The 144,179-nt window shown below is 36.4% G+C and overlaps 3 protein-coding genes across 6 annotated transcripts; 1 reads left to right on the plus strand and 2 right to left on the minus strand.

Annotated features, from left to right (window-relative positions):
- Positions 1 to 15,521: 15,521 nt before the first annotated feature.
- On the minus strand, positions 15,522 to 35,631 carry LOC121424540 (FGGY carbohydrate kinase domain-containing protein-like). 2 transcript variants are annotated; one of them, XM_041620258.1, is made up of 13 exons: positions 35,249 to 35,631; positions 33,373 to 33,484; positions 32,525 to 32,676; positions 31,550 to 31,638; positions 29,494 to 29,621; positions 28,682 to 28,810; positions 27,654 to 27,757; positions 26,597 to 26,766; positions 25,810 to 25,966; positions 24,442 to 24,516; positions 22,439 to 22,559; positions 18,377 to 18,468; positions 15,522 to 17,153 (listed from the first exon to the last, which is right to left on the minus strand). In XM_041620258.1, the coding sequence occupies exons 1-13, from the start codon at positions 35,444 to 35,446 to the stop codon at positions 17,010 to 17,012; spliced, it is 1,671 nt and encodes a 556-aa protein (XP_041476192.1). In that variant the 5' UTR covers positions 35,447 to 35,631; the 3' UTR covers positions 15,522 to 17,009. The 2 variants fall into 2 exon arrangements, with proteins under 2 accessions (XP_041476192.1, XP_041476193.1); XM_041620259.1 differs by lacking the exon at positions 35,249 to 35,631 and having other exon boundaries at positions 33,386 to 33,471.
- An 85-nt stretch (positions 35,632 to 35,716) lies between these two features.
- Positions 35,717 to 61,520, plus strand: LOC121424541 (ankyrin repeat domain-containing protein 13C-B-like). Of its 2 annotated transcripts, XR_005971399.1 has the most exons (12): positions 35,717 to 35,976; positions 38,437 to 38,478; positions 39,637 to 39,741; positions 50,220 to 50,351; positions 54,029 to 54,240; positions 54,779 to 54,978; positions 55,424 to 55,514; positions 56,249 to 56,328; positions 56,910 to 56,982; positions 58,643 to 58,772; positions 59,392 to 59,987; positions 61,155 to 61,520. XR_005971399.1 is itself a non-coding variant. In XM_041620260.1 (11 exons), exons 1-11 carry the CDS (start codon positions 35,862 to 35,864, stop codon positions 59,523 to 59,525), a joined length of 1,314 nt encoding a protein of 437 aa, XP_041476194.1. In that variant the 5' UTR covers positions 35,717 to 35,861; the 3' UTR covers positions 59,526 to 61,520. The 2 variants fall into 2 exon arrangements, 1 of the variants encoding a protein (XP_041476194.1); XM_041620260.1 differs by having other exon boundaries at positions 59,392 to 61,520.
- A 6,879-nt stretch (positions 61,521 to 68,399) lies between these two features.
- LOC121424542 (E3 ubiquitin-protein ligase UHRF1-like) lies at positions 68,400 to 96,153 on the minus strand. 2 transcript variants are annotated; one of them, XM_041620262.1, is made up of 16 exons: positions 95,584 to 96,153; positions 86,353 to 86,622; positions 85,405 to 85,805; positions 84,199 to 84,367; positions 82,001 to 82,172; positions 80,823 to 81,009; positions 78,732 to 78,855; positions 78,119 to 78,226; positions 77,360 to 77,464; positions 76,374 to 76,480; positions 75,499 to 75,661; positions 74,962 to 75,099; positions 74,158 to 74,296; positions 72,709 to 72,839; positions 72,207 to 72,305; positions 68,400 to 71,829 (listed from the first exon to the last, which is right to left on the minus strand). In XM_041620262.1, the coding sequence occupies exons 1-16, from the start codon at positions 95,734 to 95,736 to the stop codon at positions 71,683 to 71,685; spliced, it is 2,613 nt and encodes an 870-aa protein (XP_041476196.1). In that variant the 5' UTR covers positions 95,737 to 96,153; the 3' UTR covers positions 68,400 to 71,682. The 2 variants fall into 2 exon arrangements, with proteins under 2 accessions (XP_041476196.1, XP_041476197.1); XM_041620263.1 differs by having other exon boundaries at positions 72,709 to 72,836; positions 95,584 to 96,152.
- Between the last annotated feature and the right edge of the window lie 48,026 nt (positions 96,154 to 144,179).

Genomic DNA, 144,179 nt, shown 5'->3' on the forward strand with positions numbered 1-144,179 from the left:
CATAGATTAATATTCAAAACATGAGACCATATTTATGTTTTCTTGATCGTAACTTTTTTTCGGGGTGGGGGATTGCCGCAAGCTCCCTCCCCATCTGTACGCCATTGGCTGCGAGCCTGCAACACATTGTGATTCCATTACTAGTCTCATATGGTCAGTGTCGGAAATATATACAGAGAGGAAAGTAAGTTTCGTCGGAAAATTTGTAGAAATCCATCTAAAGATATAAAGTATTCTTCTACTACTAATGCTACTACTCCTACTACTACTACTTCTTCTTTTACTACTACTACTACTACTACTACTACTACTACTACTACTACTACTACTACTACTACTACTACTACTACTACTACTACTACTACTACTACTACTATACTACTACTACTACTGCTACTACTGCTACTACTGCTACTGCTACTACTACTACTACTGCTACTGCTACTACTACTATATACTACTACTACTACTACTACTACTACTACTACTACTACTACTACTACTACTACTACTATACTACTACTACTTTCTTCTATACTACTGCTTCTACTACTACTACTACTACTACTACTACCTATACTACTACTACTATATACTACTACTACTACTACTACTACTACTACTACTACTACTACTACTACTACTACTACTACTACTACTACTACTACTACTACTACTACTACTACTACTACACTACTACTACTACTTCTTCTTCTACTATATATACTACTGCTTCTTCTATACTACTACTACTACTACTACTACTACTACTACTACTACTACTACTACTACTACTACTACTACTACTACTACTATACTACTACTACTACTACTACTACTACTACTACTACTTCTACTACTACTACACTACTACTACTACTGCTGCTTCTACTACTATATACTATTGCTTCTACTACTACTACTACTACCTATTCTACTACTAATATTCGAGAATTAAAATACCCCGTTTGGGGTGGTCTTTTTTTTGGAGGGGGAGGATCATCCTCAAAACCGGCATGACAAAGGATAGGATGACACTCCTCAGGGAAGAGGACAGTAGCGTAACGAACCAAAAAAATTGAGGGGTCCAAACATGACACACGGGCAACATTTTTTAAAGCTGCGAGTGGGCGAAGCGAGCGCAAAAATCTATCAAATTTGGTTCAAATCTAATTTATTGATGGATTGTGAGGTATATTCCAAAGATAATCATTGTGTCACCCTTTTCTTTCTATATCTTTCGTTTTCAGTTTCAAAAGCGAGGGTGCGAAGAATCTGAGCTTGGGGTCACTTTTGTATTTTCTGAAGTGAAGCATTTCGTAGATAATTTTTGTGAGTTTTGTGAAAATTTTCAGTAAAACGTCGTTAATTTTCAAAAATTTCTGGGGCAACCATTTCCTTCTATGCTGCGTACAGAAAAAAGGCGTTTTAATTCGGCAAAAGACCAATATGTACCAAAATTGCTTTATTCAAAGCAAGATTTTTTTTTAATTTACAAGACCATCGTTGGTATTCATAGTGCATATAGCATTTTCATTTAGTCGATATATACGATAAAACAGCAATGTGGATAAAATGCCGTGCTTAAAGGCATATGTGCCGAGCCGGGCACCGAACCCCCGACCCTCGGATCTCCAATCCAGCGCCTTAGACCACACATCGACCACCGTACCTAGCTCCACATTATATGCAAAAAACGCCCACCTCGAGAGTTCGGGTTCTGTCATTTCGTTCCTCGCCCCCCCCCCCCCCCTCCTCCCCCCACACCTTTCAGCACCGGTTGGGGCACTATAAGCAATGATGAACTTTGCATATTTCAAACTAATTTGTAAGTTGGGCAACATACTGTCCACACACAACAATTAAAACTTTATCCAATTCTGGGTAGCAATAATGTGTGCTTTGTTGGATAATTTTCTTAACCAATATTGCTGTGTGGCAGTAGCGTATACACTCTAAATTACAGGGATTTAAAATAAGTCCAACTGGACTGTAGTTAGGGACCAGTCGATTTCTGGATTTAGTTTTAGTCCTAAAGACTTAAATTTAAATCACAAATGATTTAAATATAAAACTTTCGAGATTTAAAAATGAATCTTATGGATTCAAACTAAATCCGGACTTCGATTGGTCCCTAACTACAGTCCATGTGGACTTATTTTAAATCCCTGTAATTTAGAGCGTACGCATGCAGGTTACAGGCGTTCAACCCCCTTAAATTTGTTTGATACCCAACCCCCAAAGAATTTAACCCCCTAAAAAGGTTGAAGACCTTTTTTTTTTGCATGTCGAATTTGTTTCGGATACGAAACGACGTATAAACTTGTGGTGAAGACCCCCTTTTTTGTTAGTCAATATTTCAATCAGCTTGAACCGCCCCTTTCAAAAATCCTGCGTACTGTTGTGGGTGGGCAGTATGTTGCCCAACGTTTTAAGAGTGGAATGATGATTTTGTTGTTTTTTTGTTCTTGATGATACTATATTTTCTGACCCTTGTATTGACATTCAAACAACAAAAAAACAACAAATGTAATAACATAATAAAGGTCAGATCCATTATTAGAGGACCACAGAAATTCAATATTTTTTTGTTTGGGGGGATTTATTTCACAAAAACCAAATAACAACAGCAATAATTACGAAAGTTCAACACTGTAAAGAAAAAGAATTAAGTTATGAAGTAAATGAATTGAGGCCTACAGGTCTGACCAGAACACCGTCCAGCACTATAGCTGAAATTTATTTTGTAAGAATAAGAATAAAACAGAATTTTATTTTATTTTGTAATGCAGACCTGTGATGAAATAATTATGATATAAAATCTTATTTTGGCGTCGCAAATGGACAAAGAATTGATCTATTAAATGGATATCTGTAACATGACAGATTTGGGCGCGTTTTCTAAAAAAAAAACTAATTATAAATTGTATATCACATAAATTTGTATTACTGGGTGGCGTCTGTGAATTTATACGTGGAATACTGGATGCCGTTTCGTCATCAACTCACAGAATGAGAACCGGTTTTTTCCAGTCGTGTATCAAACCGTCCACCGCTAGCTCTTCAGCGCTCCCTCACACTCTGAAATTGAAAAGGTGGTTTGCGCGATAGTGGTGGCAAATAGTTGCCCGAGTCGACTCCTATTGTTTCGTGAATTCTTGACTAAATAATGACAACCGCAGATAAATATACTGAAGGAAATGGTCTCTCGTAGATGTACCTCAACAATAATATCTACTAGAACATCATTCTAAACATATAACCTCCTTCGCTCACTGACCATGTAATGCGCTGAACAGAATTGAATTTCCGTCAGTGTCCATTGTCCGAAGTTGACCGTGACATTCGACAGAAAGTGAAAAAGGTGAATGGACATTGGTTGATTGCAATACCATAAAATCATCGTTTTATTTGTTTAATCTGGGTTTTTTCTTCACAAAAATAGGCCAAGTGTAGTATCTTCCTTCTCGTTGATGTCCAAATTTCAATTGTCCACAGGTGGCCGTGACATTCTATTGAAAGTAAAACAGGAAACTCCGTCATATCTCCCCCGGGCCCCTCTCTCTTTATATTTTTTTCTTAAATGACAAGTCCACCCTAATGAAAAGTTGTCTCGAATGAAAGAGAAAATTAAACAACAATAAAATGTTTGAAATGTAATCAAAATTGGATGTAAAATCTAAAACATTTCGCTTTATTAAAAAAAATGTTTTATAGGAAAATCATGATTGGTATGGAAATAAGGGCGCTGATGACGTCACCCAGCACTCATTATTTATTTTCATTCTGTAAAATATGAAATTATTCATTTTTGAGGCTGTTATATCAAAATTGAATTAAAAATATGATCTGATTCCTTTTGAAATATTATGAACGAGGCAGTTAGTGCAACCTATACAATCAAGGTGCTTCTTTCTTGTCATCTCTGCAAAAAATATATATATTGTATAATACATACAGTACAAAAAATAAAGAAATAGGGTGTTACATCACCGACTTTCTCATTTGAAATCAATGTGGTGTACTAAAAAAGTCACAACTTTCTTATTTGACATCCGATTTGATGATGAAATTTTCATAATGCATGTTGTATTTTTTATTTGTAAATTTGATCTTTTGATGTTTTTAAAGAGACATGAATATAATTGAATAATCATAGTAATATTTCATTCAAATCAACTTGTTGTTGAGGTGAACTTGCCCTTTACATACATTATACCCACCTCGCTTGTTTCCTATATAGGTCTATAAAACAAATTTATATTATTAACATTTGAATATGAAATTATTCCCTTATGACACATGAAATGTATTAGAGATAAATGAATACCTTGATATTTATTTCATTTAATATTAGCTTTCTAATTTTCATATATATACATAATATGAAAATTAGAAAATGATTAATAAACAAAATGAATATCATCACTTATTCTCACAGAATAATGTAAACCTATATATTGTGAAGTTCTTCGAATTTGTGGTAGAAAATGTATAGTTATAGTATAGTACAATGTAGCAATAACCGTTCATACGGTTGAATCAACAACAATCATGTCATGATGACGTCTGTTAAATCATCATGGATACCCGGATATGAAAACTCATCATGTACTTTTTCCCATAAGAGTTAATATTTCCCTTATTCGAAGTTTTTACTCGCATTGTACACGCAGGGGCGGCTGGTGAAAAGATAGTGGTGGTGGTGATGATGACGGAAAAAGAGGTGATGATTATGATGATGGTGGTGGTGATGCTTACCCGGGATGTTAATTACGATGGTGGTAATAAAGTTAAGATGATAATGATGATGGTAAAAACGATCATCATGATCATGATGATGATGAAGGTGACGATGATGATGGTGATGATGGTGATGGTAATGATGATGATGATGTTGGTGATGATGATGGCGATGATGATGATGATGATTATGGAGGCGGTGATAGTGATGATGAGGATGATGAAAATAGCGGTGGTGATGGTATTGATGTGATGCTGATGGTGATGATGATGACGATGATGATGAAAATGGAAAAAATCGATTTCTTGGAAAATATTCACTTTCTCTCTGACACCAATATTCCCTCGGCTGCGGGTCTTCACGCGAGCAATAATATCTGAACTCTGACGTCCAATAATTCCTCCACCATCACGTCTTCTACAGTGTAAACACAGTTCAATGGGAGGCTGAATGACGTAGTATCTCCGCCAACGCAAACAAAAACATAGAACCATGGAGCTATAGCTCTATGATAGAACTTAATTGCCAAGTTCAAGTACAGGTATTATTATCCATAAATAATTGCAAGTGAAATGCACAATTCAGTCCCATATAGTTTCACCAACTGGCTCATGCAGTAGCATACAGGCATATGTGTTATTACTTTAGAAATTTGATATGTACAAAATCATGCAACGCATATATCATTTCATAATTATGGTCTGTTACCAAAACGAATTCATGCAACGTTGCTACCACAACTTCACTTTGTTTTGAAATTAATTTTCTTAATGAAAATAAAATGTATATACCGGCCACCCTTTCATTGAAAACTCAAACAACATCTATTAATGAAAATGAAATCACGATTAAATCTAATTTCTTAATATTGGTATTATACTTGATAAAGACTAGAGCCTTGATCGCCAAATGACATATCAATATTGTTATGACGGTATTATTTATATGTCAAGGCGTGGTCACTGTTTGGTTCATGCGCAAGTTACTTGAGACATATACCCATAAAGCCTTCGCCTCAAATTTCAACAAAGCAGATTCCAGAATAGATGTTTGTGTCTACAGAAATGTCATAGCATGACCACTGGTGAAGTCAGATGGGTAATAGTCACTGTTTGATCAGACAAAGTCATGGCCAAGTACATAAAGATCCCACCAAAACATACACTCTATCTTTTCATATGGTAACTCCCGAACGAACTCGGCAGGACAGCGTTTTGCTGGTAAACGCCAAGCTGGTATTATTACATAGGAAACATTAATATTATATTGGCTGAACTTGTAGACGACAGATATTACTCTCGGGCCTTTTTTTTAAATCAAAGTGGAGACAATGGCAGAGAAGGGATTCGAACTCACAACATGACTGAGTCCAATGCTCTAACCACTGGACCACACGACCCGTTTGAACCATTTCGGGGTAAAAAAAAAGAAGAAAGAATACCTTTGATATACTTAAGTTATATCAATTGGTGTTTCTTCCTTTCTCGCAGCGAATTCGGCTATGAAAACAATTCTATTATCATACTTTCAGTATAGTTTCACTTCATATTCCACATAAATCAAACATGCGTATAAATGTAATCTCATATACTTAAACCATGGAGTTCCATGCATAACAATGACCATCATCGAAGCATAGTACCTCCATGATCAAAGAAACGGTATCAGTCAACGCAGGAAAATAACAATATAAGGTGATAATTAGGGTAAGGATAAACAAAAACTGGAGATCAAACTATGTGCATCAGTGTACTCTTAAAGGGGAAGTTCACCCTGACAAAAATTGTATCGTAAAAAATAGCAGAAAAATAATTGAAAATATTGGTGAAGGTTTGAGAAAAATCGATAAAAGATTTAAAAAGTTATTGGAGTTTCATTATTTTCTTTTTTTTTATTTGTGACTTCACATGCGAGCAGTTTCACATGTATAGTGAATTCGAAAAATCAATGAAATGTCATTTTCTCAAAAACATGAAAATGGGTTTTATTGTACCTTTATTATAATCAAGAGACAAAATATTTCACACCCGCTATGAAATAAGAAAATGTTTAGTCATCATGAATCATCAAACAGAAGAAAAATTTCTGCATTTTAAGACGTCACAAATCAAAATCTTAATATTCTAATATTAGTACTATATCAGGGGGTATAGAGTTAGAGTTTAGGATTATAATAGAGTTTTATGGTTCAGAATAATGTAAAGATAAGGATTAGGGTTTATTTAGTTTTGGAGGTTAGGGGTTTAATATTTGGCTTAACATGCAGATTTTCCATCGTAGCAAATGTCTTGGAGCCGTTTCCAAATCCCATCTTTCCTTTCTCAATGTTCTCTTTCATTAATTCTCCCTATCATCCTTCCAGTCCCGTTGAAATTGGGTGCATGCCAGTAAGAGGCCATTCTCAGGACATTGACTCGATCATGTAACGATTCCATCGCCATGGCTACCAATATAAACAAACACTCTCAGCAGCATCCCTCCCACACCTTCTCATGTTCTTCTCCGCTGCGCTGTGCTATCATGGTCTTCTCGTCTGGAGCAAACCGGCTTGGATTATGGTCAGGAGAACGAATGTTGGCCGTGATCCAATTTACAGATGGACAAAGCCAGGAACAGAGAATACAATTTATTAGTTACGTAATACAGGTGAATCAAATTGGTAGAACCACGCGTTATCGTGGTTGTGATGGTCTTTCGGAGCAACCGTTGGTTATTTATTTACTTATTCATATTCCTCTTTGGCATTTTTTTTTCATGCTTGTAAACATTACATGCATTATTTTCATTATACCATGGACCTACCACTCTGTCAGAGTGGTAGGTCCATGATTATACCAACTTGTAGAATATATTTTGCGCACCCCCTCTTAACAAACCCTACTAATGAGTATACCATTGTCTTGATGAACTTCATACTATACTCCAGATCTGACTTTTGTAATAACGTCTTTATTCTCCTCTTTAGTTCCAGTTTATTTCTTTCGATCGTATTTTCTAGATGATCATACAACCACCACCACTACCACCATCATCAACATCATCACCATCATCGGCAACACCACCACCACCACCCCCATTATCATCATCATTATCATCATCATCATCATCATCAACATCATCATCATCATCGGCAACACCACCAGCACCCCCATTATAATCATTATTATCATCATCATCATCATTATCATTATTACCATCACCGGCATCGTCATCATCACCACCATCACCATTACCATCATCATCATCATAAGAACACAACGTTCCAGCATAAATTTACTCCCACCCGTCATGTGACGACTTATTGCGTTGACTCCGACTATTTAGTAATGTCGATTACGTAGAAACGAACTCGATAGGCTCGATGCCAGGTTTTGCCGAGTCATTACATGATGTCGCCTATTTTGATGACGTCAAAATTCGTGAGGACCATCCTCCTTATGAGTCAGCAAGTCACATAGCATTTATGTTACAATGCCAACACTAATTGACAATATTGGGAGAAAGAGAAAGATGGGAGAGGAGGGGTAAGAGATAAAAAACAAATAGAGGGGGAGAGAGGGGGGAAGAAAGAAAGAAAGCCAGAAAGAAAAAAAGAAAGAAAGAAAAGAAAGAAAGAAATATAGAAAGGAAGAAAGAAAAGAAAGAAAGAAATAGAGAAAGGAAGCTAGAAGGAAGAAAGAAAGAAAGAAAGAAAGAAAGAAAGAAAGAGAAAGAAAGAAAGAAAGAAAGAAAAGAAAGAAAGAAAGAAAGCAAGAAAGAAAGAAAGAAAGAAAGAAAAGAAGAAAGAAAGAAAGAAAGAGAACTAGAGGGATAGGGTGTGTTTGTAATGCACTATTAAATTAATCATATTGATTTTGAGAATATACTTTCCAAACTAGGTTCAAATATCGAATCAGAATGTTCATAGTTTATTACAAAATAATTTTTTTTTTCTTTCTTTCACCAACATTTCACAAGTATTTTATGAAAATAAATAAGGGAGAATCAGACTTTTAACACAACAAACGAATTCGCATACAAATTATCAATTATATTACAACCGGAGTCCTGTTGATGCGTCATTGTTTGTAAACATGATAGAAAGCCACGAGTCAGTGGGTCAGTCTCGAAAGGCCAACTACAGCGTAATGTAAACAAAATAATGGAGGTGTGTCAGAGGTGTGTCACGAGTACGGGCGCTGATTGGACGATCGGCATGAGCTGTTCGCTGAGCGTCACAACATCGGTCCACGGTCACAATAACCTGACCTAATTCAGTGAAACTTACATCACAGGGGTTATGAACGTAGTCTTGAGGTTCAGACCCGTAGTGTTGCTATGATAAATCCTTACTGATTTACAATTTATTTCATTTTTTTAATTGAATGTTGATGTGGATTATCATTTATATGAGGAACCATGTTTATTTTTATGAAATTTGCATTTTATCTATCAGCGAAAAAAATTGATTGTTTCAGTTTTTCGGGGATGGGGGAAGCCTGTAAGTAAAATTTATATGACAATGTTATACACAAACACTTAGGTCCTAAGTGTTTGCAAAAGGACATCTTATAAAAACCCAAAACATACAAGTGATAAATCACAAAAAGAATGTTGAATTGAAGTTGAAATTGAGTGAACTGCAAGAGATAAAAATTTCTATCAAGAACCAAAATGAAAAGGTGTTTGATGACTAGTATTCTGTCCAAATTAGGATCAGTTCGTGGTCGCAGTTAGTTTTACTATTATTGAAACAGTAGAATAGAATTTAAAGGGCTATATGCTTACATACACGAGTTGGATCACTGCCAAGATTGATACCATTCCAAGCTCAAAAGGGTGTTAAAATGGAAACTATATAACAAAAGACAAGTGTTCTTCTTGAATGGATGCCAATATATATCGTAAGCTCTCGATACCTTTCAAAAACTCTCACAAAATAATAACAATTGCATAAGACAAAGCACAAGGCCATCGAGATTACGAAGGAGATCAGTGATTAAAAATAATCTTGGAAAAAAGGGATTTGCACTTATATTATCAACGTTTTCCTTTTTTGCTACGTTTTAATATTTTTTTAGATTGTTTTGTTAGATTATTTTATTTCATTTATTTTAGTAGGCCTTCAATTAATTAGTTTAATCCTTTTCTTTCCAAACCCTGACTGGTGTTAAACATCAATTAGTGTCAATCTTGGTGTCAGACGTTCAAGTCAATGTACCAATTAAAACTGAGAATTTATATTCAAACACTTTTTTACCTATCTAAAGCTTGATTTTTTTTTTCATATGAAACATTTATCATTGTTTTCACATTTTGCACATGCTTGAAAATGAAATCAAATCAAACCCCTGTTTTTGAAATTTAATTTTCTTCTCCTTCCTTCGACTCCTCATTTTTCAACAGATTGACTTCATTTTCATGTAGTAAGATAATCAGTCAAGTTCAAGGACAAATCGTGATCTATATTTTGACTGACACACTTAAATGAAGAATATCAAGAGCACACCGGAACAGACAATTATAGTGACCTTCCGTTCAGCACAGGAAGCAAGGATCTATACTATGACTGATATTTGCTTTCTTTCGATTCAAGGATGAATCTAAGACCAAACGTGATCGAATACAAAATACGCCTGCGCTCGAACAAAACAAAACAGAAGGTTTAAAGAACAACGAGAAATTGAGACCGACAATGTAACTCACTGAATTACTGCAGAAGTGATGCAACTCCGCTGCAGAATAGCTGTTTCGTCTGAACCGTAGAGGGATATTTTCTGCTAATTTGCCGGTCGCGTTGACTATCGCAAATGTTTTCAATCAATTCGGCTCGAATGCAGGGATTCGCATACATTCGTAATTCCGAAGCTTCGTAATTCCGAAGGTTCGGTTATTCCGAAGGTTCGTATTTCCGAAGGTTCGTAATTCCGAAGGTTCGTCAATCCGAAAACGAAATAAGGTTCGTAATTCCGAAGGTTCGTTAATCCGAAAACGAAATAAGGTTCGTAATTACGAAGGTTCGTTAATCCGAAAACAAAATAAGGTTCGTAATTCCGAAGGTTCGTTAATCCGAAAACGAAATAAGGTTCGTAATTCCGAAGGTTCGTTAATCCGAAAACGAAATAAGGTTCGTTAATCCGAAAACGAAATAAGGTTCGTTAATCCGAAAATTAAATAAGGTTCGTATTTCCGAAAATGAAAATAATTCATTTTGGTAACAAAAACGATGTTGTCATTACAAGATTACACGATATTATGCAATGATAGTAATAACGATCGATGATGTGTGTTGGGGCCAAAGCATGTATTTCATTAAGAATGGCGCCCTGATTAAGCATAGGCCAATTTCGATTTTATCTGAGCAATTGCTGCCTATAAGCAAATGGTTTAATTAAAGATGCAGGGGATCAAGTGTGTTGGAAGCGTGCGAGCAACCTCTAGATAATAGGATTTGTATTGGAGGAGATGTCATTTTTAATAACAGCTTCTGCTGGGAATAAAAATAATACTAATAATGATCCTTGTGAGATGTTGAAAGCGCGAATCGCAAGCTGAAACTAGTAGACATTTCATGTAACAAGACGTGAAGTGAGCATTCGGAGCATTTTTTGTAATCGTGAGAAAGATGTGTATCTTTCTAAAGAATTAATGCGAGGGCGAGCTGTAATTTGTTTATATACTGACCTGGGGCCTGTTGCATGAAACTTTTTACCTGAGAAAACTCAGGTTGTTTTTACAGGAGTTTTTGCCCTGTGCTAAAGTCATTGGCGGAAATCAGACTAACCTTAGTTTTCAGTTTTTACCAGAGTTTTCTCAGGTAAAAAGTTTTATGCAACAGGCTTCAGAAAGTAATCTTTTAAGGACTGCATTTAGTGACTCATGAATAGAATATATATCTCACGAACTACATAATGAGAGCGCGAACCGCAAGCTTAAAATTTGTGATATTCCAACCTGAAAACTGGACATTTCATATTTCTTTTTTGTAACCAGGAATAGAATGAGTTCCTCAATAAACAATACTTGATGCGAGCGAGAAACGTGAGCCAAATTTTCCGATTTTCCAACTTGAAAACTGGACATTCTAAGCATTCTTGTAAAAAAAATAATAATAGCTGGGAGAATATTTTTCAGAACTGAAGTGGCTTCCCTGGGTAAATGATATCTATATCAATATTATCATTCTAGGCCCACATGAAATTTCCAAAAGTTTGAGCACGTGATTCACTCGCAACATCTCACAAGGATGCTCTTTTAACAGTATTGACCAAAAAGGTGAATTTTACATCTTCAGATTTGACTTTTTCCCCCAAACCGCTTGCTCTCTACGCTCGCAGAAATGAAACGTAAATGTATAACTTTAGTGATCACTTAAAAAATTGTGCTCAATTTAGTTACTACAAAAACACACAACCTCTTTACACAGATGATAATCTAATGGTGAAAATATCCGTTTGCACCAAATTGCCCCTATTGGCCCCTTTTTTTTTACTTTGCCCCCCCCAAAAAAAAAAAAAAACGTTCCGCCGCCATTGGCTAAAACACGCATCATCTTCATGGCTAACTGCAAAAAGTTCTTAAAATGTCCCCTTTAGATCAGGTCAGAGCTTATATATTTAAAAATTCTGTTCGCGCTTCTTGCTAGCAGTTATTATCTAAATTTAGTTACATAGGCATCTCGCTTTGAAGATCGCAAACATATTGCCCATCATATTAACAAAAATATATAGCTCGCGCTCGCATTATTTAAAAAGGGTTTATCATGTTATTACATATTTACTTTATTTTATAAGGATAAAGCTAATTATTGACTGTTATAGGACTACCCTTTCAAAGAAACAAACAAAAATCAACTTTAAACTGCCGATCAAGGAAAATATGGCTAAAACCCCCCCCCCTCTATTTGACGAAAGTTGGATCCGCCGGGAGGGAGGCAGGGGGCATCAAAAATGGAATAAAAAACAGGGGAATTAATATTTTCCAAAATGGGAAAGTTCCTTTTTCAAATATAAATATGCCGTTGTTCATGTTTTTTTTCGAAATAAAATACTCTTTTTAAAGTATACAAGTTAAGTTTTCAGGCTGGAATATTGAAAAATTTCAGCTTGCGCTTCGCACTCTCATTCGATTGGTGAAATATGCATCCTAAAGAGGTCAATGCTTTCTTTAACATGTTCCTTTTCTGGTCAGTATGTTCAAGCTCGCGTTTTGCGCTCGTGTTAATTCTTTATTTAGATGCACATCTTTTTAATGACAGCAGAAATCTGCTCGGATTTTTAAAAACTAATTTTCATTTTTATTGAAATAACCTAAAGTTTAGCTTGTGATTCACGCTCGCAACACCTCGCAATAATGCCATTTTAAGAATAACTGACCACAAAAAACGTTATACAACTTCACCTTTGAATTTGTTTTACCAAGCCGCTCGCTCATTATACTCTCTCCCGAAAAATAAAGCCTAAATATACATTTTGCCATAATAAGAACTTCAAAAAAGTTATTCTCTACTTAATCACTCTGAAACAGACAATGACTTCAAGCAGATGATAATCTTCAGGTGAAAATATCACCACAGTCCCAATTTTGACGTATGAGTTTCATTTTTTGGCTTTACCCCCAACGAAAATTCGTTCGGACGCCCTTGCCTTCCCATCCTGAACGGCAACAGTGTCCCCCGCCCCCTCCCCTTGCCTCTGCCTCTGCTTTCCCGGTTTTCATTTTTCGGATTAACGAACCTTATTTTGTTTTCGGATTAACGAACCTTCGGAAAAACGAACCTTATTTTGTTTTCGGATTAACGAACCTTCGGAAAAACGAACCTCATTTCGTTTTCGGATCAACGAACCTTCGGAATAACGAACCTTTTTTCGTTTTCGGATTAACGAACCTTCGGAACAACGAACCTTATTTCGTTTTCGGATTAACGAACCTTCGGAACAACGAACCTTATTTCGTTTTCGGATTATCGAACCTTCGGAATAACGAATCGTCGGAATTACGCCACAAATGTTCGGATTAACGAACCCTATTTCGTTTTCGGATTAACGAACATCGAGGTATAGGCAATTTACGTGTTTCGGAATTACGAACCTTCGGAATAAAGAACCTTCGGAATTACGAAGCGTCGGAATTACGAAGTGTAACCGCAGGGATTACCCAAGACCAGTCAACTCTCCTACCCCCACCCACTTTCCCCCTTCTTGAAAAAAAATGCAAGGGCAGTCGCGTATTGCAATCAAAGGCGGATCTAGGGGGCAAGCCTTGCCCCGGCCCCCCCTCCCGCAAAGAAAATACAAAGAAAGAAGAAAGGAGTGGGAAGGGAGTATGAGAAGATAAAAGGAAAGGAGGAAAACAAAGAATATTGAAGGGGAAGAGTCAAAATGGTCATGCACCCCCTCTCCCATTGAAATATTTGAAGGGGCAAAGAAATGAAAAGAGAAGGAATCAGGGTCCACAACCATCTCGTCCCAACACTAACATTGATGAAAAATGGGCAACTTTAGGATCAAAGTTGGATAGAGGCGTCGTGGATACAAATTCCAACAGGGCCGGCGAAGGGGGGGGGGGGGGGGTCAACTACCACCTTTTTTTAATAAACATGTACAAAAACATAAAAACAGCCTTCTTTGTGGGTGGTCTGCTGCCCCCCCCCCCTCTTTAAATTCTTTAGAAATCATTCCATCTGTTACTAAGAACCACAATCTTGGGTTCAAATTAATCCCAAATGCAGCACTTGCATCATTTGGAAATGCCACTCTCCACCCCCTTAAAACACACACACTCACATTCTCTCTCCTCACATATTCCCCCCCTCTCTGGGCCTTTCTCATACCCCTTCCTCAAATACTATGTTTCTTTCATTCTCTCCTTCCCTTGAATTTAATTTCATTATATTTTTCATTAAATTCATAAGAACTATGCTAATGAAACTGATATTGATTAAAACAGAACCAGAAATATGCTATTTGATAGGAAAATATTGAATTGATTTATTCATCATATCTATGGCAAATATTGGATCATTTAATATTTAGAGATGTACAACAGTGTATATGACATATTCATGGTTCCATAATTGATGAAACTTTTAACAAATTAAAGATATGTGAAAATCACATTAACATATCACAAAAAGTAAAAAGTGGATCATGATCACAACACCCCCTCCAGCCCTCAAACGTTTGACTACACAAAACAATAAAAGAAACTATGCATGATAAAACACTACTTTACCCTTTAAGGGCCATCATTAGAAGTTCTGAAACAAATTTGTGAAGCGGACCATAACTTGCAAATTTCTGACCATTGGACTCCATCATCAGTGTCGGATCCAGACGGAGGCGCAATTGGCACAGGCCCCCTATATATTTTTTAGTATTGTCCACTGAACATACTAACTAATATAGCTAAATCTGAAAAAAAAGTATGTACCCCTTCTGTTGCAAAATTCTGTATTTGGGCCCCTCTATTTGAAAATAATGGATCAACCACTGCATCAACAAGTTTATGTATTTGATGCTTTAATCAAAACAATGATACATTCCACATTTCAATCTCTGGTATGAGTGAGTTGTTGTCTTTTTTTTTACATTTGACTTTAATCTTTTTCCTGCATGAATACACTTTGTTTAGTCCATTCCACACGGCAATGATCACCAGCCGCTAACTGTCGAATGACACATCAAAAGAATGCACTATGGGGCCACAGCGATCTACACATCTGGGGCCTGTTTCATAAAGGACTTGCAACTGTTTGTAACTTTGCCATAATGGCAACTACCATGGTAGCAGGGCTCAGCAGCCAATCAAAATCATGGTTTCCATGGTAGTTACCATTTTGGCAAAGTTACAACAGTTGGAAGTCCTTTATGAAATAGGCCCCTGGTCTGAATTTTTGGTAATAAAACATACAAAATCAAATGGCCTCATTCATAGCAAAATAGGGGTAAAACTAAATGGATTATTCAGAACCCCCCCCAAAAAAGAAAAAAAAACATGTAAAAATGGATGCCTGCATCATAATTCAATTACAAGCGCACTGTATTATGGGTAATCTAAGCTCAGCCCTGTTTATCATCAGTTGCGAATAATGTAGAATGTAAAATAATTGTCATTTAATAATTCTTCTAACTAATAATGTAAAGCGCTTAGAGATCTCAATATCAAGCGCTGTATAAGTACAACATTGTATTTATATATGTTCTTAATATCTATTATCATTAAGAATATGCCATTCAAACATTATTGCAAATTCACATCTATCGGACAAACATGGTCAAACAAGAGTTATGATCAATCATCAATTTACTTTCGACGATTATTACCTGGATGACATATTTTTGAGACAAGATATAAACACATACATGTCCAAGCATTGCAAAACCCACAAAAATTCACAAGAAATTAATTTTCAGTTATATATCCTTACTGAAAAAGGAGATTCCCATCTTTAAAATGATATATAACACCCTACTAATGAATGATCCTAACGCTCATTACAAAGAGAAGAAAACTAACTATCATAGAATGTTGTTTTTGAGAAAATGAGATAAAAGAAAACAAAGTCTATTGAAGCTGACTTACCCTCACACTATTGTACACAGGTAACAATAAGGGGATTAGATATCCTTGAAATTATCCTTAAAAAGGGGGTTAATTAAATTAGCTCCAAAGTTGTGACACCAATTAGGCACATCCTGTTAATGATTACTGGGGGATATTAATGCAAAGATCTTGTCCTGTTCTTTATTTATTGGTGCTCAAAATAAGGGGAATTCTTTGGTTCTCAGGAAGAACAAAAATTCTTTCACCTTGCATTGTCCAGGATGGATAATTCAACATAACCTGAGAAAAGGCAAAATATGTGTCTAATCACTAAACAAAAAGAATCACACTGAATCTTTAAGAGAATGATGAATGGATGTATATACATCATGGGCCCATCTTTCAAAGAGTTGTTATTAATCCGATCAATGGCGACTATGGAAAGCCAGCAAAGTAAACATATACAATGCACGTTTGCTCGATTTTTTTTGTAGATATGCATGTATATCCATAAGTTCATTGATTTCTTGACAGTTTGGTGTGTTCGCCTTTGTTGCTGGCCGTCCATAGTTGTGATTGATTGGATCAATCGCAACTCTTTGCAAGATGGGGCCCAGGTGATTAATGATATGATAACATCACAAAGGGCCTCATATCTCATACAATGTTTTAGTTTACTTAACAGGTACAGCTCAATTTTGTCATACAATGGCAGGCAGTATTTGCATCTTTTTAACAGAGATCATAGCTGTTCCATGATGTGTTTATACTCCCTCTGATGTTCAACAAGTTTCAGGAATACAGTGTGTTTTTTGCTGTAGTACGCCCTCTGTGGTTCATCAGGCCAGATGACTTTACCGACACCACACATGCGGCTCATAGCACCCTGTTGAAGAGAAGAGTTCAATAATTGAATTATCATTTCTTAGAGGTTTAGCGTTGTGGCCTAGTGGATTAGTCTTCTGACTTTGAATTGAAACAGAGGGTCGTGGGTTTGAATCCCAGCTATGGCGTAATTTCCCTCGGCAAGAAATTCATCCAAATTGTGCTGCACTGAACCCAGGTGAGGTGAAAGGGTACCTGGTAGGAATTTATTCCTTGAAAATAGCTCTCTCCTGTAAAAGCTATGGGTCTAAAGTCTAGGGCAATAATATCAAACTCATTTGGAAGCTCATAGAGACGATATGTCATAATGTGATGTATGCTATACAAGAACTGCGTTATTATTACTATTAATTATCATCAGCTCGGCCATGATTAAAGAGTTTAATTCTCTCAAATCAGGGTCAGGGTTAGGATTAGAATTTGGGTCAAGTAAGGGCTAGAAGTCATTGGAAGGTCACATATGGGTGTGGATTAGATTTGCAATAAGTTGTAAATGGCATCGTTTGAAACCCATCTAAAGCTTTGATATAAAGTCAATCATATGAATTATATATACTAGATTATCATCTAGCATACAAATTTTAGAAAAGAGTTGTGGCAACTGAAAGTTTTTCAAATATTGAAATTAGCAGAAATTTGAACATTACACCCTCTCTCAGTACTTCCTATTTCTTCACAAGGCATAATCTAAGCACTTATCTTACAAATTTAGTGACAGGATATAAAAATATAATATCCTGATATCTTCAACACAATTCATGCTTGGAAACATCTTTTACTTAAAAAAAGAAAATAATCTCAAAATCTGTCCAATAAATCACATATCCTCTACATCATGACTTTTTTAGAGTATACATATTCACATACTCTCTTGTTATTAATTAGAATAGTAACATGCACTTTGATGGTACTTACCAACACTTGAATAGACTTACGGGTTGGGAGAGTATTACTTGTAGAAGCAGGGTTATTGTATAGTGGTAGGACAAGGACAATGGGTAAGGTTTTGGAGGAGTTCAATTACAACATGGGTAAGGAGTACGATAATATATTACTGTATTCATAGTAACTATACTGGAAATATTCAATTACAGATTAATACATATATATTTTTTGCTGTATAATAAAATCATCTATCAATGGTGAAAAAAGAATGAGTCTCTCGACATTTATTTTTATTTTGTTAGTCCTTTCCATTTTTTTTGGGGGGGTCACAAAACTTACCTTGAGATCAAATATCCCAGAAGCCTTTGCTCCTAAGATGGCTGCTCCAACTAAGACTGACTCAGATTCCTTTGGCAAGACTATTGGTAGCCCTAGCAACAAGAAAAGGGAATATTCATCATTGCCATTGTAGGTCGCATGGTTATTTCATCAAAATAATTATATTGTTAAAGAAGAAAAGTTCAAAGTTGTTCAGATCAATAAGAACAATTTTTAACTATCCATCCTGGACAATGCTAGGTGATAGAATTGACCATTTGATCAATTAGACCTAAATTGGAACTGACAATCCATGTATAAAATCAAAGTATGGAAGAAGAGAAAGAAGAAAGAAAGTTGAAGAAAGAAAAAAAAGGAGGAAGAGAAGGAAGGAGAAGGAATAACAAGAAAGACAAGAAAACAAGACAAATAACCACAAGGAGACAAAGAAGATGATTGAAAGGACAAGGAATGTTACCTTCTTCTCAACTGTATTACATGAAAGTTATTGGTTATTTTGTAATATCATACATCGTGTGAATACAGATTCGATGGGTTGTGTAGTCCAGTGGTTAGAGCATTGGACTCAGAATCGTTAGGTTGTGAGTTCGAATCCCAACTCTGCCATTGTCTCCACTTTGATAAAAAGGCTCGAGAGTGATATCTGTCATCTATAAGGTCAGCCACGATGGCTGATTAACCTAGACGTAAAATGTTTCATAGGTAATTGGTTATATACCAGCTTGGTGTTTACCAGCAAAACGCTGTCCTGCCGAGTTCCTACGGGAGTTACCATAAACAGAAACAAAAAATTAAATAAAAATTCATCCTGCCCAAATGAACTACCCATCTCTGAAGTTTGGTTCTATCAAATAGTTTATTTTTCCCAAATAAAACAACATGAAGTAGAAACCTGTTCACCTCCAGAGCTTTAAAGGGGAATCCAACCCAAATAAAAAACTTGTTTTAGAAGAAAAAGAAAAATCAGACAAGTTGATATGTGAAAGTTTGAACAATATTGGACAAACAACAAGAAAGTTATGAATTTTAAAAAGTTGCAAATATTGGTAATCACTATACTCATGGAGACTTCAAATTGGCCGCATATGGGATGTAATTGTGATGTAAGGCAAGGACTACTCTTTCATGTACTCCACTACATATAATGGCTAAAATGTCATTTTTCCCAAAAGTTTTCTTTCAAATTATATTTTACTTTTATGAGGACAGTAAATAATATACTACCTGGCTTATATTTGGATTACTGCCCCAGGGGAGTAGGTACTTAGGAGAAAACCACAAATCCCTGATAATAAAGTACATGGCCTATGGGAAAGTTGTCCTTGCCCCTTGTCATAATCACTGATCTCTCCCCTACCTGGATAGGAACAATAACGCTGATTGGCCTATTCCGTGTTGAAGCACCGGAAGTTGGTACCTCCGCACGCCGAGTTCCCCAAAAAGCCAAAATCGGAGTAGAGTCTGGTACACGGCAATAGTGTCAATTCTTAATTATACTTACCAAATCAACTCTTATAACAGCACTTTTCAATGTGAATTTATACCTGATACAAAGTTTAAGATGTCGTCCTGTGCCACGTATAATTGCACTTATTGTGACGACCGTGGAAACAGAGAAAATGGGATTACTTTTCACAGATAAGACAAGCTGGTGAACTGCATAGTTGTAGACTTTATGTAGTCCCATGTGCTCAAATACATGTGTGGTAATTCTAAATTACCAGAGCAAGTTTCCAAAACTTTAAAACTCCGGGGGGGGGGGGGGGGGGTTATCGATTGTTGTGATTTCTCTGGAAGCGTGATGAATTCAAACCATGATTCAAATGAATATTCAGTTTATCAATATTCACAAATGTCACCAAGTTTTATGAGTTTATCAATCATGTTTGGACAGAAGAATATCACGACTGAGACACGAAAATACTGACCGTGTATAGCATGTATTGTGAAACTTAAGTTAAGACTGAAAATCTGCCGTTTCGGAGGAGTTAAAAAAATATTTTTTGCAAGCATAGATCCTGACCGAAATAGACTGATTTTTGGGACAAGGACTGGATCTACAAGGTATTCTGAAAATTATTTATCTTTTATTTGTGAAAATTACAAGCTAGTGTACGGTATAGGACTAGGACTTTAGGGGGCTTATACGTAACTTGTGGCGTGTGAATTTGTGATATTTCTCTGTCAACAATAGATCGAATTATTTTTTCCAAGAACTCTTTTTTTTAAGTACGTAAAAAAGACATTAAGCTACAGAGACGGATTAACAGACTTCAGAAATTTCACAGAAATTATTTTGAGATGCCGAATGTCTTCAAAGAAAAATTGTCTCGGTGGAGCAAAAAAGGGGGTTATCAACCAGAAATTTAGGGGGTGACGCAATGAAAATAATCTGACAAGCAAAAAAAGGTTATCGACCCAAAATTTAGGAAGGGATGCAAAACAAAAGAAAATCTGACAAGCATCAAAAAAGGGTTATCAACCAGAATTTCAGGGCGGACCACAACGATTTTAGGGGGGTCCACCTGAATTTAAAGGGGATGCAGGAAAAAAATTGACAAGCAAAAAGAACCAAAAAAAAGTTGTCAACATAAATTTTGGGGGGTCTGTCCCCCACCTAAAATTTAGGGGACCAGGACCCCCCCCCCCCCCCCCCCCCCCCCCGCTTCCGCTGCCTACAGTGTATATGAACAAACTGGGTAGAGGATAATTGAAGAGGGTCGATCGATGTGACAGAAGGAAAGAGAGAGAGAGAAGGTCAAGTCCACCTCAGAAAAATGTTGATTTGAATCAATAGAGAAAAATCAGACAAGCACAATGCTGAAAATTTCATTAAAATCGGATGTAAAATAAAAAGTTATGACATTTCAAAGTTTCGCTTATTAAAAAAAAAATAGTGATATGAACGAGCCAGTTACATCCAAATGAGAGAGTCAATGATTTTACTCACTATTTCTTTTGTGTTTTATGGTTTGAATTATACAATATTTCAATTTTTACGAATTTGACGTTTAGGACCTCCTTGCCGGAAGCACAAAATGTTAAAATAATAATGGAATACCAACCGAGATGTGCATATAACTGTTTTGTGAAATGAAGCGAAACTTTAAACTGCCATAACTTTCATATTACATCCGATTTTGATGAAATTTTCAGGGTTATGCTTGTTGAATTTTTTTCTTTTTATTCAAATCAAGTTTTTGTTGGGTGTGGACTTGTTCTTTAAAGGGCGAGTCCACCTCATGAAAATGATTATTTGAATAGAGAGAAAAACACACAATAATGCTCAAAATTTAATCAAAATCAGAAATAAAATATGAAAGTTACATTTTCAACGTTTGAAAACGATGAATTTTTCGGTGTTACACTTGTTTGATTTTTTTTTTGGGGGGGGGGGGGGGTAGACTTAAATTAAAGGGGGGGTTCAAGCCCAGTGTTATAAGCCTTCATAACCTAGAAAGTCCTCGCCATATCGATCCTAAGATGGTTATTTGGAAAACCTCCAAAATACCCCTATACAAGTCAAGGATTTCATCCATTCTTCCGTAGGTGAGAAAAACACCAACCCCTTCAAAATTATGTTTCCGAATTGTATACTGGGAAAGTACCATGGTTTCAAGAAAATTGAAAATTCTGGCACCTTAAATATATGAAGTTTTGTATAAAAAGCAATGAGTGCTTCAGTGTGCAGACAGCTAGCGTATCGCTCACAATGCACATGCTAATGGAGCGATCGCGTTCCTTTTGGGGGAACTGGTATGGCGGACAATAGAACTCGCGGGCTTCAAACAAAGGACCCTCCCAGCATATCCAGTTAGGGGAGAGATCAGTGGTCATAATTTACTTACCCAGTTGCCAATTTGGAATCTACATACTATTAGTGATCCCAATTTTTAAGCAGCTATAACTTTCTTAATGCTCGTCCGATTTCTTTCAAATTTTCACCATTCTGTTTAATTTATTTTTCTCCTTCCCCACACAACATTTTATGGCCAAGGCTGGATTCCCCTTTAATCAATTTGAATACAGAATAATTGATGAGATATGAGGACATTATCTTACCGGTGATATCTGCATGCGTCTGTAAGAATAAATCACTCTTACACAGACCTCCACATGCAAACAGAGTTGATATACTGTAACCAGACCTGATCATTTGTTCAACTATCAAACGTGTTCCATGCTGCAATTAAAGAGTGATATAGAGAGAATCTTGAAAACTATAAAAGTTTGATTAGATGCCAATATTCATATTCATTGTTTCAAAACAGTAATACACATACTGCAGCCGATGGCTGAAATGTAAGTGTTTACAGTAGATGAATAACATCAAAATACAAATTGAAAGATTATCTCATAAATTAACAAAAAAGGAAACTTAAGGTATGAAATTAGTTTAAACAGACTACACTGCCGAGAATGATGCATTATGGGTAAGGACCCTGGCCAGATTTAAGGACTAGAGGTGTTGCTTAGCAAGAGTACTGGTTTGTATTTTCTTTAAAATGCTTTGTGGTTTGATTCATATCAATTGAAGAAGAAAAGGATACAACACATATACATGAAGATAGCTATGAAACCAGTTTATACTCTTTAGACAAGAGTTCTGAAAGAAATGTTGAAAAAAGGGAAACATTTCTCCTTCAAAAATGTTTGGGTTACTTGTATTATCAACTCTGTTTCATTCCCCTATTGAAAATACTGAACCACTATTCCCATTCATTTGTTACATGACAAGTGTAAAATATTTGACCAGGGTGTGTTTCACCAAGATTTAAGTAAGAATCAGAGTTGCTGCACTTAAATTCCAAGTTGCGTATGGTATAAAAGGCAACACCACATTGGTCAAATCACACGGGTGGAGGCGTGTTATACTGTGTATTAATCAATGAGATTGCATGTTTCATAATCATGTGTACTTTGGCATTTAAGCACAACTCTAATGGGGTGTTGCAAGAAACTTGTGATCAATCGCAAGTCTATTTTCACCCTAAATCAATAGGTTTTGAAATTAATTGTAAATTTTAGATTGATTGCTAATCTGTTCCTTGAAACAAGGAGTGTAACCTGATTTGCTATAGCTAAAATTGATCTATTGATCGTAAATTGCAACAGAAAATTTTCAATCGATTGCAAATATTTTTTGCAACACCCAATAAGTCACACTTAGCTCTTTGTGATACACCCTCCAGGCATGGCAAAATGCACAAAAATTCGCCAGAAACAAATTTTCAATTGAATATCCCAACTGAAAGAAATTTCCAGCTTTAAAAAATGATATATAACATGCTAATTACTATTGGATGATCCTAACCCTCATTACAAACAGGATATTTTTCACTACCATACAACTTTAATTTTGAAAAAGATGGATTAAAGATGACAAGTCTTTTGAAGCACAATTATCCTCACACTATTGTGCAAAGATGACAATAAAGGATTATAATCTAATAAAACAAAATCTAGAAGGGGTCATGAAATTAGCTCTAAAGTTATCAGACTTATTAGGCACATCCTGTTCATGATTATCAAGAAGTGTCAATGTAAGAATTCATCCAGTTTTCAATTTATTGGAGTTCATTGTCAGGGGAATTTGCAAACATAATCCCCCAGTTATTTGTCTAACTTTTAGATTTGTTTGGTACATCTATTAGTTTAAAGTGCATAGAAAAACATACTGAGAAATACAAAAAAATGAAATTTTTCCTTTCTGATCAAAACCAATCACAGTGAAATATTTGTGAATTTTGTCATGCTTGGGCTCCATCTCACAAAGAGTTACGATTGATCCAATCAATTGTAACTCTATGGAAATCCATCAGTGTCATAATTTTTCTACAGGAAATTTGCATGATGTCCTTTGTAAACAAAGAGAAGCTCAGTGAGTTTTCAAGACAACAATGAATGCATGAATATACATCATAATAAGAATATATTTTGAACAAAAATGCATAATAGATGTTGACATTGCTGGCCCTCCATAGTTGTGATTGATTGGATCAATTAACTCTTTGTAAGAAGGGCCCTGGTCACATATTACGAAAAACAACAATCTAAAAACTTACAGCTAATGCCTGTAGAGTGGCTAAATAGAGAATAGCTAGATCATCAAGGGAAGAGGACAATGTCAAACCGCTTATCTGTGAGAAAAACATGGAAAATTTGATGATTACTAATTCATACATAAGTTAATATGACATCTTTGGCTTCGATATAAGAAACTTTATAATGTTTCTTTTCATAGACCTTATGCAACATGACGTCATAATATCATAGCGCCCCCTCTCAGAGGATATAGGAATACACATAAAGATGCACCAACTGTAGATCACCAACGCATGCAAGGCAATAGCTCCAGCCTCTAAGATGGTAGCCTATAATCTAGGCAGAGCCTGCAGTTATTGTCTTTGCAGTCATGCTAAACGTAAGCAACATGTCTGAATTAGTTTATCGGCAGCATAATCCAAACTCTCAGAGAAGTTTCTCGCATTTACTCATACTCGCCATTTTGTATGAAGAAAGTGGCGTCATGTCACATGAAATATATGCATTACCGCACCTTCTTCTTTCCAACATATTTCTGATTGGTCTGATTTATTTCTACTTCATACATATGCATGAGAATTTTTCGTACGAAAAACTGGCGTCATTTCATAGTCGATAATAAAAAAAAAACATCCAAGGCAAGACAGGAGTGTATAGGCGGTGGCTGCACGTAGTCTTCGCCAGATCAGACGTATCGCTTACGCTCAGCACAACAGCAAAGACAATAACTGCAGCCCCGGCCTAGATTATAGGAAGATCTATTGTGAATACTATTTGGTTAACTCCTCTTTCTCATGAAAAAAATGTTTTGCATGTTAAGGTGTCCATGCTTTGTTTTTCTGTATATATGTTATGTGAATAAATTTGAATTGGATTGGAATGGATAAATCTGTTAATTTTCACATCACACGAATCGTTCACAAATGGCATCCTGGGTAGGTTTCATCAAGGAATACCAGAATATATTGTCCTGGAACCATTTACACAAAGTATAGCGATTGATCTTACAACTGATTTGTGCGCTCGATTCAACATAGTGATCAATTAAATCAAGCATGCAAAATCAGGCCTATAAGGCTTGCAGTATAAGCAGAATTTTTATTTTAATATTTCTATCATTCAGTTACATTCCAATAAGAGGATTTTACTTGTTGAACTTTCATTTCTAATTTAGAATGCAAACTGATAAAAATTATCAGATTCTCAATTCAATTCAATAACATTTATTTCCAAAGGCTACTCATTATTGACATTAAAACATTCATAAAAGTTACAATATAATGGAGGTTGCAATGGTGATAACACAGCATGTAGCGAGTGCATGACAGAAATATTAAAGACAAAAAACAAAACAAAGGTAATATTATTAATAAGTGAGATTTACTAACCATTCCTTTCAAAGTGGGGTCAGCAAGAGGTGATCTGTTTCCATAGAAATATGGACAGAGATGGAGATCTCTTGTCAAAACGGCTGGAGAAGAGAGTCCTTTATCTTTGGCCATGGTCATCAACCGGTCATCTAACCATGTGTACATGTCACAGCCACTGTAACGAATAAGAAAACTAATTAAGCAACTATGTTTCTTTGGAGAGGATGTAAAAATCACACGTTCTCTACTTTCTGCACTGAGATAAATAATAGAAATGACGTTGCAACTAATATCTAAATGCTCATACTGTGCAACAGTGTCCAAATGGTTAGGTAAAGGGAATTAACTACTAGACAGCATTCCTCCTTTTTTTTACAAATCATGTGATGAAAAAAACAACAACCACGATGTGCATATAACTGTTTTCACTAAGTATTGATGAATTTTAAACTTCAATTACTTCGTTATTTGTTATCCAATTTTGATGAAATTTTCAGCATTTTGCTTTGTGAATTTTATTTATAATGAGCTAGTAAAGTTTACAGGTTGAAAGTAAATATGAAAGAAGATCAATGATCCTACTGTGTCCTACTACTACAATGTCTTTATAAGTTCATTATATGTTTAGAAGCTCTGATAATTATATTGGATTTATCCATAATGCAAACGATGAAAGGAAAGCAGTAAACTTGAGCTGAAAACAGAATAGCAACATATCTTTCTAAAAGGCAAATATCACTGCATCCCGCCAAATTTAACCATATCAAATCTCCAATCCTATAGAAAAATTCATCAAAATTCATACCTCTTTTGACTCTCTTCTTTAAGCTGATTCAGAGCAGGATGAGTGTGGATGATATGATCAATCAGCTTGCCAGTGCAGGACTCTCCTCCTTCGTTCCCCCACAGGCCCGGTACCATAGTACCGTAGTATGGACCCCAGACACCGGGTACAAAGGTTTCTTTCTCACTTAACTGGATAAAGAATAACCATTAATAGAGAACCACCATTAAACTAATTATGACAGAGCTAAACACCCAAATCTCTGTCTCCTCCTTCGTTCGCCCACAGACCCGGTACCATAGTACCGTAGTAAGGACCCCAGACACCGGGTACAAAGGTCTCTTTCTCACTTAACTGGATAGAGAATAACCATTTAACTTATCAAGATGGGCAATTCCATAAAATTATCAACCTTTTTTGTACATCCGACCCCCATTTTTCTCAAGTATTACTTCTCTTCATAAACTGACCCAGTCATGGTCCTTTAAGACAGGTTCTCAAAAGAACAGGAAAATCAGAGACAGAAAATTTCATACATATTTTATGGAATTGTCCAGATAGACCCGGTACCATAGTACTGTAGTAAGGACTCCAGGCACCGGACACAAAGATCTCTTTCTCACTTAGCTGAATAGAGAACAATTAAACTTATCGATCTGTATTTTAAACCATGGTCTAAAGCCAAATGTGTCATTAATCTCTAGAATTAGGTGATGAATTCTTCATCACATTTGGCATTAAAATCATTTTAAAAATGTCTTTAATCAATAAAATGCAATAGTTTTCTTCCTCATTAATCCATGGTGAAACCAGTAAACAGATGCAGTATTCTTGCCACTCGTAGCTTCCCATAATTTTAGCCTGGACTTGGACCAGGGCCTATTAAAGTTGAACCGGAATTCAGAATACAGGCCATAAAAATGGACTTAAATGAAATGTCTGAAATAAGATCGACATCAAGAATCAAACTGAGAACTTTTGCATTTCTGTGTATACAAGATAGAAGGCTGCGTTCATTGAAACTTTGGTGTGATATAATCACGAGAAGTTAAAAAAGGGGCATAATCAGTTGACTTACACCCAAGTGACATGTTGATGTCCCACATATGAGAGCTAGTCTGGAGGTCAAAGGTTGACTTTCACATGGAAGCTTAAAACCAGTCACATCTGCACCCAACATTCCTAAGATACAAATAAATGAGACAAATTAGTCAAGACTATTTTCCATTTATATGCAATCATTGTAGCTACAGTCTATGAGGCATTTGTTATACTACTTTTTTTGCTATGTGATTCTTAATCAATGTATTTTGACATCTACCAGTGAAAGAAAATGGAAAAGCTAAGTTTTAAATCATCCCAACAGAGATGAAATTTAAAGGCCAGTAATAATCTTCATTAAAGTATTCATCATGATATGAACACTAATGTATGTAAGCTGGTGTTAAAAGTCTAGGAACTCTAACACCAGTAACACCTTGCATGCAGGGTTGAATCCTCACTAAGTTGGTGTTCAAGGTGTAGAAATTCCAACACTATTCACTCCGTACCTTGGGGCAAATGGACACCCTGGCAGGAATGAATTCTTTGAGGTGCTTTTGCACTGAAAACAACAGCTGCCAGGCTAAATCCAAGGTAGTGATATCCAAGTTTTTGGCAAGTGCATAGACAATTTTATCATTGTATCATAATGGTTCAGTGCTTCCTATTCTTAATTGTTCCTTAATTCATCTCTGTATTTTGACTGTTCTCTCTCTCTCTTTCTTTCACTGCACATTGGGCACTCTACAGAGTGGATTTGATGCATTACAAATCACATTTATTATCATCATTATTATAATTTGATATGCACTTCACAAGAAATGTTTATCATAATATATTAATAAAAAATTGGTACTCATATAGCACATAATCAATGAAAATTGCTATACATAATATACACATTGCTCTCCAATATTAGTACAATAACACTACAACAAAAACATTATTATAATTATTATTATTATTATCATCGTTGTGAGCTTGGGAAGCTCTAATGTAAATTGTGCTTACCACATCAACACTATACACACATAACGCACTGACCATTTTGTTTCCTTTACTTACCAATTCCACCTGCATAGGCATCAATTATCCCTGTTCCTACAGGTAGTCCAGGTCTAAGACCAAGCTCCTTAGCAGCTGCAAGACTAAGACCATCCCCACACGGTTCCCCAGGAAGCTGGAAATGATTTCCTTTTTTTTAGAAGGAAAACAATGAGTAGATATTTTTTAAATCCAAATACTTTTATTCTAACATTAGTTATTCTAAATACATGGGACAAAAATAGCAAAATATACAGTACTGTAAATGGGCCTGAGGGCCGTTTCATAAAGCTGTTCGTAAGTTAAGAGTGACTTTAAGAACGACTGGTGATCCTTTCTTACGTGCCAAACCATTGCTAAGGAATATACCATTTACCATAAAAAAGGATCAGTCGCTCTTAACATACAAACAGCTTTATGAAACACCCACGAGGTCACATATGCATTTTTGCTCCATTCATTAAATGTGGGTGCATCATAGTCTAGTGGTTCTGACTCTTGTCTTTCAAGCAGAGGGAAACAGGTAAATCCAAGTCATAGTTTGTTTCCTTACGCTTGAAATTTATCTAAATTGTGCTGCACTCAACCCAGGTGAAGTTAATGGGTACTCCACAGGATTACTTCCTTGATTTTACAACACTAGAAACAGTAGCTTGGGCTACAGCTGGGGTACAGTAGTTGTGTTATGATTTTTTTCTGTAAGAGCTATGTAAAGCTAATAAAAGAAAACAACTTGTCTTAACTGTGTGTTACAATGTATGGCAATTGCATGGCAATACAAATTTATGATAGGCAGGTAGGGGCCGTAAGAGGAAGGGTTGTTAAAATATTACCAATTTTCTGTTGTTCATTTTCTAGGATATCTTTGAGGCCGATACTCTCATAGAAAGACGTGTCCCACTCTCTGAGTCCCTTGCCGTCTGCTCTAAACATCCATTTACAAACCACAGTGCAGAGAGATCTACATGCAAAACAAACAGATGAGATTTGATAATTTAGAAGATGGACAAATATTTTACACACTGAGTAAACACGCAAATAAGATGTTTTTAAAGGGGTACTTGAAACTGAAAAACTATAGGATTTGACTATCTGAATTCTTTGCATCTGCTGGAAACTTCTGTTTACAAACCACAGTGCAGAGAGCTCTGCAGGCAAAACAAACAGGTGAGAATTATTACATAGGAAGACTAGATATTGTTAGATATACTAATAGTTATTATGATGCCTTTAAAGGAGCACTCCAGGCTGAAAATCATAGGATCTAACAGATGTAGTAAAATAAGATAACAAGTGGAATGCCTCTGGCCGTCTCACCTGCATCACGCAGTTCAATATAGCAGCAGTGCTGACTTTGAAAACTACTCTAACTCGCACAAGATGTTCAGTGATACATGGTTACTATTATGTCCACTTTTTATGAACTAGACCAATAAACTTACAGAGATATGATGGTTATTCAACAAAAACCCCAACATGGCCAAAGTTCATTGACCTTACATGACCTTTGACCTTGATCATGTGACCTGAAACTCGCACAGGATGTTCAGTGATACTTGATTACTCTTATGTACAAGTTTCATGAATCAGATCCATAAACTTTCAAAGTTATGATGGTAATTCAACAGATACACCCAATTCAGCCAATGTTCATTGACCTTTGACCTTGGTCATGTGACCTGAAATGCGCACAGGATGTTCAGTGATACTTGATTACTCTAATGTCCAAGTTTCATGAATCAGATCCATGAACTTTCAAAGTTATGATGGTAATTCAACAGATACCCCCAATTCGGCCAAAGTTCATTGACCCTAAATGACCTTTGACCTTAATCATGAGACCTGAAACTTGCACAAAATGTTCAGTGATGCTTGATTACTATTATGTCCAAGTTTCATGAATCAGATCCATAAACTTTCAAAGTTATGATGGGAATTCAACAGATACCCTCAATTCGGCCAAAGTTCATTGACCCTAAATGACCTTTGACCTTGGTCATGTGACATAAAACTCATGCAGGATGTTCAGTGATACTTGATTAACCTTATGTCCAAGTTTCATGAACTAGGTCCATATACTTTCTAAGTTATGACGTCATTTCAAAAACTTAACCTCAGGTTAAGATTTTGATGTTGATTCCTCCAACATTGTCTAAGTTCATTGACCCTAAATGACCTTTGACCTTGGTCATGTGACATGAAACTCTAATAGGATGTTAAGTAATACTTGATTAACCTTATGGCCAAGTTTCATGAACTAGGTCCATATACTTTCTAAGTTATGATGTCATTTCAAAAACTTAACCTCAGGTTAAGATTTGATGTTGATGCCGCCGCCGCTGTCGCCGCCGTCGGAAAAGCGGCGCCTATAGCCTCACTCTGCTATGCAGGTGAGACAAAAACCACTGAAAATCTTATTGCAATTGGATGAAGAACAAGAAAGTTATTAAATTTCAGATTTTGAGTAATTTGGGCAAAACGTTCCTAAGCATGTCTTCATGAATATATACCATGAGGGGGTTGATGATGTCATATCCTACTTACATTCTTTGTATTTTATCATATAAAATTATATGTAGTCAAATTCATGCTTTAATCATTGTGGTCTTAGTTGGTATCTTGCATTAACTCTGTTATATCTGATACTGATATTACCAAATCAATCAAAATTACTGCATTTTTATGACAGTTTTCCTTTTAACATTAATCGATGTTTGTCACTAAGGATGACCAGGGTCCCATAACACAAAGGTTAGTGATTGATCGTACAACATTTTCTACGATTGATTCCATTGACTACAAGGTACAATCAATCATGAATATCAAGCGTATGATCAATCGCTAACCTTTGTGTTACGGGACCCTGTTTGCTCTTCTTCCAAAGAGTACCTTGTTTGTGACCCTGTGGCTTTCCAGGTCATGAAGTCAGCTAGATCCATGAATGCTCCTGCATTCTGCCAACATGTCTCAAACATATTCTGTGAAATAAAGACATTGGCCTGTATATTTAAGTAAATTTCACTCAAAATGATATCAAAGCAAATAACTGTGTCCAAATTGCCTCACTTATGGTCAGGATATGAACATTAAACTGACTATTAATAGGTTCTTACGTTATCTTCAATACATGACATCTTTCAGTGCATATACATTTAAAGAATTATATTTTTATGATAATGCCTTCAAAAACTAAACCTATATTTAAGAGAAAATAAACATTTTGGTATATTGTATAATCTAAATCTTGTTCTGTCGGTCCTCACTGGTCTGATTGACTTCCTGAAGGGGCTGGTGTCTTTGCTAGAGATCCTGGAGTAGTGTGCTGACCCAGATTGTCCCTTAAATTTTGTTGAACGGAGCAGCAAGCACAGGGGCATCAGGTCTCAAACGGATGTAGCTAGGAATTCCAGTGCGTGATCCAAAATTATATACCAATAATGTCTGTACCTTTTTTGCATCATGAGATTTAAGGTTTATTTATAATTTTCTTTTTTATATACTTGTAGCTGCATATGCAGGAGAACTTTTAGGAGTGACCATTTCTGGGTCCTGACTTTATACAAAGAGTTGCGATTATCCGATCAACCAAAACTATGGCTTGCCAGTGACGTCAACATCTAAACTGTATGTATGTTCAAACTATTTTCTAGATATGATGAAAACTCATACAATCATGGTTTTCTTGTAAAGTTAGGGTGCTTCTCTTTGTTTACATACGATATTGTGCAAATTTCCTGAAGAAAAATTATGACATTGATGGATTTCCATATAGTTGAGGTTGATCAGAACAATCATACCTCTTTGTGGGACTGGACCCAGTTGTGACTACCATGATAAAGTTATCTCCAGTGGGCCGTCTCTTACCTCTTTCAACCAAAGCAATTTCGGAGGTTCCATCTCTAGGGAAATCTCTCCTCCGGTGAAGCGCAGTGCTTCATGTCCCGTCTTGTTGATCCTTTCAGCTTCTTTCACAGCACGATGATCCATCCACATAATGATGTTTCTCTCATTGTCACCTATAATCACAGATAAGATGGATATATCATAAGCAATTTTTTAAATAGATTTATCATAAAAAATCATTGTCATATATACTTGACATTAATATTTTGCAATTTTATTTCAATCAAGAATTCACAGATGCACTTAATATTTGTTTTATTATTTTTGTGTCAGGTTGAAATCTAGACTTATTAAACAAGTTAAATAGGAACAATGTAATGTAAGAGTGGTCATACCTGACTGACAACATAACTGACTTTAATAACTTTATTGCTTTATGTTTGTTTATTTGCTTGTTTGTTTATGATCAGTCATATGTTATCTTTATATGTTGGGGACAAGCCTTTGATAGGCCCCAGGCCTTTGTTTGTCCCTCCACTTTTTAATATTCTGTTAATGTTCCGTACTTTGTTTATCCTTTTGTTTTTGTACCAAGTAAGTCTATGTATTGTATTATTCATTGTTCTTTGAATCACTTTGTGCAATTTTGATGTAATTTTTTATTGAATTGTGGAAATAAAATGAATTGATTGAATTGATTGAAGAGCAAAGAAAGAATTCTTATACAAGACTGACTTATAATGTAATTAACTTTCAGTGCAAAGAGAGAGTGGCCATACCTGACTAACAACATAATCGACTTTCAGAGCAAAAATCTAAGACTGACGTATAATGCAATTAACTTTCAGTGCAAGAAAGAGTGCTCATACCTGAATGACTTACAGACAATGGCCGGAGATCCTTGTCAAGCACCACCAATGAACATGTGGCATCAAAGCCAATACCTTGGACCAATTCAGAAAGGCCATCTGAGGTCACGTCCTGTTGACAAAATTGAATGCAAATAATGATTAATCTTTAATTTTTCACAAAATAATAGAAGCTTCAACTTTTTAATTGTGCGCACAAACAGAAAATGTGTAAATTGAAATATCATTCTATTATGAACATTTTTATGAATTCATTGGACCCGGATATATATGTAAAGAAAATGACAGTAACATAGAGAGGTTCAGAACGGCACACAGACCCACATGAGAGCAGCACTCCCACAGTTGGCGATAAGCAGACTGCATGAAGAAGACGGACAGTCAACCTGCCCAAAAAGTTAAGTAACCTCTCTTCACTTCAACCTGCTACTACTAAAACCATCGCTACTCAAGCCATATTCAGCTCATCTCATCTGGTTTACAGTCCTTTCCAGGACTTCACTCACTTTCAATTCAAGTCTCATTTCCACTTTTCATCCTTTTTTGTCTTTCAATTTTAATTTTCTGCCTGTATATCCTTTCCCTTCTTCATATTACACATGGTGAACCATAAACCTTCTCTACATTAAGCAGAATGCAGTCTACTGCCCTAGTACCAGTGTAAAATTCAGAAGGCTCAGAGTGTTCTTACAGAGAATGCATGTTCAAAATTTCATTTTATTCAATGATCCAGTATTCAAATGACAAATTATATTTTGGATGCAGCTCCCTTCCTCATCATTGACATAATTATGGTTGCGACATTTCATTATTCATAATTCATTCATGAAACTGTTAGACCAAAAGCTTCAGTCTCTGTAAAATTGGTAGTTCTACTGAACTACGTTCATGACGTTGGCTCCACAAAATGTCAGAAATTGTTAAATTAATCCCCAGAAAGGAAATAACGGTTAATTCATTCCGGTCTATAAAAATGTTAGACAAAAAGCTTCAGTCTCTGTTATAATTATTGGTTGTTCGCTGAACTCTGTTGGCTCCACTCACCAATTACAAAGACCGAAGTTCTAACTCAATCTGTTCAGGGACTCGATGGCCATATGTTGATGTATGAAGTTCGGATAAACCAGGGAAGTGGGAGTTGAGCAACAGCCGAACTAAGTCACTGTTTTTTCCTTACAAGTTTATTTTTTCCCCCTTTGGTGCATTTCAGGCCAAAACGGAATAATAATCTTTATTTTGGTCCAGATCTTTATATACTTTTATGAAATAAAGACAAAAATCGATGAGAACCAATGGGGGATTTTGTATTGTTAACCCCTAATGGCAGCTGCACGATCGCAAACTGTCTGTGCATGAGGAGAAATATAGAAAAATAAACAATGTTAAAAAACTCGAAACAGATTATGAATCATAATCAAAGTCTTACTAGACAGCTGGCAGTTGTTCGTTTCGAGGAGTTTTTTAACATTTCTTTATTTATTTCATTTCTCCTCATACACGCAGTTGCCATTAGGGGGTTAACCATACAATATCCCCCTGACAGGGCTCATCGTTTCTTGTCTTTATTTCATAAAAATATATAAAAAGAACCGTACCGAATTAAAGATTATTATTCTGTTTTGGCCTGAAATGCACCAAAACTGGAAAAATAAACTTAAAAGGGAAAAAACAGTGACTTACTTCGGCTGTTGCGCAACTGTCCCACTTCCCTGGTTTATCCGAACTACACATAAACATATGGCCATTGAGTACCTGTACAGATCGAGTTAAAACTTTGTTTGGTCTCTGTATTTGGTGAGCAGAGCCAACAAAATTAGAGTTCAGCGAAACAACCAATATAACAGAGACTAAAGCTTTTGATCAACCATAATCATACCTTTACTGTTTTGCAACATGCTCTCCAGATATCATCTGATGACTGCTCATAGAAATTTTCGCAGGGATTCCAAATACTGATTGGTTCCACGGCCACATTAACAACGCGACCATTTTCGCTTACGAGCGTAGCCCTGACGCTCGAAGTCCCCACATCTACGCCGACGAAATACTTCGGGCTTCCGCTGGTGGAAGTCATCCCCTCAGCAATTCGTTACACAAACCAATGTCAGTGACAAATTATCATTCTAGCTTCAGCTGGTCTCTGTTATTTCAATGGAATGAATGATTTTAGTCGCTGCAACTGTTACTTGTTAGTACAAATGTGTTCTTTGTGTAACAAGTTTTAATATGAAACGGGCTTGGGGGCTTCAGTAATCCAAATTGACTCGAAGGGATTTTCCCGTAATTCTGCAGTTCAACGCACTTTGAAGTTTATGCGCTTGCGCAATTGATACGTAAATATCACAAATGTTGACATTGCGGAATTCGGGGCCCGTCATTTCAGAGTCTTAGACATTTTTCATTTTTCAGCAATTTATTAATATCTTGTCATCTGCCAGATAATTTCTTTGTGTGTATTCGCAGGATAGCATGATTCCGTTGCATCTAAAATGACGACCAACCACTCTTTCCCGCTCCATGAATGTGTTTTTCATGACGATCTGAAACAACTTTCAGTTCTTCTTCGCTCGCACAAATACGATATTGCACAGAAAGATGTGCACGGTAAGTCAAATAAGATACTTCTAACATTACACTGGAGTGGAGGTCCAAGCAATTGTCGGCGTGTGCAATTTCTTTGCATGCAAGTGAATAGGCGAAAGCACGTTTCCATGTAGGACGAAACTGAAGCTTCATAATCTACCTGTAAATTTCTATGAGTATGGCTTTTTTATGTTTAAAAAACTAAAAGTCAATCTCAGACTCTGTCTCAGACAAAAAAGTCAAAGCTGACTTTTCATCTGATTCTGAATTCTTTCATTCTAACCATGCTAACAAAGATTCTAACTAGTCACTTGTCTTCTTCCAGTAGTGTGCATAAACCTCCACGGAGTATCGTCGCACAACAGTTGGTTGTCTATCGGCTAATTAAACGTGTTGCTCGTAGCAAAGCTCGATGAAAATAAGTCCAAAAACGAACGCATATACACTATATACAAATTGTTCTCATATTTTGAGTTAGTTTAAGACGACATCTCTGACTCGTGTCTTGAACTTGTCTTTTGTTAAATAGTCTTGACTTTGAGTTTGAGTTTGACTAGTGTTAGATTCTTTTTTTAGACATATTTTTAGTCAATCTAGGACTAATATGAAGTGCCATTTCATAAAGACCTGTATAACGAATGGACAACAAACATGACAAATTTATAGTAAGCCAATCAGTTTAAAGGATTTCATTTCAGTAGCTTTTATTTCAATTTTATGAGTACAATTTTTGTTATGGGTTGGCCTCACAAAAGTGACAAGGTTTCTTCCTCTTTTGTCATTACCTTCCTAACTTTCTTTAAATTTGATGTTCATTGTATTTACATTGTCTATATTTTTATGTACTTTTATCTTGATCTCTTGAATTTGTTATGACAAGTTTTTTTTATAGGGGTCCTAACTTAGTCTGTGTCACTGCAATAATGTAACGTCATTTTCCCTGGGAAGACGGCAACATAACTTCAATTAAAGTAGACCAGGATGAATTAGGAATGTTTTAATGACATATCTTTGGAACAATCAAAACTAGTTTCTGTGTGGTGTTGCAAGAAAATAATGTTAGATAGGGTTCAAAGAACAGCCGCTCATTTTGTGATCAACGATTACATTTGTAAGTCAAGTGGAAAAGTCTTGCTGACAGACGGGTCAATGCCAGATTGAGCTAGTTCTACTTAATCCATGAGGGAGAATCTCCGATAACATTGACCAAGCTCCAACTTAGAAACTCCAGTTCTCCTATTCGATGCTTCACTCAAGATGCCTTCAATATCATTGAATCCAGAACAGACAGGCACTTGTACTCATTCCTGCCAAGAACCATACAGGATCAGAATGATGTGCCCTTAGCCTCTACATCAATGCAATCCCTAGATAAATTTAAGGCTGCTCTAAAAACAGTCACTGTCGCATCTGCACCCGACCATAGCGTCATAGAACTAACGTTCTGTTGCTGTGTACCCTTGATGATGATGGTGATGATGATAATAATGATGGTGATGATGATGATGATGATGATGATGATGATGATGATGATGATGATGATGGTGGTGGTGATGATGGTGGCGATGATGATGGTGATGATGATGGTGTGGTGATGGTGATGGTGGTGGTAATGGTGGTGGTGGTGATGATGATGATGATGATTTATGATTGATTGCATATCAATTTTAGGTCCAAAAATCAATTGAGAGTCATACATTATATTTCATTTCAAATTTGTAATTAATTGATAGTCTGCTTCTTGCATCAACAAGTATTATGTATGAGACTTTAGTTGATTTGCTTTAGTTAATATTCATCTATCACTTGATAATAAATTTCCAATTGATTGCAAATATTTTCTTTCAACTCCCCCCCCCCAACGTGTAAGTCATGCAGGGCAAGGTGAACAAAATATTGTCCTCATAAACGGAGCAAGGACAATCTCATTTCATCAGGACCTGATTTGTCTTGGTTTGATATGAGGGCATTCTTTTTTTTCGGACGATCTTCATTAATTAGCATGTGCCCCTATGTAAAGTGCTATCAATTGCTCTTTTTAACTTAGTGAATTCATATTATTTCTATCAAGATTGCCCATGAATTGGAAGTCAAGTGATACATACAGTTCCTTAATTTTGAGAATGTTATTTTGGCAAAAATAATTTGATACATGATGAAAATGTGTTCTGTAAGTCTTACAGTAAGATGAATTATGGCAAAAGTAGTGTGAGATAAAAATGAATTTGAGATACATAAAGTCTCATAGAACACCATGGTCCATGGACAGGTAGAGTGTGTTCTCATTCATGTAAAGTGATCAGGCTCATCAGTCCTTCAGTCCATTGGGATGAGAAACTAAGAGTCTGTTGTTCTGAATGATGACATTGACATCCAAACTAAAATTGCAGGGTTCCTGACGTTCGATGTTTCTGAAATTTTAGGCTGATAATGGTTTCATGGTAATTGATCTTTTAATATCTTTTCCTTTTTTTTGTGCAGGAAACTCACCACTTCATCTATCTGTCATCCTGGGTCATAAAGGTTAGTCAGTGAAAAACTCCCCACCCTTTCATTAACCTGTTTTAACTCAAGCTAAAGTGATTTTTGCATTCAAGGAATCAATCTTTTCAGGTATCCTTTCATCTCACCTGATGCAGCATAAATGGAGATACATTTCTTGTTTAAAAGTGGAAAAAAAATGATTTCTAATAAACTTCTCATGCTTACTATTTGAAAGATAATGCTCAGCAAAGTTGTTGTTGGTCCCAGGATATGTGACTTCTTTCATTGTCTGTTGTACATAACAAAAGTGCCGGCCACTAAATCTGACTTTGTTTGATCATTTCAACAAATTTTGAGACCAACTACATGTCCTATATGTATGACCAGGCCAAAAATGATAAGCAAAAATGCAGTAAGTTCTATTGAAAAATCCTCAAATTATGAATTTATTGTTCTTTTAGAGATCTATTCATGAAAAAATCTCAATCATTGGCCCGTACCTTTTTTAGACCTGAATACTTTTTTAATAGGACCTCTGTAGTCCTAACTAATTTTCTATGAAAATTCAGTGTTATGAAGATCATTTGTAATTTTGTGCAATACGTTATCCTGCTAAAGAAAACTTTTTACGTTATCTTGCTAAAGAAAACTTTTTAGTTTCGAATTAGATTCTCTTAAAAGTTACTTAATACTAGTATATAAACAGTATATAAATGTTGTTTTTTTCCAATTCATTTTATTTTAAATTTGCATATACATGTACAATTACAATGGTGAAATATGCATAAACTATGTAAGATTCATTTACAATTCATGTGTAGAATTTAACAAAGGCCAAGGGCTTGTCAAAATCAACTCCCATATGGTTGAAAACAGAAAAAAATATACATATACCGGTATATTATATTGATGTACAGTATATATATTATTTTAAAAATGACACTTTCAGTTTAGAGGGTTGTTGGTCCATAATAATGTGATTTATTCTGTCAGCAGTAGGCTACATGTAAACAACAGGCATTAAGGGGTCAACAAGTGACAATATGCAGACATTTTAATGTCAAAGAACAAAAGATTGTCATTTATACTATACCTCAATGATTTGTGTAATGTATATTAAGACATATATTCCTATTATATATTTTCAAAATTTAAATCCTTTCTGCTCTCTTTCTGTATTATTATTTTTTTGTTTAGATTGTATGCACCTGTTATTAGCCCACGGTGCACCTGTCAAATCCAAAAATGTCCATGGATGGAACCCATTAGCAGAAGCCATCAGTTATGGAGACAGGAATACAAGTAAGTTATCATCAATCTCTAAAACGGGGGTGGGAGGGAGGGGGGGGGGGTGTGGTGAACTGGCTGACATTCTTTGTGGTCTCACCTTGACTATGTGCTATAAATAGCTAGTCTATACCTTCTGAGATGACTATTTTTTAGAATAATCTGGCATATGATTTAATTTGTGGTAATTGTGTAGAAACACTACAACACAAACACTATTTGAGAGGACAAGTAATTGTTAGTAAAGCTACTTGGTAATAGTTATGGTGGTATGAATGTAGTGAATGAGTGTGTTATCATGACAAGACTGCCCTCAGAATGGGCCAGTAGTTTTTAGGACTCGTGGCGATGCTATTAAGGCTGCCGTTTCATATAATTTGTTTTGAATTGAAGTTTAATACAAGGAACTATGTTCCACTACTATAGCTTTAATCTGCAGAATCCATGAAACAAATGTGTCAAAGATTTTGTTGAAATTCATTGCATGGCCAGATATTTCTTTTCATAACAAAATCATTTTTTTAATATACATTTTCACTGTAGAAATAAAATGATAGTACATGTACTTGGTGAATTGACTGCCAACTGGCACTCAATAAAAGTGTAGTCTTGGTTTTTGGGCTTAACATAATTAGTGCTACTTTACCACCCTCTCCCATTAAAAATGTAAAACAGAGTGGCCCATATTCTAAACTTCTAAAGTCTGGTTTGCTTTAACTTTGATGTAAGTTATGGTTTGACTATTGATAGCCAATACCACTCATTTGCTGTTAAGGATGTTTTGCTAATAAGAATGATAATATGAGCTGGATTTGTATAGCCCTTTTTGCTTGAGGATGCAAAGTGCAACTACAATTACAATTCACTTCACCTCGAGCTACAACTTTTCAGCAGTACTCGGTTTATTCAGAGAATTAAACCTGTTGGATACCCATTCTCCTCACCTGGGTCGAGTGCAGCACAGTGTGGGCAAAATTCTTGCTGAAGGAAAACATGCGGCTAGGATTCAAACCCACAACCCTCTGTTTGAAAGATGAGAGTAATAACCATTAGACCATGACAAGCCCGCACAACAATAACATGCCGTTCCTGTTGAAGGAAAGGCCCTTATATTGTGAAAGAGTGTGCATATTCTGTGGTCACTTGGCTATGTCCAGCTCACAAAAGACCCTTACCCAATATTAAGAAAGGAGGCCTTTCTCTTCATTTTATCACATGGGTGAAACCAGCCTGTTCAAAGGATTCCAAGTAGTCTTTGACATGCTGGACATGGCCCAATGCACATTATCTGAACTAGTTTCAGGGCCTATCCCATAAACAGGATCTGTGTTCGCCTGAGGTAGCCACTTGGCTAATTTCTCAGTCCTTTATTTGAAGTCTTTATAATTGGTGATCAGATGCTTCACCAGACATGCCAACCATTTCCGTTTTATAGTATTTTTTGCTATGAATACACCAATACTTTTTGTATGATTTGTTACTTTTTTTAATTTCCAATCATGGAGTATTATACACAGCGCATGACACTAGTGCCAGTCCAACAGTCCCAGACCGGTAAAAATCACTGTATTACCAGTAACTTGTTGCATGAAAAGAAGTAAATTCTTGCCTGCAAGCACACGTTTAAAAGGGTGAATTATCAAGTTTTCAAGTAGAGTCATTTCACACGTTTTCCACCGATCTCACTACAACAGGCTGGCGATTGTTACGTTGAGACAAATTTTTGGAAATACTCTTTTTTACCAAAAACACTTTTTTTCCTTCTAAGAATACTTTTTTTTGTTGTAGAAGGTCGGCAGGTCTGCTTCACCATAAAACATGTAAACTTTGGTTGAAATAGGGGTGTAGACTTGTTCAATCACACTCATATACATGTAGGCCTAAATTAGAAAGTCAGAACTCTGAGGGTGGCATCAAAGTAATGGCAACAAAATGATTTCATTGAACATTAAACATGTACCTGTAATCACTCTTGTGAAAAACATGAAAAATAGAAATTTTCGGTCTTTTTATCTCCGATATTCAGCAAACTACAGTACATGGTCAGTCAGTGACTGCCTGTCTGTAGTCCAAACTTTGGACTAGCCTACATGTACTATGCTAAGAATGTGCTTTGGAACTGTATACCATCCTGAATGAAAATTGCATTTCAGAATTTTTTTTTTTATTATAAATTAAAATTACATGTTTGAGATGTGCTTTTAGTGCCACTTCAGATTGCTCCCTCTCTCTCTCATCTGTTATGCAATTTGCAGTTGAAATTTGGCTTTGAAGATTATACTGTTGGACTTTGATGGGTATTCCCTACCTCCCTCAGGTTCAACAGACAAAATACACAATCTATAAACAGGAAAATGATGATATATGATGGCATGCAGACTTTCTGCAATCAGGATTTCCTTTATCATTAATGATTAATGTATTCATTGTTCTCTGCAGTAAACTCTACTTTAATGAATTTCAGATATACATGTATGTTTACATCAGGCTGTATAAAAAGATAATGATTGCATGTTGGCGGGTATTCCCCCCAAAATTGGGGCTGAAATTGTGACAGTATTTCAGCCTAAGCCAAAATTGATTATTCAGTACATCTATTGTTTGTAGGATTTACTTTTGTATTGAGACACTACATATTTACTGAAATTTTGTGACGTTGAGAAAAATAATCATATGAAATTAGATTTATGTAAATAGAATTAAGTATTACCAGTATACTAATAAGTATCATTCTAATTTGGTGTAGCAAATGAAAGGACCAATTAAAATTGAAGTAATTTTAACAATAACATGTATAATTTGTCAAACTAAGTGTTCAAGAGAACAGAATGTTGCATTCTGGGATATCCAAAGGTGACGGTATATCAGAGTTCTGGGTGCATGATGAAGCTACATGTATACTGAAATTTCATGCAAGGGAATTTTCTTTCATTTTATGAAGTTACGGTATTTCAAGCAAAACGCTAAATATGTACATGTATACCGCTGTTACATGGGAATGGTCACAGTGTCCAAGTAGCATTGGTATATTTACATTTGAACCCGAAAGTAAGATCATAGTAATTATGTTGGCCAAAATTTGATATTATATACACATCTACTAGTTTATTCAGGTAGCTACATGTTAATACCTGAAAATTTTTGATTTCATATTTCAAAGAAATGTTGAGTTCGAAGGGTTTAAATCAAACATGATGGCAATATCAAGCTGTGCATTAATCGCCTACAGGATGTGTCAGGGTATTCTAAAGACAGCACTCAACTTCAAACATGTTTACTTTATTACCCCATAACAATGTGATCCACTTTTAGAGTGTTTGTTGCATCAAATTCATACCGTGACATTTCCTCTGCCAAGACTTCAGACAAGTTGCTATTACTTCAACTCGATAGCACTGTGCTGACTTGTTATTAGTGCCGAAGTAAAGCTACGGTGTTGTTAAAAGGTCATTTGTCATTCCGGCAAATGCTGGAGATTGCGTTTGGTGGAGCAATAATAAACGTTTCTAATATAAACTACTTCAAATGGATGCACTAGATACTTGATGATTGAGTGTACGTCAAGGAGATGGTTGCTGTAGATGTTATTTGAAATGAGTTACGAGGGGTGGGGGGGGGGGGCTTTAGGGCTGCAACATACATATATGCTTGTATGTCAACCATTTCCACCCCCCCCCCTCTTTGTCTACCCCTACACATTTCTCTTGTGTAGCAATTTTTGTACAGAACTTTCAAAAGCTTGTCTCTCGCAACCAGAAATGCTATTCAAACCTAAGAAGTAGGCCTATATGTAATATTATTTCCTGAAGTGTCATATTTTTATTATTTACATCCAACGTTGATTACATTTTAGCATTATCTGTGTTTGATTTTGTAAATCTTTTTATTCAAATAAACTTTTTGTTGGGGTGGACTTGTCTTTTAACTTCTATTTCAACTTTGCCATTATTGAACTACCATGGTAACAGGGCTCAGCAGCCAATCACTTATAAGGTTACCATGGTAGTAACATTAATGACAAAGTTACAATAGTTGTAATTGTTTGTGGTATTGTATACAAAAAATACACAACAATTTATACATGTATGTATACATGAAAGAAACACAAAGAATATCATACATGTAGATACATAATGAAATAAATTCTTGACAGTGACAAAAAATGCATAAATTTAATGCTCTAATATTATGGTAAATAAGATGAAATTACAAAAGATAAAAGACAGAAACCCAAATACAAAGTGTGGTTAGATGACCTATTGTGAGCTGCACCAATTGTGTGTGTGTGTTTATAGGTCTACTATTTGTATTTTCTGAAATTTGGAAAGGCTGTCAGGAGTTCATCCTTGACATTTATCATTGATTTCTGCACAATGCATTACATACATCTGCCTGGTTTACTGGTGTATGTGAGAATCTGCATATTTAGACAGACTTATAGTTCAAGAAAACCAGGGTCCCGTCTTACAAAGAGTTACGGGTGATCCAGTCAACCCCAACTATGGAAGGAAGGCCATTAACGTCATCATCTAAATACATGTACATGTTTGTTTAAAATATCGTCTAGATATGAAGTACATGTACATGTATATTCATGCATTCACATAGTGCAAATTTCCTTTTGAAAAGAATCATGACACTGATGGATTTCCATAGAGTTACGATTGATTGAATCAATTGTAACTCTGTAAGACGGGACCCTGGTTTTCTCCGATTGGGGAATTTACAGACCTTGTCTAACCGATAAGTAAATACAAGGTTTTATAAAAGTTTTTTTTTTTGGGGGGGAGGGGGTCCAAAGTTAAAGCATAATGCTTGTAATATTCCCCCAAAACGTGATATAAAATTACAAGTAATGACTGCTCATGGGTATGGCGGTGGAAATTATAATTATAATTCTTAAAGTGCTTTTCATACTGTACTTGCCTTTACATGTATATCACTCCGAGGTAGCCGTCAATGCCGTCATCCAAATACATAGCAGTCCGTATTTGTTATATACCTCATTTTGTCCCACATACAACTTGACTAGAAGAAAGGTCTTCACTTGTGTATGAATGACATATTCATATTTTAAAAAAATGGTGTCACTCTCAAAAGGGGGGGGCATACTTGTGTATGTGAACAACATATTTACATTAGTGGAGCGTTGTGGCCCAGTGGATGAGTCTCCTGACTTTGAAACAGAGGGTCGTGGTATCAAATCCAAGCCATGGCGTAGTTTCCTTCAGCAAGAAGTTTATCCACATTGCGCTGGCAGGAATTTATTCCCTGAAATGCACTCAGTGCTTGAAGACTGCTTGAGCTACAGCCAGGGTAATAATTTCCAAGTCCTTTGGAAGCGCATAGAGATGTTATTCATAATGTGTTATGTGCCATACAAGAACTGACTACAATAATGACTATCAAAAGGGGAGGGGGCACGGGCCGGAAATGCCCCCCCCCCCCTTCGATCTGCCACCGGTAATAATCACATAGATCTGTCTGCACTTGTGGTTTTACTGATATCTACATGTACATGTAATTTACGACCACACGTTATCACTCCCCGGTTTAAGGATATTCTACATGTAACTTTATTGACAAAATCACTTTGTATTTATAAAGTGCTGCACTGCTGCTGGGCAAAGTCGACCAAGCTGGCACGGCATAGAAGACCACAGACACATTAAATAGCTGTGAGAAACATAAATGATACGAAAGGAATACAGAACATGGTATACAGGAGAGAGAGAAAAGAATCCATAAAGCAAAAAACAATGAAATGAAAAAAAAAAAAAATAATGCAAAATTTAAAAAATGAAAAGAAGAGAGCACCTGAATTTGTAAAGAACGAAGGAACATTCTAAGCTAATGAAGCAAGTGACAGAAAGAGAAGGAAGAAAACTAAAGAAATTAAAGAGAAAAACAATTAAATGAAAGAAAACAACAATGCAATACATAAAATAAAAAGCAGAGAGTGCCTTAATTTGTAAAGAAGGAAGGAACATTCTAAATGAATGAAACAAATTACAGAAAAGAAGGAAAAAAACTATAGAAAATGAAATAGAAAAAGCAATAAAATGGAAGAAAACAATAATACAATGTAAACAAATAAAAAGAAGAGAGTGCCTGGATTTGTATGGAAGAAAACTAAAGAAAATGAGAGAGAAAAACAATGAAATGAAAGAAAACAATTATATAATATAAACAAATAAAAAGAAGAGAGTGCCTGAATTTGTATGGAAGAAAAGAACATTCTAAACTAATGAAGCAAATGACAGAAAAGAAGGAAGAATACTAAAGAACATGAAAGAGAAAAATATGCATAACCAAATACTTACTATAACTTTACTCATTAACCTATCAAGCAAGCAGTGAGTATTAAGCAGAACATGATTTAATTCATTGTTGTAAAGTTAAATAATGTAAGCATTTGTTACACATGCTTTTAACACATGCTCAGAATCGACTTTTGTCTTTGGTCTTCCTTTTATGTACCTGCGGTAGGATGTGTATAAAATCAAGACTTTAAAATAGGCAAAAGTTATCTTGAATTCTCTTTACTTATCTCTTAATACTGGGTGCTATACCTGGGCCATATATTTCATCTAAAATATGATATTAACCTGAATTTTTTTTCGTCTTCTAAATTTGTGTCTTCAATCTTCATTTTGTTAACACTCGGCTAATAATCATTCCCCAAACTGTAGGTGAGGATATTGTGTTCTTAAACTGGTTTATAATTTTCGTAGTCTTTTTGAAACTGGATTTCTTATGTACGTGTATTTCTTCATTTCATCAGTGCACTGCATCGGTCTCTGCAAAAAATAAGCGGTGGCCACTGGTAAAAAAAAATGTTATGACTTGGGCCTAGTTTGATTGGTTCCTTTAAAATCCTGTGTTGAATTGGATTCTTGGTTTAGATGCGAGTGCATCTTATGAAGGAAATGAGATATTTGGTTTTGTCATCTAAAACCCTGTCTGCGGTCCCAAGGACTGAATACCAATTTATATTCTGCACAGTCCTCCAATAAAGAATGTTCTATTTGCTGTTCCATCGCAGACAGAACATGAGCCTACATGCCCACCTCACGCCCAATCTCGGATCAAAGCAAAGTTTGGATGAATTCTGTGAATTTCATAGGATCGCAAAGTCTGTTTTGACTCTCTCAATTTCCTTCTATTAAGACAAGAAATCTTTGTGCTCTGAATCTGTTTTACCCTCATCTTCTCTCATTTCTTAAGATAGGCTTCTTCAAATGTAGAACTTGATATCACAATTTGAAATTTGATAGATCTGAAGATGTTTTATTGAGCACTTCAGGTTGTAAACTACAAGGATAACTCCCAAGTGTGTCTGGAATTAAACAACTACAGAAGTGAAGTGTAGAATAAACGAAATGAATTAGCTTAGGAAACAATATGTTTTTAATAATGACCCCCCAGAAAAAAATAGGGGCAACCCTTTTAATACCATAGCTCATGATATAATACCAGAATTAAGCCACGTAAAACAATACCAATATTAAACTTTGTATAGCCAATGGTACATGTATTGTTTTCAATCATTTTTCTTCAATTAATGACCTGGGGGAAAGTTGTCAGTGCTGACTAGATTGTCAGAGCTGACGATTTCATTGAAATCCTTGGTTTGATTGGCTGAGAGGCATTAACCTCTGAGTGTTACCATGGTAACTGTCAGAGAAAGACAAGTTGTCAGTGCTGATAACTTCATGAAACGGTCCCCTGATGGGGGGGGGATGGGATGGTCAAAATAATTTCCTTTGGTCTTGGATTCATCAAACATTTTAGGTACTGTATATCACATTTTCCCTACCAACCTCTCATCCTGATCTCTGGGGCCCGTCTTACAAAGAGTTGTGATTGATCCAATCAATCGCAACTATGGAAAGCCAGAACCATGAACATATAAAATTCATGTTTGTTCCAAAAGAAATTTTCTAGATATGAATGTATTGTATATCCATAGATTCATTGATTTCTTGACAATGTTGTGTCTTCTCTTTTGCTAACAAAGGACATTTTGCAAATTTCCTGCAGAAAAAAAATCATGACACTGATGGATTTCCATTGAGTTACGATTGATTGGATCAATCGTAACTCTTTGTAAGACAGGACCCTGATTCCATATGAACCAACTCTAAGCATAGTATTAGTAAGCCCTCGGGGTCACATAGTACACAATAAATGCCTGATATCTAGATGAAATATGATCCCTGTATGTAAACCAGAATGCAGACAGACAGTGTCTCTGTTGTATCTTGATTACTTGTTTAATTAGATTCATCTATAAAGTGCAGGACCCTGTGAATACTGAGTAGAATATTCTGTTAGAAGTGTTGTGATTATGCAGGCTATTAAAACTGGGTGATTTTTTTTTGCTTTGCTTTTCATATAATACTGTAAAAGCTGTTATTTTCGCGTACAGAATTTTTCGCGAATCGCGGGGGTCCCGACATTTTCGCGGGTTGTTAAATTCGCGATCGGAAGATGTACATACATTTCCACAGCATTTCAAAGAAGCAAAACTAGTGCAATTCATGTGGAAATATCTACACTCCTCAAAGTCACCATGCTGATATGTCTTTTGTACATAAATATGTCCCTGTAAAAACAGTTACAAATTGTGGAAAAAGTGGCTTAAATTTCACTTTTTTAACCTTTAGATCTAAAAATTCATCATGCCACAGGATCTATAGGGTTAAGCAATCTTTGGAATTTGTGTTTTGTTCGATTCATTTTTCAAAAAGTTGGTAAAAAGTGCAAAATTGTGGAATTTAGTGAACAGAATGTTCACCTCAAAAATTGTGGTCATGTGACTTATGAATATTAATGAGTATGCAAATAGCTACCAATACGTGTGTATAGAGTCAATCAGATGACAATAAAATCAAATTGCTTCATGGAAAATACATTTTAATATTACAGTGAGTGTATAAATATTGATAAAATAATGTTAGAAAATAGTTTACATGTAGGCCCTGATTTTGTTTGAGAAATTAAAAAAAGTGAAATTCTAGCTAACTTTTTGAATCACTAACTGTACTTTCTAAGCCTTATTTTTGTACATATACAGGTGCATATCTCCATTTTCTCATTATGCAGAATGTTTTCAATAGCAAAGCTTTGCTGTTGGGGGCATTGGCACTGACTGAGAAATGTGTCAATATTTTCGCGTGTTGTTAAATTCGCGGCCGAACAGCAATTCGCGAAACCCCCGCGAAAATAACAGCTCCTACAGTACTTGATTTTCTTTAGTGCTGTCACATAGAGATATCATGAAAATATTGTTTTCATGCTTGAATAAGTTGATTTGATAAAACATACAGCTTTTGATGATTTTTTTTCATGCTTAATTCTACCTCTATCTGCATTCATATTACTATGTGTAAGAGCTTTTCCAAACAAAGCAGTTTAGGCTGAATAAGAGGCAAACAAAGAAATCACAAAAAACAAGTCAAAAGTTGAAGGTCTCTATCCATTTGAGCACTAATATTCAGTGCCATTTTTGTTCTGCAATTTGAAAAAAATGAATTCATAAATCATAATATGGAAATCAAAGATCTATCTTTTTTACAGATAACCATGTAACCACAACCCTCCTTGCACATGTCAGATAAATCAGGCCTCCTTTTTTTGTAAAGGAGATTTATTGTCTGAAACATATATTCATTTAACTTTCAATATCACAATATTTAGATATCTCGTAGCCCTATTAAAGTCAATTATAAATGTACAATACCACCAGTAACTTATATCAAGGTCAGTCTAATTCATAGACCTAATTCATATGGCTCTTTGCACACAAGATGATTTAAAAACACCAGTGATTTGTTCAGATACTGAACTTGTAGCATTAGGCGGTCACCATTGGTCTAATTTTACTTTCAAGCTTGATACTTGGAACAATTTTTACTTGAGCGGGAACAAAATTGTGCGATCCATTTGCAGCATGTAGTAGTCTGGTAATTACAAATGATTTATCTTGAAATAAAAACTATAGATAATACTCAATTGAAAAAAGTCATTTAGCTGTTTTTGCTACAATGTTTGAAGATCAATCAATCAACCAGCCAATTAATCAATAAATCAATTGTTCTATTTGTCCTGGGTACCAGAATGATTTTTAGAATTAATTTTAATACCTTCATAAAGGTGCATGCATGTATTTCAATTTTATATTTTATGTTTTATTTATTTATTCAAAGTTTCAAACACTTGTGATGTTTCCCACTGGCTGATCCAGGGGGGGGGGCACAGCCTGCCCATGCCCCCCCCCCTTGAGAGACACAATTAAAATTTATAATGTAAAAATGCTGTTAAACAAGAAGTGTGCCCTTTGAAAGTGAAGTCCTTTTTTTTGTCAATTTTTCCTCGTGGAAAATGTGCCCCCCTTTTGGAAAATCCTGGATCCGCCCATAATGCTTCCCATTTTGGTGTATGATAATCTATAACCCATCTACTCTCTGATCCTTCTATTCGTTCATCAGTATCCCTGTTGCTACGGAAACTGAAACAACAATCGCGGGAGCTCCTGGAGCAGAGGAGGCCTCAACTCGTCCAGCTTCTAACAGAACTAGGTGACTTCTACATGGAGCTTCATTGGGATTTTCAAAGCTGGGGTGAGTGCATGCAAAGACATCACAGAAGTTTGGTTCTACATGTATGAACAGGAAAAACTGTATCGTCAAATGCCCTTCGAGCAACCAAGAAGTCTTTGTCGAAAACTGGTGAATCAAAACAGCAGTTTCGTGCTCTACTCTGAACAAACAACATACTTGCAATTTTTTTGTCAGCTCCGAAACTTCTGTTCGGGTTAACTTTTTTTGGACAAAGACCTCCCAGCTGTTCTTTGTCCTTGGACAGGCATTTCTAATACAGGTACTGTGTTCTGAAACCCTCCATATCGTCGCACGCACCATGAACCGTCCTCTCTGCGCTCTTCGATGCAAAAGTTAAGCGCACTGTATCTATTCCACGAACCGTCCTCTCTGTTACGTTGCCCGCTGTGGCGTAAATAATCAACTTCAAGAAAATATAAAGATACGGGATGAAACTTTGGAACCTGAACTTTTTAACGAAGACACTGGTAAATAATTTGCTCTCCTTGTAGGTGCACTTATTGCTGGTTTAAAAAAACTTTTCTTTAAATGCGTTTTCTGCAAAAGTAACTTTCGCATCGAAATGTGCAGAGAGGACGGTTCGTGGTGCGTGCGACGATATGTCATGAAGCGAAAACTCCCTACTATGAGGGGAAGACTGAAATATATTCAATGTTATGAAATGCTCAATTTCGTATATGGAAGAGGGTGTCCAACAGTATTGGGTAAGTAAACTTTTTTGCATATCAGCATATTTTTATGTGTCAAACAGGGGGGATTATAGAAGGTATGAAGGTACATGGGTGGTGCAAGGGGATATATAGTTCTACCTCTCTTTTCATAGAAGTCTCTGAGATAAATTTGTTTCTAAATTTGTTCGATTTTTTTTAGGAAAAAGGAATGTCGAAATGAACCCTTCTCCCACTCCCTCCATACATTTTTACAACCCCAAAATGCAGATGATAAAATGTGTACCTACCAAACACTGTCGAGCCCCTTTCCCAGTATTTTATTATGTGCTCTATTGAGTGTCCAGTATTCCCCTAATTATGTCTTTGTTAATTTTTTTTAAACCAAGATTATATGTCACTGCCATTTTGTACAACCCGTATGTACTAGCTACAAGTTTTACTTTTCATGTACAGTGTATTATCACACAGGGCTCAATGTTTTGATCATTATGTCGTTTCTAGTACATCATCTTAATTCAAGTCAATCAAATAAACACAAGTAAAGACATTTTGTTTGTGTCATTGTCATGAATAGTAGGATGCAATTTCATTATTAAAGTAACAATTACATGTAAATCTGTAATTGTCATGTGTGCATAGCTATTATGTAAATATACTCATATCATCGTGAATCATCGCGTGTTTAGAATTAGATGTCAACGAAGATAAATACGTCCCTATTATAATCCTGAGTTTTCAACTGACATAATACATAGGCCTGCAGTGAACTCTGATTTCTCTGATGCAAGCTTTTTATGAATTATATCAGGTTTTCATGATTTTGCTTTTATTTCATTTTACTTTACTGAACCTCTTGCTAAGCTAGTGGTATCAAGTCTATTAATAAATTAGAATAATTCTATACATCACCTATTGAAGATTAATGTACATTTTAGTGTAGCATGATGTCAGAAATCCTTGCCCTTCCTGTATTTACATGCATCTGAGGAGTGTTTCATGGAAGGATAACTCGGACGAAGTCCCATTTTATCCGACAGTTACCATAGTTACATTGCTTCTCAGCCAATCAAAATCTAGGAAAGCTGTCAGATCTGACAATTTGTTGGACGAAAATGTTGATGAAACACAACCCAATAGTGTACTGTGATATGAAATGAAAGGGAAGTTTACAAGACTCAGCCTACATGAATACATTGCAAATAATTATGCATCAATATGGCATAGGGATTTTTTTTCATGTTGTAAATAATTATGCATCAATATGACATAGGGATTTTTATCATGTCGTACATAACATCCTTGGGATATTATGATGTGACCAATCTTTTGATTTCAGAATCATCACGTCGATTATATCGACCATCACGCTTGATTGTATCGCATTGATTGAATGTGAAGTTCAGCCACATTTCAAGGCCTTAATCCTAGGATTAATTTCCTTTTTACGGATCAGTTTCAGGTTGCTGGACTATTTATGGGTGTATGGAAGAAGCAATCTAATCAACAGTATACTGATCTGGTCTAGAATATATCATAAATACTGGCAAAGGTCCAAATCTTTTTCCTCTGTATTTGAGAACATTATGTACTATTTGGCTTTATTAGTACCGTATATTACATGTATACATTGACATGCATTTGAATTACATGTATATAATATACACTGACATGCATTTAAAATTTTAAATCATATTATTAAAAATCTCTTTCCTCTGTAAAGTATTTGAGAATATTCTACTTATTTTTTAGTATGCACTTACATGCATTTATATTTAAATAGATGTTTATTTCCTAGCATTGGAAAGTACTTTCCCCTAAAATCTTGTCACTTCTAAGGGAAAAATCCAGTTTACGTACAATACTTGTTAATACTGCTACTGGACAAGATGTGCATGTAAGGTTGTCATTAAAAGTATTTAGTATGGGGATTGATTACATATGTTGTAACTATCTTCAGCCTGTCTGAAGCTAAAAGGTAAACGATGTGAAATTGTGAATTATACTTATGTATCATCTGACGTTCCAATCCCACTTAAGTGCAGAACCATTGAATTTTTTATCAGCCTTGGATTCTCAATAGGTCTACACATGGATGTACTCGGTAATGTTTTTTTTCCTTTAAAAAGGGACCCTTTGAATGCTTTATCCTTTACAATTCTAGAAGTAAAAAATGTCAGAAAGCTACAAACAAAGATATTATTGGGAAACTTTCAGACTTTCAGTCTACTTAATTGTTAGAAGTGATTAGAAAAATATGCATACATGTACTGGTATTTTCATTTTAATCTGGCAACTTGGCTCCGTTGCAGAAAGAGTTGCAATCAAACGCAACTCTAAAAATTATGCGCAATTTGATTTTCAACCAATCAACAGGGGGCATTTTTGACTTGCGATTGATTTTTTTGACTTGCGTTTAAACGCAACTCTTTCTGCAACGGGCCCCTGTCAAATGGTTTATTTCCGATTGGTCTAATGTCGATTCGTCCAATTACAAACTTCCCTACTATCATTTGGTCTTCCATCAGTTCGTCCACTATCCACATGGTCTTATTGCCACTTCATCTACTCATCATTTTGTATAATAACCTATTGGTCAAATAGCCATTCATCCCATATACCATGGTATCTGGTCTAATTACCGTAGGTGAATACAGTGGAAAGATAATGGATATTAGACCAACTGGTTATGAGATGAAATGGTCATAGATTTACTGGTGATTAGAGGAAGGGATGATTGGACCGAATGGTTATTGGTCTAAGTGGCCAGAATGACGGAATGGCATTAGACTAAGTGAAAGTAGACCTTGTGGTGAATGGACGAGTTGGCAGTAGATGAATTGGGACTGAAGCGATCAAATTATCATTTTTGTTTCTACAAAATTGTGACATACTTCCCTTAAAGATATTTAACAGTTTATAAATTGTCATATGTGTTTATATTTTGTATTTATGAACTGGTACAGTCACAGCCATTAATCTCGACATCTTGTATCTCTCTATCTTTAGTTCCGTTAGTGTCAAGAATTCTACCGTCGGACACCTGTAGGATCTACAAGAAGGGCGCTCAGATACGTTTGGATACGACCCTTGTGGATTTCTCGGAGATGAAGTGGCAGAAAGGCGACCTGACCTTTCTTTTCGATGGTACGGTGACCCCTGAAAGGTCGCTGGTCTTTCTCGACAACGAGAGTAAAGTCTACCAAAGATTATCCTACGAGGTAAGCTACATATACTTCATCAGTTACTTCTAATGGTGAGAACCCCGTAGGAAATAAGCCATCTTGGCTTTCATGGGCTATCTTGTATATTTTGATACTTAATATCATTCTTGTACGTTATACATGTATATATCCTACCTTGCAAATAAATTCAATCGATTAGTAAGTTCTTACTATATTTTTACTCTGGAGGAGACGGTTTGATAGTGGAATGAAAAGATGAACGCTGAAGGGCGAGAAAGAAAAAGATGAGAATGAGAAGTGCATATATGTTTTGTATTAAAAAGTGAAGTCCTCGAAAGGACTGTTAAACCAGATGATAGAGTGTCAAGCTGCCTGGAATGTCAATAAGCATGTACATGTATAAGACCACACCCAAATTACTGGCATAACAGTTTCAATTTTTGTTTGTTATATTTTGAATGTGTAGGCCATTTGGAGAGTAATCCTTTGAAATGGACCATTGTTTTCATGATTGCTTTCATGAAAGCTCAAATTTATTTTCATTTTGCTTACAAACTTTGTTGAATGATTATAGCAATCAGAAGCAGAGCTGGAAGAAGAGGTCGATATCCTAATGAGTAGCGACATCGTGACGGTCAACCTATCAACCAAACCGATCACCTTCAATAGATCTCAGAGTGGATGGCTGTTCAGGGAAGATAAACGAGAGCTCGTTGGAAGCTTCTTTGCCAACTTCTACGATGTCAGCGGGGTCGTTATAGAATCAAGAAAAAGGTCAGTTTTCTCTGAACGTATCCTTGTCATCTCGAGAAGTTTTTAGTCTTGGGGACTGTTTCATGAAAGTTGTGATTGCTTGTAAGTTACCATGGTAACAGTCAAGCCCCTGTGCTTCTCAACCAATCAAAACCAAGGAGAGTTTTCAGATCTGACTTCGTAGATGGGCATTTTTACTGGTTGGTTGACAAGGTATGAAAAAAAAGAGAAATATGCCCAATAAGTTAATTTGTTGATTTATCACAAATTTGTCTTCATGGATGTTTAAATATCATAAAGTATGAACCGATTACCTGTATCACTAATCATTAATGTGAAAGTTACTATGGATAGAGATTAATCTTTAATTATTAATCCAAACCAGACTTTGCATGTATCTGATAATAGATATGTTCTTGTTATGTATGTGTAACTTCTTGGAATCATTTTTTTTTTCAAATTTCAGAAGAGAACATTTATCAGACGAAGATATACAAAGGAACAAGGCAGCAGTAGAGAGTATAAGTAAAGGATCCCCTTCCTTAGATTGCTTTCCAGTAAGTATTAGTAATAGCCATGTTTTGTATCTTTTAGGCACATCACAAATGTGTCAAAAAAAAGCTGCCCTATTAACTCTTTAATTTGGAACCTTTTGAATTACGGTAGTTGCAGAATTTTACTCAAAATTTCTGTTGTATGTTTTGAACATGTTGAATCAAAGTTGTTCTATCAATAAGTTTGTGGCTATCCAAGAGAGGTTATAAGTTGAGCCCCCCTTTTTTTGTTTACCTGATTAAGTAAGCATCTATCGTCTATCAGTATGCAACCATAGGACTGATGATTTTAGGTCCTCTCCAAAGGACAAAAAATGCCTTTTAAAAGGAACACAGTCTTACCAAAGTTCCTGCTATATAATGTTAGCTGTCATACCTTCGCAAGATAGCAAAAGCTAAGTGAAAAAAATATTTGGAAAAATGCTAAATGTTGAATTAGAATAATCAGCAAGAAATTGATCCACAATGTGCTGCACTCAACCCAGGTGAGGTAAATGGGTACCTGGCAGGAATTTATTCCTTGAAACACAGCGCGCGTAACAGCTGCACTGCTAAAGCCAGGGTAATTATGCTGCATACTGTAGAGCGCTTAGAGACTTCTGACAAAGTAGGTATTAAGCGCTATATAAGTAAGTATAATTATCATTGTATAGATATGTTTAAAAAGTTTGGATGAATCTTAAACTTGGCATAAATATTTGTTTTACGATGAGTTCTTGTTTTGTTTTTTTGTTCAGAGCCAAAGAAGACCTTCATTACCTCCACCTCCTGAGTCAGTGCTGACATGGGAGGAGTATATTCATGCCGATAGAGGAAGGTAAGATGGAAGAATTGCAGAGGAAAGGATGATGGTAGGGATGATGTTGGGGATGATGATAGTGATGGTGATGATGATGATGATGTTGTTGAAGATGGTGGTGATGATGATGATGGGGATGATGATGATGATGGTGATAGTATTGATGGTGGTGGTGGTGGTGGTGATGGTGATGAGGATGATGATGATGATGATGGTGGTGATGATGATGATGGTGAAGATGATGATGATGGTGATAGTAGTGATGATGATGATGATGGATGATGATGATGATGATGGTGAAGATGATGATGATGATGGTGATGATGATGATGATGATGATGGTAAAGGTGAAGATGATGATGAAAGTGGTGATGGTATTAATAGGTATGTTGATCAATCTTTATTGTTCCCTACACTTGGTATTAATCACTCAGTAAAATATTTATTTCATTTTTCAATTTTCACCCATGCGTACTATAGGCATATAGTGAAAAGTAAACTGTTTGACCTACAAGACCTCTCAAGATGGTGAACGCTGTTGGTGCATATATTATGAAACAAACAAATTGATAATAATATGATTCTTTTTCTACTTCTAGAGCCTTAACCTTGCTAGGGAGACCTCAAATCAGCAAAGAGATGAGAAAGATGTTCAAAGCAACAGTTGCCATGGTAAGACATAATTGATTCCTTAATTTTGTGAAAATTTGTAAGAGATGTTATTTTGCATTGTTTGGCCCCATTCTCATCTAACTTCTTGAACTGGTTTAGTGGAAACCAGGGTAGTGTTTCATGAAAGGATTTTATCCGACAATCCCTGTTTCATTCCGACAATTACCATAGTAACAGTGCCTCTCAGCCAATCAGAATCAAAGAAAGTTGTCAGATCTGACAACTTGTCAGACCAAAATGTTGATGAAAAGCTCCCCTGTTTAGTGTATAATAGGGACGATCAAAGTTGTCTTCAGAGCGATCTTACGTGGTCTTTCAAACCAGTTTGGAAACCACCACGTGATGTGGTTTTTAAGACCGCGCTGCATTGTTTAACTGGTTTAAGCATAGGTGAGGACACAACTGTTCATCGGCCAGCAATTTTTGCTTCAGTCATATCTCGGTCACAGTGTGAAGCCTATTAGAGAAATTACTTATGTTAGCTTTGGTTATTGAAGTTTGAGCCGAAGCTATAAATTTGATATAAAAAGAAACTAGAAAAAAGGTGCCATGTGGTTTTCAGTGAATACTTAGGCACCTTAGATTGTTTCTTGTCATGTTCGTCATTTTAAAGATAAATTGGAAGTAATTGCAGTAAATGCTGATTTTATGTGAAAGTCTGTAAAAACAAGGTTAATTGTCACAATACCATCATAGATAGAGATCTGATATAGTTACAGTAAACTATACTTTGTGAAATCATGAAATCTGAGCTGAAAAAACAATCACCAGAGCTGCCAAGTAGTACTGATTTTCAGTATTTAGTACTGAAAAATGAGAAGAATACTGATAGTTTCATGTAAAATACTGATTTCTAAAGTTTCAGCTTTATGTCTTGTCCTATGGTATTTTTTTTTAAAGATAAATTCCAGTATTGGTAACGATCTCAAAATGACTTTTTACAGAATCTAATATAATGACCACCCAAGTGTCTGGTTGTATGAATAAAAAATATGTGCCGAAGGATTCTTGAAGAAATTGTGTAATTGCTGAGAAATAAGCAAAATAAGCGCGGATTCGATCACTTCCGTCGGGTCTTTATTCCAACAATAATGAGACACTGTCCCACGTGTTCCTATCTGTGTTGGTGATCTCTAGTGCGAACATTTTTCAGCGTAGATTTCAAGATTTCACAAAGTTCAGTTTATGTAACTTTACCAGATCTAGATCCTCGTTGATATACTGACAATTAAGCCTGGTTTTACAGACTTTCTCATGAAATCAGTGTTTACTGCAACTACTGGCATTTCTCTTTAAATACTGATTTCCTCACCGAAATACTGATTTTTGGCTTTAAAAATACTGAAATGTTTCAGGTTGGCAGCTCTGAATCACACTGAAGAACAGCATCACAGATAAAGATATGTGGGACCATGTATTATCATTGCTTCAAAAACACTTAACATCGTGCTTGAATATCATGCTTGTTTTGCTAATTTTCAACACCATTTCATCCAGATCCTTTGACACATATTTTTTTTTTCATTTATACATAGAGACACATGGGTGGTCATTTGGTTGGATGCTGTATGAACGCATTTGAAACAATTAATACACCTGGAATTTATCTTAAACATTCATCTTACTTTCATCTGTATTGTTGTATTTGTTGTTTAAACAGAGTGAAGACTTCCCAATGGAGGTGACAGACTTACTAAACATGCTTGAAGTGCTAACCTCAATGAAACATTTCAACAAGTTAAGAGACTTCGTCCAGATGAAACTACCGCCAGGGTTTCCAATTAAGATAGGTAAAGATTATTCTCAATTACTTTTTGATATTTCAAAAACTATTCTGCGTATCGTACATGTAGTCTTGTGGTTCTGATACTCTTCTATCAATCAGAGGGTCGTGCGTTTGAATCCCAGCCATGGTGTGTTTTCCTTCAGCAAAAAATTTACCCACATAGTGCTGCACTCAACCCGGGTGAGGTGATTGGGCAACTGGTGGGATTGATTCCTTGAATTGCACACGATGCTGGAAGCAGGATCTTTAATAAGCTGGTGTAATGATAATATGATGTCTCAGAATGTATTATATCTGTACAGATAATGCTGTGTTGCCTGTAATTTTTACTATCATTATCATCATCAAGTATCTATGTTTATAGCGTTTGAGACAGATTTTCATGTACTTTTTTTGCAGTATTGTGTACTTAATTTGTTTTTAAGGGTATGAGTTACATGAAAAGCTATTAGGGCCTACCTTTTTCCCCAAACTTCATATTGCAAATGCCTGTTGCATAAAAAGTAGATAAAAAATAGGTTGTTGGTGTGCCTTCATTTGCTATATAGATAAAATAGCCTTTAACGGTATATTTAATGGAAGAGATAGCATCATTATAATTATATTTTGTGTTTAACCTTCAGATGTTCCCGTCCTACCAACCATAACGGCGCGCGTCACGTTCCAAGCCTTCCAATTCAGAGACAACATCAGCCCTTCACGCTTTACCATTCCATCGGACTACAGAGAAAACACCAGTAGATTTCGTGACCTTTAACCTTGACATCATAGCGAATGACATTAGGAGTTTCCTGGCAAGCTGAATGGGGTGCTGCTTCAGGGGTGGCTGATTTTCTCAAGCGTTTCTGACATAGCACCAAGTTTGAGTCTTTCTTCCATGGAAATGTTTGTTTTAAAACATGTTTTAAAATGCATTTGGAATTTATTTGAATCATTTTTTTTAAACGGGAATGAAATTAGGAGTTTCCTGGCAAGCTGAATGGGGTGCTGCTTCAGGGGTGTGTGCTTTTCTCAAGCATTTCTGACATAGCACCAAGTTTGAGTCTTTCTTCCAGTTTTGGCACAATAGAAATGTTTGTTTTAAAACATGTTTTGAAATGCATTGGAATTTATTTGAATCATTTTTAAATGAAAATGAAATTAGGAGTTTCCTTGCAAGCTGAATAGGTACTGCTTCAGGGACATCTGATTTCCTCAAGGTTTTCTGACATAGCACCAGGTTTGAGTCTTTCTTCCAGGGTTGGCACAGAAATTCTTGTTATGAAACATGGTTTAAAATGTGTTTGGAATCGATTTAAATAATTTTGATAACAATAATGAAATAAGGAGTTTCCTGGAAAGCTTAATGGGATGCTGGTACAGGTATATTTGCTTTTCTCAAGGTTTTCTGATATAGCACCATCTTTAAGTCTTTCTCCCAGGGTTGACACAATAGAAGCATTTCTTTCAACATGCTTTATAATGCGTCTATGATCGACTTAAAATCATTTTTTTTAACAATTTAAAATGATTTAAAACATATTAGACCGCCAATTCTATTTTAAAATTTGTTTTCTTGTTAATCACAACCCTGTTTTCTCCTGTTATCAGTGACATTGGAACTATCACTCTCTTTATGGTTTGTAATGTTTCAAGAGTAAGTATAAATCTTGTGATTTAAAATGTTCTCTGATCAGGGATGTAGTCGAGGCCATTTTGTTTTTATTTATGAGGCCGCAGGAGAAACCTTTCTCTTTCTTTGTACACGTGACTCGGACTGAGGCCAAGGCCGGCAAAATGTGGCCGAAATGCCGGCCGTTACTGCATCCCTGCATATTACCTCATCTAGATGGAGTGTAAGATCATCCAAGTGGTCTGCACAATTAGAGAATTTTCAAGTTTCTTTTGTGCAGGTTTTGATCTGAAACCACATTCTAGGGTGAGACGATGTAACCTACAGAGCAATGGACAATATGTTCAGGTACCCTGAAAAAAATCTTACCCTCAGGAGAGTACAGTCTCTAAAGACAGGTGTTTCTTTTATTTCTGTACATTTATCATGAATGAGCCAATAAAAATTAAAGAAAATTGTCAGATCCGACAACTTGTCAGACGAAAATGTTGATGAAACATTCCCCCGATGGACCTTTGTCTTTTGTACAGGCTAGACTGCATTTATCAGGGAAGCCACATTATTGGTTTTTCATTGCATTTTTGCGTTGCATTGATTTGTATTTTTTGGGGCCCTTACAAATCATAACATGTGGGGGGTATTTCATGAAAGTTATCAGCACTGACTTTACTGTCATTGCTGACAACTTCAATGAAATCCTTGCTTTTGATTGGCTGAGAGGCACTTGCCTCTGACAGTTACTATAGTAACTGTCAGAGAAAGTCAACTTGTCAGTGCTGACAACTGTCATGAAACGCTCCCCATAAATATGACAAATGTGTGTGCTTTGTCATTTTTTTTTCATCCACACATTCCCGTTTTCAAAGGGTACGTGCATAGAGTGATAGACCAAGTATTATGGTTCTACTGGCTATCCATAGTTGTGATCAATTAAATTAATCACACTCCCTTGTGGAACAGGGCCCAAAACTAGTTGTGAAGATTGCTGCAAAGTTGGTCATTTGTGACAAAGATCATGAAAGAGTACGGGTACAGAGAAGATGAATGTAATCTAGAATTATTTAATCATATTTGATTTCAAGATGATATTATCATGTACTGACTGTGATTGATTTTGGATTGTTAGATTGTAGATATCATGAAAGTAAAAAAAAAAAATGATTTGTAAAGATTAGATGAGAGGTCTACAGGGCCCAGACTTACGAAGAGTTGCGATTGATCCAATCAGTCATAACGCTATGGAAATCCATCAGTGTCATAATTTTTTCAACTGGAAATTTGCAAAATGTCATTTACAAACAAAGGAGAACACACCATACTGTCAAGAATTAAATTAAATTATGGATATACATTCATATCTAGAGAAAAATTTGAATAAACATGCATTTTATATGTTGACTTTGCTGGCTTTCCATAGTTGCGATTGATCAGATCAATCACAACTCTTTGTAAGACAGGGCCTGGATTTCAACGTAAAAACTACATGAGGGCGGAAGGCTATTTTGCCCTAATGACAGTCCAAATTGCTTCTAAAATTCCTCAAGTTGCATGCGTCAGGATAACCGTCTTTTCAAGAGTTGCCCTAAGAACTGGTACCAACAATTGTCAAGAATGTTTAGAAAATCAATAGTCCAATTCTACCTTCGTCAAAATTATATGTGAATTTGCTTCATAATTACTCATTGCGCAAAAAATTGACCTTTAAGTGAAAGAAATAGCCCCCAAAATCCAGCAATCGACCCAATTTAAAGAAAAATATAGCCCATGAAAAATGAAAAAAGTTTCCTACCGTGTCAGACTTGATGATGCCAATTGTAATGCAACACTATCAAGCTAAAAAGAACAAAAACAGTTGTTCCTGTAAAGTAAGAATTATCAGATTGTTTGGTCTATTCTTAATAATGAACCTACATGTATTTCATCTCCTGGGTCTTTAATGCTTTTTAGTTTGTTTTTATTTACCTGTGGATAGTTAAAGGATAGTTTTGTATTGCAAGTCCAATGCACAAACATTTTTATTTGCAATATATTTTTATAAAACTCTTTATGAATTGTCATGCACTCGAATTGGACATTTATAATACATGTACATTCATGTATTTATATTAATGACAAAGTAGGTAAGTAGGTATCACAGCTTTCAGTTGAAATGAGAGATTGTTTTCCCAAATACCTTCTGATTTAAGTTTTTTTTTTGCATTTCAAATTGACTTCTAATTGTTTTCTACTTCCAGAATTTATGTTTTCTTGTATCCTTTATTCCAGTTGCACATTGTCTCTCATCTTTTATGCTCTTTTTAAATTGACAATTTTCTAGTCTCTCTCTCTCAGCTAATTTAGTTCTGAGGTTATGTGAAAGTCAGAATGCTTTATATCTATATTACGTCACATTAGTAGGTTGAATTTTTTGGACAATTATACTCATTGTGGGCAATAACAAGGAGGTGAATTTGGAACATTTCTAATACGCCCGAGTCATAGCTGAGGGCACTTGAACCCTTCAGTGGTAAAAGTAAAAAAAAGTGTGTGTAATTATTCTAATGCCTAATGTGAAATTATGTGTATTATTTGTTTTATAAGATAGTGATGTGGATCCTTGTTATATGATAAACCATCCTCATCTCAAAACCATGGCCGGTCAATAGAACGAGTCATTAGTAATAGTTCCAGTCATTAGCGAATTGCCTGCTGCCTAGAATAAATGACAGGTCATATATATATATATATATATATATATATATATATATATATATATATATATATATATATAGATCTCTGCCATGAATTGTATCATTAGGATCCGTATCACTATTTTATAGTATATAGTGGTTCTGACTCTCGCCTTTCAAACAGAGGGTCGTAGGTTTGAATCCTAGCCATGGCATGTTTTCCTTCAGCAAGAAATTTATCAACACTGCGCTGCACTCGACCCAGGTGAGGTGAATGGGCAGGATATAATTCCTTGAATGCATGAGCGCTGAAAGGCAGCTCGAGCTAGAGCCTAGGTAATAACAACAACAATGTGCCTCAGAATCGATTGTTTCTAGATAGATGGCGCTATACAAATGCCTATTATTATTCTTATTATTATTTATAGTATTAAAATGGCAACTCACGTACTCATTATGACTTGTAAACATATTACATCTCAATTGATCAGTTTAATTATCATGGCAGACAGACCTTACCACCATTTGTGCACCTTGTACTAATTATATGTATATTTGCTGCATTTTTATTGACAACTGAAAGCTAGATAAGGTTAAAGAGATATATATTTTCAGAATACATGCCCACGCTCATCATGCCTGCTAAACTGTCACTGTGTAGTAACTATATACTAGTCATTTTAAATGAAGCTGGTTGGTTTAATTCAAACTTCATGATTTATCGTAAGCTTTATTTTAAGCTTTAAGAATAATGAATGTAATTACAGTACACACTGATTTCCTTTGAAAGTATGCAGTAGGCCTTGGGGAGTTTGAATAGTGATATTAATTTTTTGTCACAATAAAGGAAATATATTTGTTATGTAGATGCACATAGAGGCTTTTATACAGAGTTGGTAATACTGACCTTTTTCAAAAACTTACTGTGATGGAGATTAATATTGTTCTTTTATATGCAGTGCTTATGTGAAAGAGAATGAATTCAGACGGTTTACTAATACTGCCAATTTACCGACAAATGTACATGTAGATAGGAATAGAGTCACATTAATTATTTGTGTACATATGATTGAGAAAATATATATGCATACATGTATATGATGGTATGTTTTTTATTGTAAGTTTATAAATAAGGTACATAGATGACTTTTGTATCAATTATCTCAGCTCACAATGTACATAGTAACCCTAACCTTTTTCCCACAAAGGAATAAACGCAAATATTTAAAAGTAAGCGTGAATTTATCTTTGAGTTATTTGTGACAGCAATCAAGCAATCAATAACGCATACAGGGGCTGTTTCATAAAGCTGTTCGTAAGTTAAGAGCGACTTTAAGAATGACTGGTAAACCTTTCTTACGCGCTTAACCAAAAAGCCAATGATATACTATTTACCACAAGAAAGGATACCAGTCATTCTTAAAGTCGCTTTTAACTTATGCACAGCATTATGAAACACCCACCTGGAATGCTAACGATACATACATAAATTCAAAGAAATGTTTTTTTCCACACGTGAGGAGAAATTATGTTTTGAACGTTACCGGCAAAATGATTTTCCTTTGATTAAAACAATTTCAAGCATACATTGGTGCTAAAAAGTTAGTGAACCCCCCAGAAAAATGAACATATTTAAAATGGTCAGGTTTTGCCATGTTTTAGATATTTCAATTGTGAAATTGTGATAAAATATTTTATAAAACGGGTTCAAGGATGTAGCCAATGGTGAGTGCGTAAAAATGAACATATTTAAAATGGTCAGGTTTTGCCATGTTTTAGATATTTCAATTGTGAAATTGTGATAAAATATTTTATAAAACGGGTTCAAGGATGTAGCCAATGGTGAGTGCGTATTCAAGTCACGTGTTCATGCTTTAATTATGCGCAACCTTCCAGTCGTGCATTTTTCGTGCAGCACTGCATTTTTTGTGCAGCACTGCAATTTTTGTGCAGCATTAGTTCCAGTAGCGCGTAAAAACTGATACGCGTTCAGTAAAAGAGGCTGGCTAGGATTTTGATGCGCTTACTTAGGCGCGCATAGTAGATACGCCTGTGACGTCATAATTGACAGTCTTGTGATCTCTTCGTCTGTGCGATCGTACACAAGTTGGAGGGATTTGAACAAGATTTCCATGAAAAAAATCATTTTGCCGACCCGTTATATAAAACAATTAATGCACATTTTAAGATTCGTGATGTTAGTGACGATGCGAGCAACTCTCGGGCATTCACAATTTTATGCAAAAGCACTCGGCGCAAGCGCCTCTTGCTTTCGCATAATTGTAAATACCCTCGAGTGTGCTGCATCGTCATAACACACTCATAAATGTGCATTAATTGTATAACATTCGATAAAGTTCGTTTCTCTGGGCTTGCCGAACATTGTATTGTTGCTACATTCAACCCTCGGCATGAAGGAGTGCATTTGTGGTGGGGTGCACAAACTTTTTGAGCAGTATTTATATGGAAAATCAGTCGGAGAATGAAACCCTTGGAACATGTTAGCTTGTGTGAAAACGTAAGAATCAAAGAGTAAGATTGGATAAGCAACTAACAGAAAATTTTCCGGGGCTGCTTTTTGATTTTCCACATTGAGGAAATTAAATGATATACCTAGACTTGATAAAGCATGTTTTCCTTCAAGAAAATTACCCACATTGTGCTGCACTCGACCCAGGTGAGGTGAATGGGTGCTTTAGCGCCTATACGGCAGCTCAACTACAGCCGGGGGAAATAATATACCTGTACAAGTGTGACATCAGGATTTCCATAGCATATTAATTTAAAGTTTCAAGGGAAAAAGATAGCTTTTACTCTATTAATATATCCACATTTTTCTGACTTATCAATTTCCACTCACCTCAACAAATTGAACATAAACTTTTTTTATAAATGTTTCAGAATCTGCCATATCCCTTTTCTTAGAAAATGTATATATTTCCACTACTATTTGGGCAATCTAGTTCAATTGAGGTATGAAGCTTAATTACCCTTTTAACACAAGCAACACAAACACACACACAAAAGAGATGTGTTAACATTCACAAAATTTATTGTCCAGTTATAAACATTGAATCAGATACAATCAAACCCTATGCTACATTGTTAAAAAAGGAAAAACTATCAGAGAATTTGGCAAATTCATTTGAATTACAGACATTGTATACATTTTCAAATTTTAACTTATGAAACTCTAAATACATGTACATTTCATTCACAATAATCTTTAAACTTCTTTACCTTTTGTTATAATTACATCGATATCAATTAAAACTATTCAATTTGTGCTGTAACGGATGAGAAGCATGAAAGAATGCATCTTGAATAGAATATTGACATTGACAATAACTATCTTATAGTTACCATAGTAACATTCAGAAACAATTGCTTCTAGGCCAATAAAACCCAAGGATCTCACTGAAAGTGCTGTCAGTGCTAACAACTTTCCTGACACATTCCCCCAGGGAACATTTCATGAGAATTTATTTCAGTGATTTTCACCGAGTATATTGCTCTGAGTCAATCAGATGCAATGGTTTTCAGCAGCTCATGAATATTCATGAACTGTTCCCCATAACTCGACTGAATACCATATCATTACTATCATGTGATGTATGCATTGGGTCACGTCTTATTGAAGTCAAACGTAAATCTTACCGGTAGCTACTTTAGAAGGAATTTCAGAGAACTAGATGGGATTTTAATGTCCAGTAGATTATCAGAGCACTTTAAAACCACGGTGGTACAAGCAAGGTCATTCATGTTTTGGCCATCAACGAAATTCAGTCTGCACTAATTACTAGTACTTTTCCACAGTTAAAGCAAAGCATATCTATTTACAACAAATAACATTAGTACCTTACATGAATAGAACAGTAATGAATTGCATATCATATATATGTACATTGTGACAATTTAAAAAATGAAAAAACATGAAATGGAACGCATTAAAATTGGAATAAAATCTTCAGTCACTTCTCAACTTGCCTCTCTATTCTATACATATTTCTAGTTTTGTATCCCCCATCATTCATTCACTGCGTACAGCAAATCAGGGCTTGTAATAACACTTGTTCTTTGCAAGGCACTTTCCAGTTTCAAAGCACTCTCGCGACACCAAACATTCTATTTCACACCCTCCGACAACACATCTGCATCCATACATCTATCTACACTGCAGTAACACCTATTTAGCACCTTCTTAAAAACATCCTGCACCTGCGTACCTTACAAAAACCCACAATCTTTCAACAAAATCATGAAATCCATTGGGTCCCCCAACCTAATATCTACTGAAAATTATCACATTTCAAAGGAATGGACATGTTCTTGATAATCAGAGTAATTTGCTCCATTTTTATGTAGACTCATAGGCCCGAATTTACATAGGTGGTTTTGAAAACCCACAGTTGAGTCCATGGTTTATGCAGATTTTCTGTATAAATTACGCATATTTTACTGCGTTTATTAAAAAATGTCCGATGCTGATGCACGCTTCTGTCACAATGCACCAAATTGAAGCCTGTTGCCATGATTTCCATGCTATTTTATTCTTGAGTCCACTCCTCAAACAGTGGACTCATTAATAAAATAGCTTATATAACCATGGTAACAGGCGTCAATTTGGTGCACTGTGACAAAAGCGTGCATCAGCATTGAACTTTTTTTTTAATACACACGCCCGATACGCGGTAAATTAAGCGTAATTTATACAGGAAGTCTGCATAATCCATGGACTCAACCGTGGGTTTTCAAAACCACCTTTATGAATTAAAGTCATAATGTGACATTTTGTCTGAACTGTAACATGGATGAATGGCCTTTAACACTGCATGTGTACCAAGTGTCAGGTTTGGCTTGAATGAGTAAACATAACATAAACATTGACTTTCACCATTTTTAGTTATCTTCACATTCCAAGAGTTGTTTCAAGAAATGGGGAAGCTAGCTTTTATTTCAGTGGTCCTAAATAGTGAAACAGATTGGGAGTTACCATAAAATCTCAGGACGTTGTCTTGCACCTCGAAGAACGTTTGAGATCTGAACAGATTTATTCCCTTTTTAAACAAAAATATACATGTGTAAGATGATTGCACCTGTTTTTATAAAGTTGATTTTGTGGTGTTCTGCAAGTATGAACACTTAAATGTTTCTGTTGTACAGCCTTTTTTTTAATAATTAAAATTCAAGTGTACATGTACATGCAGTCAGACCAATCTGAACAGATAACACTTGCATGAGCATTTTTTATGACTACAGTTGAAAATAACTTGTTAACAGAAGCTATAAAGATGAGTAAAAGCTATCAATAAATCATTTAAAACAAATATTCCCTTTTTCTTTGACATTGAGTATATGCTATTGAGGTAGTAGTAAACGTTCACAATGCACGGTAGTTGCAGATACATGTTCAAGCATAGATTCACATAAACTATGGCGTAAAATGAAATTCTGCATACACTATCAATATAAGTGAATGGTTTAAGCAATGAAGTTTACCCTAAATATAAAAGATATCACACTAAAACGAGTTGCATGTATCCATGTGCATTCATGTACAATGGCCCGACTATTTCGGCAGTTTCAGTCGATACACATATAGCAGCAGCAAAGCAAGTGTATTTAATGATGTTCAAGAAAATTCAATCACAAAGCACAGCTTTTATATGATACAAGAAATCCTGACATTGTTTTTTTTTTAACTGCAGTAACTGGTTGAAATGAGTATGTTATATCAACTATTATAGATTACACATGATTTGATTATATACTAGCTTGTTCAAGATGGATAGCACTCAAGAGGTACTATGGGCTGAAAATAATACCCTAAATAGAGTAAAAAATTCAAGAGCAAAATACTGAAAATCTTATCAAAATCTAATAACAAACTTAATGAATCTTTAAGTTTAGCATGATTTGTGAGAACGATTAAATGCATGCCAATGATGATGGATTCTTGTGCAGCGCCGGTATCCGCCTCAGCTGGGCGCTCATGGCGCTTGCTCCAAAATAGGAAATATCTCACAAAGTTCAATGTCTTCAAACAGTGCTTAGAATCCTCATCCAGTTCAAGTACTGTCTTAGTAATGCTACAATTGAGTTATTCTTGCGATGATGTTGGAGTGGGGAACAGAAAGGTCTTCAGGTAAGACTCAAGAGTTGATTACCATCACGAATATGCCATAAGTTGGCTAATGATATCATGTCCACACTTTCCTTTTTCTTTTTTTTTATTACATGAAATAATTATTTCATGTTTTCAGGTATGTGAAATGCATAGAACATGCCTCCCTTGTAAAGATTTCAGTAAATAACAAGGTGAGATGACAAAAGCATATTCATTGCATACTCACAAGGACATGCATAGACCCAGAACTACCAACCTTCTACAACCAAAAAAGTATTCTTACAAGGAAAAAAAAGGTATTTTTTACCCCCCCCCCACCCCGAAAAGAGTGTTTTTAAAATTTTGTCTCAATGTAACAGTTGCCAGCCCATTGCAGTGAGATCGGTGAAAAGCCTGTGAAATGACTCTACTTGAAAACTTGATAATTCACTGTTTTAAACATGGTAGGAAAGAATTTACTTGTTCTTTTCATGCAACAAGTTACTGGCCCAACAGTGATTTTTACAGGTCTGGGACTGTCGGACCGGCGCTGTTGTCACGCACTGTGTATAATACACACTCCATGATCTAAAATTTAAAAAAAAGTAACAAATCACACAGAGTATTGGTGTATTTATAGCAAAAAGAGGAACAAAAACTCTAAAAAAGATAAGGGTAGGAATGTCTGTAGTGCTGTTTCACAGGAACAATGAAAACTTGAAAATGTCATAACCTTGTTTTTCCTCATTCTATTTTGATGAAATTTTCAGTGAATCATTTGCCTGATTTTACTCTTTTCAATAAAATTGTATTATTTCCAGCCAGCCATACCCATTAAAGATAAGAGATAAAAGAACTAATGGTATTCACAGATGAAATTTGATAATGATGATAATTTGGTCTTTAAAAGAATAAGCCTTTGGATAATCTGGGTACCGTTTCATAAAGCTATTCGTAAGTTAAGAGCGACTTTAAGAACGACTGGTGATCCTTTCTTACGCGCGAAACCATAGCCAATTCAATATACAACTTACCGCAAGAAGGGATCACCAGTCGTTCTTAAAGTCACTCTTAACTTACGAATAGCTTTATGAAAGACATACCTGCAACCCAGACACGACTACTTACACACACAAAAATAAAACAGTAATTTCATTATGCTTCGTAGTATTAATGAATGTAAGATCATCAGCTCTGAGACAATGGACAGCAATGAAAATAGATTTTGCATATTTCAGATAATTTGACATAGTAGTTCCCTTTTCTGTAAATTACAAGCCTAGCAATTGTTTTCAAACAGAAGTATTAAAGATATATAAATGTCCTAAAAAAGATAGCGAAAAGCATGGACCACAGAGTGACTACAAAAGGAATGTTAGGAAAAATGAAGATCATTTCCACTTTTAAACAACAATGGATGAAGGTCCAATGCATTTATCAAAGCTATTATCAAGAGTTTGTGCCCCACACATTACATAGAATTGATGTTTATCAATAATAACCACCAATATGCCTAAGCGATATGCCATTGTAACCATCTATGATATCAGAGGAATTGTCAGATTCTAAAATGTGCCAAATTCTTTTTTGCAATATGTGGGTCAAAATAAATTGAGCTTACAAAAAAAATGTTCTCTTCAATATATGACAGAAAGTTGGCAGTTGGAATTTGAGCTTTATGACAGGGACGTATGCAGCAATGGTATTTACAAGATCAACATCATTTACAAACTGGATGAACAAGAGATGATGAAGAAAAACAAACACGAGTCATGGTTAAAATACAAAACAATGACATGGAAGACAAGACATAAGATGGAAGAAAATACACGTATGACACAACATTAATGATTTGATATGTAAGTAGTGAGCGGATAAAATGGTTTGAAGAGCTGAAATGATGATCATGGTGACAAGTCCTGGGCTCCGTAAGACAAGGGTTTGCGATGAATTGCAAATATGAAAGAGCCGCACTGATTGGCTCCCGGTCAGTATTTTAAACAGAGTGTGCATGCAACGATGATCTTGATTGGTCATTGGTATTTAGCGATTGATAGCAAACCTTTTGTGTCACGGAGCCCTAATGCGTAGCGAAAATCTCAAAGAGCTTTGGTTTACATTGATTGATGCCAATATACTGAGATCAAATAAAGACTTACACCATCAATTCTTCCATATATCAATATAAAAATTAACTTTTCTTGCAGATGTCTCATAAATCGATTTATGGTAACACACTTGAGGTCAAATATAGACATACACCACAAAACAATCTAAAATTCTTCAACATATCAACATTAAAGTTGACTTTTCTTTGCAGACATTTTGTATATGAAGTGACATGCAAGCATTGTTTAGTAGAGCTCTTTTTCCGCTAAGCATCTGTTATTTAAATTGTCAATTTGATTTTCGTAAGTTCTTTTATGATACTGGAATCTCAAACGAAGATTCAGATGTTGATGAGGAAATTCTCCAGAGCCGAATGACAAGCTGATGATTTCTGACCAAGAATAGACTGAGATGCTGCCTAGCGACCAGCTTCGTAACCAGGAAACACGCTGTTCAGAATGACCTGTAGGTTCTTGTTGTAGCTTAGACTGTACCCTTTCCCGAGATCATAACGGCAATAAGGACAGGAGAAGATTTCGGCTTTGAAAGATCGCTGCAGGCAGGTCTACAAAAATATAAAAAGTTAACGAAAAAAAAAAAATGTCAATTTTTATTCAAATTTATTTCAATTTCATTGCACCAGAGCTTAACATTTTTTTACAAGATACAATATATTAAATGTTGAAGGGTAGATAACAGTCATGCAGTGAGACTTATTAATGGCTGACCACATATGGACTAAGTATGGGCTACGTAAGTACGTCATATTAGTATGCTTTACGCTCATGGCATCTGCTTCTCAAAAGCTTTTTTATAATGCAATCTTAAAAATTGAGATGCAATATTATTCTCTGCATGAGCTAGCTGTGAATTGGCCTATTTTAAGACACATTAGTTTGTGGAATCTTCTATTATTGAAGAGGGGTGGATTTTTAATCTTACCTTACAGATGTTGTGTGAGCAAGGTGTTGAGATAGGGTGATAGACCACCTCTTGGCAACAGATACAAGTGAAGGTATCCTCCACGGCTGTGATGAATTTCTGATGGACAAAAAAAAATAAGATGAATCTCGTCAATATTTGGATATTTCAACTGTGTACTAAACTCTTGGCATGATAAAGGGAAAGGGAATATCATACACAATATTGACAACTAATGGTAACCAACTTCAATAAAAATAAAGTATTAAGTTTCTAATGTCCATTGAATTACTATCAGTGGTAAAGACTATCATGAAATAAATAATAATCATTGTCATTATCAGCATCATTATCACCAATCATCAGCATCACCAAAAATCATCATCAACATCATCATAACCATCATCACCATCACCATCATTACCATTATCATCATCATCACCATCATCATCATCAACACTATTATCATCATCGTCATCGTCGTCACCACCACCACCACCATCATCATCAAACAATAGCCTACCTTTCCAGCTTGGCATTCTTCAATGATGGCCTTCCAATGTGACTTGTTTTGTTCATCTTCATCGATCATCTTCTGCGTTTCCTTACTAAGCTCAAACTTGGTTTTCTTTGGAGTTGGCTTTTCGGGTTCTTCTGAAACAAAACAATTAAAGCTTGTTTCTATCATTTTATAACTTTCTTGTACCAGCCAACAGAAAAGGTTGCTTGCCTCACAGAGCACTAACGGTAAGCCCAGTCATATCTTTATGATTGTGATGTCAAACATTGATCCAAGATGTAAATATATGCGTCGTTGTGACATTAGGCATCAATGAGATATTACCAGTTAAATCTGGGCCTCTCTTAGCGCATTGTTGGAGCTAACAACGTTTCTGTGCGGCCGGTCCAGATGAGTTATAGCAAATGACAGAAAACGTACTCATAACAGATACAGCGGACAAGGAAAATTTCAGGCTGGCTTCATTTGCTTTCACAAAATGGGTGAACAATGAAATCACAGTGGACGGATGCTTGATGGATATAGAGCGTATGAGACACGTATGCAAATAGTACACAGCGGATACATGACGACGTTTTCCAACAAATGGCAAGATTCTTTTCCGTTTTACATCCTCTCTGCATCCGAAAGTGCAGTGGGACCAAGCCTTTACTTGATATTGTATGAATGATTATACCATATGGAATGTCATTGCAACACTTATTTTTTTTTTTTGCTGTTGGAAATGAAATAAAACAAACTTGACACCTAACTTTTACATCTCTTTATATACAGGACAGTAATCAATTTTGGTAAGTCCAACTATTTGCCCGCCTTTTGCACATCATTTTAAATACAGAATAGTATTAAAGGGATCGTTTAACTTTGTGAGCAGCTGATTTAAAAAATTCTCAAACTGAAACAAAACATGGGTATGAGTGCCTGTATTTTTCCTCAAAAACCCTGAAACAGACCACAATATAGGATGAAAAACTCTAATTTAGATACAAGTAGCAATTTATTAGCTTGATTTTGAGAACCGTCTAGTAGATGGGTTCCAGCTTATGACCAGTTTTCTCCAATTCAAAAAGTCTGTTGGCTATGTTGACTGCCTTCTGCTGTGTGTATCTCCTATACACGCGCTATTATTAGAGCTCTGCATTGTACATTCAGTGTATACCTTGTACACACTGTATGTAGGTCATGCTGTGTTCTAGAGTTAATGTGTTGTTGCACAGATTCGCTCTATACACATAGTCATTGAAACCAACTCCAAATTATTTTCAAACTTTGGTTTACATCTCCAAGGTTTTAAAATTGATCCTGTAGATATAATACTTTGAAACTTTTGGGATGGTATTTTTACACTATAAGCCTAATGTTTAGCCCATTTTCAAGAACCAAAATGAGAATTTTTTAAAATCAGAACAAAGTGAAATGATCACTTTAAAGTCAAACTGCCTCGTATCTTACCTTCTCGATGCCTCTTCTTTCCTTTACCCTTCTTCGATTTCTTTTCTTCCTGTTCATCGTCATCCTCTGAAGATCCTTTCTTCTCTTTTTCTTTCGCTGCTTCCTTTGCTGCCATCACTTCAAGGTAGCCATCGGGGTACTGCAAAATAAAACAGACAAAAACACCAAATGAGCTCCAGTAATATAACATGTTTTAGTGTTTTGGAAACACTGGGATCGAGTGCACAATGGAGAATGTACTGAATGTTGGTTCCCTGTCCGAACACGAGGGTAATTCAGCAAACAAGAGGAAATAAATGAATCAAATTATTAGAAGTATCATTATCATCCTCAGGGAATCTTTCATAAAACCCGGAGTATACTTAAATAGCATTTGATATGAACGTTCTACCCTATAAAATCTTACCAATCAAATTTCCAAATAGTGGGATGATGTACATTTTGAATCTCCCATTAGGAATAAAGCAACTTTTATTCCAAACCCTAATTACATCACCATCGCCTGTGACCTAAAGCCAATTTGGACTTTACTCCATCCGTAAGGCTTGAAGCAAAGCAGTATTCCTCTCATTATGCCGAATTTTGAATAGAATAATCTTACTTCCTGGGACTTTCATATTTGATGTAAACTGTGATTAGTTAAAAAATTGTGTAGCAATCGATCATATATTACACGCTAGACTAAACAAACCTTATACCCACAGAGAAATTGGCAAAGTAATTGTCTCTGGAGCAAATTTTGCATTACTGTTTGGATGAGCCTTGAGGGTCATAAGGTCATACGGTCAAAGGTTAAACTCTTACCTCCATCTCCAATCCTAATTCATTGATCTTCTTCTTGCCGGCCTTGCTCCATGGGGCGGGGGAAGGGTCGTCCCTTCTGATCAGGTAACGCCAGACCAAGAAACCGCTCTTACCCTTCTCGGGCCAGTACTTGACAATCTACAAAGATACAAAGACGGGCTGAACTTTCGAACCAACTCTTTAAGACAAGTACTTCATAATCTATAGAGATAATACCATATCCATTCACACATACAGATAGGGGATCTGTCAGATTGGTAAGAAGAGGAAGAGGACAAGCTGATATGTCACAAAAAATATGATTGATATTTGCTCTGGCGACAATTGCTCCGATAGCAAATCTGCACATTAAGTCTAACATAAAACCTAACCTCTGAAACTAAGTAAACCCTAATCCTTCTCTTTACAGTATTCTGAGATAAAAATCCTAACTCTAACCCTATACCCTCTGAGATATTAAGGCCGGAGCAAATTTTGCAGGAGCAAACATTGTGTCACCTACGGAACATTCCCCACAATCTGACATTGCTAACCCACCTTGTAGATACCGTCGTATCTGTTTCCATCTTCGGGTGCGTACTTGGAATGCTTGCGGCCTTTGGCGTTCCTGACGACTCTCACAGGCTTTCCCGCCTTCCAATCCTTCGCTTCATTTCCTTTACTCTTGTCAATGGAGGCATTGCAATTACGTGCAAGGGCACTGTAATCAAATATAATAAATACATTTATAACCTGACGAAAAAGAAAGAATAGTTTCAAGCGGCTTAAACTTTATGGATTTTAATCACCTCGCCATGGAAGGATAAATAGTATGCTTTTCCGTTAAATGCTTCAAGTAAGTTTTGGGCCACATGGCACTGTAATAAAAAAAGAAATACATTTATAACCCAATACCAAAGAAGGAATAATTGTAAGCAGCTAATAAGTTAAATTTCAAATATCTCCACAGGAAAGGGTTCTTAATAGATTGCTTTACCATTAAATGTTTTCAACTGAGTTTTGAACCCGGCACCTTCAGGTTTATGACACCCCTACACTATTGCTACATCATTGCTCAACTAATTACCAGGAAAATATAACAAAAATACATTTTATCATAAAATGAGAATCTGAAGTCGGGTTTAACTTAGACCATGGTCTAACCCTGTGCAAAAAATTATGGTAAGCCAAACAAGTCATACATTCTCATATTTTCCATGCTCTTTCCTAATGCTTTAATTGGTGAAGACAACTATCTGATTTATCCTCCCAAGAAAGTTGAAAATGATTTGAGAGTCAAATGAGTTGGTAAATTGAACCTCTACTGTTTAAGATTTATGTCACAATTGGCTATCCATAGTTAAACCACAACTTTAGACCAAGTTTAAATTATACCCAACTTCAGAATACGGGCCACTGACTCAATCACTTACAGATTCATCTTGGATAGTTTTTGATCATGTGACTGCTCAGCCGTACGCTTGTTACCTGACAAATCCCTTCCTCCACTACCTGTGTAGTAGAACTCATCACCATTATCCTGTGGAGGGTTGAAAAAAAAAAAACATAAACGACTGGATAAAGTGCTACACTCTTAAACAGTTTTTAAATAAGTGTAGATAAAGGTAATAGTAGTAGTAATTCAACCCTTTCATAAACTTGGCATATGAACTTATCACTTAAAAAAAATGGGGCAAATATAACCCATTTTTGCTGAATTGTCTGATATAGCAACATTCCATTCATGCCAAGAAGACTCAAAACACTTAAGATTAATTATTTTCAAAAAGTGGACCTAATAGAAGACATCCTCTTCAGGTGCTTTGAGCTAAAAGGTGATGGAAAACTTTGAATGCCTTACAGAAGCAGTCTACTGTTTACCCATGGTGCATTCCAAGATATTCACATAGAAGTATTCACTCTTCAACGTTAAATCAAAAGCTATTCATGAGGCACCTTTTGTTACTTTTGAGTGCCTGATCTAGCAGCAGCACAATAGTAATATTAGCATTATAAGTAAATTTAAGTAGACCTGAGGGGGTTTATCAGTAATTCTCATTGACAAAATTGCTGTAAGGCAATCAGAGCCCCGTAACACAAAGCTTGGCAATGATCGTAGAACATTTTTCTACAATGGATTCCATTGTATACAATGCACAATCAATCATGAAATCAAGCGTACAATCAATTGCTAACCTTGTGTTACGGATCCAGATCATTTCAATAGCTTATAGACATACAAGTGTTAACAAAATGTTTAATGAAACCCTTTCGTGGGCCCTGTTCAATAAAGCTTTGCAATTGATTTTAGGGCTGATTTGACAATTGATCATACACAATAATCAATGCAATCAATCGTAAAAATCAGCCCATGATCAATCGCTAAGCTTTATGTTACAGGGGCTATGGTGACACTCACCAAATCATCTTCGTATCCTCCTGCAAGTACAATAGAGTATGCTCCTTCGAACTCTCGACCGTGAATACCAGCAACGTGAGGCCGATGAACTCCAGCTTCGCTCACCTATCAATTAAAAAAAAAACTTATTATTATCAGTTGCAGTTTTCCACAGGCCCGTTTCACACAGAGTTATGACTATGGTGACTGCCATTACACCAAATACCATGGAAACCCTGATTGTGATTGGCTCCTGACCCCTGTCACCATGGTTGTTGCCTAAATGCCAGTTACAAAATTTGCAAGTCCATTATGAAACAGGCCCCAGAAATAAGATATAAATCTGAAATAAACAACTTTCAGAATACCATGGCTTGCTTTATTATGACATAAGAAAGCACATTAATATTTCAAGGACATCTTTCTGGAAGAAACCATATTTTATGGTGTCTTAGTATATTCATGCACCAAAGGTGAAGTGATTTATAAAAATAAGGCAGTGCTGCACCCAAAATTTCATGGCTGGAGAGCTGCATAGAATTTATGTATCAACATGAGAACTGCATATATACACTTGCTACTGACATTTATGAACCCTTCTCATAATAATAGTTTAATAATGCACTAGCAATATTTCAAATCTCTATGAAAATCATAAAAGGAAATTTTGTTTACAATTTCAAATCAAATTGTATGAATACATACTCATTGAAAGGGAAACATTTGAATACTTAAGATCCTTTTAACATCTCGAAAATCAATATTTCAAAACAAACTTACTTGCACCCGGAACTTCCATAATTGTCCAACATGGATACCTGGAACAGCACCAAAATGATTGGGTGGGACTATAGTGCAGACTTTAGTTCTACCCTGGCAAGCCATACCCTACAAACAATTTGAAACATTCAAGAAATTTCTTTTTAATACACCAAATGAAAGTTCTTGAGTCTAAAAACGTACAATTTTCTCATTAAAAAATGAAAAAGAGCGGAATTGATAAAAATCCCTGTGTGAAATAGAACATAATTTAAAGACCATTAATTGACAATAAATTTCACATAATTTTCATCAACCAAGACATGCACACTGTATATATTACATAGGTCATGCTGGGATCATAGAGTTCATGTGTTGTAGTAGAAATGCACACTTCACTGAGGTCATTGAAACCAATCCTCATTCATTTTCAAACTTAGGTTTACACTTCCAGTGTTTTAAAATAGTTCCTGTAGATATGATAGTTTGAAACGTTTGGACTGGTATTTTTACAATATAAACTGTAAGTTTAGCCCATTTCCAAAAACCAAGATGAGATTTTTTAAACAGAATAAAGTGAACTTATACCTGTATTCTGGACTTCAGAATACAAGTATATGGCCTTTGACCTTACCTTCCCCCAGTCCCTCTGTGATGTGGATGTAGCCGAGGCCATCCTGGCTTTCTTCTTGCTTGCTTTTAGCTTCTCTCCAGCCATGACGATTTCTGATGAATCATTTTTACAAAGAGGGCAGTACCTGGTCAAAACAGATGAATAGGCCTTGAAATTCAATTTCATAGTGTAATGAGATACGCTGGTCCATATTCTGAACTCTGGTTTAAATTAAACCCTGGTTTAAAATTGTGGTTTAACTATGGAGAGCCAATCGGGGCACAAATTTCTTACAACACACATCCAATTTGTTAACTCAAATCAAACTTAAATTATCTGGAAATGATAACTGAAGTATATCGAGGTATTTTTGTTCAATATTAAATCAAAAGGAACCAAAATAATAAAAATAAGAAATATACAATATGAAAAAAATGTTTTGAATTTTTGGCTCCCATAATTTTAGCACATGATAAGACCATGGTCTAATTTAAAACTGACTTCAGAATATGGGCGAATGAGTCCACATCAACCATTTACATGGGGAGTAGAGACAGTGAATTTCTGATTACCAGTACAGTGTACATCAAAGTGGAAAATCTGTATTGTTTCTTTACTTTTCATGTGGGAATTCATTGAATTTACCTTTCCAAAACAGAATCTACATTTTAGATTCGAGTTTGACACAGAATTACATTTTTTTAGAAACTGGAAAAAAATTAAAACAGAAAATCACCGTCCCAAAGGAATTATTTGATAAAAAAGTCCTCAGTAATTTTCACTGAATATTGTTTTAAGCTACTGAAATTCATGCATTTGGTTGGCTCAGGGCAAATTTGTCATTGAAAATCACCGACTACTTGTTTCGTGAAATGCTCCAGAGTTCTTTGAGAATTGCACTGGAACACCAATCCATTGACATCTCACACTATGTGCATTCTTCAGGAGAAATAATAATAATAATAGACAGTTCTTGTATAGCGCATAACACATTATAAATAACGTCTCTATGCGCTTCCAAAGGACTTGGATATTATTACCCTGGCTTTAGCCCCGCAGCCTTTTACAGCGCTGGGGCATTTCAAGGAATAAATTCCTGCCAGGTACCCATTCACCTCACCTGGGTTGAGTGCAGCACAATGTGGATGAATTTCTTGCTGAAGGAAACTACGCCATGGCTGGGATTTGAACCCACGACCCTCTGTTTCAAAGTCCGGAGACTAATCCACTGGGCCACAATGCTCCATTCTAATTTCAGAAAGGAACTACACAACAATCAATGGAAAGGGGGGCGGGGAATACGGTATTCATCATTCATTGCACCTCGACACTGTTGTAATCATTATAAAAGTAAAATTAACACTATGTTTTATACCTTTCTTAAATGTGACTAAATAAAACAGAACTACAAAGACATAAATGTTCAAGAACTTTATTTTGATTACTGTGGAGTGACACATCCCTTCATCTTTATGAAAATAGGCTTTCAACCTTATTCATGGTCATGTTCAAGGATATTTCATTGAAATATCTTAAACCAGGACGTGGTCAAATCTTTCAATAATTACTTTTCAGTCTCCTTTCCTCTTAAAACATACAACCATGAGTTCTCGAGATTAAGTCATACTTGGAGCGTTGTGGCCCAGTGGATAAGTCTCCGGACTTTGAAACAGAGGGTTGTGGGTTCAAATCCCAGCCATGGCGTAGTTTCCTACAGTAATTCATCCACATTGTGCTGCACTCAAACAAGGTGAGGTAAATGGTACCTGGCAGGAATTTATTCCTTGAAATGCGTGTGCAATTTAATCTGAGTAATTAAAGGTGCCAAGCTACAGCCGGGATAATAATATCAAAGTCCTTTGGAAGTGCAAAGAGACATTATTCGTGTTTTGCGCTATACAAGAACCAACTGTTATTATTATCATCATTATCCTGTCCTTTACTTACGTTTTCAACAAATTTGCACAAAACGAAGATAAATAATTAGTCTTTCAGATGAGCTTATTTTATCATTTTTAATTTTCATAAAGACCAATGTTGGTTTTGGCATTGCTGGTTACATATGAAAAGCCACATCACACTCAATCACACAGCGGAGGTCTTGTAACTTACCATTCATCGACATCAGGGATTGATTCCATCGGGGGATTCAGGCAGTATATATGGAAGGCCATGTCACACTCGTCACACAGCAGCGTCTTATCTTCGTCTTCCTTGCTACCGCACACATGACAAGCGCAGTGTTTGCACTTCCTACGGGGGTTGTCCTTGCAGTGTACGCAGTTGGGGGTTGTCGTTCCTACACAAATATGATATTAGAAATGTCACTTTTTAAGGATACAAATACAATATTAACACTAAACAGTTCATCCAACTTGAATTTGATCACAAGTAGTGACACCAAATTTAATGTGACCATTGTCCCTCTACTATGCATACATGAACCACGTTTGAAATCAATGCCTAAAAAGTTCTTTGGTTATGACACACAAATATATTTTAATGTATATAATGACCTCTGCAACCTTTGACCTTGACTCCCAAATTAAATCGTATTGTTTTCCTTCCTACATGCATACATAAGCCAGGTTGGAAGAAAGAAAAAGATCTTTTCAAGGATATAATGACCTCATGACCCTAAAAGTAATCAGATCATTGTCACTCCCATATCATGGCCCCGTCTTACAAAGAGTTACGATTGATACGATCAAACTAAGTATATTGAAATCCATCAATGTCATAATTTTGACTAAGAAAGTTGCACAATATCTTGAAAACAAAGAGCAGCACACTCAATTATCAAGAAAACTATGAATGCATGAATATATATCATATCTAGAAAATATTTTGAACAAATGTGTTTTTTGTATGTTGACGGTGCTGGCTTTCCATAGTTTTGGTTGAATGGATCAATCGTAACTCTTTGTAAGACGGGGCCCTGGTCCACGTTTGAAGATAAACAATCGAACAGTTTGCCAGTTATCACAAGAACTATAACGGGATGGATAGACGACACAAAAACATAATGCATTCGGCAACAACCTCCAGTTAATGGGGGGGGGGGGTGCATAAAATGACAAGTCAATGCTGAAAAGGATATTCATTGATGCATTGTTGTATACATTACAAACCAGCATCCCCTATCAAGGAAGTTACTATAGTGTTATAAATGGTAACTACCATATGCTGTACAGCAGATTAAATTCAAGAATTCTACCGAAGATGTCTTTGGATGATTAAGTTACATGGGTCCCAGAGTTACTTGCAATCAGAGGAAATGGGAATCTTACTTTTGACGGGAGTTCCCTCTGCTTCGATGGTGGCAGCATCACATGTCGAATCGCCCGCTCTCTCTACTTTGAAGATCTCTTCCGTCAGACGGGCCTTACAATCTTTCAAGACATCGCCACTCGGACCAAGAAGGATGTCCCCGGTCAGCTCCTTGTACGACCTTGTCACTTTCTGTAAAACAAGACAATCGTACAAACAAGCCTTCAGCGTGTCCTGTTCCTTTCCAACAGGAACAAGGTAAACTGGATGATAATATCCTGGTATAAGCATTCTGCCTGGGAACATTCCCAACATTATTGATAGAATCATCATAGAGACATGGGGTACTGCCCCCCCACATCCTTATCATCATCATTAAAAACATTCCCAAAATTCCCATCCCAATCACATAACGTAATTCCCCCATAATAATCCCAAATAGTATGACTTTAACAACAAAAAAGCTATTGAGCAAGGAAATTTGGCAGAGATGTTCCTACATATTCTTGTATTACAGCTAGCTCCAATTCTCTTGAGAAAAAAACCAGGGGGTGTTTCACAAAGATTGAAGTATGACTTAGAGTCGCACTTAAATGCCTAGTTGCGTGCATTATAAAAGCCATGACCACATTGGTCAGAGCATGCCAAGAGGATGCGCACTCCTGTGTATTGATGTATGTTGCATATCATGTACACGTCGGCATTTAAGTGCGACTCATACTTAAATCTTTGTGAAACACCCCCAGGAGGGGTTTAAAACGAGGTGGGGAAATGATGGTTTGTGAAACAGAGTTTAGGTAACTTGATTTGAATACCTTATAGATTAATTTGAATGACTTTCCAGTGAAATTAAATGATTCCAGGGTCATTTTTCCAAAGTCAAAATGGTTCCTTTAGATTCTGAAAGCTAACGGACATTTCTGCAATTTCAATTGCTGGTGTGCATTAGGCCTGTTTCAGGTACACGTGTACACGCACGGTCAAGTCAGTGCACGTGTACTAAATTCCATCACCGTGTACACGGTAGCATCTGCATAAAGCTTGCATGGGACTATAAAGTCAGTGAACAAGCTCACATCCTCACATTAAATCTTAGTTCTCAGACAATGCACATGTTTTAATCACTAATATGCCAATATATTTCAATTAACCTAAAGTGAGTTCACTTCCAAAATCGCTGATTTAATCCACATTCATTCTGAAGACTCAAGTTTTTGTACCACGAAATGGGTCTGCTCCGGTCTCGAAGGCGTTGACCAATCACACTCAGAGCCAATTTGAGAATCACCAATTGCAACAACGATCATTGCTACAACTTACGTGATATACGGTCGTACACATGTGCTACAAGCCTACAAACGCTCCTCAAATTGGCAATAAAATAATGAAAATCAATCGATAACTTCAGTTACACTTAATTCTGCAGCGATCTGTGCATGCATGCACGGTACAGTATACAAAATGCGCATCTAACGAGCGTCGGCGCTAGCGTATAGCTAGGGCCCTACACTGATTTTATTTTGCATTCTTTATTAATTTAATGTGCTGCTAAGCTGAGTAAACTTTTTAATTGCACCAATTTTTGTGGATTGATACTTCAAACTTCTCAGGTAAGCTTTAAAACCATGACTTAGGCTACAATAGACCCCTTTTTATGACATGTTGATGCGGGTCCGTGTCGACATGAAAACATAACTCGCTCTCACAGTGTTTACAACGTGTACACGACCGAAAAACACGCCGTGTACACGTGCATCAAAAATGGACTTTCAAAACGGGCCTAGTGTGCTTTACATTTTTTGTGTACCATCAGTCAGTTCCCTTTCTAAACCCATTTTGATGTTTTTCTTATTAACATGGGTAAATGAAAACAATTCCAAAAGTGAGACTCCAAACTTCTTTCCCTTTCTCAAAAATATATATTTTTACTATAATGCATTGCAACATGTAGGGAAAAACAATTTACTTGACTATTTGCCCTATCTCTTGGTCAATGATCTTAGAAACAATCAGATCCTCTGGAAAATCAAAAGAAGTATAATGGATTGATACCAAACAGGATTCCTGGTAACTTTGTATTATTTAGGAACTTTCCCCACTAAATATCCTGTAAATCAATAAACTTCCCCATGCCTTTGGTAAACTCTACATATCCTGCTAACATCAACACTTTATTGGATGCGATTAATTATTAACACTGAAATAAATAAAAAATCACCTTATTTTTGACGACCATGTCGTACCAATACCCTCTCTGCTTCGGCTCGTCACAATTATAATTCACCATGACAATGTCACCGATGGTTACATTGTCGTATTCAATCATGGTACGAGCTCTGGGTCTTATACTTCGGCTGCTGATCTTGGCGATACCTTCTTCATCATATCTTTAAAAAAGCGAACAAAAATTAAATCAAAATCTGTAAGTTGAATTTCTTTAGCTCAATTCAGGGATGCCATTTTAATTAAATTTATTTCAAAAAGACTGAAAATCATCTAGAATAACCTACTTTGTACACACAAAAAATGTTTTCTATGGCTAAAAATACATGTAAGTTAAAAAGTCTAAATTTCTTAAGCCTGAAAAGCAGCATCATTGTCAATTACTTCACAGATGGCAATACAGGCACTGATTTTCTATTACAGGTTGTTGTTTTCATGTCATCAATTTTAATACCTCTCCATATAACATTTTTGTTTTTAAATTACATCTGTTTTTGATCAGGGTCTAAAGATTTACCATCGATTACCAATTTGGAAGTACAATATAGTCTACCTGACAAGTGTATGTGTGACTAGTCATTGCAAGCTTTGAAACTTATTGCTACATTTCTGTTCAACTGATTAATATCTAATTCAGTCAAAATCAGAATTCATTAATTGAAATTAAAGCAGTTTATTGGGATTCAAATGAAATTTAATAATGACTGGAATTATTCCGCCGTGGTGTAGCGGTTTTGAGTCTCGCCTTGTAATCAGAGGGTCGTGTGTTCGAATCCCACCATGGCCTAGCGCCCTTTGGCAAGGCGTCAATCCACACTTTGCCACTCTCACCCAGGTGCTAATTGGGTACCGGTAGGAAACAACCGTTATTGTGGTTGGTTTAGCAAGTTTGCGCCTAACAGGCTGCTTGGAATGCTATGAATCCAGTGACCGAGTAATAATAATTGTAAAGCGCTTTGAACAGTCGTAGATTGATAAAGCACTATATAAATGCCAATTATTATTTTATAATATCTATTATCTAGACCATGAAACTAAGATCATCTGAGCAACCTACGGAGACTACTTGTACAGCCTTTGAGACACAAAGATAGAATTCCCTTCAAAATGAACGAAACGGATAGTTTCAAAGTTCAAGCACTTATTTTTTCTTTAAATTCGAACTAAAAGTGGGATTTAGAATCGAGAATCTCCTACCTACCCTTCATACTTGACGTGGTATACTAATCCATCGTGCTTTGTCCAATGAGAATCGTGCATCCCTCCCGACTGGTTGACCCCACTACCCCCTTCATTTGAAATGGTCTCGTCCGAACCACATATTCTCTCTGTTGCTTTGCATTCCGTGTCCATGGGAGTGTCGGCGGCGTCAACATTTAGCACATTTTTATCATTTTCCGAGTCTTCCGGTGGTCCATCCTGGTCCTGTTTCACAGTCTTATTCTGGACCTGGTCTATGTCTTTCTCATTCTTAGCCTTGGTCTCGCTTTCATTGTTATTGTTGGTTTCATTACTTTCCTCAGCCTCCTCTGTGATTTTCACAATGTCCGCCTCAAACCACGCTCCCATGCTCATATCTATAGCGTCTACAACATCTCCAACCTAGCAAGAGACAAAAAAATATTTAAAAGAAATCAATAATAAAATTTGATAAGTTCTCGAGTTTGGTAGATCTCAAAACAAACTTGAATATTGGATTATTCATAAACTGCAAGAGATGGGTGAGATGCTCTCTAAAGCAGAAAACCTATTCTCTTTTGATGTGTGTTGTTTTTTGGTTTTCTTCAAATTGCTGGAGGGACTGATCAGGTTAATCATATGCAGCAATTAGAAATATTTGCAGGGACGTCTTATTTCCATAGTCCAAGACTCCAACGTAATTAAATGCAATCTAATATCATATGAAACTTGGAGCAGGTTTTATAGAGACTTTGATAATGTTGGTTTCACGTAAAGATGAGTCATATCCTCTCCAAGTTAAAACCTATACATTATTCTTCAAAGAGTATGGTGTTCACCTGGTGTATTGCAAGTGCTGGCTTGCGAAAAAACATTTACAGTGAATTTGAATGGTAACAGACAATTTCTTAGGTATTTCTCTATTTCATTGCTTTCTCAAGGTTTCTCTGATATAGCAGTCAATGATTACCTTAAAGAGCCCTCTTAGTTGACTTGTAGAAGCCTCTACGTCATCGGCAGTGGCAGTACCATCCCGAGGCGTTGAGTTCTCAGAATCACTAGTCTCGGATCCAAACCCACTCTCCGGTTTCCCTTCGCTCTCCTTATCTCCATCTTTATCTTCGACCTCAGCGACTTCTGCGACCTTTGTGACCTCAGGGACGGGTAACGTCCGAATCATCAACTGGATGGTGGCATTCAGATTGATGCTGTAGTCAAAGAGCGTGTGGCCATTGACGAGCTGTAAACAGAGAGAAAAAGAAAATTTATCCCCAGAATTAGCTGAACTGCTAATTTTCGATTCCTAAAGTAAATATTTTATTTGTTTATTATTAAAAACCACAAAGGAATGTTTTGCCCCTCAGTCAGATCCTTAATCTAAATTCAGGGGGTGGGATTCTGCTAGCCATGGTTTACTTAAATCTGGGTTAACTTAGATCACACTTTTATGGAGTGCCAACTGTCAATTCGTTCGCCAATTGTAACTTTTTCTTATCCTGCAGCAAAACAAAACAACAACAAAAGAAAAAATGCAAATAATGGGAAATGGAAAGAAATAGTAATATACAAAACTATGAATTTTAATAAATAAAATGAGAAATTATAATTGCCACAAATATTGCTGAAACATTATGAAGCCTAGCATTCCATAGAAGTGGGGTTTAAAAGTTTAGTTCAGACTAGGGAATTCACGGTGCAGGGGGGGGGCAGTTACCAGTAGACAAAATGAGTAATATACAATTAATGCACATTTATGAGTGTGTTATGACGATGCAGCACACTCGAGGGTATTTACAATTATGCGAAAGCAAGAGGCGCTTGCGCCGAGTGCTTTTGCATAATATTGTGAATGCCCGAGAGTTGCTCGCATCGTCACTAACATCACGAATCTTAAAATGTGCATTAATTGTTTTATAAAACGGGTCGGCAAAATGAATTTTTTTCATGGAAATCTTGTTCAAATCCCTCCAACTTGTGTACGATCGCACAGACAAAGAGATCACAAGACTGTCAATTATGACATCACAGGCGTATCTACTATGCGCGCCTAAGTAAGCGCGTCAAAATCCTAGCCAGCCTCTTTTACTGAACGCGTATCAGTTTTTACGTGCTATTGGAACTAATGCTGCACAAAAAAATGCACAGTGCTGCACGAAAAATGCACGACTTGAAGGTTGCGCATAATTAAAGCATGAACACGTGACTTGAATACGCACTCACCAATGGCTACATCATTGAACCCGTTTTATAATTAGATTTATTAGATTGAATGATGGAACAGGTAAATATAGGACCAAATTGGACAAAATTGATAGTAGACTAAGGGGGGGTGGCCATGGTGTCAGACAATCTGAAAATTACATGCATGGAGACGAACTGCTATATACATGTTGTACGCCAAGGAAATACAAACCATTGCTCACCCCCCCCTCCCCCACCCACCCAATTTATTTCTAACGCATGCCACGTCACGGTTCCATGCTTAAAATCCCATACATTAAACAGGCCTTTGAACATAATATTTCTAAAAAGGAGTATATCATACTTTGAAATGTCTCTTTCAAATGGGATTTTTTCCTTCAATAATTACATTCAACTTGACGTGTGAAAGAGCCTTAATTGTAGTAGTGGTGTAGCTTGTAAAAAATGGATAAAATCTTTTCAAAATCAATGTGAGCAAGCTCTTTGACCCATAATGATCCTTTACCACACATATCATTCCATAACATCTTATCTTCTAACCGCAGTTTCACTTCTTTAGATAACAACCATGGGTAGGCAAACATTCCATGCACTGCCACTCGTAATCAAGGAGTTAAAAGATGCAGAGGGGGGATGTATGAACAAGAAAACCTCCTTTTCTTGAATTGTGTAACATTCAAAACATGATGTTCTCAAGTGCGCAACGAACTTGGAAGCTCGCCAAAGCCGACCACTCCTTCCTATCTGTGCCCCTCTGCGACTATTCGCAGATCAAGAGCAGAATAGATTTAACATAATTTACCATTTTGTGAACATACATAGGAACACATATACTGAACATAGCAGTGAACTCTTTCTATAGGCTACATTACAGCATACAGCACTGTTAGTATAATTGCAGTAAATCCTAAAAACGATGTTCATATTTCTTTTTTTACATACAGCTAAGGAGATACTTGAGGTCAAGTAGGAGTATGAGAGGGCCGTTTTGATGAATGGAGGTACGGATGGGTGGATAAGTTTGTGAATAGATGGATGGATAGATGGATGAATGGGTGGATGGATGAATGAATCGGTGACTGGATGGGTGGATGGATGGGTGGATGAATGGATGGGTGGATGGATGGATGGGTGGGTGAATGGATGGATGGGTGGATGGATGGATAGATGGATGGATGGATGGAGGGATGGATGGACAAATGGATGGAAGGAAGGAAGGATGGATGGATGGAAGGGTGGGTGAATGGATGGATGGACAGGTGGTTGAATGAATGAGTGAATGAAGGAATGAACAAATAAACAAATGAAGGAATGGATGGATGGATGAATGAATGAGTGGATGGATGAATGAGAATAGATGTATTAATGAACTGATGAAAGATGAACAAGTGAAACATTGGATGGATCAATGGGGTTTAGGATTAACATATTAGGGTTGAAAATGGCCTTTAATTATGAAAGCTGGTCGACACTGCTTTCACGAAGCAGGGGGGTGGGGGACCACTCCCCATCAAAGACAACTAGGGGGGTGCTTTTCTCATACGAATGGGTCGAGGGAGGGGAGTAATAGCAACGGATCCTTTTGAGACACCCGGTAAAGGGAGCTTTTCACAAAAGGCTGTACTGAATATTTACCATTATGTACAAGTTTCATGAACTAGGTCCATATAAAATGTATACTTTTCTGAGTTATGATGACATTTCGAACACTTAACCTTCGGTTAAGATTTGATGTTGATGACCACGCCGCGGTCGGAAAAGCATCGCTTGTAGTCTCGCTCTGCTAAGCAGGCGAAACAAAAACTAATACTTCACCAATTATGCAAATTTATTCAAAATCAATTAAAAATGCAAGCTCGCTTATATTTCTCCTATTAAGACACACTGTATTGTTTTTTTTTTTAATATTGAAGAATTTTCATGTAAACAACTGCTTCAGAAAACTACTCAATGCAGCTTTTGGAACCCCCCCCCCTTCCAGTCGTCTCCAAAGGGTGCAGCTATTCTGCTGTGCAAACCCTTCACCTGAGTAAAGGGTCTGAATTGCAGCCTACTCATGCGTTGTGTACTGAAGGACAGCGCGTTGTGTATGTGCTAGTCTTTACGTGGTGACACACTTGTTGATCAAAGTTTCAATCAGGGTCTGTGCCTGCAGACGAGGGTGCAGCCACCCCTGATTCCAACGCCGACTGTCCTAACAAGCCAATTATTTAATTGTAGAATAAGGAATTTCAAAGGGAATATGTCCCTCACCTTAAAATGAAATAACACTGTCAGATCACTATAATTCAATTTGATTGAAAACCTCTATCACTGAAATGTATTCTACACCGCAAAATGGATTGTCTGGGAACCCCTAGCATCTTCCAAGAACTAATGAATCACTTACAAACCACTTTCAATAGAAACTTGGCATGCATTCAATCCACCATTATTGACTCATTTCAAATCTGAACAAGATCCTTGTATGCTTTTGAGACTACAGTTTTTTAATCCTGGACTAACCTCAAGACAATTCTTACCTCAAGACAATTCTTACCCCATACCATCATTTTAGGGGGTTTTTTTGCTTCACACTGTCTTTAGCCTCACACTATTTGCTTAGCCAGGGTAAACGCCTTACCCCGACCTATTGCACAGCTCATGAATATTGACAATCTGCCACACTGTGTGTTTGTGTGAACTTTCAATTTTTGTGATTGGCTAATGCTTTTCCTTCGCTCGGTAAGATTTCAGACTACATGTCCTAGCATCGCAATTGCCCCGCTAGAACCACAATAAGCCAGCTTAACTTGCTTTTTACCAAGACCAGGTAGTACCATACTATGTAGGCCTACCATGCTGACCCACTTAGGTAAAAATGTAGTCTTCTGAATCTGAAGTGAGAAAGAACTTAGTCTGGAAAAAAAGCTGTGTCTTTATTACTTATAACATTTTTTTCATCAGGAAAGCATGTAGGATGAGAAATAGCGGATGAATTTGGAAGTTCAAGTTAATATGTGGTCTGAAAATGCAGCCCTAGGTCCCTGCCAGTGACTTGTGTACAGAAAGCTCCTCTTGTTCAGGATATTGAAAAATTATGTTGTTGTTTTGGCTTACATCGCATATTATTCAGGAGTGAATATTTCCACCAAAGTTGTATAATGTTGCTGTTGTGTTTAAAGGTCAAGTCCACCTCAGGAAGATGTTGATTTGAATCAATAGAGAAAAATCAGACAAGCACAATGCTGAAAATGTCATCAAAATCGGATGTAAAATAAGAAAGTTATGACATTTCAAAGTTTCGCTTATTTTTAACAAAATAGTTATATGAACGAGCCAGTTACATCCAAATGAGAGAGTCGATGATGTCACTCACTCACTATTTCTTTTGTTTTTTATTGTTTGAATTACACAATATTTCAATTTTTACGAATTTGATGATTAGAACCTCCTTGCCTGAAGCACAAAATGTTAAAATAATGGAATTCCACGTGTTCAGGGAGGAATGAAACTTAATTTCACATGGCAATGACAAGAAAATCAAAATATTTCATATAATAAAATACAAAAGAAATAGTGAGTGAATGATGTCATCAGTTCCCTCATTTGCATACGGACCGAGATGTGCATATAACTGTTTTGTAAAATGAAGCGAAACTTTAAGATGTCATAACTTTCTTATTTTACATCTGATTTTGATGAAATTTTCAGTGTTATGCTTGTTGAATTTTTCTCTTTTTATTCAAATCAAGTTTTTGTTGGGGTGGACTTGTCCTTTAACGTTGAATTTGTGCTAGTCTTGTGTTCAGACCCACTTGTTGATCAAAGTTTCAATCGTCAGGGTCTGTGCCTGCAGACTAGGTGCAAACAGGCAAAATTCCCCTGGGCATAAATTCCATTCTCATCCTCATCAGCTTATGCTTTCAATTTGACCTTTGGACAAACTAATCTGCCATTACCATGGTAACAAGAGTAGAGTCACTGAACCCCAGCTATTGTTAAACAAAAAATAAAAAAAAGTGCCTCCCATAGGGGTCTTTAGTCAAAGGGCAGTGATTTTCGGTACATCAGTAAATCGAAATGGAAAATCTGTTTCAGTTCAGTTCTATCATTTGCAAATTTACATTTGCAAAACAAATTCATATTTTTGAGAGGCACAAAAAATGTTTGTTTATGGGGAATATGTCATGCATGTGCACGTGAGAACTTTTTGGCTTTTGGTTGATTGTGTTTGTTGTTTTTTGGCATGTCAAATTCTTCCTGGAACAAAATTCCCTCCATGTTGTAGTGAAAACCTTTTTTCTTCTTTTTTTCATTACAAAATACCCCCCCCCCCCATTGGGTAAATCCGGGACCCACCTCTGAAAACAAAATTTCCAATTCAGATCAAGTTTGAAACAAAATTACAGGTTTCCAGAAACAGAAAAGACACATTTTTTAAAATAGAATATCACTATTCCTATTTATAGTGAGTTACAGAGAGGGGGGATCTCTCTTCATTCTTGAAAGTGCCATGATGTTAAAATAAAAATCGAGTCTTTCACACTTCAAGAATAAATGTGAGCTTGGAAAAATCCCTGTGAAAGTTCTTATACAGAGTATTGTTCAACAGGTATTTGAGTTGACTGAAAATACCAAAGCACCTACTGACTTTTACACATATTTGTGAGATGAAAATAAATCCCTATTCTTGTCTTCTTTCTTAAACCAGTTTAACGTGTGATGCTAATGCTCGGAAGCAGTCTTGGAAGCGATCCAAAGTGGACTTCCAACCAGGGTTTCCATGATAGAGAGGTAAATTGCCAATTTGCCTACTGCCAACTCGTCCACCCATCACATGGTCTACTTTCATTTAGTCTACTGCCATTCCGTCCATCAACGTTTAACGACCATTTGGCCCATTAGCCATTTAGTCCAAATATCGCTACGTCTAATGATCTAATCACCATTTCGTCTCATAACCAATTGGTGTAATATCCATTTCATTTTCATTAATTTTGCACAATTTAACACTTAGCCCATTTGGACCAAATGGAAAATGGACTAAATGGCTATTGGACCAACTGGTTATTAGACAGAATGGCATTAATAGACTAAATGAAAGTAGACCATGTGTTGAGTGGACGAACTGATGGTAGACCAAATGATAGTAGACGAGTTGGCAATGGGACAAATTGGCATTAGACGAATTGGAAATAAACAGATTGAGATGCATCTACTACTTCATAAGTTGAGAAGCATGACCATTACATGTGTGAACGGCACCGTCAATGGTCCATGATTATTATAAACTGGTAGTTGGAAACGGTCAAGGATACTGGACAATGTTGGTGGTGTTTTTATATGATTATTCTCATCTAATAAATACCCACTTAAAGTATTTTCCATCACACAAATGTCACTTGAATTTCTTCATAACAATCGCTGATAAGCGAGGTCACTGATAGAGTTTACAAGTGTATAGATTGAAAACTGTAAAAGGGGAAGTCCATAATAGGAAGTCAAGATGGTCTTTTTCCATTTAAACTGGCACTTAGGCTGTGTTTAAGCCACTTCATACACCAGATTTACAAACATGAATCGTGATTTAGAACATATAAAATGAATCAAGGTGAAATCAAGGTTGAATCACCCCTCTCTCCAGCGCTGTTTTTCCCTCACATCGAGTCTAGCAAGTGCACATCGTCCGCAGTTTGGCCTCAGAGGTATATAGGTACATGTAATCTATCAGGGTTTTAACTGCAAAAGATAGTGTACAAAGTTCACCTTCAATACATGTACTGCTACTGCGTGACACTAAAGTGAAGAATACACCAGGCAGCGTGCAGTGTGGCACAAACCCGGCATTAGGCCTACAAAGTGGGTGATTTCAAGTTTCAGTGTTGACCTTTTGGTGTTGGTGTTAGGTCAATTTTTACATGAGTAACACCCAACATAAAATGAAGATGGTCCTGAAAAGTCTGTTATGAAAATCATAGGTCAGAAAAAATTGGAACCAGTGTGATTCGAACCTGCCATCTACTGCTTTCCGGGCAGCGAATCAACAACCAGGCTATTCTGGTTGACGGCTAGATCAAGATGAACTGGAATTAAAATACCCTCGATCCTTTTCTTTCTGACTCATTAATATGCAAATGCAGTCCGCCATGGACAATAGATGGTTAATAAAGAGGCTTTGATAAGAGGAAATTTTAAATTGTAAACAAATTTTTGGCATTACTCCTGTGTGATCTGGATCAGTTTTACAAACTCTGAAGAAGTTTTGGAGCTATGGGATGCAATCCAAATTTCAACACGAAGGCCAACACTGGACTTGAAATCCCCCATTGACGTCATAGAATCATGATTCAGATTACCGATGAACGTTGGTTTCACCGTTATGCTTTATCTACTTTTTTCGAATATGATTCTGCAAAAACTTCTATCACATAATCCCTTTTTTCTGCATTTTGGGTTTTTGAACACGTTTACTTTTACTTTTGATGAAACACAACCTAGATTCTGCAGAAACATCTTTCAAATCATTAACATGGTGCGGACTAAATGCACTCTAAATCTCCTACGACAATTACTTTTTTCAAATAATGATCATAATCATAACTTTTCTTCCTACAAATATACTATACAAAATTCCTATCGACAGTTTATTGATTTCTCAGGAACTGAAGAAATCTAATTAGGCTTCTTAATTTTTTTCACTGACCACAAGAGCAGGAAAGAAATGCAAATCTAGATATGAAACAAAAGCCTATAGATGTAGATTCTTTACCTTAAATGCGTGTGCCAAATTTCATGAGAAAAGGTTAACTGAAGAAATAGTTTATTGCAAGATTTTTTACCTAATTTTTGCCATAATACTGGTACCATGGCAACATGATTTCCGACACATGCGAAAATGTGTCATACACATTTTAACCCCAAAACCAATGTGTGTGCTAAGTTATATGAGAATCTGTTAAACACAAGATTTGCAATGGAGTGACTACCAGACTGTACGCCTATTACTAGATTTACAACTTCAAACTTTGACTGGGGGATCCGAGGATATGCCCCCCTTTTTGAAAGGCACACTTTGTAATGTAAAATAGCCCTTAAAATAGAAGTGTGCCCCCCCTTTTGAAAGTATTGAAAGTAGACTTTTTTTTGCTTGTCAAACTTTTCAGTGAATGAAATGTCCTTAATTTTTGGTTAAAAACATTTTTTTTGCTTGTCAAATTTTTCTTCACAAAATGCCCCCCCCCCCCCCCCCCGTTTCGAAAAACCTGGATCCACCCCTAAATCACAGGGATAACATCATGCTGACTACAAGTACAGCATACACTGCGAGAAAACAATCTGTAAGTGTAATGCAGATAGAATCTAATTTGCCTTTTGCGTGTAACTAAGATTATAAATGGTGCAACGCGTCTGTGAATGTGGTGGACATCGCCTTGCATAGTTTTTGCTGATCACTTCATACCGTATATGCTAACACTGCAGCATACAAAGAAGCAACATAACTATATAAGCCCATTTCAGCCCCAGGTTCGTATATTTTTTATTTCCTTTTCCACTTCACCATTTATTTCATTGGGAGGGGTTGCAGGACCATTCGGCATGACATGTTTTCCTTTCATTTCACACCATTATTTATAAGTCTAGAGATGGACGACCAGCAGACAAAGTTTTAAGCATTTATTCACTACATACTCACGTATTGCAACAGCTGGCCGAAAGGGCGAATATCCAAACCCAATTAACAATGACAACCTGTATAATATACGCCGCAAGTGGGCGGCATACAACACAACATCACCATGGCGTCAATCTTTATTTCGTTTTCTGGGGGTGGGGGGATGTAAACAAATAACGCAAGGTCTATGAAAACCACTCAATGATTCGTCGTTTTCACTTTTGCATCCAGTCAGTGTCTTTAACACTGCTTTGTTACTCTAAACATGCTAAAAAAATAATGTTATTGTTCCTGTTTTCCGTTAGTTTTAATCACTTAAATTTAAATTGTGTCTCTCATATTTACCTCTTTACCACTGAAGAATAGGCGTTGACGATCCACTGGTGCACTGAAATCTTCCACCAATTTTTCCCGAAACTGTTCAATTTTTGTCAATTTTGACAATCCATCAATTCTTTTGGTCTGTTTGCCATCAAATGTCCTTACAATCACCCACATGGTGGTTGGCTCGGCTGTTCAGTCAGGTCAAAACTGAATAAGAGTTAGAACTTAGATTTTTAAATCTGAACTTGGCCTGGTTGGTTGGAGACTTGCTCAGCTCAAAAATGTGAAGATAAAGAACGAACTGTAACTTTATTGCAAGGCCTTCTTAATTTTGAAAAGTTCAGCTTCAACTAAATAAATGCTACACTCACTGTCACATATACAGTTAGTAGGATGACAGTCAAGCAATGAACTGCACAAGTATTTGCATCACTGTACTACACAATACACACGCGATGACTTTTACTGTGAGTGCATGCAGCATGCATGTCGTAGCTACGTGTAAGCGATGTGTGTCATGATTGTAAATACCAAAACATGTGTTCCCGCGAAGTGGCGGGAAATATTGAAGCGAGCTCGCTGACCTCGTCGTCTTCCGGGTTGTGTTTATTCCCAGTCAGTGACCACAAGATGGCGCTATACAACTTTTAGTTTTAGAACTACATGTATTTTTGTGTGGGAATAATTTTACAATTATAATTTAAATAATAATAATTTAAATAAGTCTACTAGTTATGATCAAGAGCAGTAGTTCCAGAAAAAATAAGCCTATTTTGGTGCTAGAAGAATATTGGATGAAACTTTAATTTCATTTTCCTGTATTATAACAAATGCAAATGACTGTTTAATAATAAGCCTATGACCACTTTTTTTTTTTTTGGGGGGGGGGGCAAAGTGCACACCCCCCATGCAAACATGCTTGAGCAGCTTTTGTTTTACAAACTTGATCCAACTCGGAAATTGATTGAAAAAACAAACGAGAGCGGTTGGTGCTAAGCCTAAGTTATTTTGTCTAGATAAGAATAATCTTACAATTTGAAGAATTTGTTATTAATAAGCAAACTTTTATGTACTCTAGTCAAGAGAAAAGCAGATAAGCAAATTTAAGGAAGAAAGGTAACTTTAAAGATCTTTTTGCTACTTATTTCTTCCTAAAATGATAATTAGAAAATAGACGTCCGATTTGATCCCTCTCATGCTCCCCCCCCCCTTAAGTCTTTCTCTTACCACCCCCTCCAAAATTAATGGCTACAGGGTTTTGTTTGTTACAAGGCCCGTATTTTGAAATAGTTTAAATAAAGTTGTGGTTTAACTATGGAGAGCCAATTGGGGCACAAATCCCTAAAAGTACACATCCAATTTGATAACTCATATGACACCCAAATTCTTCATAATTGTCTGGGAATGATAACTCAAGTATTTTAAAGTATTTTCTTCATTATGAAAGCAAAAAGAAACAAAATAGTAAACATAAGAAATACTAGACAGGATTTTTGAATTTTTGGCTCCCATAATTTTAGCACAGAATTAGACCGTGGTTTAAGTTAAACCTAACTTCAGAATACGGGCCAAGGGGCCAAAGTATGCAGGACTAGTATGAATGCACCGCAGTGCACACTGTAAAAACGTCAAGTCTGACAAACTAACAACTACTTGTTTAAAGTTTTAAACGAGTTTTTCAGAATAGCTTTAAACATTCAAAGAAGTTTCAATAATTGCTTAAAGATTAAACAACTCCATTAAGTGATGGGCTAAATAACGTACTTTAAGTTCTAAGTTTTGGAGTTTTTACAGTTAATTCTCATAAGAGTCCAAACACTTCAAGCAAATTAGAAAGTGCACGAAATAAATATTATTTTTTTCATTTATCCTTCCCGGGATCCTTCCCCCACAATATTTCTTTATCTTTCTCCCTCTTTCTTTCCTGTTCCCCATTTCTTTTGGCTAGTTATTTATTAAAATATATATATTTATAGGATTATTATCATCATCATCATCATCATCATCATCGTCATCGTCATCATCATCATCATCATCATCATCATCATCATCATCATCATCATCATCATCATCATCATCATCATTATTATCATTATTATCATTATTTTATTGTTATCATTATTATTTAGGGGACGTGCACCCCGTACCTATGGCAATTTTCTGAAACAATTATATTCCCGACCCCTGTTTCAAGTGACATCAGTTTTGACAGAAATTGTAGTTCATTTTGAAGCACCGTTTTCAAAAGTGTTACAGCGCCATCTTTTGACCACAAGTGAAAGGGAAATTCCCTCATCACACGAAACTTTGACTAGCTGAAGTGACGTCTTCCTCGCGTCATCCTACGGCTACGGACTCATTCCAACTCTTAAGTTTAGTAATAAAAATATCTCTTTTTTTTACCAGGCTCATGAAAGCGTGATGCTGAAATGATTGACAATTGAATTGAGATTGCGCGATTACATCTTACAGCAAAATTGAATTGGATGGATGGACTTCTTATAACACGTGCGCACATTACAAAGACAGGCTTGCGCAGGGTTGTGAGCTGAGGCATCCCCGGAACAGCCCGGGCCCCCAAGCTAGGATGCTGCAGGAAGATGAAACTCACTTGGTAAGATAGTGACACCTAACATTTGCTCCAGTAAGCAATATGATCAATATGCCATGTTTTACAGAACTTCTACTTACTCAGAACAACATTTTTTTCTTTTATGGTAAGAACTTAAAGGAATGTGCTATTTGTGACTAAATCTCCAGACAGAGTGACTAGTGTGTGTTCAACTTACAGGCCTACTTTATATGAAAAAAAATGCAAATTTCTGATCAGTCATGACAAATGGTATGATAGTCCATATCCTCCCTGCACATTTATGGCATGGAATGACATTCACCCTACCCTGGTTTAGCAACCTAGCTAAATTGAAAGCCCAAATCCTGATAAAAATCTCCCTTATTTATCCACCCTCAAAAATACAAGTGTATTTTGGAGGATCAACTATCAAGTAGGAATACCTGTCGCATATTCTCATTTCAAGTTTCCTATTTAAGATTTACATTTTTAATAGTGATTTCAATTCTTATTTTCTTAACAGCCATTGATTTCTTATTGCTTGTGTGAATTTATTGAGACCTTTCAATTTAGTCCTTTTTTCATATTTTTATTTTACCTTTTTCTCACAAGTCTCGTTTGTAATTAAACTTGGAATTCATTTTAATGCCTTTCCATGAGTTGTAGTCATGTAGAAATATGAACATTACTTGGTGATTTTTCTTCTTTTACAGTTGTTTTGTTGGATTTAATTTTATTTATTTAAAATAATGTATTAAAATATTTAGTACACCAATACCTTGAGATAGTTTACATATGTTTTGAAAATTGGCTCTGCAAGTATATATTTAATAGCGCCATCTATATTTTAAGTTCATTCAAGTTTAGGTTTCACGCTTGTAAATATTCCGTTGAGACACATTATAGGAGGAGGAGGGAGAGAAGTATGATGGAAATGATACTGCTAACAATAATGATTTTCTCTTTTTGTTGGGGTCAACTCATTTATGGGGTCGACTTGACATTTTACTTGTCCATGGTATTGTAAGGATTCGAGCATTTACCTATAATTACTTCTTATGAATGTTCAGAGCTCCATCATTTCATCAGATTGTTAACGTATATCAAACAATTTTTGATTCAATGAATAATGGTACTTTTCCTCTGATTACCTTTGCTGGAGCTCACCTACTTTTTTTGTTATCTGTTATCACATTTTCGAGAGAAAGAGAAAATGAGAAAGGAGAGAAAGGGACTGGGTATGAGAACATACTACAGAACAAATTATTGGTGAAAAATGGGGTTTAATTCCCTTTTAACTTCACACTAAATTACCTCTCTTTACCTCTTTTTTAATAGCACAAAGCTGCTTAGGAGATGTGCATGGTCAAGCACACAACCAAATAAGATTCTTAGGCTGATATACCCTTTCTCCTTCCATTACATACATGTATTATATTCTGTTGATCTGCTTGTATTAGACTCCACCAGGCTGAGACATATACCTCTCAAGGCCTAACTTGTTTATTTTGTTATGTTTTATTAAAGTTATTATTATTATTAAGCCTATTTTTAGGTTTCCAAGTAATTGATGTTTGAAGGCAGATGCTCTTAAACCAAGCCTTGAAATAAGCACCTGTGAGCCGGGGGCAATTTTTTTTTAAATTGCCCCGGCTCACGGGCTTTTTACAGGAACCGGGGGCAATTTTCTGGAACCAGGGGCAATTTAAAAAAATATATAACGGTGAACCACACCACAAATTTGTTTATAGTAAGCGCAGCTCCTGCAATTTTTAATTAGTACATGAATAGCATATGCTAAGTATTAGGCTCATTCAAACATTTAAGAAATCAGATTTAAATGTTTAAGTGTTTTGACACCCTCACTCCACATCCCCTTACATACACACATGGGCTTATTTATTTTTCGTCTTTAATGAACCATGATCAATGAACCCCCCAAAAAAAAAAAAAAAAAAAAAACTAAAGAAATTTAGAAAAAAAATTTTTTAAAGGTTTTTTATGGTTTGAATCACGGGAGTGGGTGAGTGTTTGTGTGTGATTGTGGCTGTGAGGTGCATTTGGATTGCATACAAATTTATTATGTTAAAGAAATCAAGAAACGAAATCAATAAATAAATCAGTCTATTCAAATTCCAGCACATAGCCACAGGCTATGTACATGTATTGTAGGTTCACGTACCTTAAGTTTTTCACAAGTTATTTGAAAACGCAGATCTCCACAGAAAATGCCTTTCATTCTGGGAGAGTCTGAATTCGGTGAAAATGTATTCATTAATAACTTAAATATTCATCATAATGAAGAAATCATAAAGTTTTTTGAAAGTTTTCAAAAATTAACATGAAATCTAAACTCTATCTCAAACGGAAAATCATCATCACTTAGGCCATTACTGATAGAATTCTCACCCAGAGCTCTGGCAGACAACATGAGCTCAAAACTGGCTTGCTAACACCACACTCAAGTGCACGCGGTGTCCTCCTATTTTTTTTTAGATGGAGCCTTGTTTGATTATTTATTGTCTGATATTTACCCCTCTCCAGGAAAGAAATTAAAAAGCTACAATTCACAACTATAAGCTAAGTTATTTTAGATTATTAAGGCTCCGTTTTTGTCAAGCAAGGTCAGCGACTGTGAGGATAAAAGACTTGCACATCGTATGTGCTGTGAACAGGGATTTATCTCCTGTGCAATTCGAATTACTATATCACAGAATTGTGATATCCCAACTGGAAATGTGTGCATTGTAATTGCACATGGTGAAGTATGGAAAAACCGCTACCGGAAGAACGCGCGCACATGTATTACAGGAAAAAAAAAGACGGACGTAGCTCACTTTTTATGGTACAGAAAAAAAGACGCACTTGGCAATTTTAAACTGTGTTTATCGTAAATTGAAAGTTATTTGACTTTGGCTTTACAGATATTTAAATTACATGTATGATATGGCTTCACTGCTCACTCACGGCAGGCGCAATTACCTGGAAAATATTTGCGCCCGGTTGTCAAAATTTTGATGATTTTGGGGCTTCATGGGCGCAATTGATGGCGTTATGAGCGCGAATTTGCGCTCAGCGCCCGCTTATTTCAAGGCTTGTCTTAAACGGTTATGATGTGGGGGGTAAGTGTTTTTTAACAGATAAGTTTAGTATTTTCTATCAAGATTTAATTTTGATTGGATTTTTGATTGGAAATGAAATATCTGCATATTTTTTTAAATTTTATTATGAAGTCACTTCTCAAGCACTGAATTGGTTAAAATTTAAAGATATCATCTTTAGCTATCACTTTTCTATATAAAATGAGTAACTTCATAAGATAATTGATCTTATCTTCCTTTAGTAAAGAAAATAAAAATAACTCCAAGAAAGATTACTAGATATCACAATCGTCGGCAATCAAATATTCACACACACAAAAAAACTTTTGTAAAATTAGCATAATACTCTAGTATAATTCACATCATTTATCTATTACCAAGCTTAAGCGTAGCTTTAAAGGTAAAATGTAGGTCATGTAATCACCTTAAGCCATGTTTTTACATGGTGCCACAAAAAAGATAAGCATTATTTTGTATTTTTGTTTACACAAACTTGCCAACATACAATATCTGTAATTCTTGCCAGATATCACAATCATCGGCAATCAAATATTCACAAAAAACCTTTGTAAGATCAGCATAATACTTGAGTATAATTAAAGTTCATAAAGTTCATGATTCACATCATTTACCTATTTCCAAGCTTAAGAGTAGCTTTGAAGGTAAAATGTAGGTCATGTAATCACCTTAAGCCATGGTTTTACATGGTGCCACAAAAAAGTTTAGCATTATTTTGTATTTTTGTTTACACAAACTGGCCAACATACAACATCTGTAATTCTTCTGATAGACATGTTTTTAATATATGATCATTCAAATCATATGTCTGCTTTTGCACTCTGTGCTCTTGTTACTGATAACCGGCAAGCTTGCAAGAGGCATGCTGACATGGCAACAATTGATGTAAAAGGGAGTGCATAGTATTCAAGTGAGCAGAGTCTGTTTCAGAAAAACAAATTAACCCTGATCTAAGAATAAAATCTCTTTTTACTGCTCCACATCCCAGTCGAAAGGTGATAAAATTTACACAACACACATATTTGCTATATTAGCTACTCTTTGAGTAGGAGTAGCATATAATAGGATTAAAATGTTAATCCATTAATCCTTTCAAGTGGGTTGGGGTCATTTTGACATTGACCTCCTTTTCTGGCAATGAGTGACTAGACGTATTTTGAAGTTTGTCATGGGGGAGGGAGGTTCAAACTAAAAATGATATTTTTTGGTGAAAAAAATATTTGTATTTTCTGATTAACAGGGAGTAGGAAACACTTGGCCTTAAAGAATTAAGTTGAGCATATAACAATATGGCATGCTTTGTGTTAAAGATATATACCAGTAGTGATAACGATCTCAAAATAAGTATGAACAGAATCCTATGAAATTACCACCAAAATGTTTGTATGAATAAATAAAAATGTGCCAAATATCTCTGGAAGAAAATGTGCAATTGCTGAGAAATTAGCAAAATAAGCACGGAATTCCATCAAATGTCGGGTATATTTCGAAGCAATATTAATACACTGCTTTTTTGTGTAAGTTATCAGAATTATCAATTTTGACCTAAGATTTCATGATAAGTTTACATCAATGTACCAGAAATAAAATGTATGATGATATTTTGACAATTGACCTTGATTTAATAGACTTTCCCATGAAAAAATTGTTTGCTCTAACTACTGTTTTTTTTACCTTTAATTTGAGTAATGTCTGCATTCAGTTAGCCACCTCTGCCGGTTTATTCCGTGTGAGGGGCATTAATTTTGAAACATTCAACCCCATCAAAAGGTCTGTGTATATGGAGGCACACATTCATCACAGGTCATGTGAAATAACATAATTGCATGGGTTATTCAGCACGAGGGGAACACATGTTCACTGAAGTACATGATAAAATTGAATTCTAATTGAAACAAATAAGTTAATAAATTATAGGTACAGTGGTATTCCTGAGTTGGGCATGCCCCCTACATCTTTAACTCTTCCCACGCTTAATTAATTTTGGGGGATAAGAATGACAATTGTTTCCATCTTATTTTCTTTATTCAAGATTTCCATATTGCACCATTGATACTTATTATTATAATATAGATGTTATCCAAGAACTGTTGCCTTTTATTAGCTTATCTAATTGAAGATAGGTGAGAAATCTATATATTATGATTGTTTCATTTAATTGTATGAATGTGTAAGATTGCAACATCAACACGCAATGGGTTAACTTATTTGTTAGGATTGTGATCATGAAACATAATTTGTTCATAATTCATATGGATATTGTAAAAAAAATGTGAAGATTATTTTTTTAAACCAACCCCATCCTGGCCTGCTAGAGTAGAAAGAATTCTTCCATTATGTAATTTTTCGCTTTTCAGGAAAGTGAGTCAGTGCATCCAATGATAACAATCAAAACACCTTTAAAATTCACTTTGTTAAATGAAAAAAAACTTGCAATGAGAAATGCCAATTCATATAGACTCTCTTAATTGCATGACTGTATGGGGAAAAATATAGGCATGTGATATCAGGGGTGGACCCAGGATTTTCCTAAAAGAAAAATTTGACAAGCCCCCCCCTCCGAAAAAATCTTCTTGTCTCACAATTTTTACTTGATTTCAGCATGAAGCTACTATGAATTTGTTCTCAGTAATTATGTTAGAGTAAGGGTGTGGGGTGGGGAGTGGGGGAAGGGGGGGTAGTATGTTTTTGTTTGTAGAGCTGTAGTTGCTCTGTTGCTTTGTCGTATACTGCAGTGTAGTACCTCATACTGCAGGCATCTGTCAGCTCTGAAGTGTTCTGTAAATATGTACCTTCTATACTCTTGGCTTTCCTACCTGAGAAATGCTATAGCTTAGTGGAGTTCTAAGTCTCATGGGATATATTATTGGACATAAGAGAGTTTTGGTCTATTTTGAAGAGGTCTCGTAGTAATAATATTGGAATCCTTTAGAAAGTTTTGCTATTATTAGGAGGGTTGCCAATTGATGCAAGTTTCTTTTAGGAAATACACCATGAATGTCAGAAATTAACAATTGAAAGCAAATCAGTTGAAAATTATACAGGGCCTATGTAATCGTGACATTTGTATGGCCCAAAGTAGGATTTTAGGCACATGAATATTGATAGGCAATATGAATGAGTTCAATGCTGCATGGATGTATCTAAAACAAAATTATTCAAACTTTTTCTACTTTGATAGTTCAGATAAATTTCTGAAAATGGTGAGGAACTGATGATGATTAAGGTTATGTACATTAGTTTCCTATTCACTGTGCAGAAATTTCATTGTATCCAATTTTAAGCTTGCATATTTACCTTTCTATACCATTCATACCATCTTTTCTTCATGATTCTAAAAATCTGTTGTCCTCTTTAAAAAAAACACCCCAATTTCAGCTGAGTGCATTTCTCTTGTTCGAAATCCAAAGTGCAAAGTGATTTATAGATGAACTTTGGCAGCATGAATAATGCCCCGAATCATTGTGATACAACAAAGTGATAGATCAAAGCGTAAATAGTGATGGTTTCAGACAATTTTACTGATACGAAGGGAAGGCTTGGGAATGGCCTTTTGAAGCTGAGCCAGTATAAATACACAAGTGGCCAGTGAAATCGTATACAAATGTACCAGACTTTTATCGCCCCTGGTGAAAATAGTAATTGCCAGTCCAAACTCAGAAATAATTCCCTCCATACTTTCAAGAGAAATGCCTCAAATGGATATTTGTTTTATAATTATATTCATTCTGTAACTTGTAGGATAGAATGATAGATCTTAGTAGTCTATTCTCACACATGTTGGTGATCCATTCTGAAGCCAGACCCAAAGTCTTGGCAATCAACTGAGTGGATGATTTCTTGCGTCAATATTTTGATTTAGTCCAATTTATTGTTTATCCCACCCCAACCCTACCCATCCAAAAAATGGATTGGCCGGAAGGATCATGGCAACACACTTGTCCGTGCTGACAAGAATGGTTTTGATTCCCCCATGCTGACAAAAAGGACAACCCAAGTCCAACTTCAAATTCTTTTCAGTTTAAATCTCTCTTTTGGGTATGATCACTCGATGACTCATTTCTGCTTCAAAAGCAGAAAAATACCAGGTGCAAGATTTTATTCCGCTTTGTCTTTCTGACCCCCCTTGGTACCCTCTGATATTTACCTCTTCACGTCAGACAGGGTGACAGAGAACTTCCCTTTCTTTTGAGCAGTTGGGAAGATAGAGAGGGACAGGGAGAATTGTCTAGTTATGAATATTGCCAAATAGAAAAAAAAGATGGAAATATGGACAATTTTATATGATGCTGTAAGTGTTTACTATATGAACTTGTTAATAGTTACAAGTTTAACAGTTTAAACAAGTCTGGAAGAAATAGCCCCATGAAGTAAAAATTGTTTCCTCCCCTGCTTTCGAATATACAGTATTACTGATGTTATTTTAAGTGTTTAATGCTTTGAGAAATTGCAAGTACCCCTGATGTACTCTCACATGATTCCAAATCACTTATGACCATGCAGTCAATGACTTCAGTTGCCTCAAGCGTTCAGATAATTCTCAACTTTCCTCAGCTAATCACGCAATACCACTGGACCATAGCCTATCACACCTTCTTCCCAAGCTTTTAATCTTTAATTTTAAGGGGTGAAAGGGTGTACCCCCACCTCCACCTCTCCCTCCTTTATCCTTTCCCCCCTCTCCCTCTCAATCCTGTTCCATTCCCTGATCTATATCCCTCACCTACTCTCACTCCCCTTCGTGTTCTCCCCTCCCCTACCTGTCCATGTACCCTCTCCCCATCATTCCCAATCTCCCCTTCCCCCTTCCTTTCTTCCCTTCCCCTCTTTCCTCTCTCTCACCCCCTCCTCCCCCTCAATCTCCCCTCCCTACTCTCCCACCCTCTCTCCATCATTCCCTATCTCTCCTCTCCCATCTCCCTTGCCTCCTCTCCCCTTCCCCCTCTTCCCTCTCTCCACCCCGTTTCCCCCACCTCCCCCTCAATCTTCTCCCCTTCCCAATTCTTCCACCCTTTCTCCATCATTTCCTATCTCCTATCTCCCCTCTTCCCTCTCTCTCACCCCCTGTCTACCTCCTCCTTCCCCCTCAATCTTCCCCTCCCCATCTCTCCCACCCTCTCTCCATGATTCCCTCTCTCTCCTCTCTCATGTCCCCTTTCCTCCCTTCCCCTTTCCCCCTCTCCGCTCTCAGTCACCCCTCTCCCTCTTTTCCTTAGCTTCTCTCTCTTCTCCCCCTCTCTTTCCTCTTCTCATCATATCACTCTCCCTCTCCTCTCCAGCTACATCTCCTGCTCCCCTCCACCCCCATATTACCATCCCCTTTCCCTCCCTTAATGCAAGAGTCACAGAAGTGTTGAGAAAAACCTAGTTCACCCAATCATTACCCCCCCCCCCCCGAAAAAAATCTTAGAATCGTTTCTTGCTGGAGAGAATTTTGTTTCTGTTGACGTACTTTGTTTAGAAACAAGGAGAAAAAGAATAGTGTAGTAGGTTTCACGGTACACCATGTATCTTTCTTTGGCAAGTGTTGGTCCTGTACCGTGAAACCTACTACACTATTCTTCTTCGCCATGGAAACCTTCAGAAGTTACAAGGAGAAAAAGAGATCACCCATAGAGCAAGAAATGGGAGGATTGAGGGGGGGGGGGTGGCAGAAGGGAGGGGTGAGAGGGAGAGAAGAGGGGATAAGGGGTTTCCATCTAAAGGCTCAAGATATTAAATTCCAATAAAATAATACTGTTATCAATGTGAATTATTTGTTATGCAGGCAAATAAATCATGTGAACAGATTAAACCCCATGTTGAATCACACATTACATGTGAATGCACCTCAAAGCCTGACATCCTATCGCACCTAGCGAGCCTGAAGCATCCCTGTCTCCCATAATTCAACACTTCCCATCCCATCATGCAACAGGTTGTGGGTGCGTTCACACTTTCTTTCCAAAGGTAGATGTTTGCTGATATATACTTGTTGAGTACAGGAGAAGACTACTGTCGATTATTATAGGTAAATTCAAGCTCTGTAGTTCGATTCACAAAGTTGACAGCTCATGCTTCATTAATCTTTGGGGAGAGAGAAAGTGTAGGGTGTGATAGCTCTTTTTGAAAATTTATATATTTTTTATGGTGTTATGATACTAAAAACGTCGAAAACATATGATGTCACTGTATAGAATTGAAGTTAATAGCAATCATAATGTATTTTACCCTGGTTGGTCACTTCAGTTGCGAAAACTGTTCTAACAGAGGGCTGTGCTTAACATGATAATATGTTGTTATTACCCTGGCTTATACACAACTACCCTTATCAAGTATGTTGTGCCAATGCTTCACCAGAACCTCCTGTCTTTGTGGTTAAAAATGGAAATTTTAACAATTTTTTTTAGAGTTTATGATTTCGATTTAAATGAAAATGAGAAAAATGCAACAAGGTTTTAAACTAAACATGTAACAAAACGACTTATTTTTGGCCCGAGAAATGGGAGCATGAACACGTCCTCAATCTGTTGTGGTCAAAGAGAGTATGAACGCATCCTAAATCAGTTGACGTCAATGTGAAAATGAACACATTCTAAAACTTTTGTCATCATTGTGAGCATGAACACACCCTAAATCCGTTGTCGTCAAATTGAACTTCACACTGAATTAGAGAATTCATAAACATATGGATCACATTTCTCCGTGTATTTTCGTTGAGAGATCTTCTGCACTTTCCCTCTCGCCCGGAGCTCGGAACCCCCTTGGGCAAAGCTAAAAATACCGTAATGTAATTCAGAAATCCAAAATGGATGTTCTCACATTATTATTTCATTATTTTCATTACCTTCATGTGCTTTGCATCATCATAGTAGGGAAATATTTAGAACGCTGATTCTATTGTGATACTTGTTAGTTGCTAGTTGCTACTGTGAGCCTTTGAACATTTTTTTTAAATTGTGTGTTAAACAGTTGATGACTTGTCTTGCTGGATGTTGCAAGAAACTTGTAATCGATCGTAAGTCAACTTTTAGGTGCCAAAATGAATTGAAAGGGATTTATTTATTTGTAAATGATTGATCGTCTGCTTCTTGCATCAACATGAAGTGATTGCCTTTTATTAAGGGACGCACCAATAGGTATCCGGGGGGGGGGGGACTGGAAGTTTCCCCCCCCAAAAAAAAATGACTTGCTATATGAGCAAAAAACAAACAAACTTGATTCACCATCAGAGTTAAAAAAAACTTGACCCACAGACGAATCATCTGAAAGGGGCAAAAAAAAACCCTTGTCTCAATATACTAAGGAAAAAAAAAAAAATCTTTACTCAAAGAAGAAAGGGGAAAAAAATGCATCAACCCAAACCTCCAGCCCCCCTCCCCCTGGGTATCTAATGGCGCATCCCTATAATTGATCTATCGCTTGTAAATGAAATTTGCAATTGTTTGCAAATATCTTCTTACAACACTTCCATAAAGTTTGTACTGCTTTGACTGATGCTGTTTGTACAAACATCTCTTATCAAGGAATGATGGACTACACAACCATATGATGAAATGATAAGCAAATAATTTGATTTTTATTTTATTTCATGAGAATTGGATAGAAATGAGAAATAGGACAAACTTGTTTAATCTTGTACTTCATTGCGAGTAGTTTAAATTTCAATTAAAAGAATTTGAATTACAAAGATTTGAACACAAAAAAGGACAATGCATTGGTTGAGGAGGATATGGAATACAAAACAACAAAAAAAAGCCAGGGAATGTGATATATTAAGTCAATAACTGCATGTTTTTTAATATTAAATGATATATTAATTCGTGAAGGTGGTTATGATAACAATGCCCATAATGATAATTGTGATCAGAGAACAATTTACACATGAAGGGGATAGAGTTTGGTGTTCTCTAAACTACTAAAAATAGAACATAAGTCTGTTTTTACAATTCGTCTTTTTGTATCCACGAATCAAATAATGGCATTGTATTCAACGAGATATGAGAATCAAGGAGGAAATAATCAAACAATACTTTTATGTGAAAAATGTACCTGTTATGTTTGAATTGTAAAATCTTGATTGTCATGTTCAGTTATTTACTCGTATTGAATTCTATAGAGTAGATGATGTCACAAAGTCAATAAAGAGCCAAGATATTATTTAGCAAGATTTCATAAAGGGTGGATGATAAAGATCTTTATCCTCCAGCCTATAATAAATCAGTTGACAGGAATATGAACGCAAAAAAATATTGCTTTTTTTATATCAATTCTGCATTTTATCTTGATATGAATGTTGAATGAGATGAATTTTTGTAGAATTAGTCATCTGCCTGTGACTGCAATTTATTTGGATGTTCAGGCAACAAACACATATAATTGACATACATTTGGGTTCAATAGATCAATAAATCATGTTTAATCATTGATGTGAGTACAGTGTTAGGTGACATTACACACCCTCGTGATGAGTCATACGTCTTAACCTTGCACTTGGGCTCATGATGATGTAGAGGGGCGCAAGAGGGGGGGGGGGGGGGAGAAGGGGAGGGTACCAGATGGAATAAAGAAGATGGGGATAGAAAAAAAGAGAATGAAAAAGGGAGAGGGAGAGGTAAGCAAGGAAGAGGAAGAGAAGACAAAAAGAAAGAGAAGAGGAAAGAGAATAAATTCAGAAGAGGTAGAACTAAAAGAAGAAGATTAAAAGAAGGAGAAGCATATAGATAAGGAGAAATAGGAGGAGAGGAAGGAGGAAGATGAAGAAGAAGGAGGGTGAGGAGGAGGGGAGAAGCAGGGGGAGGAGGAGGAGAAGCAGGGGGAGGAGGAGGAGAAGCAGGGGGAGGAGGAGGAGAAGAAGGAGGAGGAAGGGGGGAGGGAGGAGAGGGGGAGGAAGAGAAGGAGGGGGGGAGGGGAAAGAGAGGAGGAGGAGGAGAAAGGGAAGAAAGAGAAGATGAAGAGGAGAGGAGGAGGAAGGGGGGAGAAGGAGGAGAAGGAGGAGGGGAGGAGAAGCAGGGGGAGGGAGGAGAGGGGGAGGAAGAGAAGGAGGAGGGGGTAAGGGGAAAGAGAGGAGGAGGAGAAAGGGAAGAAGGATAAGAAGAAGGAAGAGGAAGGGGGGAGGGGAGGAGAGGGGGAGGAGAATGAGGAGGGGGAGGGTGAGGAGAAAGAGATTAGGAGGAGAAAAGGGAAGAAGAAGTAGAGGAGGGTAAGGAGTATGCAAAAGAAAAGGAGGATGGAAACCAGTAGTTTGAGTCACATTTCTTGAATGATGACTTTGACATTGCTCTTCACACGCATTCACGAAATAAGCAAAATACTTTAGAAGGTAGGTGAAGAGTGTGTTATGAAAAGGAAAGAAAGGGGATAAAGGGTATTGTGCACTTAAAACTTGTAATTCATTTTTGTAGAAGGGGGGGGGGGTGAGAGGACCCCATTTTGGAAGCCATAGATATTTCTGTTCGCTGTATTTGATATGGAAAACTGTTAAGAATTGATGAATATGATATTACCTTGCTCAAGAAAAGATATACATGTGTCTTGGTGTAGGAGCTTTCATATCTTAGTGTGTAAACAAATAAAAGTGATAACGAATAACCAACTGCCTCTGATTTTTCCCCTCTTTAATTTTGTTAAAAACTCTTTAAATCAAAAGAAGAGAAGCTCTGAATAATGATTCTGAGAAGATTTTATAGTAGGGTCTTTGGTCTATGTCGTCATAGGATATTAAATGTCACCTTGATGGCCAGAGAATACTCAAAATTATCCTGAACTGTGATTGACAACCAACAAGACCAAGTAAAGAACCTGGAGCCAGTAACACCAAGGTGAGCAATGATTGTAGAACTTTTTTCTATGATTGATTGCATAGACTACAATGTACAATCAATCGTGAACATCAATCCTACGATTAATCGCTAACCTTTGTGTTACAGGACCCTGAAGAGAAAATGAAACTTCCTGATGAAGTTAGATTTATTGGTCTCTTTAGTATTGAAATATGCCTTGCACATGGACACCCTGACCTATTGTCTTCACCTGTAATAAATCATCATATCTGTATAGTCTCTATTTCGTCTAATACATCCGCTTCCCTGCGCATATGGTGCTTGGTATGATTTGAAGTTTTCTTTCAATTCTTTAGTACTTTTTTAGTACTTTTAGTACCTGTGAAACTGAATAGTTATGATTAACTCAATTCATCTTTTGTTCTTTAGTCACTTTCTAGACAAGGTGCTCATTTCTACAAGTTACATTGTTTTTAACACAGGGCCATCATATTTCGTAAATTCAATTTTTGAGGGTTGTCTTGTCATTCATTTTTGTGCCCATGCAGAAGAAATAAAATTTGTCCGTCATTCCGTCCTGTCTATTCCCTGAAGAAATAACTTGAAATTAACCCAACCCAGGACAAAATTCCAATAGAATCCCATTCAAAATGTGGATCCTTGACTTGGATCTTGGAGCAACTAATCTGATCTTGTGGATTTTCTTGGATACCTAGGAACCACAAGGATCTAGAAAGATCTAAGATCAAACGGTCTACAGATCTAAAGAGATATAAGTAAGGATCATCCATTGATCTATGCAGATCTAGGAGAACAAGGTTCCTTTTAGAACCCTATGATCCTTGTAGATCCTTTGATCTCTATATCCCAATATCCTAGTTGGTCATTGGATCTGTGCAACCCTTTGTGGATCCTTATACATCATTGGATCCCTTTCATCCCTGTTGGTCCTTTTGAATCCTTGGATCTCATTGATCCTGTGGGTCCTTTGAACCTTGGATCCCTCAGATCTATAACCTGGATCAACTAGTCCTGGATATCTTTTTCATTGGTTTCACAGCAAAAGAACATTTTCCAAGCAAACCAGCTCTGATCTTTGTATTCTGTTGAAGACAGACCAGACCTTTTCTCTTTATAACCTATATCCTATCCAGCTGGTTACACTAGTTTCAGTTTCAGTTTTATTTTTTCTCATTTCCAACAAAACAGTAGACAAAATCCATCATAAATACAGTTATAACAATTGAAATGTAATAAAGAAACATGTAACAATCTATATATATATTCATCTAAATTATACATTTGAAACTCAATATGGATTATGGAATATTTGTGGCTGAAAATAACATGCTGGAAATGGAGAGGTCCACTGTGAAGCTGTGCTTGTTAATCGTGGACCCCTCAAAACAAATTATTCATTAATATTAGATTACATAATCAAAATAATGATAATGGCCAAAAGAGGGAAGAAAAATGTGAAATAAACAATAACATGATGCATGAAATGAGTAATGTACGAAGAATAACAAGGAGAGCCACACATCAGGTGAGATATTCTACAGTTTCAGGTCCATCTTACATTGAAGGTCAACAAGATGGCATCCATTCTAATTTAAACTTCTGACATTTTGGCATGTCATATTAAATCATTGGATTCCTACTTTGAGTTTGGAATGTGACGTGTTATATATAAGAATAATTGTAAAAGAATTCTAAAAGCAATTACATTCATCTATTAGTTATTTCCCTTTAAGGATGGCCAAGAATTGTAAAGAACATTCAGGAATGTCTTTTTATTATGCAGGCCTTGCCTATTTAAAGGCCAAGGAGTTGTATTGTTATTTCTGAATAGAGATTAGGAACAATAGGCTTAGCTATGTTATTGACACTCTTGATTTCAATGAGGTCATTCAAGAGTCTTCTGGATTTTTGACTGCTCCATTATAGGAGAATGTTCTTTTGGAAGAAGGTGTTAGAACCTTCTATGGTGGTGACATTTTTTAGAAGCTTCTAGATTAGTTGAAACTTAGTATATATAGCTGCAGTTTCTTTAAGGACATCACATCATATTAGATCACACCATCACATCATATGAGAGCAGGAGATCACATCACATCATATGAGATCACTTCACCAGATCAGATCAGAGCAGTTTATGCCTTTTGGAATGAAAAATGCCCCAGCAACCTTCCAAAGGTTGACAAATCAAGTGATTGCCGGACTTGACAATTGTGTCGTATACATTGACGACATCCTAGTATACAGTGATACTTGGAATGATCATCTGAATCATTTGCGAGCACTGTTTGACAGGCTGGACAAAGCCAATCTAGTAGTGAATCTGATGAAAAGTGAATTTGCCAAGGCAAAGGTCACATATCTTGGTCATGTGGTTGGTCAAGGGCAAGTGCTACCAAGAGAAGCCAAGATACAAGCTATCTTAGACTTCCCAATTCCCACAACTAAGAAAGAATTGCTCAGATTCTTAGGTATGAGTGGCTTCTACAGGAAATTTGTTCCAAATTTCAGTACAGTGGTTAGTCCTCTGACAAACCTGCTGAAGGCAAAAGTGAAGTATGTTTGGTCTGACGAATGTCAAAGATCATTTGAGAAATTAAAGGCCATTTTGGTGAATGAGCCTGTTTTGGCAGCTCCAAACTTCACAAAGCCATTCAAAGTAGCTATTGATGCTTGTGATGTTGGAGTAGGAGCAGTATTGCTCCAAGAAGACGAAGAAGGCATCGAAAAACCAGTGTGCTACTTCTCTAAGAAACTCAATCGGTTTCAAAAGAAATACTCAACTATTGAAAAAGAGGCCCTGAGTCTCGTACTAGCCCTTCAGCAGTTTGAGGTGTATCTAACCAATGGAGAGATTACAGTCTATACAGATCACAATCCTCTTGTGTTTTTGGAAAAATTCAAAACAAAGAATCAAAGACTGTACAGATGGAGCCTAATGCTCCAACCATTCCCTTTGAAAATTGTACACATAAAGGGAAAGAATAATGTAATTGCTGATGCTCTATCAAGAGTATAAAAAGTGAAATTATTCATGATTTTGACCAAGTGTGTCATTTGAAGAAAACATCTTTGATGTTCATTTATTTTAACATGTTCGTTAAGTACTATATTTTTTAACACGATAAATATAAATGATTTATCAAGATGACTTTGAACAGTTAAAAGAAAAAGTAATCTTAAAGAAACCTTTACTACGGTAAAGCTTTCTTTTCTCCGGTGGGGGAGGTGTTATATATAAGAATAATTGTAAAAGAATTCTAAAAGCAATTACATTCATCTATTAGTTATTTCCCTTTAAGGATGGCCAAGAATTGTAAAGAACATTCAGGAATGTCTTTTTATTATGCAGGCCTTGCCTATTTAAAGGCCAAGGAGTTGTATTGTTATTTCTGAATAGAGATTAGGAACAATAGGCTTAGCTATGTTATTGACACTGTTGATTTCAATGAGGTCATTCAAGAGTCTTCTGGATTTTTGACTGCTCCATTATAGGAGAATGTTCTTTTGGAAGAAGGTGTTAGAACCTTCTATGGTGGTGACATTTTTTAGAAGCTTCTAGATTAGTTGAAACTTAGTATATATAGCTGCAGTTTCTTTAAGGACATCACATCATATTAGATCACACCATCACATCATATGAGAGCAGGAGATCACATCACATCATATGAGATCACTTCACCAGATCAGATCAGAGCAGATTATGCCTTTTGGAATGAAAAATGCCCCAGCAACCTTCCAAAGGTTGACAAATCAAGTGATTGCCGGACTTGACAATTGTGTCGTATACATTGACGACATCCTAGTATACAGTGATACTTGGAATGATCATCTGAATCATTTGCGAGCACTGTTTGACAGGCTGGACAAAGCCAATCTAGTAGTGAATCTGATGAAAAGTGAATTTGCCAAGGCAAAGGTCACATATCTTGGTCATGTGGTTGGTCAAGGGCAAGTGCTACCAAGAGAAGCCAAGATACAAGCTATCTTAGACTTCCCAATTCCCACAACTAAGAAAGAATTGCTCAGATTCTTAGGTATGAGTGGCTTCTACAGGAAATTTGTTCCAAATTTCAGTACAGTGGTTAGTCCTCTGACAAACCTGCTGAAGGCAAAAGTGAAGTATGTTTGGTCTGACGAATGTCAAAGATCATTTGAGAAATTAAAGGCCATTTTGGTGAATGAGCCTGTTTTGGCAGCTCCAAACTTCACAAAGCCATTCAAAGTAGCTATTGATGCTTGTGATGTTGGAGTAGGAGCAGTATTGCTCCAAGAAGACGAAGAAGGCATCGAAAAACCAGTGTGCTACTTCTCTAAGAAACTCAATCGGTTTCAAAAGAAATACTCAACTATTGAAAAAGAGGCCCTGAGTCTCGTACTAGCCCTTCAGCAGTTTGAGGTGTATCTAACCAATGGAGAGATTACAGTCTATACAGATCACAATCCTCTTGTGTTTTTGGAGAAATTCAAAACAAAGAATCAAAGACTGTACAGATGGAGCCTAATGCTCCAACCATTCCCTTTGAAAATTGTACACATAAAGGGAAAGAATAATGTAATTGCTGATGCTCTATCAAGAGTATAAAAAGTGAAATTATTCATGATTTTGACCAAGTGTGTCATTTGAAGAAAACATCTTTGATGTTCATTTATTTTAACATGTTCGTTAAGTACTATATTTTTTAACACGATAAATATAAATGATTTATCAAGATGACTTTGAACAGTTAAAAGAAAAAGTAATCTTAAAGAAACCTTTACTACGGTAAAGCTTTCTTTTCTCCGGTGGGGGAGGTGTTATATATAAGAATAATTGTAAAAGAATTCTAAAAGCAATTACATTCATCTATTAGTTATTTCCCTTTAAGGATGGCCAAGAATTGTAAAGAACATTCAGGAATGTCTTTTTATTATGCAGGCCTTGCCTATTTAAAGGCCAAGGAGTTGTATTGTTATTTCTGAATAGAGATTAGGAACAATAGGCTTAGCTATGTTATTGACACTGTTGATTTCAATGAGGTCATTCAAGAGTCTTCTGGATTTTTGACTGCTCCATTATAGGAGAATGTTCTTTTGGAAGAAGGTGTTAGAACCTTCTATGGTGGTGACATTTTTTAGAAGCTTCTAGATTAGTTGAAACTTAGTATATATAGCTGCAGTTTCTTTAAGGACATCACATCATATTAGATCACACCATCACATCATATGAGAGCAGGAGATCACATCACATCATATGAGATCACTTCACCAGATCAGATCAGAGCAGTTTATGCATCAATGAACTGTTTGCAGTTATTTTGAGAGAGAAATTATCAGTTCTCATCGAGATCATCAACATCATCAACCTGTTCAATGAACACGCTTCAACCCATGGATTGCTGAAATTGACTGTTAATCATCATCAACATCGTCTTCACGGACATTTCAACTCGTTGCAGTGACTCTTATTATTCATCGGACTTCAACATCAGTTTCATCATCGCCATCATTGTGAATTTTCGCCAGTCAACTGGGATTTTATCATTTGGATTATTACTTGGATATAGCATCATCACTTCGGGATTTTACATCGGACACTTCAAGAGATTTATGTAAGATCATTATTTGTTTTATTTGTGTATAATTATTTCCTGTAATAAAAAAAAGGAAATTTAAATAAAATTTGTATTGTTATTTGTTGCAGTATCGTAACAGACGAAGGTGTGGTTTTTGTCTCACCTGCGAAGCAAAGTGAGACTATAGGCGCCGCTTTTCCGACGGCGGCGGCGACGGCGGCGGCGGCGTCAACATCAAATCTTAACCTGAGTTTAAGTTTTTGAAATGATGTCATAACTTAGAAAGTATATGGACCTAGTTCATAAAACTTGGCCATAAGGTTAATCAAGTATTACTGAACATCCTATTAGAGTTTCATGTCACATGACCAAGGTCAAAGGTCATTTAGGGTCAATGAACTTAGACCATGTTGGAGGAATCAACATCGAAATCTTAACCTGAGGTTAAGTTTTTGAAATGTCATCATAACTTAGAAAATATATGGACCTAGTTCATGAAACTTGGACATAAGGTTAATCAAGTATCACTGAACATCCTGCATGAGTTTCACGTCACATGACCAAGGTCAAAGGTCATTTAGGGTCAATGAACTTTGGCCGAATTGGGGATATCTGTTGAATTCCCATCATAACTTTGAAAGTTTATGGATCTGATTAATGAAACTTGGACATAATAGTAATCAAGCATCACTGAACATTTTGTGCAAGTTTCAGGTCTCATGATTAAGGTCAAAGGTCATTTAGGGTCAATGAACTTTGGCCGAATCGGGGGTATCTGTTGAATTACCATCATAACTTTGAAAGTTTATTGGTCTAGTTCATTGAACTTGGACATTAGAGTAATCAAGTATCACTGAACATCCTGTGCTCATTTCAGGTCACATGACCAAGGTCAAAGGTCAATGAACTTTGGCCGAATTGGGTGTATCTGTTGAATTACCATCATAACTTTGAATGTTTATGGATCTGATTCATGAAACTTGTACATAAGAGTAATCAAGTATCACTGAACATCCTGTGCGAGTTTCAGGTCACATGATCAAGGTCAAAGGTCATGTAAGGTCAATGAACTTTGGCCATGTTGGGGTTTTTCGTTGAATAACCACCATCATCTCTGTAAGTTTATTGGTCTAGTTCATGAAAAGTGGTCTAGTTCATTAAACTTGGACATAAGAGTAACCATGTATCACTGAACATCTTGTGCGAGTTAGAGTAGTATTCATAGTCAGCACTGCTGCTATATTGAACCGCGTGATGCAGGTGAGACGGCCAGAGGCATTCCACTTGTTCATTAATTGTAAAGTTTTATGTTCCGTATGCAAGCTAAATTTAGAGGATTTTGGAAATATCCTGGTTACTGGTGAGGAATTGATGACATTATGAGACAATCGGGATACATTTTGACTTTCAATCCGTGGGTAAAATTACAGATTTATTGCTCTATTGTTCATTCATGCTCGGATATAATCAACGTAATATCCTTCCCTGGTATTTTTTTTCTGGTTCCTGTGACGAACATTTTGGTTTTAGTTTTAAAAATAGGAAAGAGGTATGTTATTTTGCACGTACATGTTAAAGTAAAGGGCTTGATGGGGTGGGAGCTGTTCATCTATGTGACCAGATAAGAATATCTTTACTTGTTGAAGCGAGGTATGCGCATGACATGTTTTGACTGCAGAAAATTGAAAATTCATATTTTATTGTTCGAAAAAGAAATTTTTATTGTTTGAAAAAAATCATTTTGCCCAATATGGGCCTGGCAGCCACTTTGCAGCGCCAAACAGGGTAGCAGCAACCCCTATCTTCCGTCTTTTGGTCTGACGCGGCCATTGGACATTTTATCTGACATGCCCATTTTTTATCTGACAGTTACCATAGGAACAGTTTTTTCAGCCAATCAAATTTAAGGAGAGTTGTCAAATCTGACAATTTGTTGCAACACAAAAGTTGATGAAATGCTCCTCTGGTCTGTACAGTGGTTCCTTTCTTAGAGTTGAATATCACAGATTGGTATACCAGGCAAGCTTAAATAACTTCTTAAAACTAATTTAGTTGAGGACCAATCCATTGGAAAACAAGGAAAACTTGTTTAATAGCCAACATTGTAAAAAGATATTTTGTGAAATTTTAACCAGCTCGAGGGTAATTATGTGTCCAATCAATTTCAGGCAGTATTTTAGCTGATGCGGGAAGCATATTGTCCAGTCAGATTAAAATAAGCAGCAATTACTTCAGAATGGGCAAAAATTTCATCACACTGGATAAATAAAAATGCCCTAAACTAAGAAATGCCCAATGTTGGATGGACACGTAATTACTCTCCTAGAGCATTTTTACCCAATATGTTATAGAGTGAATTGCGAAATGGGTAATACCTATAGCTAAGGTTTGCATTATTAGTTGTTCATTTTGACGGATGTCCGGTGTGGGTATTCCCGATCCTGCGGGTGTTGAACTTCCAAGTGGAGCTATTGCACTCCTGTAACTTATCAGTAGTAAGAAACACAAAAAAACCTGTACTGCAAGAACTTCCTCCCAGAAGTCCTGTGTGGCTTCTCATGGAGCTCAGCAGGTGATTGGTTAACCAGAGAAAGATGAGAAAATGAACTCAAGTGAGAGGAATCGCATTTGCATTAAATATGAAAGTTTCAAGAAGTATTATTAACCCATGCGCAGCAGCGTCTTTGCTCATTGCCTGACAAAGTCTAGCAGCTTGCAGATGAAACGTCCCTTTCCCACTACATTTGTTACATCGTGAGACAACTGGTTATTTCTTCTACTCAATCTTTTATTATTAGGTGGTCTGTCTACGACAGATCACCTATTGATTTCGTCAGAATTTTCTTTTTTTCTTTCTTTCTTTCTATTCTTATCATTGTACCTATTTTTTGTCGCCAACTTTTCTCGAAATTGGCTGAATCAATTTTGCTGATTTTTTTGTCATATAGAATCTATCAAAGAGACGGCAAAATAAGCTTTTGAAGGTCATATGGTCATGATGACGTCATCTACGCGCCATTTTGTAAAATTCTTCATTTGATCATATCTTCATTATCAATTATCAAAAATTAACAATATTTACATGACATTAACTTCATGTCAAGGGTCAAATGTCAATGTCATCAAAGGTCATGTAGAGGTCATGACGCGCGCGTACGCGCGCGTCAAAGGTAAAAAAATCGTCCAAATGACCTAGAAAATTTTTTGGGGTACGTTTCAGATCATTTTAAGTATTTCGAAAATTTGCGCGCGCGCACATATGCGCGCGCGTTTCCGCGCGTTACACCTTAACGCAACGCAGAAAAACCGTTTCTTTTAATATCATTGCATTGCTAATAAAATTCTGAGCAATTTGATACCTTGATCAACCTTCTACAACCATTAATAACGAAATTAACACCCGTTAAACTTTGCAGCACGTGTGCGCGCGAGCTCTCACTATAGGCCATATATGGGCAAAAACATGCCTATTGCAAATTCACTGTAGCTCTTTAAATAGTCCATTGACCCCCAATTTTTTTTTCATATATCGATAGAGTATGAGTTGTAGATTTGATTTCATGTCACCATTGTCCCTAAATTATCTCGTGACGTCATCAAATAGGCGCCCAAACTAAAAATTTCATTTATTCAAAAATGACGTCATCAAATTTATGCAAATTTGGCTGTAACTTCTCGAATATAAATCATTTTTCGCCCAGATTTCGATATGTTGTAGTTTAGAAGGTACTCTTTCTCCTCAGTTAACATGAATATTCGTTTTGAGGAACGCATCATTGCGTAAAACAGCGATGAAAAAGAGGCATGTCATTTTTCCTCATTTTGCGTGTAATCTCTATGGGACATGACTTTTTCCCAAAACTAGATTCGACATTCCTCTATTTCGTGAGCCATATCTCCATTTTTTCTTGTCAGCTTTCCTTGAGCTTTTAAAATGTTGTAGCTGAGATTCTGGGCTTTCGGAAGTGTGCCCTTCATTTTTTGATCAGATGCGGGATCATGCCCGTATTTCACTTGCAAAATCGGAATTACAATTTTCAAAATTGCTTACGTGTAATCTCTATGGGGAATATCGTGGCTCAATGGATAACGCATTTGACTTGCTTTCTCGAGGGCGGAGGTTCGATTCCTGGGGTAGAAAAGATGATTTTTTTTCATTTTTTTTTTCTTTTTGCCACCTCTTACATGATCCTTTATGATAATTAAAAGGTATGAAAGTTAAAATTTAGCAAGATAAAACAGATTATAATTGTTTTTTCATATCACATGTATTTTGTGTGTAATCTCTATGGGACATGACTTTTTCTCAAAACTAGATTCGACATTCCTCTATTTCGTGAGCCATATCTCCATTTCTTCTAGTCAGTTTTGCCGGAGCTTTTAATATGTTATAGCTGAGATCTGGGCTTTCGGTAGTGTGCCCTCCACTTTTTGATCAGATGCCGGGATCATGTCCGTTTTTCACTTGCAATATTGGATTGTAATTCTCAAAATTGCTTACGTGTAAAGTCTATGGGAAACATTAATAATCACATTGAGCAATGGTCAAATTTATTCTTAGGATGTCTAGAATCAAGATTATCAATCATATCTAAATTATTCATTTTATACATTAGCCGACTCTGAATGAAAAATCATGACAGACCACCTAATTCGTCCGCATGACGAATTAAATTCTAGTTTTATTTGAAGTTTGACATAATGCTAGGAATAATAAAATCATGATATTGCTTTTCTGCAAACCATGTGGTCTCAGCAAAGTCCAAATCAGCTTTAAATTGTAGCTGGTAATATCTGGTCCTGGTGTGGGTATTCCTGATTCTGCGAGCTTTGAACTTGTCTCGTGGAGTCATTGCACTCCTGTCAGTTATTAGGAGTAGTAAGAAACACATACCTGTACTGCAAGCTAAGACCTTCCTTCCTCCCAGGACTCCTGCGTGGCTCCACATGGAGCTCAGCAGGGATTGGTTAACCAGAGAAAGATGAGAGAAAGATGGAATGAACTGAAACAAACAAAAAAATTACTTTTATGATTTTCGGGGGGGGGGGGGGGAAGGGGGCTACTTTTGACAATCCTACTCCCTAAATTTGCAACATTATTATGTTGTGTGTGCGGGAGTGTTTATTATCCTTTTGTCCTCTATTTTCTGTATTATATTTCTTAATTTCTTTCAGTGAATTGGAAAATGAATGGATTAATTTATGAATTTTTGTATATGTTTTGGATTTACTTATTTTACTGGTACATTGATGTATTAGTTATGAAGGTGTTATGATGTTTATGAAGTTTTGGAATTTATGAAGCCAGTTTATGTTTGTGTTCACTGGAAGAAGCAAAAAAAGAATAATTTAAAACAAAAAAAATGTTGAAAGTAGTATAAAGAAAGGAAATGGATAGGGAAGATGAATTATTTCTGGATATTGTGCTTTTTCTGTCACAAATGATACAAAACAAATATTGGGCACTTAATAATTATTTACTTTGACAGGATAATACTCATATGTAATTCTATTCAAACTTTGAGAAACTCTCAAAACTGTTTATTGACCATTATGTCTTTCCAATGCATTGACCTTGTACGGATACCTAGGGATCTATCCAACACTAATTACACTCAAATTTGTTGCTTGATGATACTGTGCACTTATTGTGAATTTGAAGGAATTTGATGAGAAATTAACAACATCCTGTATTTCTTACATTGAGGAATGCAGAATGAATTTATTGGAGAAAATGTTGCAACTTTGGGTAAGTCTGCTCTTCCTGTGCGAAGGAACATTCAAACAGATGTCATCGTGGATAAGAATTGTAAGGTATGACTATTGAGGTCGTAATGATGAATGATGAGAAATATACTCAGTTATGATACTGTAGACGCTTTCAGACCGATTCGATCATCAGAATACGGTACCTGTCCGTTTGCAAGGACTTGTTCAAGCCTAGAAATGTACAATTTTCCACATTCTTACCCACCTGGACCTTACGTGCAGCATGGTCTGAGAAGCGGATGGGGTGTGCAATTAACAGTCACTCCGTAACACAAAGATTAAAGGTAAATGCTAGTTTTGGTAACGATATCAAAATGAGTTCGTACAGAATCCAATGAAATGACCACCAAAGTGTCTGTTTGTATAAATAAAACGCATGTGCCAAAGAATTCTGGAAGAAATTGTGTAATTGCTGAGAAATCAGCAAATAAGCACAGGAATCGGGTAGGGCGTCGGGCCCGACGCCCTAAGCAATAATTATACATTGTCCCACGTGCGCTTATCTGTGTTGGGGATCTTCGGTGTGAACATTTTTCAGCGTAGATTTCAAGATTTCACAAAGTTCAGTTAATGTAACTGTACCAGATCTAGATCCTCGATGATGTACTGACAATTAAGCCTTGTCTTACAGACTTTCTCATGAAATCAGTGTTTACTGCAACTACTGGAATTTCTCATTAATGATCAGTCGCAAAATGAACTGACCAATCAACATCAATGTTACACGCGCATTTGGTTTAAAATACTGACCAGGGACCAACGAGTGCGGTTCTTTCACATTTGCAATTCATCGCAAACCTTTGTGTTATGGAGCCCTGTTCAGCAAACTAACCACCCAAATGCCTTATAGTGCCATGCATCCAACATATTCGCTGGGAAAGGAAAGTATTTGTAATTTACTAGGTGACCGTAAGAAAATCCCTGCAAATTTCTTGTACTTTTTAAAAGTAGGCCTAACTACTATAATAAGCAAATATGCAGGTATTTTCGTATTTTACAAGGATTTCCTTCCATTCAATCGTAACTCTATGGAAATCCATCAGTGTCATAATCTTTTATACAGGAAATTTGCAAAATGTACTTTGTAAACAAAAGAAAACACTCCAATTTGTCAATAAATCAATGACTTTATGGATATACATTCATATCTAGAATTTTTTTTAATAAGCATGCCTTTCATATATTGACTTTGCTGGCTTTCCATAGTTGCGATTGATTGGATCAATCACAACTCTTTATAAGACGGGTCCCAGGTTAGATCAGTGTAAATTTCTCGATCAGAGATAACCAGGTATTTTCAGTTCATACATGGGTCTGGAAGCACCGAGTCATGTTACTGTGGAATTTGGAACTAACCTTGCCCCTCTATCGTCCTTGAACTTTAATGAATAATTTCAATAAATTACTCAAGATGATTTTAGCAGTAGAGCAGATTAAAAATTTGTAGTGAGAAATTTTGAAATAAGAGATAAGAGAAAGACAAAGTTTATGTTCAGAGTTGTTGACTCGAGTCATGCGTCAGACTTTTACTCTGGTTCCAGACTTCGCTGTTTTGCTTGTAAAATTGTGACTCAACTTGCTAATGCCTAAATGACTTTCGACTTAATTTGGACTTGCAACAAAGGATTTGAGACTTGAATTGGTAGTTACAAAAACTTACTTATGACTTCAATCGGACTTGCAACAAGTGACTTGGATTTGACTTAAAAATACTGAATTAAAAGGAAAGAAAATTGAAAAGAAAAGAGAAAAGAAGAGAAAGGGGAAGGGGGTAGGCGGCGGCGGAAAAGAGAAATGTGTAATATGATACCAAGGCCATGCTACCAATTAGAGATTATATTTCAAATGCAATGTCAACCATCAAAAGTTGTTCTAGTGATCGGAGCGGACGTGACTACGATGAGAATTCCGAAAACCCGAACCCTGGTATTCCCCTCCTAATTTCGTTCTCAGCACCGGGGCATGGTTGCCATGGTTATTGATAAACACAGGTCCAGAGCTTTCGCAGGTTCTTGGGGGTCACAATGACATCACAAGGTCAAATTCTTTGGTGAAGTGATCATCATGTTTTGTCATCTGTATGTTTTCTCATATTATTGCTGACTTGCTGTCACTGAATCTGTAATTGTGAGATGTGAGGAAATTGATAACAGAATAAATTGAAATGTAAATTGAAAGGTCAAGTCCACTCCAGCAAAATGTTGATTTGAATAAATAGAGAAAAATCAAACTAGCATAACACCGAAAATTTCATCAAAATCCGATGTAAAATAAGTTATGGCATTTTTAAAGTTTTGTTTATTTTTCACAAAACAGTGATATGCACAACTCACTGACATGCAAATGAGTCAGTCGATGATGTCCATCACTCACTATTTCTTTTGTTTTTATTGTTTGAATTATACAATATTTCATGTTTTACATATTTGAACATAGAGACCGACTTGACTGAACCATATATAGTATTAAACAATGCTGATTCATGTGTATAGGGAGGAATTAGGCCTAATCACTATTTCACTTGGCAAAGAGGAAGAATTTAGAATAATATATATGATAAAATACAAAAGAAATAGTGAGTGGATGACGTCATCAGTCTCCCCATTTGCATATAGACCAGGATGTGCATATAAACTGTTTTATGAAAATAAGTGAAACCTTAAAATGTCAGAACTTTCTTATTTTACATCCGATTTTAATGAAATTTTCAGTGTTATGCTTGTTAGATTTTTCTCTTTTTATTCACATAATTTTTTTTGGGGGGTGGACCTGTCCTTTAAAAGAATGAAGTGTAACAGATTTTCATAAAAAAATGGAGTATAATATTGTGATTTCATGATAAATTGTGATTTCATGAAATTTTGTGAAAGTTCATGTCATCATGAAAATCAATAAGTTGAACTAAATACCAGAGAATCTGCAAAAAATGCTGGAAATCTCATTTTTTCAACTTTTTGGTGAAAACTTGCTTGAGCTATCTCCCCCCCAATTTGTTTATGCTCTTTGATAATGACAATATGGCCCCTTTATGATTTTATGATCATTGATGGTGAAGGTAGGAGACTCTATTCTGGCATTAGTTTTGTCTAATGTTTAATACAGAACAAAATACAAGAAAACATAGATTATGGTTTCATGGAAAGCCAATAAAGTAATACAAAGTAAAGGGACTTAAAAATTAAAAGTTTTAGTAACACCTGCTATGATGCTATATTGGTGTTGTTACTGAGGATACTTTCACAGGCTTTTGCCCTGAGCACCCAATTTGTTGATTGTGACTACTTAAAATTAGCTTTTTCCAGAAAATACATGGAAAGCTATTTATCAGTCAATACAAGGATACATGATTTACACATTATTCAGCATATTTTTAATGATGTTCAATATTTTGTTGTGTTTATTGTGATACCAAGCTCCACCCTGTATTTGTTATGAAATTTATTACATACAAACAAGAAAAGGGTAAAGGTTAAAGGTCAGGGTGCATTCTGCAAGCTGACACCATATTTTTGTTAGTGATGACATTATTTACATGACATGTTTTTGATCTGTCAATGTCATCCTATATTGCTCCAAGGTTCTGGGTCAAGAGATACTAGTTTTGGTTCTCATGTAGTCGATATAATGAGATGATGGATGGGGGATGATGTGGAGCTTTGGAAGGGGAGTGTGTGGGGAGTGAGGGCTTATGCCCCCCCCCACAGGGCTGACAGTCAATATTCACAGCTTGTTAAAGGGGGAGTTCACCCGACGAGAAGCTAGTTTGATAAAAGCCGAAAAAGTATTGAAAAATATTATATTGCTGAAGATTTGATGAAAATCCTTCGAAGAAAAGAGTTATGCAATCTTCAAGTTTTTAATTTGTGATGTTATATGATAGCAGTTATCATATTATTACCATTTAAAATAAATCCATGAATTCTAATCTTTAATGGAATATTATGAATCAAAATATTTTGGCAGATGGAAGGTAAGAAATGGTGTGTCTGATGATATCCACCACATAGATAGAATCACTTAATTTTTTTTAGAAAATGGCATTAGAAAATATTATCACATGGAAGAAATTCATTTAACTCTGTTATTCTTGGATGAATTTTCATCAAACCTTCACCAGCATTAATTTTATTCTTTTTTTTTTAAATAGATTATTATTTTTTTTACATTTACTACAATCTGGATCATGCAAATTACTTTAAACCTGTTAAGATAAAGATAGATAAAGATAAATCATGAATAGTCTACAGTTATTATTATGATTATCTAGTTCATTGTATATATCATTATTAATATGATTATCATATTGTTTAGTGTCTATTGTAAATATTTATTTATCTGATATCATAGTGTCATACTGTATGTACTTGTATATTCATTTATATCTTAGTAATGATTTCTTTTATCGTTAAATGGACTTGAGTTGAAATGAAAGTAAACCAAACTGAAAGCTGAACTGAAAAATGACTTGATTTCTCTATCCCACAGCCCTCAGTACATTGCCAATTCGTCAACTGCCAACTCGTCCACTCCCTACATGGTCTAACTTCATGTAGTCTAATGCTATTCCATCCATCAACACCTTATCTTACAACTAATACCGTGTTTACACATTGACTCGGCTCGGGGGTTGAACACGAGAGCCGTGCTCAACACGGCAATTTTATGCTGTGTAAACGCGATCAGAGTGATCCGCGAGCCGTGTCGAACACGGCTTTATCGATCCTACAAAATCGAAGGTTTCAACCCACGACCCGAGTCAGACTCGGCAATTTTTTCGTGTGTAAACAGAAAGCCGTGTCGAACTCTCTTAACCTAGGTCACTGCGCGTGCTTTCACTTTTGGCATTGTTGTTGTTTGCACGGACAAGATTCGATTCCGGCGGTGAATTTCCCACCTTTAATTTGCGACGTCATAATTCTTCTTCCGTTCGAGATCCGCGAGCCGTGTTGAACTCGCCTTTTCATATGTACGTATGAACGCGATCTCTGATCCCTTCTTCGCAGTCTTCAACCCGGCTCGCGGATTCAACACGCGAGCGAGTCAATGTGTAAACACGGTATACTTGGTCCAATAACCATTTGGTCCAATCATCACTTCGTCTAATCACCAGTTCCCTCTGACCGTTTTGTTTCATAACCAATTGGTCTAATATCCATTTCATTTCATTCATTTCGCCCAATTAACACTTAGTCCAATTAGACCAAATGGTATATGGACCAAATGGCTATTGGACCCTCTCGTAATCTTCGTTCAATCACTGACACATGCAGACTTTGCATTCCCTTGTCAAAACTCTCCTCTGCCGAAAAACGGTTTGCCGTAGCAGCTGCCAAGACTTGGAATGCTATCCCTCTTTCAATAAGAAATGTTTCCAGTGTTCTTGGCTTCAAATCATCCCTTAAGACATACCTTTTTCCTCAATAATTAATATTTTCCTTTTTATCTTGAATACTGTATAGTAATCATTGCAAATATTAAATGTTTCCTACTTTTGTACGCGCTATGGTACTTTTTGTTTTTAGCGCCTCTAAATACCCATTATTATTATTATTAAGTGGTTATTGCACAAAATAGTGAGTGGACAAAATGGCAATAAGACCATGTGGATGAACTGATGGTAGACCAAATGATAGTAGAGGAGTTGGCAATTGGACGAATTAGCAGTGGACCAAATGAAAATAAACCTCGCCCGAATTGTGTCACCCATAGGGTCATGTTTTAATGTTCTCACTGTTTGCTGTACACCAGACAGTATGTTTACATGATGTCTGAAACGGCAGACAGTCAAAGTTTTACTTTTCATGGAAATCGGGAATTCCAAGCACATTATCCACAAAATATATGCATTGTCACCAGTCTCCAAAATTTTTTGTGAAATCTATGAGCTGTTCTTTTACTTTTTGCAAATTTAGTAAGAGACGATCTTTGAAAAATGGTTTCTTTGAACAATTTATCTTTAAAATAGTAGACTAATCGATCTCTATATCAGATGAAGATTTTATGAGTTTTAATACTTTCTAGTCCTTAGGGAAAATTAAGGATAAACTTTTGCCACTTGCTGGGATGTTTTGAAGTGATAAGAAATCAGACTTCAGCTAAATATTTCAGAAATTTGCCTGTTGTTTCACTCTGGTAGCTTGAACATGCAAAGTATGAATTCTTGCCCCTTTTGACTGATATTTAGTAGTTACCATGGTAACGCTGATGACCCATAAGGGATTGGTCCTACTTGACCCTTGATAATGAGGGTCAACCATGGTCCATGGGTCAACCATCCCATCAGTGTTGAAAGCTTAGTCCAGCCGTAGCCCTACCTGGGCCATCATCCTGCATTTGAAGGGGAAATATACCTTGATGCCAAGTTGGTTTTTAAAAAAAGCAGAAAAATAGAAAAATATGAGTGAAGGTTTGATGAAAATCTATTGGAGAACAAGAAAGTTATTAATTTTAGAATGTTTTTAAATTTGTGATGTCATGTAAGCAGCCCCCAATATATCATTTGATATTAAATTCCGTAAGTCCAATATTCAATGGAATAAACCCCTTTCTTATAGAAGGGGATATAAGATTATGCATGTGATGATATATTCCCTGATCAAATTTATTCAAGATTCAAGAAGTTTATTTCATTTCCAATAATAATAAGTTTTCTTGCACAGCAAAAACTGTGGTGTTAACTGGTGTACATAGAGGACCACACCAGTTATTTTACACCGGTGTTAAATTGGTGGTGTTAGTTTTACACCCATAGGTTACATTTACACTCTTTGGTGTTATGTTTAATCGCTAGGGTGTAATTTTAACACCTCAGGGTGTGGTCCTCTATTGACACCAATTGGTGTCAGTTTTAACACCACAGTTTTTACAGTGTGAGTACATCATATTTGGGGGAATTTATTACATACTATATATAGACAAGCTGTTCTTCTTTGATGTCACAAAAGCAAAAGTATAAAAATATGTTACTTTGTCATTCTTTAATGGATTCTTATCAAATCTTACCAATATTTTTCTCTATATCTGCTTTTACTAAAATCAACTCATCGTCATGGGGAACTTTCCCTTTAAAGGGAAAGGGGAAGTTCACTTTGTAATTTACTGTAACTGAGGAGAAGTTTTTAATAAATTGTTGGAAATTACCTTACAGAAAGTTTTTGTTCTTTTCCGATGTAAATTGCATCTTCAATGAATACTTGACCAATTATGTTATTTTTTATTGTTCTGTAGGCACTAGGGTTTTTTTAATGGGGAGAGGGGGGGGGGGGCAAACAAAAGATGGCTTAACTTACAAAAAAAAATTGAAACGGGCAGAATAAAGATACACAGCCCAGACCTCCCTCTAAGACACTTTTTTTCTTTTTTGTTCCATAGTAATGTTTGTGTGCATCACAATCTTTGCATATTTTACTCTCTGCGCGTGTGGTGAAAACGACATGGTAGGAAGGATGTGGAACGTCCTTAACCCCCTTTTCTCCTTTTTTTTCTCAATATCTTAACAAAATTTAGGGAGGGGGCCGCTTCTGTATGTACATGTATGTTAAAATTTAACAATGTAATTCATATCCTGTCATAAATAATTATTGGTTTCAGTTATTAATAACAATAGATAGGGACCATTGACTCCATATTTTGGTTGCTGTACAATAAAAGGAAGCTCGATAGAGTTTGAGTGTTTTTAACGTCATTAATCTTTAATGGGCTTGGTTTGTCAATGAACTTACAGGAATCTGTGACAATTGTATTAGGGCTGTGGAGAGTTCGGTAATTTTGAAAACCATTAAATCATATTTTAGGAGTCAGTTTTATGTCACCACAACAATGAAATTTATTATTAAAGTTGGAATAAAACAAATTCTTGTCATCTGTTAACTAATTGTAACTATTACCCCGGCTGCAGCACTGCTACCCTGATTGGGCAAGCATTAAAGGAATTCCTTCCTACCAGGTACCCATTTACTTCACCTAGGTGGAGAGTGGCAAATGTAGATAAATGCCTTGTCAAAAGTAATTAGATGTCATTTATAATCTTAGCTAACTGGTCTAGATTAAAACATTCTCAAAATGTTCAAAGGTTTGGACAATTAATCTTGATATTAAGCGGAACAGATGGTTAGTATTCTACAATTAAATAATTATTTTATATTTTTTTGAAAAAATAAAAAAATAGGCCTTTTGCAAGATGGTGACCCAGACTGTCAAACTATGGAGGGTAAGATGTCCAGTTCATTAGACTATTTGAAAGTTCAGTTGGTTAACTACTGGATTTCCTGATTCTTTATCCTTTCTTTCCGGCAGAGAACTGCAGGAGCACATCCTAAAGAATCGGTAGGAAGTCATTCAAACCATGATTGGTTCCTGGTAGTAGATAGGGGTGGGGCATATGGAAAGCTTTATGTGGGTGGGGTCGATCAGAGGGGATGTGTGGGTGGGTAAGAGGTGAGTTGGGTAACAAGGAATGAGATGAGGGTGTTAGCAAGAGAGAGGGTGAGGGGAGAGGGGGTGGATAGGGGAGGTAGGGTGAGGGGGAGGGAAGGGTGGAGGGAGGATGGGAGGGGGCCGGAGGAGAAATATAAAAAAATGAAAGGAAAAAAGTAAAATAAGGTATGTTTCAGGGGTGAGTGTGCCTGTGTGTGTGGGGGTGTATTGCAGCACTGTAATAAAGCAGGGAAAGAATTAAGGGTTCAAGTAGAGAAGCAATATAATTGTTATTAATTGGTAATACACAAAAAGAAGTAGTTTTTAAGTGTGTTAGCATTCTATATTTGATATCATAATGTGAAAGAAATGAGGAAAAGTATATATTTTTGTCTGTTTTTTGTTACTGACATTTTAGACATGTTCACTTACTTCTTGAACCTCTCATAGTTTCAGACCATAATAAGCTTTATTATGAAATATAATTTATGACACAACTGTCACCAAGAAAATACAGCGAACGAGGATCTGCTGTTTTCATGAATTGATGGCTGACAGTTTCAGTTGTATAGTGAAATTTTCTGCAATACTGTTGGTATTTTGCCCAAAGTTTTGAGCAAAGTTTGGCATGTCTTACAAGCAACCGCACGTGTCCCAAGACATTGAAGCAATTAATTTGGGATGGCTGTCATCTTCAAGTAGTTTTGTGGTCTTGTTTTGACTGCGTCTAGCCAGACTAAGATCCAATAATAGTCTTATTCATCAGTGGATAATTGCTACAGAATGTTGCCATAACACCCTGAAAAATTCTGCCTGATGACCTTGGTCCTTATTAGAATAGTTTAAGAGACTTTTCCCTGTGTTTAGGCACATAGAAATACTAACTCAGTACAGTTATACCAAGTTGCTAATTAAATTAGATAATATAAGAATAATGCAGTTCTTGTATAGTGCATCTAATATGTCGTAATGTCCCTATGCGCTTTGAAAGGACTTCGATATTATTGCCCTGGCTTTAGCCTGGCAGCTTTTTTACAGTGCGATGGCATTTTAAAGAAAAAATTCCTGCCAGGTACCCATTCATCTCACCTGGGTTGAGTGCAGCACAATGTGGATGAATTTTTTGCTGAAGGAAATTACACCATGGCTGGGATTCGATCCCACAACATTCTGTTTCAAAGTCAGAAGACTAATCCACTGGGCCACAACGCTCCACAATATGTACCATTGCCAGAGGGGGTGATCAGAACTATAATCCCCGAAGTGACACGAAAATGTCACTATTTTTCTAAGGGGCGTAGCCCCAAGGAAAATGGTTGCGTTCATGTTAAAGGGGACCATACTTTATTAAAGACAGCTTTCTCACTATGTTCCTAAAACTAGTTTACTAGTTTACTGGAAACTAGTTTAGTTGAAAGCTAGTTTAATGTGTGAGACCGGTCGAAGTGGTCTTGGAAGCGATCTTCCAAACCAGTTCAGAAAACCACCTCGGGATGTAGTTTTCAAGATCACTTCACCTCGGTAAACTGGTTTTAGCACAAGTGAGGACACAACCGTTCTTCGTGAAGCGATCTTCGCACATGTTGAGTGCGCTTCTCCACACGACAGGTATAGAATGCCTACGCTGCCATTTCAAATTTCGCGCAAAACGTGTCACCCCACTGAGAGCATTTCCATAGCAACAAAGATCGCTTTAATGGTGGGGGGTCTTAGCCCCACCAATTTCCCAGGGTTAAGCTTAGCCCACTTCATTTTCACACTATGTTTTAGCTAAGTGGGCTAGCACAGTAAATAGTACGGTACTATCTGGCCCTGCATAAAAGCACAATTGCGGTGCTAAGAGATGCAGTGTGGAAACGAAACAGGGCTAAGGACAGTTGGGCTAAGCACTAGCCAATCACAGAAGTCGTATTGCACGTTAATCACACTCTGTATGGTAAAATCATCAATATTCATGAGCTGAGGGATAGTCCGGGGTTAAGGCATTAATCCCCGCTGAGCAGATAGTATGGGGTTAAGAAAGACAGTGTAAATCGAAAAAAGAGATAGTATGGGTTAAAGATAGTCCGGGGTTAAGGATAGTATGGGGTTAAGGAAATGCAGTGTGAAAAGCATATAAGTCTGGAAGCTGGAATCATCAGAACTCTTCCAGAATCTTGGATGAAGGTAAAGGTATAGATTTGAGGTGTGGTCTGTGGGGGTGGGGGTTAAGTTGTTGCCATGGTAATTCATATTTTGATTATCTCCTGCTGTCTTGTATTTCATCTCAGCATTTGAGAAGTATTATTGCCACCCACTGTAAAATAATACACCTACCTAGGCTACCTTTACGCTTTGATCAAGACTCACCATGTATACTGTCATGTAGGGGTTTGGGGAATTTGAAAGTATTCTTTGTGAAATTAAATTTCATTTGTAGTTGTAATTTTTTTGAGGAATGAAAGTGTTTTTATTAAAGTCATTTCTGTATCACAATAGAAAGAAATTAGTGGAAATAGACATTGTAGAAAACATTTACAACTGCCTTGGAAAGTTAAGAGCAAAGAAAACACTTGAACTTTCATGTATTTAAATTGAAATTATGCCCATTTTCATTATCACAGTTTTTCTGTCTTGTAGGCCTACATATTAGCACATATGATCTTAATCATTATAATTGAATGACTATAAACATTAAGCGTTGTGGCCCAGTGGATTAGTCTACGGACTCTGAAACAGAAGGTCGTGCGTTCGAATCCCAGCCATGGCGTAATTTCCTTCAGCAAGAAATTGATCCATAATGTGCTGCACTCAACCCAGGTGAGGTAAATGGGTACCTGGCAGGAATTTATTCCTTGAAACGCAGCGCGCGTAACAGCTGCACTGCTAAAGCCAGGGTAATTATGCTGCATATACTGTAGAGCGCTTAGAGACTTCTGACAAAGTAAGTATTAAGCGCTATATAAGCAAGTATAATTATCATTAATTACACTTCAAAATAAAAGAAACAACATCAAATCAATCTGTTGTGGAGTTTCAAAGAAGTTTATAATCTTCAGTCCAGTTTCATAACCCCTTTCATATACCAAACAATGTTAAAATGAGATTTTCAGGTCCCAATGTAAAGACAAAAGTGAAGGAAATGTCTTCAACTTGTCTTAACCCATAAAATACTGAATTCTGTAAGTCCAATAGACTTTGCACAGGTATCATCCGGTTCCAGTTGGAAACAGGTTAATGATAAAATATTTCACCCCCTGGTTATGAGTATGAGACAAAAGTCTGTCAACTTTGAACAATGATTCACTTCATTCAAACCTGATTGAAGAAGCTTAATCTGTTGCAGCCGGTGACTGTTGTATGGCCGATATGAGCTTTAATAGGATCCGAAAGCTTTGTCCAAATCAATTTCATTCCCTGCATGGAGTTGTGGTCATAATTTCAGACAAAAGATCTCCTCTGACTCAAGTCAAGATGATACTTTTGTTTTAAGTTGAGTGCACTCTATAGTCTCTCTACTAGAATTGTGACCAAACATTGAACTTTTTAAGTGGAGTAATGGTAATCCTTGATAAATCCCATAACAGTGGCTAGTAGGTTCAGGTCACTTTTATGCTTTTCACACTGCATTTCCTTAACCCCATACTATCCTTAACCCCGGACTATCCTTAACCCCATACTATCTTTTTTTCGATTCACACTGTCTTTCTTAACCCCATACTATCTGCTCAACCGTGGTTAATGCCTTAACCCTGGACTATCCCTCAGCTTATGAATACTGATGATTTTACCATACAGAGCGTAATTAACGTGCAATTCGACTTCTGTGATTGGTTAATGCTTAGCCCCACTTTCCTTAGCCCTGTTTCGTTTTCACACTGCATCTCTTAGCAACGCACAATAAGCCGGCTAACCCTGCTTTTTTGCAGGGCCAGATAGTACCGTACTATTTACCGTGCTAGCCCACTTTGCTAAAACGTAGTGTGAAAACGAAGTAGGCTAAGCTTAAATTGGTGGGGCTAAGACCCCCCCTTAGCCCCACCAATTAAGGACAAAAAGTGCAGTGTGAAAAGCATATTTGTAAATTAAGCTTCTGGAATAGTATTATTTGGTAAGATTTATTGGAAAGTTCATAAAAGTCATTGACTTACATGAGGCTCGTGCCATTTAAGATGAGAAATTGCATTGGACCATGTTTTACATTTGATTTCAAATTTGTTTAATTGTTAGGCTACAATCCCAAATTGAAACGTTGGTTATTTCATTCAATTGCATAAGGACTCTTACCCATGTTGTTCTAGATTAGTAAAATTTACCCAGGGTAGCCACTGTAGCTATTTGCTGATTTTCCAGGGGCCCTGCATAACATTAATATTACCCATCTCCATTTTTAAGCACCTGACAAGAAGAAGGCAGATGGTCCCGTTTTCAAGGTGTTGATGTGACTTGGGCAGGGATTGAACCCACAACCTTCTGAGCTACTGAGCCACCATGCCTGGTTTATTCCGGTGATTTTGATCCCTGGATGTTATGTCAAGTTTGGAGTGTATGCAGTATATAGCTGCACATCATGTTCATTGTTCTATGTTTGTATTTTGAAAGGCATTTATTTCTAGAACCAAATATAGATTGAGTCTTCATAAAATACAACGGTGGTCGAATAAAAGTTTTTGAAAACTATGTTTCTAAAGTGTAATGTATCTCTCTGACTTGATTGTCAAATTTGCTTTGTTAGAAATACTCAAACAAGAACTCCTTATTTTGACCCCCTCGATCCCACATAAATAATTTGCAGTTCTATTTCTGCTGTAATATTTGATATCATAATGTCCCTTTTTCTTGTATACACTTGAGGCTACCATATAGAGATCATCACACCTGTTTTCCGAGCCCACAACTGTTTTCAAACTCGATTAAAGGACACAGACCTCAGCTGTTGATTGTTGCTCACTCATCGATAATTCCTTAAGAAAAGGTTTAAGTCATAATTTCATTTTTAAGATTATTTCTGAGGGAATATTTTTGCATGACAGTTTTTAACCAAAGATTTACACTTTTTATGAATCATAATTTATCAGGGAGCACATAGGCTTTACTGATGAAATATGTTTCTCAGAAAGGAAAAATTTGCACTCTTAAGCATAACATTGTTGCTCTTAATGGTTAGAAATTAGTCTACTGTGCAAACCCTTTACTTGAGTTAAAGGTCTGAATTGCAGACTACTCATGCCTCGTGTACTGAAGGCCCTGAATTGAAACAGCAAGTTTTGTATGTGCTAGTCTTTGCGTGGAGACACGCTTGTTGATAAAAGTTTCAATCAGGGTCTGTGCCTGCAGACTAGTTAGAAATGGGGAAGAAGGAGGAGGACGACATGAAGGATGAAGATCGAGGAGGGAGAGGAGGATGATAGGGAGAAGTATGAGGAGTATGAGAAGGAAAAGGCGAAGAACAAAATGAGGATGAGGAGAATAAAAGATAAATGAAGAGGAGAGATAAAGATATGATGGTTAAGGGAAAAAAGGAAAGATGATAATAGGCGGTTTCAAACCGCCTCGATCACAAGAATCCCTGTAACTTACGAGAACTTTTTAAGGCTAAAAAATACCCGTTAATTATTCCTGCATTCACACCGCCCCGAAACACATCCTTCGGGATAAGTTCCCGAAGTTACGAGCCTGCGCAGTGTGGTCTGATAAGCAGGCAAGGCGGGAGATTCAAAATCTCTAGCCCAGTAGCCACCCACGCCGCCGCGCCCAACGACACGCTGGGATAAAAGTTCCGTAATTTGCTTTCACATCGCCAAAATACCTGCGACCTTGGAAAAATCCCCACGAAACTTCTCGTAATTTCGCCAAGTACCTACTATTTAGCGGGTATTTTCCTTCGGGAGATTACGCGTAGTTTGCTTTCACATTACCAAAATACCTGGTATTTTCTAATCGGGGTAAATTTCCCTATCAGAGAATACCTGGAACTGGCGAACTTCGAGGCGGTCTGAAACCACCTATAGACACCCACTCCCCCTGAAGAGATAGAGAGGGAGAGAGAGATGGAGAGATGAATGATAATTCAAGGAACAGAAAGTAATGGCAAGTAGACAGAATACCTTGAAAAGGAGAAGAGAAACAACAAAGTATGGGGAAAGCTTTGGAGCAAAACGAAACCTGTTATAACTTTTTTGGCCATGGCAAGCATTGGCTTTGATTTTGTTTACAGCAAAGTGTCAACTTGGCTGTAAATCTAAGCTCTTAAAAACAACCATCTAAAGGGCTGTAGCTGGCTTGTTTTTGTCATTTAGTGACCTTCTTCCGTAAACATTCAACTTTATTATAAATAAATGGTGTAACATAGCCCACACCCATTATCATAACAGATCGGTGATATTTCGATTCTATGGAAGCTCTTCTTTGCTGTGAACCCATGTTGTAATCACATGAATCATTTGATAAGAAGTCATGGTCAGGCGCGGATCTAGGAGGGTGGTGGAGGGTGTAGGCCCACCTGGGGCACGTTGCAGAAAGAGTTGCAATCAATCGCAACACTAAAAATCATGCGCAACTTGATTATCAACCAATCAACGGCGCGCATTTGGGACTTGCGATTCTGCAACGGGCCCCTGTTAACTTTGAAAGTATGAGGGTGGACCCCATAGAATGCCTTAATTGCACACCCTGCAAAATCAACAATGACCTTTTTCTATTATTTATTTTTTGAACATTTTATGTATTTATTTATTTTTGCTTCTCAAGTTTTTCAGGGGACGAAATTCCCTTCACATTGGACAGATGACCTTTTTGGGGGAAGAAATTCGCACCTTATAAAACTCCAACTTTAGATCCGCATCTGATGGCCCTTGCTTGAAAGTGAATTCCATTTTGAAGCCTTTCTTGAATGAAATGAAATTAATTTTCATTACTGATATAGATCTTCTTTTGATCAAGCTGTAAAGGAGTGAATCGAAAGGAAAATTAGGAGAATAATGCCTGATTTTAAATTACTCCCCCCTCCCCATTTCCCTCATAATCAGTGAATTTTATAAACTAAGGAATGGTTGTCATACTGACTTTCCGGTACCATTGTCATGGTAACCGTTGCTTTTGCCCATCATCAACTGGGTTGTTGTCAAACGAGATTATGGACAGGGAGGGTTCCTGCGGAACTAATAGATTTAGGTAATCATGTCAATCTTGAAACTGTTTTCATAAATGTTTTCGCTCCATCCCCCTGCAGAAATTTAAGCGTGCCGCTTGCTAGTAACTAGCATGCGACTAGCAGGGCGCTCGCTTAATAAGCGAGTGCATGCTAGCGAACAGTCCCTGCTCGCTAAAAGATCGCTTAACTATTACTCTGCACGCATATCACACGCTTATTAAGCTAGCCGCATGCTAGTTACTAGCATGCCGCAAGCTTGCGCAAGCTAGTCGCACGCTTCCCGCAAGCTTGGAAATTTCTGTAGGGGTGGAGTGGATGGTCATGGCGCACCTCCAATTGAAATGTCACTCGAAATTAGGCTGGAACTTTCATAGATTCCAGATATGTACCAAAATATTGCATTTCTACCCAATTCTAATATTTTTGGCTTGATTTTCATAATATGAGTTCCATCTTATTGTTTTGGATATAGATAGGTGTCCTGATGAATTTTCACATTCATCAACATTTTATATCCAGGTTACACAAATTACGCAGTTAAATCTCTATTTAGCTTTTCTATTAATCATAGGCCTATAAAAATAATGTAATCACTCTCTTAAGTATACATCCCAGATTTACCATTGACTGAAAATCCTTCAGTTACAAAGATTATGGGATAAAGGCTTCTATAGGTGGTTTCAAACCGCCTCGATCACAAGAATCCCCGTTAAATTACGAGAACTTTTTAAACTTTTAAAAATACCCGTTAATTATTCCTGCATTCACACCGCCCCGAAACACATCCTTCGGGATAAGTTCCCAAAGTTACGAGCATGCGCAGTGTGGTCTGATAAGCAGGCAAGGCGGGAGATTCAAAATCACTAGCCAAGCAGCCACCCACGCCGCCGCGCCCAACGACACGCTGGGCTAAAAGTTCCCGTAATTTGCTTTCACATCGCCAAAATACCTGCGACCTTGGAAAAATCCCCGCGAAAGTTCTCGTAATTTCGCCAAGTACCTACTATTTAGCGGGTATTTTCTTTCGGGGAAATTACGCGTAGTTTGCTTTCACATTACCAAAATACCTGGTATTTTCTGATCGGGGTAAATTTCCCGATCAGAGAATACCTGGAACTGGTGAACTTCGAGGCGGTCTGAAACCACCTATTGGTAGTGATGATACAGCCCCATTCTCTTGATATAACCCCCCCCTCCAAAAAAAAGAGTCATCAGGTCCCCCTCCCCCCCCCCCGTTTTATCCCTTGAAGTGGTTTAAGGATAACCAGTTCAAGAATGGGGTCATCGATTTAAAATTTGTATAAAATTAAAAAGAAATTCTCCATGGGTAAAAAGAGAGAAAAAGATGAGTAAGGTGTAACCAAACTCTCAAGCACCTGTTGACTCATTAAGTTTTGCATCTCCTTCCATGATCACCTCTTTTCAAAATGAGTCATCTAAAAGCGTATTTCCAATGACCAAAAACGTTGAAAAAAAAGCTTTGCATCCTCAAATTGGATGCAGCGCAAGACATCTTTCGCCTGTGAGGATATATTCACTAAACTAATAGAAACTAAACTCAGGTTGAGAGCTTTGTCTTGTCGGGGTACAGAAAGCATCATGGTCCATGCTTTTTATTTTTTTGCATTTAAATGAGAAACAGTATTGACATTCACTTGGGGAATGACAATTTCCAAATTATGAAATGCACATTGTTTGTGAAAATATCCAGTATTAAATCTTCAATAATCTTTACTTCTTAACCCCTTTTTTTCATCTTTGTCTTATATTTTAAATATAAGTTGCTGTTCAGGCCTTATCATTTGAGATTACATGTAATTTGCTTTCACACTGCCAAAATACCTGGAACTGATGAACCTTGAGGCATTCTGAAACCACCTATTGGCGCATACTGTAAGATGAATCAACTGAAATTTTGCAGTGAAAAAAATGAATATGAAAATTGAGTAATGATAATATGGGGCTTACATGTTATATTCAACAAAAGTTGGCCTACAAAAGTTTGAATTTGACTGTAGTCTGTAAGCAAACACAAAATTGTTTCTTTATTTTAGCATTAAAACTTTTTTTTTGAACTGATGATAAAATGGCTTGGTAGTATACCTGCAGAAATATGATGTAGAAAGTCAATTATGTTTGTGGTTATATGGCATTCAAATGGTTAACCATGGAAGGAGCAGATGCTACAATCTAGTCAAGGGCATTGACTTTACACTTAACCATAAGAAGTAGCATCAATTCATATTATACAAATAGCGAATAGACATGAGTGTGATTGTACAAGATTTTGCATGAAGTGAAAGGAAAAAAATGAATTAAACAAATGAAAATCAATATATTATTCGATGTAGAAATCTGAGAATAGGAATATTCTGAAAATACATTTTGCCCAATTGAAGCCACTGTGCAGCACCAGATCGGCGAAGCTCTATCCCTTGAAATGTTGAATGCAGCAACTCCCATCATTTGACTTTTGCCATGGTAGTTGCCATAATGGTAGCCATAATGGCAAAGTTACAACAGTGGTGAGTTCTTTATGAAACGGGCCCCTGGTATAAAAACTGAAATCAATGTCTGAAGATTTGACTTGATGATATAAAATAAGATAGTGTTGAATGAGGACCACTGTTAGTTTTGCAAGTAGAATCATTTGGACGTCTTTGTATATACTATATTTTTTGTTTTGTAGAAAATTGTATAAAAACCAAAATGAATATGGGAATGACATGTGATTTGATGAGATAGTGATGATGGAGGGCCACTGCTCGTAGATATGTTTGATATAAAGCCAATTTAACCCTTGAAAATATCTTAGTTACTAAGAAACCGTTCTCATTACGCTTTCTAAAACTAGTTTACCGGAAACCGGTTTAGGAAATCAGTTTGGAAGATCGCTTAGCTAGTTTCCACTTGATCACACGAAAGTAGTTTTCAAAATCACTTCACGTAAAGCGCTCTTGTTGCTATGGAAATGCTCTCAATGGGGTGACAGGTTTCGCGCAAAGTTCGAAACCGCAGCTTATAGGCATTCTACACCTGTCGTGTGGAGTAGCGCGCTCAAAATGTGCGAAGATGGCTTCCCGAAGAACGGTTGTGACCTCACGCTAAAATCCGTTTAACGAGGCAAAGCGATCTTGAAAACTACATCGTGAGGTGGTTTTATGAACCGGTTTGGAAGATCGCTTCCAACATCGCTTCGACCATTCTCAATACACGTTGAAACTTGTTTCGAAAGTAGTTTCTACTAAACTAGTTTCCAGTAAACTAGTTTTATAGGAAGGTAGTGAGAACAGCATCAAAGGCCATCATTAGAATAGACAGACCAGAATCCTATCTGAAAGATTTAGAATTTGAGCAGAAATGATGACTATGGTGTCGAGTTTCAGGACAAGGCACCAGATCCTAATAAGTAGGTCATTGGTAATTTGTGTTGAAAACAGGGGATTACTGTAGCAGAAATGCACTTCCACCATTTTATTTCATCCACATTTGTGCTAATATTGGGAATTCAATTTCAAATGGATTTCTGTCTCAATCTCAGTGTATATGTGGACACTGTTTTCCATCTTTGTGTGATCATTGACCTTTTTTTCTTTTGAAAGTTGCAAATTTGTAGATTTTTACAATTCAAATTGATAATTGTGTAATAATTGGTTTCTCCCTTTGTCTTTGAATCCGTGAAGTTTTGTGATAGCTGCAATTCCGTAACATCTGCAAAGTAATTGCCAGTATTAATGGGACAATACTGACGGCAAATCTGCAGGTGCAGATTCTGATTGAAATTTTAATCAACAAGCGGGTCTTCACACAAGACTAGCTCCGATTCATCTTGCTATTTCAATTTCTGGGCGAGAGGGGGCCTTTTGTACACAAGTCAATGGCAGGGACCTTTGGCTGCATATTCAGACCAATAACTTGAGGGAAGGGTTTGCATGGTAGACTAGTTTGCACCAGCCATAGCTTCCAAATTTATGTCTTCAAATTTTGATCTTACTAACTTTCTGATGAGAACAACTTTTAAAAAAGATAAATAAGGAAGACATATTGTAGACTGCATATTCAGACCTCTTTCAATGAGTAAAGGGTTTGCGCAGCAGACTAGCTCGCAGGCACCGCCAGTAATGGCTTGTCTGCAGGCACAGACCCTGATTGAAACTTTGATCAACAAGTGTGTCTGCATGCAAAGACTAGCACATACAAAACTTGCTTTTTAAATTCAAGCGAGAGGATGTTCAGAGCCATGAGTAGGCTGCACATTCAGACCCTTAACTCAAGTGAAGGCTTTGCACAGCAGACTGAGTAATGGCAGCGATGTGCAACGATATCTGGAGAGCTGTCAACCCTTGCAGATCTACCTACAAATCCCACGGCTCATCTTTCTCTCGCTGACAAGTGATGGCACTTATATTTTTAGATTTGAAGGCCCCATGTTTGATATTCTATCCTCTCATCTTACTGCAGTATTCGTCCTATCAATATTCCATCAAGGGCGCTGAAGATGATAGCAAAGACCTCAAACTCGGATCGCGGCAACATTAACTTGGAACATGAAACCTCTTTCTCATCATTGACTTCTGAATATGCTGCGGCAATCTTTGTAAAAAAAAAATTGGGCCTTTGACTTGATTTATTCACTTTCTCACAATTATTATCTTAATAATTTTGAAGCTTGTTTTATTTTAGGTGAATTTTGTCAAATTTACCAGTTTTGAGTTCATGATATCTTTGTCCTCATTCATTTACTCAAGACATTTTGTTACCATTTCAATGATATCAATGCTGATTGTTATTAAAAAAAATAAGATATGGCTCAAACAGATGAATAAATTCAAATTTTAAAAGAAAAAGTAATCAATTCCAGCAATTATCCGATATAATGTATTCCACTCATATTTTCAATGAATAATATAAGATTTAGGACGAGTTTGAGCAAAAAAGTGTAATTGTGTTGTAAATATTACATCTAATCTAACATAATAACTCTTTTGGTATACACAAATCTATATATCAATATAGAATTATAATATTCTATATGCATCCTCATAATGAGGAGCATATGTTTCTAAGGCCGTGTTTATGCTTCCACTTTTCAGGCCAGAATCAGCGTTTCCAAACGTGGTTAGTCCAAAACACAGTTGCGTCCATGCTTACTTTCATTTAAACGCTGTTTCAAAACGCCGATCGTAAACTCACAAAAATGTGCGTTTGTAAACGTCGTTTGACCAGAATCAGGCTTTCTGGGGAAGTATAAACAGAACCACGATCGTAAACGTGTTTAAATGACGTCATTTGGTACATGCTTCCGGTGAGATGAAAATCCGCGGGTAATACAGTCGTATTGCTCCATGCTTATCTCCACGTAATAACAACAATCGGAAAAAAAAACTTTCGAAAAAAGGCGCGCCCAATTTGACCTCGCTTTACGATGCGAAGCCAGCTGGAGATCATGATTTGCTCTGAAAAGTTAAGCATAAACAGCACTCCCAGAACCACGTTTACGATCGGCGTTTTGAATCGACGTTTGAAATCACTGATTCTGTCCTCGCAATGGAAGCATAAACACACCCTTGGTCGTGTGGCACGCTAACCTATCACCAATCCCTGCCATCAAAATTATTATTGAAATTCCCCATCAATTCAACAAAGATTAAATCCATTATCAGCGCCCATCTTTGGTCCATCTGGCTTCATTTCTTCGGGACCTCCCACTGTTCCAAGTCTTCTTTTGGCCCACAAGAAGACATATAGTCCCAGCTATTTGAATTCATGCTGGGTACTGTTTGGCCCTAGTCCTAATTATACAGAGTAGCCTGCTGTGTTTTGAAGATGGCCTACTGGGTCTGTTGTGATCATTGTGAGCTTGTTCCAGATTTGTTATGAATTTTATGAATAGTTGGGTTTTGAGAATATTTTGTCTGCATTCATTGGAAAAAATATTCAGCACAGAGGTTCAGAAGACCATATCTGGAGACAAAAACTGGGACAAATAGAACAAGATCAGTAGAAATCTGAGAAGTGGAATTTGGATACAAGTAAATAATAATTCCCCTATGGTGGCCGTACGTCGAGTCGAAAACAGCCATTTTAATCATTTTTATTCAAACCACTTACATGTAGCTGGTATAGGAAAATGTCCAAACAACTGTTTTCAACTAGCCATACGGCTGCCATATAAGAAATATGACTGCGCCATTATTGAACACACACCTCTCCATATAGATAAATTCCATCAGTTATAACTTGGTAGTGAAAGGTCATATACTTACTTTCTTTGAG

Source organism: Lytechinus variegatus, chromosome 11, assembly GCF_018143015.1.
Source record: "Lytechinus variegatus isolate NC3 chromosome 11, Lvar_3.0, whole genome shotgun sequence".
Taxonomy (NCBI): domain Eukaryota; kingdom Metazoa; phylum Echinodermata; class Echinoidea; order Temnopleuroida; family Toxopneustidae; genus Lytechinus; species Lytechinus variegatus.

What these genes read in the sequence shown, in the direction of transcription:
- LOC121424540 (XM_041620258.1), bottom strand. Translation starts at nt 35,446, where the DNA reads ATGACTTCCACCAGCGGAAGCCCGAAGTATTTCGTCGGCGTAGATGTG. An exon ending in GCCACAGGGTCACAAACAAG is followed by an intron (nt 29,622 to 31,549) that starts GTACTCTTTGGA and finishes TTTTGCATGTAG; the next exon opens with ATCTCTCTGCACTGTGGTTT. An exon ending in CATCAACATGTCACTTGGGT is followed by an intron (nt 26,767 to 27,653) that starts GTAAGTCAACTG and finishes TTCTTTATCCAG; the next exon opens with TTAAGTGAGAAAGAAACCTT.
- LOC121424541 (XM_041620260.1), top strand. Translation starts at nt 35,862, where the DNA reads ATGACGACCAACCACTCTTTCCCGCTCCATGAATGTGTTTTTCATGAC. An exon ending in ACCAAAGATTATCCTACGAG is followed by an intron (nt 54,241 to 54,778) that starts GTAAGCTACATA and finishes GAATGATTATAG; the next exon opens with CAATCAGAAGCAGAGCTGGA. An exon ending in AGGGTTTCCAATTAAGATAG is followed by an intron (nt 58,773 to 59,391) that starts GTAAAGATTATT and finishes TTTAACCTTCAG; the next exon opens with ATGTTCCCGTCCTACCAACC.
- LOC121424542 (XM_041620262.1), bottom strand. Translation starts at nt 95,736, where the DNA reads ATGTGGGTGATTGTAAGGACATTTGATGGCAAACAGACCAAAAGAATT. An exon ending in TACCACGTCAAGTATGAAGG is followed by an intron (nt 84,368 to 85,404) that starts GTAGGTAGGAGA and finishes GCTTTTTTAAAG; the next exon opens with ATATGATGAAGAAGGTATCG. An exon ending in AAACTATCCAAGATGAATCT is followed by an intron (nt 75,662 to 76,373) that starts GTAAGTGATTGA and finishes ATTTGATTACAG; the next exon opens with TGCCCTTGCACGTAATTGCA.